The following is a 144,179-nucleotide window of genomic DNA, read 5'->3' on the forward strand; positions in this document are numbered from 1 at the left end:
TATCGAAGTTTGACATATCGACGTTTTCGGGACTAGTATCGATACTAGACGATACTAGAATGAAATGCCGTCGTTCCATGGGAAGCCGTTGGGGACTTTAATATCGATACTAGACGATACTATGATGACTAGCCTTGTACCTCGGCACACCGGATCTGTGAAATCTCCGATATTTACCCGATATTTATCGGCGATTTGGGGACTCTAATATCGATACTAGACGATACTAGAATGACTTGCCTTGTACCTCGGCACGCCGGATCTGTGAAATCTCCGATATTTACCCGATATTTATCGGCGATATGGGGACTCTAATATCAATATATCAATATATTTGAGTCTGTAAAATCGCAAGTAAATATCCGATATATATCGGAGATTTCACAACCTCACCGTTCTGGCCAAGCCCGACTTCCGAGGACTGACTCTAGCATCGATACTAGACGATACTAGAGTTTGTCAAATGGCAAGTAAATATCCGATATATATCGGAGATTTCACAACCTCACCGTTCTGGCCAAGCCCGACTTCCAGGGACTGACTCTAGCATCGATACTAGACGATACTAGAGTCTGTCAAATCGCAAGTAAATATCCAATATATATCGGAGATTTCACAACCTCACAGTTCTAGCCAAGTAAAGATTTCACCACCTCATCGTTCAATCTAAGTTCGATATTGTAGAGTCTAGTAGCCGTAAATATCGGATATCATATAAAAGTGCAATGTCGCGGTGTCCTCCAATTTGGGCATTCAAAAACATAGTGACCCCTCTTTCACCATAGTCAAAAACAGGGTGACCCTCATGAATCCACTGCCCCCCCCCCGCCGAATAAACTGACCAGCCCCTTATTATGAATATTGTACAACTTTAGCAGCTTTGACTTCCAAAGAATTCCTAAGACAGACACGTTTTATAACAACTTGGTAGCCTTACAATCCATCATAATCTTTCGCAAAATGTGCTCGTTCTTCAGACCGTGCTTCAACCACATCAAAAATCGACTCGGGGCGAGTCAAGGCTGTTTACCGGCATTGCTACTGTTGCTATAAGCTTCAATTTTGCGACCGTGACCCGATGATATACGATGGTGGATTTCATAAAAAAGTGCTAGAATTTCGCTTTTCCAGGCCCGTCAGTACCAGTACAGGTTGGTAGTTATTGTATGAGACCGATTTCAAACCATGTTCAGAATTGATGAAATAAACAGATATGATCTCCAAAAACCGTTTTTTATTCAATTGATTCATCACCTTTTTTCGTAGACCTCGCTGTGTGTATCCACATTATCGTTCGGAAAGATACCGGTATATCTCCTATATACGTAAGCTGACATGGAGAACATCGTCAGAACTACAATATTTCTGCAAAGTCGCAAAACATATTGCACCACCTTGGTGAATGATACACGTCCTTGCATGTTCGTCAGAAACTAATTTCAGTAGGTTATAGGATACGACATCGGTCAAATGAGGATGAAATATTGTACTGCAGTTCTTTCTTTCAATTTATTTTTCTTTCATGTGCTGTATTATTCTCAATTCCCTCCATACTACTTTTGAGCATAGCCGGCGTGTACATTGTTGGTGTTGACATGAATCCAAATCTGGCTATTGCAACAGTAAGAATGTTGTATGTAGGCCCCACAATAAAGAAATTGTTTAGGCCTACAAGATGCACGATTGGCTGTATCTGCAGATGCAGTATCAATGTTAATATCAATGTTATACTAGCCATTTTGCACAGTTCAACCCGTCTAACATACACACGCAAACACATATCTACCAAGCAAGATCATAGAAGAGATATCGTTTATTTAAAATAGTTAAATAGGAAATCACATGCAACAAAAAACGAATGAATTCTTCAAAACCGTCCTCAAAATACAAGCAATAGCAATAGGCCTATAGGCCTACTTCATATGACTCACACACGATTATTTCCCAAAGTTTTAATTAGGCCAAATAGCTGCTATTTTTACCATCTTGAAAAAGATCTCGCCAAATATCCGGCTCAGTGCACTGGTTATATAACACGGAATATTCATGAAGATAAAAAATGCGTAAGATGCTAAACATGCAGAGAGGCTGGACTGCAGCATGATGCTAGGGGGTCAATGTGTACAATGATGTACCTTTATCTGGCGAAACACGAAAATATGGTTCTGTTAGCAATATTTTTGTCTAACGAGAGCAAAAAAATAACATTTTCTTCAAGATTGAGTAAAAAATGATAGTTATAATCAAATTCTTTGCAAAGTTCATTTCGTGAATATTTGAGCACTTAAGGAGTCATACTCAGAAGACGCCATTGTTAGTTTAATGGCGTGGCGTGGCGTCGCTTACATCTGTACATCGTACCATTCCTACCCCGTGATCGTGCCGTCAAGAATCTTCAGTTGTCGATATTTTAGCTTCTACTGACATGTCCCGTCGGTGTTTAGGAATGTCTGCTAAAGAGTCTACCCTTGAATTCCTGGACCATCTCGACGACCATGCGGTACGTTTGAATCTAGTGCCAGTGTGTCATCGACCGTGTCATGCAGTAATACGACATGTACAAGCGGCTAGACGAAACTCGCCAAAACGGAAGAGAGTACCTCTTTTCCGCACCAGCGACAGGTCGACACACACTTCAAGCCCTCGATCGTCGCTGAGTCGGCTCTATACCAGGTAAGCTTATGTATAGCTGCTGTCTTATTTTTAACCAGCCCAATTGTGTCTAACTTCAACTCTAAGATACGTCTACTCCTTCTTTTATAAACGTGTTCAGCAATGTCTGTATCCGGCAAAGTATTTAACGTTTGTTTGTTTTAAATCATCGATATTGCTGATAATTTCAATGAACATCGAATTTCAAGGTCACTTTATGCTAAATGTGACTTTTAGTGGTACATGTAAGCACCCCGGGATGACTGTTGATTCATGTCAGGGACCGGGCAAAAATTAAGGGCGGGGGGTGGGGTTGTTGGTGTTTTTAAAGGCCTGTGTTGGCACCAGATTGTCTCAACAGAAAATTTACACACCAGATTACAATTTCAATGGAAAACAACAAGCTATCACCCCTCCATAGTCCTCTTACATACTAGAACAAAGGTAATTCCAGAGATCAGCAAAAGTGCATTTTAAATCCATGGAAAATAATGACCCTTCAAAAAGTGTTAGCAAGAAAAAGATTATCCCTCCCAAATTTTTGTATGACCAGTGAGTCACAGTCTGTATTAATGATCAGGGCTTGACAATTCCTATCGCCTGATGCCCGGGACAAGTGAAATTTCCATTCGGGCAAGTCAAAAATAAAATCTGGTTGCCCGCCGGACAAGTGTTTAAACAACTTCTGCCACAATCAACGCGAACCTAAGTTGCGGTTTGTGTACGTGTCGCCCAATTTGTGTTGTCGTTCACACAAAATAAATGTCAATCACTGACTTATTTTAGATACAATTGTGACGTTCTTCTGGGATTCACTTGCCGACTCACACAATGTTGCAATTTTTTGATGATCAACTTGAAATTGTTTTATCGTCCAATTAAAAAAGTCGCTTAAAATTTGGCGTAAACAGTATTTCTTTGTTGAATGCTGACTGCTCCGCCCCAACAAATTAGGTAAAAGATTGCAAAACCTAATCACATTGCTTATCGGCGATCGACCCTGCAGTACTTCAAAATCATTTATGCAGCCTCACGAGGTAGATGAACATTGTAGGCAGATAGTTTGTGGAGTGATCGCTGTAAATATGAGTATTTTACGGTAATATTTCCACTAACGCAAACAAGGCATTGTGCATTTTCACGAGCCAGAGCGTAATTTCAGCTCCGCAGACCTACGCAAAAATCAAGCAAGGCTTTTTCCGTAAAGAGGTACGTAGTTTACGACGATGGGCATTGTGTAACTCTGAGAAACGACGTTGTGATGATTTACGATGGTGCCACGAGGGCCAGCGTGAGTGGGATCGTCTGAGAATTGACGACTCGATGTGATGAATAGAACGATGTTTCTAAACATAAGCGTTATGATGAGGAAAAACGCTGTAGATGTTATCTCCCGAAATGGAAAGCACGGTGGCCTCGGTTGTAATATGACGGTTCCAAAATGTTCTGTACGTCGTGTCTCAAATACCCACCATTGCCAAACCATGGAGGTAGGAAGAGACTACCTCCATGGCCAAATGTTTCGCGTTGAATCCATAAGGTCTCACGAGTTTAGTCAACCACATTTGGACTGTTTGGAGCATCGCAGATGAGATCGTGACGGGGACAATGATTGTGGAAATTTTGTGGGTCCCGCTGAGCCCGATACGGTTTCACTTGACAACACCCCGATCGCATGCACTCGCAATGCGTGAACCGAATGACGACGACCAGCGACAGACACTGACCAATCTTTTATGCTTGCCAGACACGGGAAGCCGATGTATGATATGAACCTTCAAATTCAATGTTAGCCCTGCGTACAGGTCTGTGTGTTCCCTGGCTGTGCATGAAGGTTAATACAACCCTTTTCAGAATTAGAGCACAAAGCCACTGCAGTGAACTGCAATAAAACTGCTCACACTAATTAGTTTCAGCTGTAGCCAGCTGGCAAAGTCGACAACATTGTATGTCCCATGCAGACAGTTTGTCTGGGGAAGTTGAAATAAAAAAGATTGTACATGGACCAGTGCATGGTAATGTTACATTGTATCTTAATCTTGAACACAGGGTGCCAATCGTAAACTCTCATTTACAACTCGAGCCTCAGACAGAGCTAGTTTTGCCTTTGTACAAGCAGACTTTTTGGTCTTTATCAAGTAGCCTTGTTCAACACCAAAGTGGCCACGGCTACAGCTGAAACTAATTAGTGTAAGCAGTTTTATTGCAGTTCACTGCAGTGGCTTCGCGCTCTAATTCTGAAAAGGGTTGTAATAAGATTATGAAGTGTTGCTATACTTTCTTTTGAAATTGCAATAAGTTGAATATGTTGGTAGATTTTTGAATTCAATCCCACAAGTCTCCTAACTCTTGTCACTCAAATTTATGTATGTTCTATGGCTCAATGACAGAAAATAGAATATCAAGGGGCTGCCCTTGATACTTTTTTATCTTTTTTTTACTATAGAGACATTATATCCATGTTGTCAATTTATTTCCTCTGTCACAATAATATTATTAATTTAGAAGGTTATAAATAGTGCAAAGTAACATGACATAGCATGTGAGTTAATGCCCCACTAGCTGTAACTTGTGAAATTTGTTGACCTCAGAATATGTTCCCATTTTGTCGTGGTTTTCTCTGAATTCTACCCTCTGAAGGGATATTGGCTTTTACTGCATTAGGAATATTCCTCTGAGAAACATTTAAACAGTAAACTCAAATTTTAACAGCCATTTTGATTATCGCCCTTTTCAAAAATTGGTAATATTAACAAGGAGAGAGAACATACAATGTCACAGTTGAAAACATTCACCTCTAGGGTGAACATTCAATCTTGGATGTCAAAACAGGGGGGCAATCATGAATGTGGGCCCGTACTCCTGTCCCAAGGGGAACCCTTGAATTTTCTGTGGAAAATACTATAGTCTATCAATATGCGACCTAAATAAAGTAATCAATATATCAAATTTTATTAAAACCCTTTTCCTGCCAGACAGTATCACTTCCCCATCAGCCAAGTCAGTAAAAAATGGTATTGAGCCAAAACATGACATATTTTCACCCACTTGGCTTGGTCTGTTATAGCATCTTTAGTCCAAAAGAATCAAGTTTACAGTTTTGAACAGCTTTCAAATGTACAGTATTATGTTAAAATACACCATATGAAATATGTTGTGTTCATTAATTTTAACCATCTTGACCTGGTGGTGAAATATGGACTTGCCAGGAAAAGGGTTAAACATACGGGTAACTTGTATGTATTAGGAAATTTATGATCATTTGTTCTGACCAAAAGGTTTTGCTCTTGAAAATCAGAAAATGATGCTGTTCAAAACGAGCATAACTGACCTGCATGGATGCTTTCCTTGCAGTGTTCAACGTTTGTATGGACTGTGACATTGTAGACTCTTCAATTTGAGGGCATACCCAACATTTACATTCATCGGCAATGCCACATGCATACAGCTCCAATGCACTGTTGACTTTACATCAGTCCTTTCTACCCAACTTCCTTTGCAGCACCTTATATCCACCAAAAATTTAATCAGCTGTGTACAGGTTTATATTTATGTCATAAAAGCATTTATCATTACTTTTTGCACAGAAACAGTGATTTGTTGAAGTTATCCATGAAAATAAATATCAAAATCAGGCAATATGGAGACCTTTTTAGCCTCCACAAAGCATGCCGGGAGAAATGCCCAGATGATGATGTAAAGTTTTCGGGTTTTGGTGCATTGACTAGGGGGTCTGATCTAGGGAGTCTCATAAACAGCTTAGATATTATGCCTGCCTGTAAGTATTACAGATGTACTAATAATCGTGCGCGAGATTTCAATAAGGCATTCTGCATGATTCGAAACCTGAAGTGAAAACACCGCCTCTAAAAATTGTTGCTGGTAAAGATTGGCACGACGTGAGTTTTCAAAATTATAAGTACAGTGTGTGTTTTTATGTATGCAAAGACCGTTTCCAAGAATTTTTCCCGACATTTTTCCCAATGACTAGTTGTGAGGTTGTGGCTTTCAGATTTTAACCATTCTCAATTATTTTCCCAAGACTGCACAATTGACAGCAGAAAACGGCTGCTTGGATTTGCAATCTCTTCCTACTTCCATTGCGGTTTCTAATTACCGGTAACTCATGATTAGAGTTCAAAGTGAGTTGCGAGAACAGGAAAATTGTAGTGTGTAGTTTATGACTGTACTTTGAAATGATAAATTGAAATTTCATGAGATTAATTCTAATCTTACCTAAACATGATATGTCATTTTATTTCGCATCATTTCAATTCATTTTTAACTTTCTAAATTATTTCTATTTATGCTGAAATAGAAATGTGGTGTTATTTTCAACATGCTATGATGCACATTTTGGATATTTATATGACCATCGATGTAAAAAAGAGTCAATTTTTCATCAATGGTCTGACAGTCTACAAGCTCTGAGATACTGCAGGAATGCATAGTGCAGTGTGAATCCAATTATGTTGAGCCTTTTCAGGCCATGAAAATGCTTGATATATTTCTGATTCAAATATGTGTCGATGGACTGTCAGATTAATATGGTTATTCATCGTCATTATCGTGACTTGAAATGTGATTCATCATCTGTGTTTGAGACAATTTGATTTTTCTCAGTAGGATTTTTAACTCTTTTTTTATATTTCTGCAAGTTGCAGGTCCCCTGGAGGTACATGTATTTATTAGGCGTTGAACAAATAGGGAAAGTGTAGTGCCCAAAGGAATGACAGTCACACAAAAAGGCATGCCAACAACTGGGAACAATATGAGAGGTATGTACTACAAAGTCTGCACTGATAAGTTTTCAGTCTACGGTAGTGAACTTTGAAGGGCAAGTTAACCAAAGCACAAGTTTCGTGAATTATAGTACATGAACATGGTTAAGCAGAACCATCACGACACAAGTACGACAATTTTACTTAGCTGAACTTTGATGTTTGGTTATATTTGCAGGGCACCTAACAGCCATAAGCGACAAAATCTGCCTTTATAATCTTCTTTTGAAGATACAAATGTAATAGATAGTGATGCAGCTTAGCCCATGTCAAATTTTGAAATCACAATGAAATATGTAAACCCTGGAAATTATTATAGAAGAGCATAGTGTTGAAACAACTTCAGGGGCTCTTCCATGAGTTCCAAAACACAAATGTACATGACATACAATAATTGCATAGTCAAACCAAGGAAATGTTCTTTTTAACACTGTCTCCCGACACTGGCCAAAATACTTGAATGAATCCATGAAGTGTAATTTATGAACCTTGTCTGGGAAACAAAACTTTGAAACAATATCACAAGACAAACTGAGGTTGCAGACTCTGTTGCAAATTGTGTAATGAAAGATGAAACAAGCTTCTGTTCTGATAACATGTTCCAGATTACATGACATGCTCAAAAACCATATTTTATCTTTACTAAAATTGAACGAAACTATTTTCCGAACAACATACAGTGTGCAAGAAAACCATTGCTTTTTTTCAAAAATTGTAGCATAATGTATATTTTGCGTAATTGTACTGTCCCAAATACACAAACATGACCCCCAACAGATCACTAGCATGTGATTTCCAAACATTTAACAAATTCACCGCTCTCCCCTGTAATGAATCTAGCAAGTATGTTATTGTTATTCAATCACCGTAATTCAAATGACATAATCCAGCGGGGACTCCATGTATGTCATCAGTGATGACTTCTAGATCAAGTACCGAAAGATTAACTTTTAATCCATACTATTACTGGACACACATACACAGTCACTTCAATCTTTGATTTGGGTGATTCCCCAGCGTAACATGCCCTCTTTTTAGTTCAATATATGTATATGTTACAAGGCTCTGTAGGTCAAGGCTACATGATACAAAAATATGTCTATCTTCAATATTCCATCTTAATTTGACAGATGTAATATTCTAACCTATATATCCTACTGTATTAGTTCTCGGCCAACGTACAAAGACTTGGTCCATTTGCTAAAGCGCATAATTGACCATTCGCTAAAGCGCATAATTGATGACATGTTTTGGCAAAATTATTATTGGAAGCACGACCATACTCCATGTGTCTGGGAGGTACAATGATTTTACAGTCTCTCTTAACAAAAACAGAATATTTAGTCAATAACATAGGCAATGAATCAGTGAAAAAACATTTTGGTCTTCATATTTGTATATTTAGGCATAAACATGTCAGTTTGATGTACAACAGTACATAGATGACCAGTTTATTCAATAAGGGAGCATTCAGTTATTACAGCCGGGGGTAAGCCAGCACAATTTGAAGGGGGATGCGGTTCACCTAAATTTGAAAATTGCAAAGGGGAGGTCATGTATTTTTCAAACAGCATTGGGGTCAGTCAATTTTCTTATTATAAGTAGTTGTCCTGTTAAAAAGAAGTTTTAGTGTTCAAAAATATTCTGGAGATAAAATGATTCGCATGATTTCACTCTTGGTAGTCATTTAACTGTAAATCTAAACAAAAGTATAATTATCTGTCACATGAACATCTTGCTGTTGAAACTCTGAGACTTGTCTTATTGTAAATCGAGCTCATGGAAGGCAATGAACAATTTCTATTACTTACGTATTAGAGATATAGCAACTTTTGTCAGGGAAAATATTTAAGTGACCTGTAGACCACTAGTACCATGAAAAGTGAAATAGGTTTAGTTGAAATTCAAATATCAAAACTGTTGTCCACATCTGAACCTTCAAACACCGTAATTTAATCAAATACATTTGTATCAATTGTCAAACACCTCAGAAAGCACCGATTGTGTTTAAGACTAAAAGATTCCGTCGTGTGCGGGCGCTCCGGCGCACTGCGACCTGCGACCCTTTACCAGGTAGGTCGCAATGCACCGGAACGCTCGCATGCAACGGAATCTTTCAGTCTAATTGTGTTTGTGAATTATTCATAGTTTTTCATAGACTCCAATGTATAGTGAATCAACATTTCAGTGAAATTCAGAAATCAAATTTCTTGCATACATATCAACTTTTAACCATTCTTGTCTAGTGAAGTACTTTAAAATGAATTATCAAATGGATTTAAACAAAAACAAACAAAATTGATGATGTACAGTCCTGATGATTTATTCTGTGTATCATTATTTTCAGGAACTGAAATACATACAATCTGGGCTATCCAAGGACTAGCATCAAGCTGAAGACATTTTGATAGTTGTGTGTGTTTCTTCTGAGGATAGCGAACATGACAGAAGTTGCAACGGTGGTGCCTTTATTCGGAGACTCTTGCCATGGGATAGAGAAAGAAGTGAAACTGCATATGGAAAAACACATGCATCAAAGGAAATGCATATTGAGGCTACCTTGCATTTAGGGCCTGGTATCAATCAGATCAGAGCCTGACAGACACATGACAATACCAGCAGCATTGACAACTCAATACAGGACAATGTTTAATGTACATGTATAAGCATATTTTATACATTTTCTTGATTCTGCCAAAGGCTTAGTGATGTATTTTTAGTTTCGAACAAAGACCACTCAACTTTTGAATTTTGTTAACCAGACAGAGGCTGTACTCATGAAAGTCCAACTGGGAACACTTTCCATATGTTATTACACCAACTGAGTTATAATCAGTGATTAAGCTGAATACCCAAGCTGTAATGTGTGAATATGTGGACTGTACTCGACGATTACTGGCTGAGTTATAAGACCAATAATTCTCTCTTAGTCTCTTCAGTGGCCATATTTGATATTTCATGAACAATGTGTTAAAAATGAGGTGCATCTTTGCAAACAAATTTTACAGATTAAGTACCAAACTTACAACTACAATTATTTTTGGCAACTCTGTAGCTTTATGTACATGCAATGTGCTTGAATCTTAGCTCGAGTCTAGGTTGTAATCAAAATATTTGTATGGCAATTTTCAATGATATGGCAGAACTCATTATCATGTGTGATCTGTAATAGATACTAGCAATGCAACACAAAAAATAGCTAAATGTGGAGTCTCTTTTCTACTTAGACATCCAAACACCCGGTACATCCAATTTTATTTTAAATCTTAGAGAACAATGGATTTATTATTTATTTGTTATAACTAAAGCCATAATTGCTGTGTAAAGTGAGTCAAGTTAAATCAGTTCTCAGATACTTGGTTGACACTTCAATATTGCATCTAAGAAGAAAACAATAAGTGTATTTTTAGCTCCGCTGTCAGCGACGCGGAGCTTATCAAATAGGTTGATTATCCGTCGTCGTCCGGCGTCCATCGTTTTTCAACAATTGCCTTCTCCTCTGAAACCACAAGTCCAATTGCTTTGAAATTTTATATGCAGTTCACTTGGGGTGACCTCACTTCAGTTTGTTCAAATCATGGTGAAATTTGCATATTTTTATTTTTGGGGCATTTTTTGGTGTTTTTGGTAAAAAAATCTTCTTCTCTGAAACCACTTGTCCGATTGCTTTGAAATTTGATATGCAGTTTGCTTAGGGTAACTGAAACCAGATTTGTTAAAATGGTGGTGAAATTTGCATATTTGTAAGGCAATTTTTGTCATTTTTGGTAAAAAAATCTTTAAAAATCTTCTTCTTCAAAACTACTGGTCAGATAGCTTTGATATTTGGTACATATGTCCCTAGGGATGATCTATTTCAGATTTGTTCAAATTGTGCAGAAATATGCAAATTTGCATTTTTAAGGCAATTTTTGCCATTTTTGGTCAAAAAATGTATTTCTAAAAAAGTACTGGTCTGATAGTTTTGAAATTTGGTATACAGGTTTCTATAGATGAACTAAGTAATATATATTGAATTTCTGATGAAATCTGTAATTTTGTATTTTGGGGCAATTTTTGCCATTTTTGGTCAAAAAAGTGTATTTCCAAAACTACTCATCTGATAGCTTTGAAATTTAGTATACAGGTTCCTACAGATGAACTAAATGATATTTATGGAAATAATGATGAAATCTGCAATTTTGTAATTTTGGGGCAATTTTTGCCATTTTTGGTCAAAAAATGTGTTTCTAAAAAAGTACTGGTCTAACAGCTTTGAAATTTGGTACACAGGTTTCTACAGATAAGCTACGTAATATATTTTGAATTTCTGATGAAGTCTGTAATTTTGTATTTTTTGGGCAATTTTTGCCATTTTTGGACAAAAAATGTGTATTTCCAAAACTACTTATCTGATAGCTTTGAAATTTGGTATACAGATTTCCATAGATGAACTAATGATATTTATTGAAATAATGATGACATCTGCAATTTTGAATTTTAGGGCAATTTTTCTCATTTTGGTCAAAAAATTTAGCCTCTTTTTCTGGCCACTGCATTGAGTTATCAAAGATTTCCACCTTCTTCATCAACATGTGTCAAAAATAGTTATTCTGTACATAAACACAGCGGAGCTATATCGGCCGCTAGGTCGCTTGTTTGTTTTTCACATGAAGTATATTGTATTTTTGAGGAAGTTTTGAGGAATTTATTCTGTATTTTTTGTCCATGTGATTTCCTATTTAACTATTTTAAATAAACAATTAAAACCGATACCTCTTCTATGATCTTGCTTTGGTAGATATGTGTGTATGTTAGCTGGGTTAAATGTGCAAAGTAGTTAATACAACAATGATATTAATGTAGTTAATGAGTGCAGAACTACAGTACAATAGGTGCAAAAACAGAACAATCAGGTTCATATTTGGACCTACAAATCCAAATTACAGAAGATTGAATATGTTTCTTTATGTTGTGCATAAAGATGTATAAATACAAATCAGGTTGATGCATAAATGTGAATCTTTATGCATCTGTAATGTCCTGCATAAAGGTGATTACATTTAGTCAGCCATTAAACCCTTTTATGCACAAGCATAAAGGTGCATAAAGTTCCATCTTTATGCTGCATAAAGATGATTACAGATCATCTTTATGCAACTTTATGTCACCTTTATGCTGCGCATAAATCTAGATTTTCATCTTGTGTAATATAGTCCCTCCTTCGATATCAGCGGTATTTGTCTCTGACTCTGCTTCGCCATATTTTTTGTGGCCTTTGCTTTCCTTTTCCAATTCTGGTGGTGGTTGACAAAGATGAGCCATCAGTTCAGTAGATCAAACGTTTTTGTTCTTTTAAAGCGGCTGTTAATAGAGTATTTTAACTAAAAGAGTATTTCGTCGATTTTCAAAGAGACATCGATTGCAACCGGGGATAAATAATTGTACAAATATGACTCTAAAACGCATTGTGTTTTTTTGTGTTTTTATTTTTTTGTTATAGAAAAAAGGGCGAAGTTTTATTAACTGGCAGAAGGGATATGTGTAGTCTGTAGATCTTGAAAGACATTCTATTGTAATGACGGCTGAAGTTTTAAAGTACTTTTAAGATGAATGTGTTTCCTATAGATTATTTTCCACAATGATGTAATCGTATCATGTCAGGTCTTTGCTCTGTCAGCTATGGATTGAAGAAAATGTTGTTTTTGTTGCATTTTATGCTCGCTTTTAACCTGCCTGTATTGTTTTTGTTGTCTCCTTTTTGTTATCTGTTGTGATTTTGTGGCTGTACGAAAGTAATGGCTAACAGGTGGAGTTTGAATTATAATATGTCGTTTTGTAAAGGCATCAAAATTTAACATTACTGACCTATGAATTTTTGTGACTGTCAAAACTTTGTATGCGCACAATGCTATACTTTTCAGAATAAATAAAGCGAAGAGGGATATCAATAATAAGAAATAATGTGTTTACTACAAAGCGAATCTTACAAATCGAGATCAAAAACATAATGTTCTACTTAAAAAAGTACATAAAAGTACACACTTTTAATCAACGTGGACAATTTAAAATAGTAAAGAGTGATCATGCAAGCTCTGTCATGTCCTCAAACTCTTACCGCTATTTTCAACACCAATATTCTCATCTCCAACTCTCCTGTCATATATACGCCTTCCTTCTGTGTCAGCTGTATTTGTCTCTGACTCTGCTTCCTTATGAATATCTTCGCTTTTGCTTTCCTCTTCCGATTCAGGTGAAGCTTGACAAGCTGAGAAATCTGTTCAGTAAATCAAAAGATATATTCTTGCAAACCGGCTGTTAATAGATGTATTTTAAATAAAAGAGATATTTCGTCGATTTAAAAGAGATGTTAATTGCCACGGGTGATCAATAATTGTACAGATATTAACCCAAAGTGTATTAAGTGTGTGTTTTTGTGTTATTATTTATATAATTTTTGGTGAAAATTAGGGCATAGTTTGACTAAATGGTAGATGGGATATGTGTAATCTATAGATCGTGAAAGATGTTGTACTTAGCAACGGCTGAACGGTTAATGCGACGTATTCGTTGCTTCGCTTCGATAAAGTTTTTATGTGCGATGTGTGAAAGTGAGCATGCGTGAGTGAGTGCTTCACGAACTCTACAACGTGTGGAGCGGTCAAAGTCAGAAAATATAGCAACTTAGCTGGCTATTGAACCACTCTTTTTTGAGAGTTGGGATTTAGCCGAGCGGTTCTCTCTTAGGCGTTCAACGTGGACAATTTAAAATAGTAAACAGTGATCATGCAAGCTCTATCATGTCCTCAAACTCTTACCGCTATTTTCAACACCAATATTCTCATCTCCAACTCCTGTCTGCATCATATATACGCCCTCCTTCGGTATCAGCGTATTTGTCTCTGACTCTGCTTCCTTATGATTATTTTCGCCTTTGCTTTCCTCTTCCGATTCAGGTGGAGCTTGACAAGATGAGAAATCTGTTCAGTAGATCAAAAGTATATATTCTTGTAAAGCGGCTGTTAATAGACGTATTTTAAATAAAAGAGATATTTCGTCGATTTAAAAGAGATGTTAATTGCCACGGGTGATCAATAATTGTACAGATATTAACCCAAAGTGTATTAAGTGTGTGTTTTTGTGTTATTATTTATATAATTTTTGGTGAAAATTGGGGCATAGTTTGACTAAATGGTAGATGGGATATGTGTAATCAATAGATCGTGAAAGATGTTGTACTTAGCAACGGCTGAACATTAAAGCGACGTATTCGTTGCTTCGCTTCATAAAGTTTGTATGTGCGATGTGTGAAAGTGAGCATGCGTGAGTGAGTGCTTCACGAACACTACAACGTGTGGAGCGGTCAAAGTCAGAAAATATAACAACTTAGCTGGCTATTGAACCACTCTTTTTTGAGAGTGGGGATTTAGCCGAGCGGTTCCCTCTGTGGCCTCTCCGCTAGGCGACTGATGTCGTATGTTGTGGGTTCGAACCTGATTAAAAACTAATCGTATTTTCTACTCTGGGTGGGTAGCTCTGCTGGTGGACAGAATTGTACCCAGGTTATCGTTTGCCTTGTTAAAGCATGTATTCGTTGCTTCGCTTCGATAAAGTTTGTATGTTCGATGTGTTAAAGTGAGCATGCGTGAGTGAGTGCTTCACGAACACTACAACGTGTGGAGCGGTATCATTCAGAAAAATCTAACAACTTAGCCGGCATTGAACCACTCTTTTTGAGAGTGGGGATTTAGCCGAGCGGTTCTCTCTGTGGGCTCTCGGCTAGGCGACTTATGCTGTATGTTGTGGGTTCGATTCCGATTAAAACAAGCCGTATTTTCAAGTACTTTTAAGGTGAATTTGTTACCTAAAGATTATTTTCAACAATAAACTCTTCATATCATGTCAGATCTTTGCTATGCGAGGTAGGGATTAAAAATAATAATGTTTGTTTTACTGTCTAAATCAACACCCAATTATTTGGCAAGATATTTTACAAATTATGATTTCACTAGCAGTTAGTGTTCATTAAATCTATGTCGTTTACTGGGATGAGTTCCATGAATCCTATAACCTATGTGTCCTTTGACACCTGAACGATTTAAAAAAGAGTATTCGTTAATCTTTCTCAACACATGAACGTTCCAAAGTCAACGATATCATCAACCTCAGAAAATTAATTATTCTCACTCTGCAAGGCATGCTTATATTCGAATGAACCACGTGAACATAGATCAGATTTTGCTTCGTCTTACTTACGAGGCAACGCACTGTGGAATACATCAGCTGTAGACAACTATTGTGCAGTAGTTGCAGACAAATTATTTTGATTCTTCAGAAATTTTTTAGGATGTTACAGTTTTTGTTGCATTGGATGCTAGCTTTCAGCGTATGTCTCTTGTTATTTTGTATCGTATCACTTTTCGTCTCTCTTATGATTTTGTCACTGTTGAAGAGTAATAGGGCTCACAAACTCGTTTTGAGAAACAAAGTGTCCCTTTGTAGAGCCATTCGGATCTTAACCAAACTTATCGATTCGACGTAGTCAGTGTCCTAACTTTGTTTCGTAAATTATGTAATATTATGTTCGAACAAATAAAGCGAAGACGAATTTTGAGAAAACAATATTTGTTTTTGCTTCAAAGCAAATCTAACAATTGGAAGGTCAAAACATAATTTTACACATTAAAACATTGAACGGTACTACCCGCTTTTCATCCATCTACATGGACAATTAAAAAAAGTATTTAGTGCGTATGCTAGCTGTATCTTGTTTTCAAACTCTTACCGCTGTTTTCTTCACCCAGATTTTCCTCTCTACCGCTCTTGTGTGCATCAAATATAGGCCCTCCTTCTATATCAGCACTATTTGTCTCCGACTCTGCTTCGACAAATTTTTTGTGGCCCTTGCTTTCCTTTTCCAATTCTGGTGGTGGTTGACAATATGAGCCATCAGTTCAGTAGGTCAAAAGATTTTGTTCTTTTAAAGCGGCTGTTAATATATGGTTTTTCACTAAAAATGGTATTTCGTCGATTTTCAAAGAGATGTTTATTGCTACTGGTGATAAATAATTGTACAAATATTCACCCAAAATACATTGTGTGTTTATGTGTTTTTATTTTTTTTGTGTTTGAAAATAAGAGCAAAGTTTTATTAACTGGCAGAAGGGATATGTGTAGTCTGTAGATCTTGAAAGACATTCTATTGTAATAACGGCTCACTGCGGGACGAACGTATGCCTGAATGTTTCGTATTCCGCGAAGCATATATTCTGCCTGAGAGCGCTTTCGGCCGGTTGCTAGTGACGACAGCGAACATTGTATCAATTTATTTTCAATAGAATATCGATCGAAATTTGCTGGCGTACGGGCTCATGTGTCGAGGTCAAATCATTAATATGTCCACATAACCCGTATATATTGACTTAGATAGCATAAAATCAACGTATCCGTTGGTTTCTTGTACTTAGATTGAATCGTCGACACTTTTTTACAGTTTTGGCGATGCGTTCACATTTTGGCGCTCTTTGCAAGTTTGGCGCCATTGTGAGCCGAATATGACCTGCGAGTGAGCAGGACAACAATGTATCAATTGCCGATAAAGGGATATCGATCGATAACGTTCACTGCACGATTGCAGTGGAGAGTCTGCGCCCGTTCGCCTCCGTTCTGTGTTATTTTTCAAATTTACTGGAATTTTTATCGTTGATTTTCGCCAAAATTTGGTATAAATTACAAGAACATGACATGCATTTGATCTGTACACCTTACGAGACGCATACTGATAAAAATGCGTCAATTTGAGGCCCGTGTTCTGCATATGTACACGCCGTCAGCTCGCCAAATCATTGACGGCAACAGTATATTTCAGTGATCGGAATAAAAAAAATTCAAATAAAACAATTTTCGTGAAGAAATTCAAAAATCTAAAACGATAGGAATTTTGTATATTAATCAAAGGATCACCATGTCAATTTTCATCATTATTCGTTCAAAATTGAGGAATTTGAACCGACGAGAAGTGTGCAATCTGTTCGGTATATTACACGCCATTGTTTTCTACGGGAAATCAAGCTTATTCGCCGCGTCGTAAAATGAAAAATATATCTGAAAAAACCCGTTGGTTTAGCTTTTTCATTTCGCTGTAATTTCTTACGATATTTGAAATAGCACATCTCATGAAGGTTAACTAAAACTCTATCGTTTTACTTTTTTGAGTTTCCCTCTTATTTTTATGAAATGACGAGTTAACGATCGTTTGGCTGTTGACTGTGTTTTCACCTATTTTTGCATATGAATAATTATCACATATGTATTTTCATAATTCCTTCATGAAATTATTGCCAAAATATCATAATGGAAAGGTCAACATATGAGGAAATTGAATCTGCAACTCTTCCATCAATATTAAGCTGTGCAGCGTGGAAATTTGACGAAATTTAATACATAGCGTCAAAGGCGGATTTGACTCACTGTACGCGTACACGACGTATGTGCGGCGAAAAAGTGACACGCTAATATGAAACAAAATGGGGGGCCTTTGGCCCCGCAGTGGCTGAAGTTTAAAGTACTTTTAAGATGAATGTGTTTCCTATAGATTATTTTCCACAATGATGTAATCGTATCATGTCAGGTCTTTGCTCTGTCAGCTATGGATTGAAGAAAATGTTGTTTTTGTTGCATTTTATGCTCGCTTTTAACCTGCCTGTATTGTTTTGTTGTCTCCTTTGTTATCTGTTGTGATTTTGTGGCTGTACGAAAGTAATGGCTAACAGGTAGAGTTTGAATTATAATATGTCGTTTTGTAAAGGCATCAAAATTTAACATTACTGACCTATGAAATTTTGTGACTGTCAAAACTTTGTATGCGCACAATGCTATACTTTTCAGAATAAATAAAGCGAAGAGGGATATCAATAATAAGAAATAATGTGTTTACTACAAAGCGAATCTTTCAAATCAGAGATCAAAAACATATTGTTCTACTTAAAAAAGTACATAAAAGTACACACTTTTAATCAACGTGGACAATTTAAAATAGTAAAGAGTGATCATGCAAGCTCTGTCATGTCCTCAAACTCTTACCGCTATTTTCAACACCAATATTCTCATCTCCAACTCTCCTGTCATATATACGCCCTCCTTCTGTGTCAGCTGTATTTGTCTCTGACTCTGCTTCCTTATGACTATCTTCGCCTTTGCTTTCATCTTCCGATTCAGGTGGAGCTTGACAAGATGAGAAATCTGTTCAGTAGATCAAAAGTATATATTCTTGTAAACCGGCTGTTAATAGACGTATTTTAAATAAAAGAGATATTTCGTCGATTTAAAAGAGATGTTAATTGCCACGGGTGATCAATAATTGTACAGATATTAACCCAAAGTGTATAAGTGTGTGTTTTTGTGTTATTATTTATATAATTTTTGGTGAAAATTAGGGCATAGTTTGACTAAATGGTAGATGGGATATGTGTAATCTATAGATCGTGAAAGATGTTGTACTTAGCAACGGCTGAACGGTTAATGCGACGTATTCGTTGCTTCGCTTCGATAAAGTTTGTATGTGCGATGTGTGAAAGTGAGCATGCGTGAGTGAGTGCTTCACGAACTCTACAACGTGTGGAGCAGTCTCAGTCAAAAAATATAACAACTTAGCTGGCTATTGAACCACTCTTTTTTGAGAGTTGGGATTTAGCCGAGCGGCTCTCTCTTAGGCGGTTCAACGTGGACAATTTAAAATAGTAAACAGTGATCATGCAAGCTCTATCATGTCCTCAAACTCTTACCCCTATTTTCAACACCAATATTCTCATCTTCAACTCTACTGTTATATATACGCCCTCCTTCGGTATCAGCGGTATTTGTCTCTGACTCTGCTTCCTTATGACTATCTTCGCCTTTGCTTTCATCTTCCAATTCAGGTGGAGCTTGACAAGATGAGAAATCTGTTCAGTAGATCAAAAGTATTATTCTTATAAAGCGGCTGTTAATAGACGTATTTTAAATAAAAGAGATATTTCGTCGATTTAAAAGAGATGTTAATTGCCACGGGTGATCAATAATTGTACAGATATTAACCCAAAGTGTATTAAGTGTGTGTTTTTGTGTTATTATTTATATAATTTTTGGTGAAAATTGGGGCATAGTTTGACTAAATGGTAGATGGGATATGTGTAATCTATAGATCGTGAAAGATGTTGTACTTAGCAACGGCTGAACGGTTAAAGCGACGTATTCGTTGCTTCGCTTCGATAAAGTTTGTATGTGCGATGTGTGAAAGTGAGCATGCGTGAGTGAGTGCTTCACGAACACTACAACGTGTGGAGCGGTCAAAGTCAGAAAATATAACAACTTAGCTGGCTATTGAACCACTCTTTTTTGAGAGTGGGGATTTAGCCGAGCGGTTCTCTCTGTGGCCTCTCCGCTAGGCGACTGATGTCGTATGTTGTGGGTTCGAACCCGATTAAAAACTAATCGTATTTTCTACTCTGGGTTGGTAGCTCTGCTGGTGGACAGAATTGTACCCAAGGTTATCGTTTGCCTTGTTTAAGCATGTATTTGTTGCTTCGCTTCGATAAAGTTTGTATGTTCGATGTGTGATAGTGAGCATGCGTGAGTGAGTGCTTCACGAACAATACAACGTGTGGAGCGGTATCATTCAGAAAAATCTAACAACTTAGCCGGCATTGAACCACTCTTTTTTGAGAGTGGGGATTTAGCCGAGCGGTTCTCTCTGTGGGCTCTCGGCTAGGCGACTTATGCTGTATGTTGTGGGTTCGATTCCGATTAAAAACTAGCCGTATTTTCAAGTACTTTTAAGGTGAATTTGTTACCTAAAGATTATTTTCAACAATAAACTCTTCATATCATGTCAGATCTTTGCTATGCGAGGTAGGGATTAAAAATAATAATGTTTGTTTTACTGTCTAAATCAACACCCAATTATTTGGCAAGATATTTTACAAATTATGATTTCACTAGCAGTTAGTGTTCATTAAATCTATGTCGTTTACTGGGATGAGTTCCATGAATCCTATAACCTATGTGTCCTTTGACACCTGAACGATTTAAAAAAGAGTATTCGTTAATCTTTCTCAACACATGAACGTTCCAAAGTCAACGATATCATCAACCTCAGAAAATTAATTATTCTCACTCTGCAAGGCATGCTTATATTCGAATGAACCACGTGAACATAGATCAGATTTTGCTTCGTCTTACTTACGAGGCAACGCACTGTGGAATACATCAGCTGTAGACAACTATTGTGCAGTAGTTGCAGACAAATTATTTTGATTCTTCAGAATTTTTTAGGATGTTACAGTTTTTGTTGCATTGGATGCTAGCTTTCAGCGTATGTCTCTTGTTATTTTGTATCGTATCACTTTTCGTCTCTCTTATGATTTTGTCACTGTTGAAGAGTAATAGGGCTCACAAACTCGTTTTGAGAAACAAAGTGTCCCTTTGTAGAGCCATTCGGATCTTAACCAAACTTATCGATTCGACGTAGTCAGTGTCCTAACTTTGTTTCGTAAATTATGTAATATTATGTTCGAACAAATAAAGCGAAGACGAATTTTGAGAAAACAATATTTGTTTTTGCTTCAAAGCAAATCTAACAATTGGAAGGTCAAAACATAATTTTACACATTAAAACATTGAACGGTACTACCCGCTTTTCATCCATCTACATGGACAATTAAAAAAAGTATTTAGTGCGTATGCTAGCTGTATCTTGTTTTCAAACTCTTACCGCTGTTTTCTTCACCCAGATTTTCCTCTCTACCGCTCTTGTGTGCATCAAATATAGGCCCTCCTTCTATATCAGCACTATTTGTCTCCGACTCTGCTTCGACAAATTTTTTGTGGCCCTTGCTTTCCTTTTCCAATTCTGGTGGTGGTTGACAATATGAGCCATCAGTTCAGTAGGTCAAAAGATTTTGTTCTTTTAAAGCGGCTGTTAATATATGGTTTTTCACTAAAAATGGTATTTCGTCGATTTTCAAAGAGATGTTTATTGCCACTGGTGATAAATAATTGTACAAATATTCACCCAAAATACATTGTGTGTTTATGTGTTTTTTTTTTTTTGTGTTTGAAAATAAGAGCAAAGTTTTATTAATTGGCAGAAGGGATATGTGTAGTCTGTAGATCTTGAAAGACATTCTATTGTAATAACGGCTCACTGCGGGACGAACGTATGCCTGAATGTTTCGTATTCCGCGAAGCATATATTCTGCCTGAGAGCGCTTTCGGCCGGTTGCTAGTGACGACAGCGAACATTGTATCAATTTATTTTCAATAGAATATCGATCGAAATTTGCTGGCGTACGGGCTCATGTGTCGAGGTCAAATCATTAATATGTCCACATAACCCGTATATATTGACTTAGATAGCATAAAATCAACGTATCCGTTGGTTTCTTGTACTTAGATTGAATCGTCGACACTTTTTTACAGTTTTGGCGATGCGTTCACATTTTGGCGCTCTTTGCAAGTTTGGCGCCATTGTGAGCCGAATATGACCTGCGAGTGAGCAGGACAACAATGTATCAATTGCCGATAAAGGGATATCGATCGATAACGTTCACTGCACGATTGCAGTGGAGAGTCTGCGCCCGTTCGCCTCCGTTCTGTGTTATTTTTCAAATTTACTGGAATTTTTATCGTTGATTTTCGCCAAAATTTGGTATAAATTACAAGAACATGACATGCATTTGATCTGTACACCTTACGAGACGCATACTGATAAAAATGCGTCAATTTAAGGCCCGTGTTCTGCATATGTACACGCCGTCAGCTCGCCAAATCATTGACGGCAACAGTATATTTCAGTGATCGGAATAAATAAAATTCAAATAAAACAATTTTCGTGAAGAAATTCAAAAATCTAAAACGATAGGAATTTTGTATATTAATCAAAGGATCACCATGTCAATTTTCATCATTATTCGTTCAAAATTGAGGAATTTGAACCGACGAGAAGTGTGCAATCTGTTCGGTATATTACACGCCATTGTTTTCTACGGGAAATCAAGCTTATTCGCCGCGTCGTAAAATGAAAAATATATCTGAAAAAACCCGTTGGTTTAACTTTTTCATTTCGCTGTAATTTCTTACGATATTTGAAATAGCACATCTCATGAAGGTTAACTAAAACTCTATTGTTTTACTTTTTTGAGTTTCCCTCTTATTTTTATGAAATGACGAGTTAACGATCGTTTGGCTGTTGACTGTGTTTTCACCTATTTTTGCATATGAATAATTATCACATATGTATTTTCATAATTCCTTCATGAAATTATTGCCAAAATATCATAATGGAAAGGTCAACATATGAGGAAATTGAATCTGCAACTCTTCCATCAATATTAAGCTGTGCAGCGTGGAAATTTGGCGAAATTTAATACATAGCGTCAAGGCGGATTTGACTCACTGTACGCGTACACGACGTATGTGTGGCGAAAAAGTGACACGCTATTATGAAACAAAATTGGGGGCCTTTGGCCCCGCAGTGGCTGAAGTTTAAAGTACTTTTAAGATGAATGTGTTTCCTATAGATTATTTTCCACAATGATGTAATCGTATCATGTCAGGTCTTTGCTCTGTCAGCTATGGATTGAAGAAAATGTTGTTTTTGTTGCATTTTATGCTCGCTTTTAACCTGCCTGTATTGTTTTTGTTGTCTCCTTTGTTATCTGTTGTGATTTTGTGGCTGTACGAAAGTAATGGCTAACAGGTAGAGTTTGAATTATAATATGTCGTTTGTAAAGGCATCAAAATTTAACATTACTGACCTATGAAATTTTGTGACTGTCAAAACTTTGTATGCGCACAATGCTATACTTTTTCAGAATAAATAAAGCGAAGAGGGATATCAATAATAAGAAATAATGTGTTTACTACAAAGCGAATCTTTCAAATCAGAGATCAAAAACATATTGTTCTACTTAAAAAAGTACATAAAAGTACACACTTTTAATCAACGTGGACAATTTAAAATAGTAAAGAGTGATCATGCAAGCTCTGTCATGTCCTCAAACTCTTACCGCTATTTTCAACACCAATATTCTCATCTCCAACTCTCCTGTCATATATACGCCCTCCTTCTGTGTCAGCTGTATTTGTCTCTGACTCTGCTTCCTTATGACTATCTTCGCCTTTGCTTTCATCTTCCGATTCAGGTGGAGCTTGACAAGATGAGAAATCTGTTCAGTAGATCAAAAGTATATATTCTTGTAAACCGGCTGTTAATAGACGTATTTTAAATAAAAGAGATATTTCGTCGATTTAAAAGAGATGTTAATTGCCACGGGTGATCAATAATTGTACAGATATTAACCCAAAGTGTATTAAGTGTGTGTTTTTGTGTTATTATTTATATAATTTTTGGTGAAAATTAGGGCATAGTTTGACTAAATGGAGATGGGATATGTGTAATCTATAGATCGTGAAAGATGTTGTACTTAGCAACGGCTGAACGGTTAATGCGACGTATTCGTTGCTTCGCTTCGATAAAGTTTGTATGTGCGATGTGTGAAAGTGAGCATGCGTGAGTGAGTGCTTCACGAACTCTACAACGTGTGGAGCAGTCTCAGTCAAAAAATATAACAACTTAGCTGGCTATTGAACCACTCTTTTTTGAGAGTTGGGATTTAGCCGAGCGGCTCTCTCTTAGGCGGTTCAACGTGGACAATTTAAATAGTAAACAGTGATCATGCAAGCTCTATCATGTCCTCAAACTCTTACCCCTATTTTCAACACAATATTCTCATCTTCAACTCTACTGTTATATATACGCCCTCCTTCGGTATCAGCGGTATTTGTCTCCGACTCTGCTTCCTTATGACTATCTTCGCCTTTGCTTTCATCTTCCAATTCAGGTGGAGCTTGACAAGATGAGAAATCTGTTCAGTAGATCAAAGTATATATTCTTATAAAGCGGCTGTTAATAGACGTATTTTAAATAAAAGAGATATTTCGTCGATTTAAAAGAGATGTTAATTGCCACGGGTGATCAATAATTGTACAGATATTAACCCAAAGTGTATTAAGTGTGTGTTTTTGTGTTATTATTTATATAATTTTTGGTGAAAATTGGGGCATAGTTTGACTAAATGGTAGATGGGATATGTGTAATCTATAGATCGTGAAAGATGTGACTTAGCAACGGCTGAACGGTTAAAGCGACGTATTCGTTGCTTCGCTTCGATAAAGTTTGTATGTGCGATGTGTGAAAGTGAGCATGCGTGAGTGAGTGCTTCACGAACACTACAACGTGTGGAGCGGTCAAAGTCAGAAAATATAACAACTTAGCTGGCTATTGAACCACTCTTTTTTGAGAGTGGGGATTTAGCCGAGCGGTTCTCTCTGTGGCCTCTCCGCTAGGCGACTGATGTCGTATGTTGTGGGTTCGAACCCGATTAAAAACTAATCGTATTTTCTACTCTGGGTTGGTAGCTCTGCTGGTGGACAGAATTGTACCCAAGGTTATCGTTTGCCTTGTTTAAGCATGTATTTGTTGCTTCGCTTCGATAAAGTTTGTATGTTCGATGTGTGATCGTGAGCATGCGTGAGTGAGTGCTTCACGAACAATACAACGTGTGGAGCGGTATCATTCAGAAAAATCTAACAACTTAGCCGGCATTGAACCACTCTTTTTTGAGAGTGGGGATTTAGCCGAGCGGTTCTCTCTGTGGGCTCTCGGCTAGGCGACTTATGCTGTATGTTGTGGGTTCGATTCCGATTAAAAACTAGCCGTATTTTCAAGTACTTTTAAGGTGAATTTGTTACCTAAAGATTATTTTCAACAATAAACTCTTCATATCATGTCAGATCTTTGCTATGCGAGGTAGGGATTAAAAATAATAATGTTTGTTTTACTGTCTAAATCAACACCCAATTATTTGGCAAGATATTTTACAAATTATGATTTCACTAGCAGTTAGTGTTCATTAAATCTATGTCGTTTACTGGGATGAGTTCCATGAATCCTATAACCTATGTGTCCTTTGACACCTGAACGATTTAAAAAAGAGTATTCGTTAATCTTTCTCAACACATGAACGTTCCAAAGTCAACGATATCATCAACCTCAGAAAATTAATTATTCTCACTCTGCAAGGCATGCTTATATTCGAATGAACCACGTGAACATAGATCAGATTTTGCTTCGTCTTACTTACGAGGCAACGCACTGTGGAATACATCAGCTGTAGACAACTATTGTGCAGTAGTTGCAGACAAATTATTTTGATTCTTCAGAATTTTTTTAGGATGTTACAGTTTTTGTTGCATTGGATGCTAGCTTTCAGCGTATGTCTCTTGTTATTTTGTATCGTATCACTTTTCGTCTCTCTTATGATTTTGTCACCGTTAAAGAGTAATAGGGCTCACAGACTCGTTTTGAGAAACAAAGTGTCCCTTTGTAGAGCCATTCGGATCTTAACCAAACTTATCGATTCGACTAGTCAGTGTCCTAACTTTGTTTCGTAAATTACGTAATATTATGTTCGTACAAATAAAGCGAAGACGAATTTTGAGAAAAAATATTTTTTTTTGCTTCAAAGCAAATCTAACAATTGGAAGGTCAAAACATAATTTTACACATTAAAACATTGAACGGTACTACCCGCTTTTCATCCATCTACATGGACAATTAAAAAAAGTATTTAGTGCGTATGCCAGCTGTATCTCGTTTTCAAACTCTGACCACTGTTTTCTTCACCCAGATTCTCCTCTCTACCGCTCTTGTGTGCATCAAATATAGGCCTCCTTCTATATCAGCCGTATTTTTCTCTGACTCTGCTTCGACATATTTTTTGTGGCCTTTGCTTTCCTCTTCCAATTCTGGTGATGGTTGACAAGATGAGCCATCAGTTCAGTAGTCAAAAGATTTTGTTCTTTTAAAGCGGCTGTTAATAGAGTATTTTAACTAAAAGAGATATTTCGTCGATTTTAAAAGAGATGTTTATTGCCACTGGTGATAAATAATTGTACAAATATTCACCCAATATGCATTGTGGTTTTGTGTTTTTATTTTTTTGTGTTTGAAAATAAGAGCAAAGTTTTATTAATTGGCAGAAGAGATAGGTGTAGTCTGTATATCTTGAAGCCATTCTATTGTATGACGGCTGGTTTATGTACTTTTAAGATGAATGTGTTTCATATAGATATTGCACACGATCTAATCGAATCATGCCAGGTCTTTGCTCTGTCAGCTATGGATTGAAGAAAATGTTGTTTTTGTTGCATTTTATGCTCGCTTTTAACCTGCCTGTATTTTTGTTGTCTCCTTTTCTTGCTATCTGTTGTGATTTTGTGGCTGTACGAAAGTAATGGCTAACAGGCGGAGTTTGAATTATATATGTCCTTTTGTAAAGGCATCAAAATTAACATTACTGACCTATGAAATTTTGTGACTGTCAAAATTTGTATGCGCACAATGCTATACTTTTTCAGAATAAATAAAGCGAAGAGGGATATCAAAATACGAAATAATGTGTTTACTACAAAGCGAATCTAACAAATCGGAGATCAAAAACATAATTTTCTACTTGAAAAAGTACATAAAAGTACACACTTTTAATTAACGTGGACAATATAAAATAGTAAACAGTCATCATGCAAGCTCTATCATGTCCTCAAACTCTTACCGCTATTTTCAACACCAATATTCTCATCTCCAACTCTCCTGTCTGCATCATATATACGCCCTCCTTCGGTATCAGCGGTATTTGTCTCTGACTCTGCTTCCTTATGAATATCATCGCCTTTGCTTTCCTCTTCCGATTCAGGTGGAGCTTGACAAGATGAGAAATCTGTTCAGTAGATCAAAAGTATATATTCTTGTAAAGCGGCTGTTAATAGACGTATTTTAAATAAAGAGATATTTCGTCGATTTAAAAGAGATGTTAATTGCCACGGGTGATCAATAATTGTACAGATATTAACCCAAAGTGTATTAAGTGTGTGTTTTTGTGTTATTATTTATATAATTTTTGTTGAAAATTAGAAAATTAGGGCATAGTTTGACTAAATGGTAGATGGGATATGTGTAATCTATAGATCGTGAAAGATGTTGTACTTAGCAACGGCTGAACGTTTAAAGCGACGTATTCGTTGTTTCGCTTCGATAAAGTTTGTATGTGCGATGTGTGAAAGTGAGCATGCGTGAGTGAGTGCTTCACGAACTCTACAACGTGTGGAGCGGTCTCAGTCAGAAAATATACAACTTAGCTGGCTATGAACCACTCTTTTTTCGAGTGGGGATTTAGCCGAGCGGTTCTCTCTGTGGCTTCTCCGCTAGGCGACTGATGACGTATGTTGTGGATTCGAACCCAATTGAAAACTAGCCGTATTTTCTACTCTGGGTTAGTAGCTCTGCTGGTGGTCAGAATTGTCCCCGAGGTTATTGTTTGCCTGGTTAAAGCGATGTATTCGTTGCTTGGCTTCCTTGACAGCCCTGCGCCCACACAGAACTTGACGGGCTCAGAGTGTCGTTTGGGCCTGAAACGACGTTCTGGGCCTCGTCTATTAGTTATGCATAGTTTACTTTACTACTTTAATTGGAGGCGTACTTGACACCTTTTGATCGTCTCAGCAAACGATCGGCTGTTACAGTTATACGGTAACCACCCGACTAAGACTTATCAAGTGCAGCGCCACTGCCAGTCGTGACGTGTCGACGGCCACTTTCACATAATTACATATTCATGACATCATCAGCAGATTTCATCAGCCGCTAGATGCTCACGCTTGTCTGTATAAAGTGTGAAAGAGGCTCCCCACCTAACTATCCAAAATGTTTTTGTGTCGAGTTTGTGTTTGGTTCGTTTCAAAAATGTGTTCCTACATTCTTATCCGATTGCTTGTGTAAATAAAAAATGTTTGTTTCGCCTCGGATATTTGTAGGGAAGTTTGGATTAGTGTGTATGGTAATGTTTTATTTGTGTGGGGAAAGCTTATGGCGAGACGCAGCCGGACCTTTGGTGTTACAAAGTTGATAGAGTGGTCCTTTGACGCTTGCGTTTTGAAACCCGAGTGTGGTTTCTCATCAGTCGCAATGTAGATTCTTTCCTTAGTTTGTGTTTGTGAATATTTATTTTAATGTGTTTTAGTGATCTTGCTCATCGAATAGCGAGGCAAGAATATCAATGTTTGGGTCTCGTTGTGAGTCCATTTGGTGGTCTGGTTTGTTTGTTTTTTGTTTCTTTACTTTTGTTTCTTTACTAGTGTGTCTTTTAGGTTTTTGTTTCTCTTGTAGGCAATGATTGGTGATTCTTGAAATAGATTCCTTAGAGTTGAGTCTCTCCAGTTCAGCCCAATGTTTCAAAAGAATTGTAGGGGCTGTAAGTTGTACTGAAGATGAGTTTGTTTGCTGTTTCCTTACGTGTATTTGTACGGTTTGTTAGTGTGTTACGAATACTGTGGTTTATTTTATCTGTTATATTCGTGATTTCGTTGTTTTTGTATTCTCTGTCGAGTAGTTTGTTTCTAAAGAAAGCGACTTTTTAGTAAAGTCGTCATTGTTGTTACAAGTGCGGGCGTATCGAAGGATTTCACCTTTGATAAAGCCATTAAATGTTGCTGTCGGGTGACACGATTCTCTATGTAGAAATTGGAATGTGTCTGTTGGTTTAGTATGTGTTTTGATGTCGAGGATATTTTCTTTGTGGTATCTTGCACCTTTGAAAACTACTACATCTAGGAATGTAATTTCTTGTGTTGAGTTTTCGTATGAAAACTTAAACGTTGGGTGCATTGTGTTGATTTTTTGAATGAAGTTAGTGAGTTCGGTTTGTGTTCCCAGAAAGATTGCAAAGACATCATCTCTGAATCTTTTCCAGAAATGAATGTTGTTGCTGTTGTTTACGATTATTCTCTTTTCAAGTTCATGAAAAGCAATTTCTGGAGACACATTCGATCCCGTGCTGCAACCGCGGGTTTGACGGAAGTATTGCTTGTTAAATTCAAAACTGTTGTGTTTTAGAATTAGTGAAAGCATTTCTATTAAGTCTTCCGTTGGTGGTTTTTTGATACCGTAATTTGTTTGAAGGTTTGTGAGTTTAATGTTTCACTTACTAGCCGAATCGCTTCGTCGTGAATTGTGTTTGTGTACATAGATACTACGTCGAGTGTTACAAGAAATGCATGTTGGGGGACATTTGTTTTTTCAATTTCTTGTATGAAGTTTGTTGTGTCTTTTAAATACAGTGGTTGTTGCTGGACCAATGGTTTTATGAAGTAATCCAAGAATTCTGAGATTCTGTTGGTGGGACTAGAGCAGCCGCTAATTATTGGTCTCCCTGCAAACGTTGAGTTTTCGGGCGGTGGTTTGTGAATTTTAGGTAGTAAGTACCACTGCGGGATACGGATTTTTATGTATTTTGGATTGAGATACTTATAAGTATCATGGTCGATGTGTTTTTTCTCGTACATTTTGTTTAATAGTTCGTGTTCTTTGTTCACTGTTTGTTCTGTGTCGCCATTGTCTAGTTGTGTATAATACTGGGTGTTGCGTAATTGTCTTTCCCATTCGTGTACGTATCTTTGTGTTTACGATGACGATGCCTCGACCCTTGTCGAAGGGTTTTATTGTGGGACTGTGAATTAGCCTATTGTTTGCAAGCTTGTTTATCGCGATTCTTTGAGTACGCGACATGTTCTGTTTCCTTGTTTGAAAGGGTATCTCTAGAAGTGCGAGTTTTGTCGCTTCTAGATAGCTTTAGAGTTTTTGTGTTTTCTGTTGTAATACTGCTCACTTGTGTATAGCTGAGACTATACTACTGTTAAAAAGAAGTTTAACACCTCACTGGCACGAGGGGTCATAAAAAAATTATCGGAAGAGCCCTTTAGACCAACCAGGTACAAGTTTCCTGAAAAATGTCAAGTACATAAGACTAACCAAACATTTAAGGAAAAACAGCAGAAACAATGAAATTGGCTGATAAGCCATAATCCCAAATTGGTCAATTTTTGTGTGGGCGCGGGTGTGGAATGTCGATAAGGTTTGTATGTTCAATGTGTGAAAGTGAGCATGCGTCAGTGAGTGCTTCACGAACTCTACAACGTGTGGAGCTGTCTCGGTCAAAAAATATAACAACTTAGCTGGCTGTTGAACCACTCTTTTTTGAGAGTCGGGATTTAGACGAGCGGTTCTTTCTGTGGCCTCTCCGCTAGGCGACTGATGTCGTATGTTGTGGGTTCGAAACCGATTAAAAATAGCCGTATTTTCTACTCTGGTTGGTAGCTCTGCTGGTGGACAGAATTGTACCCAAGGTTATCGTTTGCCTGGTTAAAGCGATGTATTCGTTGCTTTGCTTTGATAAAGTTTGTATGTTCGATGTGTGAAAGTGAGCATGCGTGAGTGAGTGCTTTACGAACACTACAACGTGTGGAGTTGTGTCATTCAGAAAAATTTAACAATTTAGCCGGCATTGAACCACTCCTTTTTGAGAGTGGGGATTTAGCCGAGCGATTCTCTCTGTGGCTTCTCCGCTAGGCGACTTATGCTGTATGTTGTGGGTTCGAACCCGATTGGAAACTAGCCGTATTTTCAAGTACTTTTAAGGTGAATTTGTTACCTAAAGATTATTTTCAACAATAAACTCTTCATATCATATCAGATCTTTGCTATGCGAGGTATGGATTAAAAATAATAATGTTTGTTTTACTGACTAAATCAACACCCAATTATTTGGCAAGATATTTTACAAATTATGATTTCACTAGCAGTTAATGTTCATTAAGTCTATGTCGTTTACTGGGATGGAGTCCCATGAATCATATAACCTATGTGTCCTTTGACACCTGAACGATTTAAAAAAGAATATTCGTTAATCTTTCTCAACACATGAACATTCCAAAGTCAACGATATCATCAACCTCAGAAAATTGATTATTCTCACTCTGCAAGGCATGCTTATATTCGAATAAACCAGGTGAACATAGATCAGATTTTGCTTCGTCTTACTTCCGACGGAACACACTGTGGAATACATCAGCTGTAGACAACTATTGTGCAGTAGTTGCAGACAAATTATTTTGATTCTTCAGAAATTTTTTAGGATGTTACAGTTTTTGTTGCATTGGATGCTAGCTTTCAGCGTATGTCTCTTGTTATTTTGTATCGTATCACTTTTCGTCTCTCTTATGATTTTGTCACTGTTGAAAAGTAATAGGGCTCACAGACTCGTTTTGAGAAACAAAGTGTCCCTTTGTAGAGCCATTCGGATCTTAACCAAACTTATCTATTCGACTTAGTCAGTGTCCTAACTTTGTTTCGTAAATTACGTAATATTATGTTCGAAAAAATAAAGCGAATACGAATTTTGAGAAAAAAATATTTTTTTTTTGCTTCAAAGCAAATCTAACAATTGGAAGGTCAAAACATAATTTTACACATTAAAACATTGAACGGTACTACCCGCTTTTCATCCATCTACATGGACAATTAAAAAAGTATTTAGTGCGTATGCCAGCTGTATCTTGTTCTCAAACTCCTACCGCTGTTTTTTTTCACCAAGATTCTCCTCTCTACCGCTCTTGTGTGCATCAAATATAGGCCCTCCTTCTATATCAGCGGTATTTGTCTCTGACTCTGCTTCGCCATATTTTTTGTGGCCTTTGCTTTCCTTTTCCAATTCTGTGGTGGTTGACATGATGAGCCATCAGTTCAGTAGGTCAAAAGATTTTGTTCTTTTAAAGCGGCTGTTAATATATTGTTTTTCACAAAAAATTGTATTTCGTCGATTTTCAAAGAGATGTTTATTGCTACTGGTGATAAATAAATGTTACAAGTATTCACCCAAAATGCATTGTGTGTTTTTGTGTTTTTATTTTTTTTGTGTTTGAAAATAAGAGCAAAGTTTTATTAATTGGCAAAAGGGATATGTGTAGTCTGTAGATATTAAAAGACATTCTATTGTAATGACGGCTATAGTTTAAAGTACTTTTAAGATGAATGTGTTTCCTATAGATTATTTTCCACAATGATCTAATCGTATCATATCAGGTCTTTGCTCTCTCAGCTATGGATTGAAGAAAATGTTGTTTTTGTTGCATTTTATGCTCGCTTTTAACTTGCCTATATTATTTTTGTTGTACTTTTTCTTGTTATCTGTTGTGATTTTGTGGCTGTACGAAAGTAATTTATTTATTATTTATTTATTTATTTATTTATTTATTTTATTTAGACTTTATTAAACCTCGATAACTGTTGAGCCAATGGCTCTTCTCACACAGTGTCAAGAAATCATTAAAATTTACAATATATACATTAAAATTGCACACATCCATGAAGAACTGAAAGGCAAAACATACAATAGGTACAAAAAACAAATGGACAAATGGACAATAAACAATATTACACTACTGAACATCTGTGTCACATAAAAAAATGAAATTTACATTTGTCTTTAAAAGCCTGCAATGAGGAGCATGACTTTAAGTCAACCGGTAAACTGTTCCATATTTTTACACCACTGTATGTAAAACTATTCTTAAAGAACTTTGTTCTTGACAAGATGAGAAATCTGTTCAGTAGATCAAAAGTATATATTCTTGTAAAGCGGCTATTAATAGACGTAATTTAAATAAAAGAGATATTTCGTCGATTTAAAAGAGATGTTAATTGCCACGGGTGATCAAAGTAATGGCTAACAGGCGGAGTTTGAATTATAATATGTCCTTTTGTAAAGGCATCAAATTTTACATACTGACCTATGAAATTTTGTGACTGTCAAAACTTTGTATGCGCACAATGCTATACTTTTTCAGAATAAATAAAGCGAAGAGGGATATCAAGAATAAGAAATAATGTGTTTACTACAAAGCGAATCTAACAAATCGGAGATCAAAAACATATTGTTCTACTTGAAAAAGTACATAAAAGTACACACTTTTAATCAACGTGGACAATATAAAATAGTAAACAGTCATCATGCAAGCTCTATCATGTCCTCAAACTCTTACCGCTATTTTCAACACCAATATTCTCATCTCCAACTCTCCTGTCTGCATCATATATACGCCCTCCTTCGGTATCAGCGGTATTTGTCTCTGACTCTGCTTCCTTATGAATATCTTCGCCTTTGCTTTCTTCTTCCGATTCAGGTGCAGCTTGACAAGATGAGAAATCTGTTCAGTAGATCAAAAGTATATATTCTTGTAAAGCGGCTGTAATAGACGTATTTTAAATAAAAGAGATATTCGTCGATTTAAAGAGATGTTAATTGCCACGGGTGATCAATAGTTCTACAGATATTAACCCAAAGTGTATTAAGTGTGTGTTTTTGTGTTATTATTTATATAATTTTTGTTGAAAATTAGGGCATAGTTTGACTAAATGGTAGATGGGATATGTGTAATCGATAGATCGTGAAAGATGTTGTACTTAGCAACGGCTGAAGGGTTAAGCGACCTATTCGTTGCTTTGCTTTGATAAGGTTTGTATATCAATATGTGAAAGTGAGCATGCGTGAGTGAGTGCTTCACGAACTCTACAACGTGTGGAGCGGTCTCAGTCAGAAAATATAACAACTTAGCTGGCTATTGAACCACTCTTTTTTGAGAGTGGGGATTTAGCCGAGCGGTTATCTCTGTGGCCTCTCCGCTAGGCGACTGATGTCGTATGTTGTGGGATAAAACCCGATTAAAAACGAGTTGTATTTTCTACTCTGGGTTAGTAGCTCTGCTGGTGGACAGAATTGTACCCAAGGTTATCGTTTGCCTGGTTAAAGCGATGTATTCGTTGCTTCGATTCGATACAGTTTGTATGTTCGATGTGTGAAACTGGGCATGCGTGAGTGATTGCTTCACAAACACTACAACGTGTGGAGTGGTGTCATTCAGAAAAATCTAACAACTTAGCCGGCATTGAACCACTCTTTTTTTGAGAGTGGGGATTTAGCCGAGCGGTTCTCTCTGTGGCCTCTCCGCTAGGCGACTTATGTTTTATGTTGTGGGTTCAAACCAGATTGAAAACTAGCCGTATTTTCAAGTACTTTTAAGGTGAATTTGTTACCTAAAGATTATTTTCAACAATATATTACGTAATATTATGTTCGAAAAAATAAAGCGAAGACGAATTTTTTTGCTTCAAAGCAAATCTAACAATTGGAAGGTCAAAACATAATTTTTACATATTAAAACAATGAACGGTACTACCCGCTTTTCATCCATCTGCATGACAATTAAAAAAAGTATTTAGTGCGTATGCCAGCTGTATCTTGTTTTCAAACTCTTACCGCTGTTTTCTTCACCCAGATTCTCCTCTCTACCGCCCTTGTGTGCATCAAATATAGGCCCTCCTTCTATATCAGCCGTATTTGTCTCTGACTCTGCTTCGCCATATTTTTTGTGGCCTTTGCTTTCCTTTTCCAATTCTGGTAGTGGTTGACTAGATGACCATTAGTTCAGTAGGTCAAAAGATTTTGTTCTTTTAAAGCGGCTGTTATATATGGTTTTTTCACTAAAAATGGTATTTCGTCGATTTTCAAAGAGATGTTTATTGCCACTGGTGATAAATAATTGTACAAATATTTACCCAAATGCATTGTGTGTTTGTTTTTGTATTTTTTTTTTTGTGTTTGAAAAAAAGAGCAAAGTTTTATTAATTGGCAGAACGGATATGTGTAGTCTGTATATCTTGAAAGACATTCTATTGTAATGACGGCTGGAGTTTAATGTACTTTTAAGATGAATGTGTTTCATATAGATTATTTTCCACAATGATCTAATCGTATCATGCCAGGTCTTTGCTCTGTCAGCTATGGATTGAAGAAAATGTTGTTTTTGTTGCATTTTATGCTCGCTTTTAACCTGCCTGTATTGTTTTTGTTGTCTCCTTTTTCTTGCTATCTGTTTGATTTTGTGGCTGTACGAAAGTAATGGCTAACAGGCGGAGTTTGAATTATAATATGTCCTTTTGTAAAGGCATCAAAATTTTACATTACTGACCTATGAAATTTTGTGACTGTCAAAACTTTGTATGCGCACAATGCTATACTTTTTCAGAATAAATAAAGCGAAGAGGGATATCAAGAATAAGAAATAATGTGTTTACTACAAAGCGAATCTAACAAATCGGAGATCAAAAACATAATGTTCTACTTGAAAAAGTACATAAAAGTACACACTTTTAATCAATGTGGACAATTTAAAATAGTAAACAGTGAACATGCAAGCTCTATCACGTCCTCAAACTCTTACCGCTATTTTCGACACCAATATTCTCATCTCCAACTCTCCTGTCTGCATCACATATACGCCCTCCTTCGGTATCAGCGGTATTTGTCTCTGACTCTGCTTCCTTATGAATATCTTCGCCTTTGCTTTCCTCTTCCGATTCAGGTGAAGCTTGACAAGATGAGAAATCTGTTCAGTAGATCAAAGTATATATTCTTGTAAAGCGGCTGTTAATAGACGTATTTTAAATAAAAGAGATATTTCGTCGATTTAAAAGAGATGTTAATTGCCACGGGTGATCAATAATTGTACAGATATTAACCCAAAGTGTATTAAGTGTGTGTTTTTGTGTTATTATTTATATAAATTTTGTTGAAAATTAGGGATAGTTTACTAAATGGTAGATGGGATATGTCTAATCTTAGATCGTGAAAGATGTTGTATTTAGCGATGGCTGAACGGTTAAAGCGACGTATTCGTTGCTTCGCCTCGATAAAGTTTGTATGTGCGATGTGTGAAAGTGGGCATGCGTGAGGGAGTGCTTCACGAACTTTACAACGTGTGGAGCGGTCTCAGCAAGAAAATATAACAACTTAGCTGGCTGGTGAACCAATCTTTTTTGAGAGTGGGGATTTAGCCGAGCGGTTCTCTCTGTTGCCTCTCCGCTAGGCGACTGATGCCGTATGTCGTGGTTCAAACCCGATTAAAAACTAGCCGTATTTTCAAGTACTTTTAAGGTGAATTGTTACCTAAAGATTATTTCAATAATAAACTCTTCACATCATGTCAGATCTTTGGTATGCGTTGTATGGATTAAAAATAATAATGTTTGTTTTACTGTCTAAATCAACACCCAATTATTTGGCAAGATATTTTACAAATTATGATTTCACTAGCAGTTAGTGTTCATTAAATCTATGTCGTTTACCCGGATGAATCCCATGAATCCTATAACCTATGTGTCCTTTGACACCTGAACATTTAAAAGAATATTCGTTAATCTTTCTCAACACATGAACGTTCCAAAGTCAACGATATCATCAACCTCAGAAAATTAATTATTCTCACTCTGCAAGGCATGCTTATATTCGAATAAACCGCGTGAACATAGATCAGATTTTGCTTCGTCTTACTTACGAGGGAACGCACTGTGGAATACATCAGCTGTTGACAACTATTGTGCAGTAGTTGCAGACAAATTATTTTGATTCTTCAGAAAATTTTTAGGATGTTACAGTTTTTGTTGCACTTGATGCTAGCTTTCAGCGTATGTCTCTTGTTATTTTGTATCGTATCACTTTCGTCTCTCTTATGATTTTGTCACTGTTGAAAAGTAATAGGGCTCACAAACTCGTTTGAGAAAACAAAGTGTCCTTTGTAGAGCCATTCGGATCTTAACCAAACTTATCTATTCGACTTAGTCAGTGTCCTAACTTTGTTTCGTAAATTACTTAATATTATGTTCGAAAAAATAAGCGAAGACAAATTTTGAGAAAAATATTATTTTTTTGCTTCAAAGCAAATCTAACAATTGGAAGGTCAAAACATAATTTTACACATTAAAACATTAAACGATACTACCCGCTTTTCATCCATCAACATGAACAATTAAAAAAGTATTTAGTGCGTATGCCAGCTGTATCTTGTTCTCAAACTCTTACCGCTGTTTTCTTCATCCAGATTCACCTCTCTACCGCCCTTGTGTGCATCAAATATAGGCCCTCCTTCTATATCAGCCGTATTTGTCTCTGACTCTGCTTCGCCATATTTTTTGTTGCCTTTGCTTTCCTTTTCCAATTCTGGTGGTGGTTGACAAGATGAGCCATCAGTTCAGTAGGTCAAAGAATTTTGTTCTTTTAAAGCGGCTGTTAATGTATGGTTTTTCACTAAAAAATGGTATTTCGTCGATTTTCAAAGAGATGTTTATTGCCACTGGTGATAAATAATTGTACAAATATTTACCCAAAATGCACTGTGTGTTTTTGTGTTTTTATTATTTTTTTGTTGTGTTTGAAAATAAGAGCAAAGTTTTATTAATTGGCAGAACGGATATGTGTAGTCTGTATATCTTGAAATACATTCTATTGTAATGACGGCTGGAGTTTAAAGTACTTTTAAGATGAATGTGTTTCATATAGATTATTTTCCACAATGATCTAATCGAATCATGCCAGGTCTTTGCTCTGTCAGCTATGAGATTGAAGAAAATGTTGTTTTTGTTGCATTTTATGCTCGCTTTTAACCTGCCTGTATTGTTTTTGTTGTCTCCTTTTTCTTGTTATCTGTTGTGATTTTGTGGCTGTACGAAAGTAATGGCTAACAGGCGGAGTTTGAATTATAATATGTCCTTTTGTAAAGGCATCAAAATTTTACATTACTGACCTATGAAATTTTGTGACTGTCAAAATTTGTATGCGCACAATGCTATACTTTTTCAGAATAAATAAAGCGAAGAGGGATATCAAGAATAAGAAATAATGTGTTTACTACAAAGCGAATCTAACAAATCTGAGATCAAAAACATAATGTTCTACTTGAAAAAGTACATAAAAGTACACACTTTTAATTAACGTGGAAAATTTAAAATAGTAAACAGTGAACATGCAAGCTCTATCACGTCCTCAAACTCTTACCGCTATTTTCGACACCAATATTCTCATCTCCAACTCTCCTGTCTGCATCATATATACGCCCTCCTTCGGTATCAGCGGTATTTGTCTCTGACTCTGCTTCCTTATGAATATCTTCGCCTTTGCTTTCCTCTTCCGATTCAGGTGAAGCTTGACAAGATGAGAAATCTGTTCAGTAGATCAAAAGTATATATTCTTGTAAAGCGCTGTTGATAGACGTATTTTAAATAAAAGAGATATTTCGTCGATTTAAATAGATGTTAATTGCCACGGGTGATCAATAATTGTACAAATATTAACCCAAAGTGTATTAAGTGTGTGTTTTTGTGTTATTATTTATATAAATTTTGTTGAAAATTAGGGCATAGTTTTACTAAATGGTAGATGGGATATGTCTAATCCATAGATCGTGAAAGATGTTGTATTTAGCGACGGCTGAACGGTTTAAAGCGACGTATTCGTTGCTTTGCTTCGATAAAGTTTGTATGTGCGATGTGTGAAAGTGGGCATGCGTGAGTGAGTGCTTCATGAACTCTACAACGTGTGGAGCGGTCTCAGCTCGAAAATATAACAACTTAGCTGGCTGGTGAACCACTCTTTTTTGAGAGTGGGGATTTAGCCGAGCGGTTCTCTCTGTGGCTTCTCCGCTAGGCGACTGATGCCGTATGTTGTTGGTTCAAACCCGATTGAAAACTAGCCGTATTTTCAAGTACTTTTAAGGTGAATTTGTTACCAAAGATTATTTTCAACTAATAAACTCTTCACATCATGTCAGATCTTTGGTATGCGAGGTATGGATTAAAAATAATAATGTTTGTTTTACTGTCTAAATCAACACCCAATTATTTGGCATGATATTTACAAATTATGATTTCACTAGCAGTTAGTGTTCATTAAATCTATGTCGTTTACCGGATGAATCCCATGAATCCTATAACCTATGTGTCCTTTGACACCTGAACGATTTAAAAAAGAATTTTCGTTAATCTTTCTCAACACATGAACGTTCCAAAGTCAACGATATCATCAACCTCAGAAAATTAATTATTCTCACTCTGCAAGCCATGCTTATATTCGAATAAACCGCGTGAACATAGATCAGATTTTGCTTCGTCTTACTTACGAGGGAACGCACTGTGGAATACATCAGCTGTTGACAACTATTGTGCAGTAGTTGCAGACAAATTATTTTGATTCTTCAGAAATTTTTTAGGATGTTACAGTTTTTGTTGCACTTGATGCTAGCTTTCAGCGTATGTCTCTTGTTATTTTGTATCGTATCACTTTTCGTCTCTCTTATGATTTTGTCACTGTTGAAAAGTAATAGGCTCACAAACTCGTTTTGAGAAACAAAGTGTCCCTTTGTAGAGCCATTCGGATCTTAACCAAACTTATCTATTCGACTTAGTCAGTGTCCTAACTTTGTTTCGTAAATTACTTAATATTATGTTCGAAAAAATATAGCGAAGACGAATTTTGAGAAAAAAATATTTTTTTTTTTGCTTCAAAGCAAATCTAACAATTGGAAGGTCAAAACATAATTTTACACATTAAAACATTAAACGGTACTACCCGCTTTTCATCCATCTACATGAACAACTAAAAAAGTATTAAGTGCGTATGCCAGCTGTATCTTGTTCTCAAACTCTTACCGCTGTTTTCTCCACCTAGATTCTCCTCTCTACCGCCCTTGTGTGCATCAAATATAGGCCCTTCTTCTATATCAGCCGTATTTGTCTCTGACTCTGCTTCGCCATATTTTTTGTTGCCTTTGCTTTCTTTCCAATTCTGGTGGTGGTTGACAAGATGAGCCATCAGTTCAGTAGGTCAAAGAATTTTGTTCTTTTAAAGCGGCTGTTAATGTATGGTTTTTCACTAAAAATGGTATTTCGTCGATTTTCAAAGAGATGTTTATTGCCACTGGTGATAAATAATTGTACAAATATTTACCCAAAATGCACTGTGTGTTTTTGTTTTTTTATTATTATTTTTGTTGTGTTTGAAAATAAGAGCAAAGTTTTATTAATTGGCAGAACGGATATGTGTAGTCTGTATATCCTGAAAGACATTCTATTGTAATGACGGCTGGAGTTTAAAGTACTTTAAGATGAATGTGTTTCATATAGATTATTTTCACAATGATCTAATCGTATCATGCCAGGTCTTTGCTCTGTCAGCTATGGATTGAAGAAAATGTTGTTTTTGTTGCATTTTATGCTCGCTTTTAACCTGCCTGTATTGTTTTTGTTGTCTCCTTTTTCTTGCTATCTGTTTTGATTTTGTGGCTGTACGAAAGTAATGGCTAACAGGCGGAGTTTGAATTATAATATGTCCTTTTGTAAAGGCATCAAAATTTTACATTACTGACCTATGAAATTTGTGACTGTCAAAATTTGTATGCGCACAATGCTATACTTTTTCTGAATAAATAAAGCGAAGAGGGATATCAAGAATAAGAAATAATGTGTTTACTACAAAGCGAATCTAACAAATCTGAGATCAAAAACATAATGTTCTACTTGAAAAGTACATAAAAGTACACACTTTTAATCAACGTGGAAAATTTAAAATAGTAAACAGTGAACATGCAAGCTCTATCATGTCCTCAAACTCTTACCGCTATTTTCGACACCAATATTCTCATCTCCAACTCTCCTGTCTGCATCATATATACGCCCTCCTTCGGTATCAGCGGTATTTGTCTCTGACTCTGCTTCCTTATGAATATCTTCGCCTTTGCTTTCCTCTTCCGATTCAGGTGAAGCTTGACAAGATGAGAAATCTGTTCAGTAGATCAAACGTATATATTCTTGTTAAGCGGCTGTTGATAGACGTATTTTAAATAAAAGAGATATTTCGTCGATTTAAAATAGATGTTAATTGCCACGGGTGATCAATAATTGTACAAATATTAACCAAAGTGTATTAAGTGTGTGTTTTTGTGTTATTATTTATATAAATTTTGTTGAAAATTAGGGCATAGTTTTACTAAATGGTAGATGGGATATGTCTAATCCATAGATCGTGAAAGATGTTGTATTTAGCGACGGCTGAACGGTTAAAGCGACGTATTCGTTGCTTTGCTTCGATAAAGTTTGTATGTGCGATGTGTGAAAGTGGGCATGCGTGAGTGAGTGCTTCATGAACTCTACAACGTGTGGAGCGGTCTCAGCTCGAAAATATAACAACTTAGCTGGCGGTGAACCACTCGTTTTTGAGAGTGGGGATTTAGCCGAGCGGTTCTCTCTGTGGCTTCTCCGCTAGGCGACTGATGCCGTATGTTGTTGGTTCAAACCCGATTGAAAACTAGCCGTATTTTCAAGTACTTTTAAGGTGAACTTGTTACCAAAAGATTATTTTCAACAATAAACTCTTCACATCATGTCAGATCTTTGGTATGCGAGGTATGGATTAAAAATAATAATGTTTGTTTTACTGTCTAAATCAACACCCAATTATTAGGCAAGATATTTACAAATTATGATTTCACTAGCAGTTAGTGTTCATTAAATCTATGTCGTTTACCCTGATGAATCCATGAATCCTATAACCTATGTGTCCTTTGACACCTGAACGATTTAAAAAAGAATATTCGTTAATCTTTCTCAACACATGAACGTTCCAAAGTCAACGATATCATCAACCTCAGAAAATTAATTATTCTCACTCTGCAAGCCATGCTTATATTCGAATAAACCGCGTGAACATAGATCAGATTTTGCTTCGTCTTACTTACGAGGGAACGCACTGTGGAATACATCAGCTGTTGACAACTATTGTGCAGTAGTTGCAGACAAATATTTTGATTCTTCAGAAATTTTTTAGGATGTTACAGTTTTTGTTGCACTTGATGCTAGCTTTCAGCTTTGTCTCTTGTTATTTTGTATCGTATCACTTTTCGTCTCTCTTATGATTTTGTCACTGTTGAAAAGTAATAGGGCTCACAAACTCGTTTTGAGAAACAAAGTGTCCCTTTGTAGAGCCATTCGGATCTTAACCAAACTTATCTATTCAACTTAGTCAGTGTCCTAACTTTGTTTCGTAAATTACTTAATATTATGTTCGAAAAAATATAGCGAAGACGAATTTTGAGAAAAAAATATTTTTTTTTTTGCTTCAAAGCAAATCTAACAATTGGAAGGTCAAAACATAATTTTACACATTAAAACATTAAACGGTACTACCCGCTTTTCATCCATCTACATGAACAACTAAAAAAAGTATTAAGTGCGTATGCCAGCTGTATCTTGTTTTCAAACTCTTACCGCTGTTTTCTTCACCCAGATTCTCCTCTCTACCGCCCTTGTGTGCATCAAATATAGGCCCTCCTTCTATATCAGCCGAATTTGTCTCTGACTCTGCTTCGCCATATTTTTTGTTGCCTTTGCTTTCCTTTTCCAATTCTGGTGGTGGTTGACAAGATGAGCCATCAGTTCAGTAGGTCAAAGAATTTTGTTCTTATAAAGCGGCTGTTAATGTATGGTTTTTCACTAAAAATGGTATTTCGTCGATTTTCAAAGAGATGTTTATTGCCACTGGTGATAAATAATTGTACAAATATTTACCCAAAATGCACTGTGTGTTTTGTGTTTTTATTATTTTTTTTGTTGTGTTTGAAAATAAGAGCAAAGTTTTATTAATTGGCAGAACGGATATGTGTAGTCTGTATATCTTGAAAGACATTCTATTGTAATGACGGCTGGAGTTTAAAGTACTTTTAAGATGAATGTGTTTCATATAGATTATTTTCCACAATGATCTAATCGAATCATGCAAGGTCTTTGCTCTGTCAGCTATGGATTGAAGAAAATGTTGTTTTTGTTGCATTTTATGCTCGCTTTTAACCTGCCTGTATTGTTTTGTTGTCTCCTTTTTCTTGCTATCTGTTTTGATTTTGTGGCTGTACGAAAGTAATGGCTAACAGGCGGAGTTTGAATTATTATATGTCCTTTTGTAAAGGCATCAAAATTTTACATTACTGACCTATGAAATTTTGTGACTGTCAAAATTTGTATGCGCACAATGCTATACTTTTTCAGAATAAATAAAGCGAAGAGGGATATCAAGAATAAGAAATAATGTGTTTACTACAAAGCGAATCTAACAAATCGGAGATCAAAACATAATGTTCTACTTGAAAAAGTACATAAAAGTACACACTTTTAATTAACGTGGACATATAAAATAGTAAACAGTGATCATGCAAGCTCTATCATGTCCTCAAACTCTTACCGCTATTTTCGACACCAATATTCTCATCTCCAACTCTCCTGTCTGCATCATATATACGCCCTCCTTCGGTATCAGCGGTATTTGTCTCTGACTCTGCTTCCTTATGAATATCTTCGCCTTTGCTTTCCTCTTCCGATTCAGGTGAAGCTTGACAAGATGAGAAATCTGTTCAGTAGATCAAAAGTATATATTCTTGTAAAGCGGCTGTTAATAGACGTATTTAAATAAAAGAGATATTTCGTCGATTTAAAAGAGATGTAATTGCCACGGGTGATCAATAATTGTACAGATATTAACCCAAAGTGTATTAAGTGTGTGTTTTTGTGTTATTATTTATATAATTTTTGTTGAAAATTAGGGCATAGTTTTACTAAATGGTAGATGGGATATGTCTAATCTATAGATCGTGAAAGATGTTGTATTTAGCGACGGCTGAACGGTTAGAGCGACGTATTCGTTGCTTGGCCACGATAAAGTTTGTATGTGCGATGTGTGAAAGTGGGCATGCGTGAGTGAGTGCTTCATGAACTCTACAACGTGTGGAGCGGTCTCAGCTCGAAAATATAACAACTTAGCTGGCTGGTGAACCACTCGTTTTTGAGAGTGGGGATTTAGCCGAGCGGTTCTCTCTGTGGCTTCTCCGCTAGGCGACTGATGCCGTATGTTGTTGGTTCAAACCCGATTGAAAACTAGCCGTATTTTCAAGTACTTTTAAGGTGAATTTGTTACCAAAAGATTATTTTCAACAATAAACTCTTCACATCATGTCAGATCTTTGGTATGCGAGGTATGGATTAAAAATAATAATGTTTGTTTTACTGTCTAAATCAACACCCAATTATTAGGCAAGATATTTACAAATTATGATTTCACTAGCAGTTAGTGTTCATTAAATCTATGTCGTTTACCGGATGAATCCCATGAATCCTATAACCTATGTGTCCTTTGACACCTGAACGATTTAAAAAAGAATATTCGTTAATCTTTCTCAACACATGAACGTTCCAAAGTCAACGATATCATCAACCTCAGAAAATTAATTATTCTCACTCTGCAAGCCATGCTTATATTCGAATAAACCGCGTGAACATAGATCAGATTTTGCTTCGTCTTACTTACGAGGGAACGCACTGTGGAATACATCAGCTGTTGACAACTATTGTGCAGTAGTTGCAGACAAATTATTTTGATTCTTCAGAAATTTTTTAGGATGTTACAGTTTTTGTTGCACTTGATGCTAGCTTTCAGCGTATGTCTCTTGTTATTTTGTATCGTATCACTTTTCGTCTCTCTTATGATTTTGTCACTGTTGAAAAGTAATAGGGCTCACAAACTCGTTTTGAGAAACAAAGTGTCCCTTTGTAGAGCCATTCGGATCTTAACCAAACTTATCTATTCGACTTAGTCAGTGTCCTAACTTTGTTTCGTAAATTACTTAATATTATGTTCGAAAAAATATAGCGAAGACGAATTTTGAGAAAAAATATTTTTTTTTTTGCTTCAAAGCAAATCTAACAATTGGAAGGTCAAAACATAATTTTACACATTAAAACATTAAACGGTACTACCCGCTTTTCATCCATCTACATGAACAACTAAAAAAAGTATTAAGTGCGTATGCCAGCTGTATCTTGTTTTCAAACTCTTACCGCTGTTTTCTTCACCCAGATTCTCCTCTCTACCGCCCTTGTGTGCATCAAATATAGGCCCTCCTTCTATATCAGCCGAATTTGTCTCTGACTTTGCTTCGCCATATTTTTTGTTGCCTTTGCTTTCCTTTTCCAATTCTGGTGGTGGTTGACAAGATGAGCCATCAGTTCAGTAGGTCAAAGAATTTTGTTCTTATAAAGCGGCTGTTAATGTATGGTTTTTCACTAAAAATGGTATTTCGTCGATTTTCAAAGAGATGTTTATTGCCACTGGTGATAAATAATTGTACAAATATTTACCCAAAATGCACTGTGTGTTTTGTGTTTTTATTATTTTTTTTGTTGTGTTTGAAAATAAGAGCAAAGTTTTATTAATTGGCAGAACGGATATGTGTAGTCTGTATATCTTGAAAGACATTCTATTGTAATGACGGCTGGAGTTTAAAGTACTTTTAAGATGAATGTGTTTTCATATAGATTATTTCCACAATGATCTAATCGAATCATGCCAGGTCTTTGCTCTGTCAGCTATGGATTGAAGAAATGTTGTTTTTGTTGCATTTTATGCTCGCTTTTAACCTGCCTGTATTGTTTTTGTTGTCTCCTTTTTCTTGCTATCTGTTTTGATTTTGTGGCTGTACGAAAGTAATGGCTAACAGGCGGAGTTTGAATTATTATATGTCCTTTTGTAAAGGCATCAAAATTTTACATTACTGACCTATGAAATTTTGTGACTGTCAAAATTTGTATGCGCACAATGCTATACTTTTTCAGAATAAATAAAGCGAAGAGGGATATCAAGAATAAGAAATAATGTGTTTACTACAAAGCGAATCTAACAAATCGGAGATCAAAAACATAATGTTCTACTTGAAAAAGTACATAAAAGTACACACTTTTAATTAACGTGGACAATATAAAATAGTAAACAGTGATCATGCAAGCTCTATCATGTCCTCAAACTCTTACCGCTATTTTCGACACCAATATTCTCATCTCCAACTCTCCTGTCTGCATCATATATACGCCCTCCTTCGGTATCAGCGGTATTTGTCTCTGACTCTGCTTCCTTATGAATATCTTCGCCTTTGCTTTCCTCTTCCGATTCAGGTGAAGCTTGACAAGATGAGAAATCTGTTCAGTAGATCAAAGTATATATTCTTGTAAAGCGGCTGTTAATAGACGTATTTTAAATAAAAGAGATATTTCGTCGATTTAAAAGAGATGTTAATTGCCACGGGTGATCAATAATTGTACAGATATTAACCCAAAGTGTATTAAGTGTGTGTTTTTGTGTTATTATTTATATAATTTTTGTTGAAAATTAGGGCATAGTTTTACTAAATGGTAGATGGGATATGTCTAATCTATAGATCGTGAAAGATGTTGTATTTAGCGACGGCTGAACGGTTAAAGCGACGTATTCGTTGCTTGGCCACGATAAAGTTTGTATGTGCGATGTGTGAAAGTGGGCATGCGTGAGTGAGTGCTTCATGAACTCTACAACGTGTGGAGCGGTCTCAGCTCGAAAATATAACAACTTAGCTGGCTGGTGAACCACTCGTTTTTGAGAGTGGGGATTTAGCCGAGCGGTTCTCTCTGTGGCTTCTCCGCTAGGCGACTGATGCTGTATGTTGTTGGTTCAAACCGATTGAAAACTAGCCGTATTTTCAAGTACATTTAAGGTGAATTTGTTACCAAAGATTATTTTCAATAATAACTCTTCACATCATGTCAGATCTTTGGTATGCGAGGTATGGATTAAAATAATAATGTTTGTTTTACTGTCTAAATCAACACCCAATTATTAGGCAAGATATTTACAAATTATGATTTCACTAGCAGTTAGTGTTCATTAAATCTATGTCGTTTACCCGGATGAATCCCATGAATCCTATAACCTATGTGTCCTTTGACACCTGAACGATTTAAAAAGAATATTCGTTAATCTTTCTCAACACATGAACGTTCCAAAGTCAACGATATCATCAACCTCAGAAAATTAATTATTCACACTCTGCAAGCCATGCTTATATTCGAATAAACCGCGTGAACATAGATCAGATTTTGCTTCGTCTTACTTACGAGGGAACGCACTGTGGAATACATCAGCTGTTGACAACTATTGTGCAGTAGTTGCAGACAAATTATTTTGATTCTTCAGAAATTTTTAGGATGTTACAGTTTTTGTTGCACTTGATGCTAGCTTTCAGCGTATGTCTCTTGTTATTTTGTATCGTATCACTTTTTCGTCTCTCTTATGATTTTGTCACTGTTGAAAAGTAATAGGGCTCACAAACTCGTTTTGAGAAACAAAGTGTCCCTTTGTAGAGCCATTCGGATCTTAACCAAACTTATCTATTCGACTTAGTCAGTGTCCTAACTTTGTTTCGTAAATTACTTAATATTATGTTCGAAAAAATAAAGCGAAGACGTAATTTTGAGAAAAAAAATTTTTTTTTTTGCTTCAAAGCAAATCTAACAATTGGAAGGTCAAAACATAATTTTACACATTAAAACATTAAACGGTACTACCCGCTTTTCATCCATCTACATGAACAACTAAAAAAGTATTAAGTGCGTATGCCAGCTGTATCTTGTTCTCAAACTCTTACCGCTGTTTTCTTCACCCAGATTCTCCTCTCTACCGCCCTTGTGTGCATCAAATATAGGCCCTCCTTCTATATCAGCCGAATTTGTCTCTGACTTTGCTTCGCCATATTTTTTGTTGCCTTTGCTTTCCTTTTCCAATTCTGGTGGTGGTTGACAAGATGAGCCATCAGTTCAGTAGGTCAAAGAATTTTGTTCTTATAAAGCGGCTGTTAATGTATGGTTTTTCACTAAAAATGGTATTTCGTCGATTTTCAAAGAGATGTTTATTGCCACTGGTGATAAATAATTGTACAAATATTTACCCAAAATGCACTGTGTGTTTTGTGTTTTATTATTTTTTTGTTGTGTTTGAAAATAAGAGCAAAGTTTTATTAATTGGCAGAACGGATATGTGTAGTCTGTATATCTTGAAAGACATTCTATTGTAATGACGGCTGGAGTTTAAAGTACTTTTAAGATGAATGTGTTTCATATAGATTATTTTCCACAATGATCTAATCGAATCATGCCAGGTCTTTGCTCTGTCAGCTATGGATTGAAGAAAATGTTGTTTTTGTTGCATTTTATGCTCGCTTTTAACCTGCCTGTATTGTTTTTGTTGTCTCCTTTTTCTTGCTATCTGTTTTGATTTTGTGGCTGTACGAAAGTAATGGCTAACAGGCGGAGTTTGAATTATAATATGTCCTTTTGTAAAGGCATCAAAATTTACATTACTGACCTATGAAATTTTGTGACTGTCAAAATTTTGTATGCGCACAATGCTATACTTTTTCAGAATAAATAAAGCAAAGAGGGATATCAAGAATAAGAAATAATGTGTTTACTACAAAGCGAATCTAACAAATCGGAGATCAAAAACATAATGTTCTACTTGAAAAAGTACATAAAAGTACACACTTTTAATTAACGTGGACAATATAAAATAGTAAACAGTGACATGCAAGCTCTATCATGTCCTCAAACTCTTACCGCTATTTTCGACACCAATATTCTCATCTCCAACTCTCCTGTCTGCATCACATATACGCCCTCCTTCGGTATCAGCGGTATTTGTCTCTGACTCTGCTTCCTTATGAATATCTTCGCCTTTGCTTTCCTCTTCCGATTCAGGTGAAGCTTGACAAGATGAGAAATCTGTTCAGTAGATCAAAAGTATATATTCTTGTAAAGCGGCTGTTGATAGACGTATTTTAAATAAAAGAGATATTTCGTCGATTTAAAAGAGATGTTAATTGCCACGGGTGATCAATAATTGTACAGATATTAACCCAAAGTGTATTAAGTGTGTGTTTTTGTGTTATTATTTATATAAATTTTGTTGAAAATTAGGGCATAGTTTTACTAAATGGTAGATGGATATGTCTAATCCATAGATCGTGAAAGATGTTGTATTTAGCGACGGCTGAACGGTTAAAGCGACGTATTCGTTGCTTCGCTTCGATAAAGTTTGTATGTGCGATGTGTGAAAGTGGGCATGCGTGAGTGATGCTTCATGAACTCTACAACGTGTGGAGCGGTCTCAGCTCGAAAATATAACAACTTAGCTGGCTGGTGAACCACTCGTTTTTGAGAGTGGGGATTTAGCCCGAGCGGTTCTCTCTGTGGCCTCTCCGCTAGGCGACTGATGCCGTATGTCGTGGCTTCAAACCCGATTGAAAACTAGCCGTATTTCAAGTACTTTTAAGGTGAATTTGTTACCTAAAGATTATTTTCAATAATAAACTCTTCACATCATGTCAGATCTTTGGTATGCGAGGTATGGATTAAAAATAATAATGTTTGTTTTACTGTCTAAATCAACACCCAATTATTTGGCAAGATATTTTACAAATTATGATTTCACTAGCAGTTAGTGTTCATTAAATCTATGTCGTTTACCCGGATGAATCCCATGAATCCTATAACCTATGTGTCCTTTGACACCTGAACGATTTAAAAAAGAATATTCGTTAATCTTTCTCAACACATGAACGTTCCAAAGTCAACGATATCATCAACTTTAGAAAATTAATTATTCTCACTCTGCAAGCCATGCTTATATTCGAATAAACCGCGTAAACATAGATAGGATTTTGCTTCGTCTTACTTACGAGGGAACGCACTGTGGAATACATCAGCTGTTGACAACTATTGTGCAGTAGTTGCAGACAAATTATTTTGATTCTTCAGAAATTTTTTTGGATGTTACAGTTTTTGTTGCACTTGATGCTAGCTTTCAGCGTATGTCTCTTGTTATTTTGTATCGTATCACTTTTCGTCTCTCTTATGATTTTGTCACTGTTGAAAAGTAATAGGGCTCACAAACTCGTTTTGAGAAACAAGTGTCCCTTTGTAGAGCCACTCGGATCTTAACCAAACTTATCTATTCGACTTAGTCAGTGTCCTAACTTTGTTTCGTAAATTACTTAATATTATGTTCGAAAAATAAAGCGAAGACGTATTTTGAGAAAAAAAATTTTTTTTTTTTTGCTTCAAAGCAAATCTAACAATTGGAAGGTCAAAACATAATTTAAACGGTACTACCCGCTTTTCATCCATCTACATGAACAATTAAAAAAAGTATTAAGTGCGTATGCCAGCTGTATCTTGTTCTCAAACTCTTACCGCTGTTTTCTTCACCCAGATTCTCCTCTTTACCGCCCTTGTGTGCATCAAATATAGGCCCTCCTTCTATATCAGCCAAATTTGTCTCTGATTCTGCTTCGCCATATTTTTTGTGGCCTTTGCTTTCCTTTTCCAATTCTGGTGGTGGTTGACAAGATGAGCCATCAGTTCAGTAGGTCAAAGAATTTGTTCTTATAAAGCGGCTGTTAATGTATGGTTTTTCACTAAAAATGGTATTTCGTCGATTTTCAAAGAGATGTTTATTGCCACTGGTGATAAATAATTGTACAAATATTACCAAATGCACTGTGTGTTTTGTGTTTTATTATTTTTTTTGTTGTGTTTGAAAATAAGAGCAAAGTTTTATTAATTGGCAGAACGGATATGTGTAGTCTGTATATCTTGAAAGACATTCTATTGTAATGACGGCTGGAGTTTAAAGTACTTTTAAGATGAATGTGTTTCATATAGATTATTTTCCACAATGATCTAATCGAATCATGCCAGGTCTTTGCTCTGTCAGCTATGGATTGAAGAAAATGTTGTTTTTGTTGCATTTTATGCTCGCTTTTAACCTGCCTGTATTGTTTTTGTTGTCTCCTTTTTCTTGCTATCTGTTTTGATTTTGTGGCTGTACGAAAGTAATGGCTAACAGGCGGAGTTTGAATTATAATATGTCCTTTTGTAAAGGCATCAAAATTTTACATTACTGACCTATGAAATTTTGTGACTGTCAAAAATTTGTATGCGCACAATGCTATACTTTTTCAGAATAAATAAAGCGAAGAGGGATATCAAGAATAAGAAATAATGTGTTTACTACAAAGCGAATCTAACAAATCGGAGATCAAAAACATAATGTTCTACTTGAAAGAGTACATAAAAGTACACACTTTTAATCAATGTGGACAATTTAAAATAGTAAACAGTGAACATGCAAGCTCTATCACGTCCTCAAACTCTTACCGCTATTTTCGACACAAATATTCTCATCTCCAACTCTCCTGTCTGCATCACATATACGCCCTCCTTCGGTATCAGCTGTAATTGTCTCTGACTCTGTTTCCTTATGATTATCTTCGCCTTTGCTTTCCTCTTCCGATTCAGGTGAAGCTTGCAAGATGAGAAATCTGTTCAGTAGATCAAACGTATATATTCTTGTTAAGCGGCTGTTAATAGACGTATTTTAAATAAAAGAGATATTTCGTCGATTTAAAAGAGATGTTAATTGCCACGGGCGATCAATAATTGTACAGATATTAACCCAAAGTGTATTAAGTGTGTGTTTTGTGTTATTATTTATATAATTTTTGTTGAAAATTAGGGCATAGTTTTACTAAATGGTAGATGGGATATGTCTAATCCATAGATCGTGAAAGATGTTGTATTTAGCGACGGCTGAACGGTTAAAGCGACGTATTCGTTGCTTCGCTTCGATAAAGTTTCTATGAGCGATGTGTGAAAGTGGGCATGCGTGAGTGAGTGCTTCATGAACTCTACAACGTGTGGAGCGGTCCTCAGCTCGAAAATATAACAACTTAGCTGGCTGGTGAACCACTCTTTTTTGAGAGTGGGGATTTAGCCGAGCGGTTCTCTCTGTGGCTTCTCCGCTAGCGACTGATGCCGTATGTTGTTGGTTCAAACCCGATTGAAAACGAGGCGTATTTTGAAGTACTTTTAAGGTGAATTTGTTACCAAAAGATTATTTTCAACAATAGACTCTTCACATCATGTCAGATGTTTGGTATGCGAGGTATGGATTAAAATAATAATGTTTGTTTTACTGTCTAAATCAACACCCAATTATTAGGCACGATATTTACAAATTATGATTTCACTAGCAGTTAGTGTTCATTAAATCTATGTCGTTTACCCGGATGAATCCCATGAATCCTATAACCTATGTGTCCTTTGACACCTGAACGATTTAAAAAAGATATTCGTTAATCTTTCTCAACACATGAACGTTCCAAAGTCAACGATATCATCAACCTCAGAAAATTAATTATTCTCACTCTGCAAGCCATGCTTATATTCGAATAAACCGCGTGAACATAGATCAGATTTTGCTTCGTCTTACTTACGAGGGAACGCACTGTGGAATACATCAGCTGTTGACAACTATTGTGCAGTAGTGCAGACAAATTATTTTGATTCTTCAGAAATTTTTTAGGATGTTACAGTTTTTGTTGCACTTGATGCTAGCTTTCAGCGTATGTCTCTTGTTATTTGTATCGTATCACTTTTCGTCTCTCTTATGATTTTGTCACTGTTGAAAAGTAATAGGGCTCACAAACTCGTTTTGAGAAACAAAGTGTCCCTTTGTAGAGCCATTCGGATCTTAACCAAACTTATCTATTCGACTTAGTCAGTGTCCTAACTTTGTTTCGTAAATTACTTAATATTATGTTCGAAAAAATAAAGCGAAGACGAAGTTTGAGAAAAATTTTTTTTTTTTTTGCTTCAAAGCAAATCTAACAATTGGAAGGTCAAAACATAATTTTACACATTAAAACATTAAACGGTACTACCCGCTTTTCATCCATCTACATGAACAATTAAAATAAGTATTTAGTGCGTATGCCAGCTGTATCTTGTTCTCAAACTCTTACCGTTGTTTTCTTCACCCAGATTCTCCTCTCTACCGCCCTTGTGTGCATCAAATATAGGCCCTCCTTCAATATCAGCCGTATTTGTCTCTGATTCTGCTTCGCCATATTTTTTGTGGCCTTTGCTTTCCTTTTCCAATTCTGGTGGTGGTTGACAAGATGAGCCATCAGTTCAGTAGGTCAAAGAATTTTGTTCTTTTAATGCGGCTGTTATGTATGGTTTTTCACTAAAAATGGTATTTCGTCGATTTTCAAAGAGATGTTTATTGCCACTGGTGATAAATAATTGTACAAATATTTACCCAAAATGCACTGTGTGTTTTTGTGTTTTTATTATTTTTTTTGTTGTGTTTGAAAATAAGAGCAAAGTTTTATAATTGGCAGAACGGATATGTGTAGTCTGTATATCTTGAAATACATTCTATTGTAATGACGGCTGGAGTTTAAAGTACTTTTAAGGTGAATGTGTTTCATATAGATTATTTTCCACAATGATCTAATCGTATCATGCCAGGTCTTTGCTCTGTCAGCTATGGATTGAAGAAAATGTTGTTTTTGTTGCATTTTATGCTCGCTTTTAACCTGCCTGTATTGTTTTTGTTGTCTCCTTTTTCTTGCTATCTGTTTTGATTTTGTGGCTGTACGAAAGTAATGGCTAACAGGCGGAGTTTGAATTATAATAGGTCCTTTTGTAAAGGCATCAACATTTTACATTACTGACCTATGAAATTTTGTGACTGTCAAAACTTTGTATGCGCACAATGCTATACTTTTTCAGAATAATAAAGCGAAGAGGGATATCAAGAATAAGAAATAATGTGTTTACAACAAAGCGAATCTAACAAATCGGAGATCAAAAACATAATGTTCTACTTGAAAAAGTACATAAAAGTACACCTTTTAATCAATGTGGACAATTTAAAATAGTAAACAGTGAACATGCAAGCTCTATCACGTCCTCAAACTCTTACCGCTATTTTCGACACCAATATTCTCATCTCCAACTCTCCTGTCTGCATCACATATACGCCCTCCTTCGGTATCAGCTGTAATTGTCTCTGACTCTGTTTCCTTATGATTATCTTCGCCTTTGCTTTCCTCTTCCGATTCAGGTGAAGCTTGACAAGATGAGAAATCTGTTCAGTAGATCAAACGTATATATTCTTGTTAAGCGGCTGTTAATAGACGTATTTTAATAAAAGAGATATTCGTCGATTTAAAAGAGATGTTAATTGCCACGGGTGATCAATAATTGTACAGATATTAACCCAAAGTGTATTAAGTGTGTGTTTTTGTGTTATTATTTATATAATTTTTGTTGAAAATTAGGGCAAAGTTTTACTAAATGGTAGATGGGATATGTCTAATCTATAGATCGCGAAAGATGTTGTATTTAGCGACGGCTGAACGGTTAAAGCGACGTATTCGTTGCTTCGCTTCGATAAAGTTTCTATGAGCGATGTGTGAAAGTGGGCATGCGTGAGTGAGTGCTTCATGAACTCTACAACGTGTGGAGCGGTCTCAGCTCGAAAATATAACAACTTAGCTGGCTGGTGAACCACTCTTTTTTGAGAGTGGGGATTTAGCCGAGCGGTTCTCTCTTGTGGCTTCTCCGCTAGGCGACTGATGCCGTATGTTGTTGGTTCAAACCCGATTGAAAACGAGGCGTATTTTGAAGTACTTTTAAGGTGAATTTGTTACCAAAAGATTATTTTCAACAATAGACTCTTCACATCATGTCAGATGTTTGGTATGCGAGGTATGGATTAAAAATAATAATGTTTGTTTTACTGTCTAAATCAACACCCAATTATTAGGCACGATATTTACAAATTATGATTTCACTAGCAGTTAGTGTTCATTAAATCTATGTCGTTTACCCGGATGAATCCCATGAATCCTATAACCTATGTGTCCTTTGACACCTGAACGATTTAAAAAAGAATATTCGTTAATCTTTCTCAACACATGAACGTTCCAAAGTCAACGATATCATCAACCTCAGAAATTAATTATTCTCACTCTGCAAGCCATGCTTATATTCGAATAAACCGCGTGAACATAGATCAGATTTTGCTTCGTCTTACTTACGAGGGAACGCACTGTGGAATACATCAGCTGTTGACAACTATTGTGCAGTAGTTGCAGACAAATTATTTTGATTCTTCAGAAATTTTTTAGGATGTTACAGTTTTTGTTGCACTTGATGCTAGCTTTCAGCGTATGTCTCTTGTTATTTTGTATCGTATCACTTTTCGTCTCTCTTATGATTTTGTCACTGTTGAAAAGTAATAGGGCTCACAAACTCGTTTTGAGAACAAAGTGTCCCTTTGTAGAGCCATTCGGATCTTAACCAAACTTATCTATTCGACTTAGTCAGTGTCCTAACTTTGTTTCGTAAATTACTTAATATTATGTTCGAAAAAATAAAGCGAAGACGAAGTTTTGAGAAAAAATTTTTTTTTTTTTGCTTCAAAGCAAATCTAACAATTGGAAGGTCAAACATAATTTTACACATTAAAACATTAAACGGTACTACCCGCTTTTCATCCATCTACATGAACAATTAAAATAAGTATTTAGTGCGTATGCCAGCTGTATCTTGTTCTCAAACTCTTACCGTTGTTTTCTTCACCACATTCTCCTCTCTACCGCCCTTGTGTGCATCAAATATAGGCCCTCCTTCATATCAGCCGTATTTGTCTCTGATTCTGCTTCGCCATATTTTTTGTGGCCTTTGCTTTCCTTTTCCAATTCTGGTGGTGGTTGACAAGATGAGCCATCAGTTCAGTAGGTCAAAGAATTTTGTTCTTTTAATGCGGCTGTTAATGTATGGTTTTTCACTAAAAATGGTATTTCGTCGATTTTCAAAGAGATGTTTATTGCCACTGGTGATAAATAATTGTACAAATATATTACCCAAATGCACTGTGTGTTTTTGTGTTTTTATTATTTTTTTTGTTGTGTTTGAAAATAAGAGCAAAGTTTTATTAATTGGCAGAACGGATATGTGTAATCTGTATATCTTGAAATACATTCTATTGTAATGACGGCTGGAGTTTAAAGTACTTTTAAGGTGAATGTGTTTCATATAGATTATTTTCCACAATGATCTAATCGTATCATGCAAGGTCTTTGCTCTGTCAGCTATGGATTGAAGAAAATGTTGTTTTTGTTGCATTTTATGCTCGCTTTTAACCTGCCTGTATTGTTTTTGTTGTCTCCTTTTTCTTGCTATCTGTTTTGATTTTGTGGCTGTACGAAAGTAATGGCTAACAGGCGGAGTTTGAATTATAATAGTCCTTTTGTAAAGGCATCAACATTTTACATTACTGACCTATGAAATTTTGTGACTGTCAAACTTTGTATGCGCACAATGCTATACTTTTTCAGAATAAATAAAGCGAAGAGGGATATCAAGAATAAGAAATAATGTGTTTACAACAAAGCGAATCTAACAAGTCGGAGATCAAAAACATAATGTTCTACTTGAAAAAGTACATAAAAGTACACACTTTTAATCATATGGACAATTTAAAATAGTAAACAGTGAACATGCAAGCTCTATCACGTCCTCAAACTCTTACCGCTATTTTCGACACCAATATTCTCATCTCCAACTCTCTTGTCTGCATCACATATACGCCCTCCTTCGGTATCAGCGGTATTTGTCTCTGACTCTGCTTCCTTATGATTATCTTCGCCTTTGCTTTCCTCTTCCGATTCAGGTGAAGCTTGACAAGATGAGAAATCTGTTCAGTAGATCAAACGTATATATTCTTGTTAAGCGGCTGTTAATAGACGTATTTTAAATAAAAGAGATATTTCGTCGATTTAAAAGAGATGTTAATTGCCACGGGTGATCAATAATTGTACAGATATTAACCCAAAGTGTATTAAGTGTGTGTTTTTGTGTTATTATTTATATAATTTTTGTTGAAAATTAGGGCAAAGTTTTACTAAATGGTAGATGGGATATGTCTAATCTATAGATCGCGAAAGATGTTGTATTTAGCGACGGCTGAACGGTTAAAGCGACGTATTTGTTGCTTCGCCACGATAAAGTTTGTATGTGCGATGTGTGAAAGTGGGCATGCGTGAGTGAGTGCTTCACGAACTTTACATCGTGTGGAGCGGTCTCAGCCAGAAAATATGACAACTTAGCTGGCTGGTGAACCACTCTTTTTTGAGAGTGGGGATTTAGCCGAGCGGTTCTCTCTGTGGCCTCTCCGCTAGGCGACTGATGCCGTATGTCGTGGCTTCAAACCCGATTGAAAACTAGCCGTATTTTCAAGTACTTTTAAGGTGAATTTGTTACCTAAAGATTATTTTCAATAATAAACTCTTCACATCATGTCAGATCTTTGGTATGCGAGGTATGGATTAAAAATAATAATGTTTGTTTTACTGTCTAAATCAACACCCAATTATTTGGCAAGATATTTTACAAATTATGATTTCACTAGCAGTTAGTGTTCATTAAATCTATGTCGTTTACCCGGATGATGAATCCATGAATCCTATAACCTATGTGTCCTTTGACACCTGAACGATTTAAAAAAGAATATTCGTTAATCTTTCTCAACACATGAACGTTCCAAAGTCAACGATATCATCAACTTTAGAAATTAATTATTCTCACTCTGCAAGCCATGCTTATATTCGAATAAACCGCGTGAACATAGATAGGATTTTGCTTCGTCTTACTTACGAGGGAACGCACTGTGGAATACATCAGCTGTTGACAACTATTGTGCAGTAGTTGCAGACAAATTATTTTCATTCTTCAGAAATTTTTTAGGATGTTACAGTTTTTGTTGCACTTGATGCTAGCTTTCAGCGTATGTCTCTTGTTATTTTGTATCGTATCACTTTTCGTCTCTCTTATGATTTTGTCACTGTTGAAAAGTAATAGGGCTCACAAACTCGTTTTGAGAAACAAAGTGTCCCTTTGTAGAGCCACTCGCATCTTAACCAAACTTATCTATTCGACTTAGTCAGTGTCCTAACTTTGTTTCGTAAATTACTTAATATTATGTTCGAAAAAATAAAGCGAAGACGTATTTTGAGAAAAAAATATTTTTTTTTTTTTTGCTTCAAAGCAAATCTAACAATTGGAAGGTCAAAACATAATTTAAACGGTACTACCCGCTTTTCATCCATCTACATGAACAATTAAAAAAAGTATTAAGTGCGTATGCCAGCGTATCTTGTTCTCAAACTCTTACCGTTGTTTTCTTCACCCAGATTCTCCTCTTTACCGCCCTTGTGTGCATCAAATATAGGCCCTCCTTCTATATCAGCCAAATTTGTCTCTGAGTCTGCTTCGCCATATTTTTTGTGGCCTTTGCTTTCCTTTTCCAATTCTGGTGGTGGTTGACAAGATGAGCCATCAGTTCAGTAGGTCAAAGAATTTTGTTCTTATAAGCGGCTGTTAATGTATGGTTTTTCACTAAAAATGGTATTTCGTCGATTTTCAAAGAGATGTTTATTGCCACTGGTGATAAATAATTGTACAAATATTTACCCAAATGCACTGTGTGTTTTTGTGTTTTTATTATTTTTTTTTGTTGTGTTTGAAAATAAGAGCAAAGTTTTATTAATTGGCAGAACGGATATGTGTAGTCTGTATATCTTGAAAGACATTCTATTGTAATGACGGCTGGAGTTTAAAGTACTTTTAAGATGAATGTGTTTCATATAGATTATTTTCCACAATGATCTAATCGAATCATACCAGGTCTTTGCTCTGTCAGCTATGGATTGAAGAAAATGTTGTTTTTTGTTGCATTTTATGCTCGCTTTTAACCTGCCTGTATTGTTTTTGTTGTCTCCTTTTTCTTGCTATCTGTTTTGATTTTGTGGCTGTACGAAAGTAATGGCTAACAGGCGGAGTTTGAATTATAATATGTCCTTTTGTAAAGGCATCAAAATTTTACATTACTGACCTATGAAATTTTGTGACTGTCAAAAATTTGTATGCGCACAATGCTATACTTTTTCAGAATAAATAAAGCGAAGAGGGATATCAAGAATAAGAAATAATGTGTTTTACTACAAAGCGAATCTAACAAATCGGAGATCAAAAACATAATGTTCTACTTGAAAGAGTACATAAAAGTACACACTTTTAATCAATGTGGACAATTTAAAATAGTAAACAGTGAACATGCAAGCTCTATCACGTCCTCAAACTCTTACCGCTATTTTCGACACCAATATTCTCATCTCCAACTCTCTTGTCTGCATCACATATACGCCCTCCTTCGGTATCAGCGGTATTTGTCTCTGCCTCTGCTTCCTTATGATTATCTTCGCCTTTGTTTTCCTCTTCCGATTCAGGTGAAGCTTGACAAGATGAGAAATCTGTTCAGTAGATCAAACGTATTATTCTTGTTAAGCGGCTGTTAATAGACGTATTTTAAATAAAAGAGATATTTCGTCGATTTAAAAGAGATGTTAATTGCCACGGGTGATCAATAATTGTACAGATATTAACCCAAAGTGTATTAAGTGTGTGTTTTTGTGTTATTATTTATATAATTTTTGTTGAAAATTAGGGCAAAGTTTTACTAAATGGTAGATGGGATATGTCTAATCTATAGATCGCGAAAGATGTTGTATTTAGCGACGGCTGAACGGTTAAAGCGACGTATTCGTTGCTTCGCCACGATAAAGTTTGTATGTGCGATGTGTGAAAGTGGGCATGCGTGAGTGAGTGCTTCACGAACTTTACATCGTGTGGAGCGGTCTCAGCCAGAAAATATGACAACTTAGCTGGCTGGTGAACCACTCTTTTTTGAGAGTGGGGATTTAGCCGAGCGGTTCTCTCTGTGGCCTCTCCGCTAGGCGACTGATGCCGTATGTCGTGGCTTCAAACCCGATTGAAAACTAGCCGTATTTCAAGTACTTTTAAGGTGAATTTGTTACCTAAAGATTATTTTCAATAATAAACTCTTCACATCATGTCAGATCTTTGGTATGCGAGGTATGGATTAAAAATAATAATGTTTGTTTTACTGTCTAAATCAACACCCAATTATTTGGCAAGATATTTTACAAATTATGATTTCACTAGCAGTTAGTGTTCATTAATCTATGTCGTTTACCCGGATGAATCCCATGAATCCTATAACCTATGTGTCCTTTGACACCTGAACGATTTAAAAAAGAATATTCGTTAATCTTTCTCAACACATGAACGTTCCAAAGTCAACGATATCATCAACTTTAGAAAATTAATTATTCTCACTCTGCAAGCCATGCTTATATTCGAATAAACCGCGTGAACATAGATAGGATTTTGCTTCGTCTTACTTACGAGGGAACGCACTGTGGAATACATCAGCTGTTGACAACTATTGTGCAGTAGTGCAGACAAATTATTTTCATTCTTCAGAAATTTTTTAGGATGTTACAGTTTTTGTTGCACTTGATGCTAGCTTTCAGCGTATGTCTCTTGTTATTTTGTATCGTATCACTTTTCGTCTCTCTTATGATTTTGTCACTGTTGAAAAGTAATAGGGCTCACAAACTCGTTTTGAGAAACAAAGTGTCCCTTTGTAGAGCCACTCGCATCTTAACCAAACTTATCTATTCGACTTAGTCAGTGTCCTAACTTTGTTTCGTAAATTACTTAATATTATGTTCGAAAAATAAAGCGAAGACGTATTTTGAGAAAAAAATATTTTTTTTTTTTTGCTTCAAAGCAAATCTAACAATTGGAAGGTCAAAACATAATTTAAACGGTACTACCCGCTTTTCATCCATCTACATGAACAATTAAAAAAAGTATTAAGTGCGTATGCCAGCTGTATCTTGTTCTCAAACTCTTACCGTTGTTTTCTTCACCCAGATTCTCCTCTTTACCGCCCTTGTGTGCATCAAATATAGGCCCTCCTTCTATATCAGCCAAATTTGTCTCTGAGTCTGCTTCGCCATATTTTTGTGGCCTTTGCTTTCCTTTTCCAATTCTGGTGGTGGTTGACAAGATGAGCCATCAGTTCAGTAGGTCAAAGAATTTTGTTCTTATAAAGCGGCTGTTAATGTATGGTTTTTCACTAAAAATGGTATTTCGTCGATTTTCAAAGAGATGTTTATTGCCACTGGTGATAAATAATTGTACAAATATTTACCCAAATGCACTGTGTGTTTTTGTGTTTTTATTATTTTTTTTGTTGTGTTTGAAAATAAGAGCAAAGTTTTATTAATTGGCAGAACGGATATGTGTAGTCTGTATATCTTGAAAGACATTCTATTGTAATGACGGCTGGAGTTTAAAGTACTTTTAAGATGAATGTGTTTCATATAGATTATTTTCCACAATGATCTAATCGAATCATACCAGGTCTTTGCTCTGTCAGCTATGGATTGAAGAAAATGTTGTTTTTGTTGCATTTTATGCTCGCTTTTAACCTGCCTGTATTGTTTTTGTTGTCTCCTTTTTCTTGCTATCTGTTTTGATTTTGTGGCTGTACGAAAGTAATGGCTAACAGGCGGAGTTTGAATTATAATATGTCCTTTTGTAAAGGCATCAAAATTTTACATTACTGACCTATGAAATTTTGTGACTGTCAAAAATTTGTATGCGCACAATGCTATACTTTTTCAGAATAAATAAAGCGAAGAGGGATATCAAGAATAAGAAATAATGTGTTTACTACAAAGCGAATCTAACAAATCGGAGATCAAAAACATAATGTTCTACTTGAAAGAGTACATAAAAGTACACACTTTTAATCAATGTGGACAATTTAAAATAGTAAACAGTGAACATGCAAGCTCTATCACGTCCTCAAACTCTTACCGCTATTTTCGACACCAATATTCTCATCTCCAACTCTCTTGTCTGCATCACATATACGCCCTCCTTCGGTATCAGCGGTATTTGTCTCTGCCTCTGCTTCCTTATGATTATCTTCGCCTTTGTTTTCCTCTTCCGATTCAGGTGAAGCTTGACAAGATGAGAAATCTGTTCAGTAGATCAAACGTATATATTCTTGTTAAGCGGCTGTTAATAGACGTATTTTAAAAAAAGAGATATTTCGTCGATTTAAAAGAGATGTTAATTGCCACGGGTGATCAATAATTGTACAGATATTAACCCAAAGTGTATTAAGTGTGTGTTTTTGTGTTATTATTTATATAATTTTTGTTGAAAATTAGGGCAAAGTTTTACTAAATGGTAGATGGGATATGTCTAATCTATAGATCGCGAAAGATGTTGTATTTAGCGACGGCTGAACGGTTAAAGCGACGTATTCGTTGCTTCGCCACGATAAAGTTTGTATGTGCGATGTGTGAAAGTGGGCATGCGTGAGTGAGTGCTTCACGAACTTTACATCGTGTGGAGCGGTCTCAGCCAGAAAATATGACAACTTAGCTGGCTGGTGAACCACTCTTTTTTGAGAGTGGGGATTTAGCCGAGCGGTTCTCTCTGTGGCCTCTCCGCTAGGCGACTGATGCCGTATGTCGTGGCTTCAAACCCGATTGAAAACTAGCCGTATTTTCAAGTACTTTTAAGGTGAATTTGTTACCTAAAGATTATTTTCAATAATAAACTCTTCACATCATGTCAGATCTTTGGTATGCGAGGTATGGATTAAAAATAATAATGTTTGTTTTACTGTCTAAATCAACACCCAATTATTTGGCAAGATATTTTACAAATTATGATTTCACTAGCAGTTAGTGTTCATTAAATCTATGTCGTTTACCCGGATGAATCCCATGAATCCTATAACCTATGTGTCCTTTGACACCTGAACGATTTAAAAAAGAATATTCGTTAATCTTTCTCAACACATGAACGTTCCAAAGTCAACGATATCATCAACTTTAGAAAATTAATTATTCTCACTCTGCAAGCCATGCTTATATTCGAATAAACCGCGTGAACATAGATAGGATTTTGCTTCGTCTTACTTACGAGGGAACGCACTGTGGAATACATCAGCTGTTGACAACTATTGTGCAGTAGTTGCAGACAAATTATTTTCATTCTTCAGAAATTTTTTAGGATGTTACAGTTTTTGTTGCACTTGATGCTAGCTTTCAGCGTATGTCTCTTGTTATTTTGTATCGTATCACTTTTCGTCTCTCTTATGATTTTGTCACTGTTGAAAAGTAATAGGGCTCACAAACTCGTTTTGAGAAACAAAGTGTCCCTTTGTAGAGCCACTCGCATCTTAACCAAACTTATCTATTCGACTTAGTCAGTGTCCTAACTTTGTTTCGTAAATTACTTAATATTATGTTCGAAAAAATAAAGCGAAGACGTATTTTGAGAAAAAAATATTTTTTTTTTTTTGCTTCAAAGCAAATCTAACAATTGGAAGGTCAAAACATAATTTAAACGGTACTACCGCTTTTCATCCATCTACATGAACAATTAAAAAAAGTATTAAGTGCGTATGCCAGCTGTATCTTGTTCTCAAACTCTTACCGTTGTTTTCTTCACCCAGATTCTCCTCTTTACCGCCCTTGTGTGCATCAAATATAGGCCCTCCTTCTATATCAGCCAAATTTGTCTCTGAGTCTGCTTCGCCATATTTTTTGGCCTTGCTTTCCTTTTCCAATTCTGGTGGTGGTTGACAAGATGAGCCATCAGTTCAGTAGTCAAAGAATTTTGTTCTTATAAAGCGGCTGTTAATGTATGGTTTTTCACTAAAAATGGTATTTCGTCGATTTTCAAAGAGATGTTTATTGCCACTGGTGATAAATAATTGTACAAATATTTACCCAAATGCACTGTGTGTTTTTGTGTTTTTATTATTTTTTTTGTTGTGTTTGAAAATAAGAGCAAAGTTTTATTAATTGGCAGAACGGATATGTGTAGTCTGTATATCTTGAAAGACATTCTATTGTAATGACGGCTGGAGTTTTAAAGTACTTTTAAGATGAATGTGTTTCATATAGATTATTTTCCACAATGATCTAATCGAATCATACCAGGTCTTTGCTCTGTCAGCTATGGATTGAAGAAAATGTTGTTTTTGTTGCATTTTATGCTCGCTTTTAACCTGCCTGTATTGTTTTTGTTGTCTCCTTTTTCTTGCTATCTTGTTTTGATTTTGTGGCTGTACGAAAGTAATGGCTAACAGGCGGAGTTTGAATTATAATATGTCCTTTTGTAAAGGCATCAAAATTTTACATTACTGACCTATGAAATTTTGTGACTGTCAAAAATTTGTATGCGCACAATGCTATACTTTTTCAGAATAAATAAAGCGAAGAGGGATATCAAGAATAAGAAATAATGTGTTTTACTACAAAGCGAATCTAACAAATCGGAGATCAAAAACATAATGTTCTACTTGAAAGAGTACATAAAAGTACACACTTTTAATCAATGTGGACAATTTAAAATAGTAAACAGTGAACATGCAAGCTCTATCACGTCCTCAAACTCTTACCGCTATTTTCGACACCAATATTCTCATCTCCAACTCTCTTGTCTGCATCACATATACGCCCTCCTTCGGTATCAGCGGTATTTGTCTCTGCCTCTGCTTCCTTATGATTATCTTCGCCTTTGTTTTCCTCTTCCGATTCAGGTGAAGCTTGACAAGATGAGAAATCTGTTCAGTAGATCAAACGTATATATTCTTGTTAAGCGGCTGTTAATAGACGTATTTTAAATAAAAGAGATATTTCGTCGATTTAAAAGAGATGTTAATTGCCACGGGTGATCAATAATTGTACAGATATTAACCCAAAGTGTATTAAGTGTGTGTTTTTGTGTTATTATTTATATAATTTTTGTTGAAAATTAGGGCAAAGTTTTACTAAATGGTAGATGGGATATGTCTAATCTATAGATCGCGAAAGATGTTGTATTTAGCGACGGCTGAACGGTTTAAAGCGACGTATTTGTTGCTTCGCCACGATAAAGTTTGTATGTGCGATGTGTGAAAGTGGGCATGCGTGAGTGAGTGCTTCACGAACTTTACATCGTGTGGAGCGGTCTCAGCCAGAAATATGACAACTTAGCTGGCTGGTGAACCACTCTTTTTTGAGAGTGGGGATTTAGCCGAGCGGTTCTCTCTGTGGCCTCTCCGCTAGGCGACTGATGCCGTATGTCGTGGCTTCAAACCCGATTGAAAACTAGCCGTATTTTCAAGTACTTTTAAGGTGAATTTGTTACCTAAAGATTATTTTCAATAATAAACTCTTCACATCATGTCAGATCTTTGGTATGCGAGGTATGGATTAAAAATAATAATGTTTGTTTTACTGTCTAAATCAACACCCAATTATTTGGCAAGATATTTTACAAATTATGATTTCACTAGCAGTTAGTGTTCATTAAATCTATGTCGTTTACCCGGATGAATCCCATGAATCCTATAACCTATGTGTCCTTTGACACCTGAACGATTTAAAAAAGAATATTCGTTAATCTTTCTCAACACATGAACGTTCCAAAGTCAACGATATCATCAACTTTAGAAAATTAATTATTCTCACTCTGCAAGCCATGCTTATATTCGAATAAACCGCGTGAACATAGATAGGATTTTGCTTCGTCTTACTTACGAGGGAACGCACTGTGGAATACATCAGCTGTTGACAACTATTGTGCAGTAGTTGCAGACAAATTATTTTCATTCTTCAGAAATTTTTTAGGATGTTACAGTTTTTGTTGCACTTGATGCTAGCTTTCAGCGTATGTCTCTTGTTATTTTGTATCGTATCACTTTTCGTCTCTCTTATGATTTTGTCACTGTTGAAAGTAATAGGGCTCACAAACTTGTTTTGAGAAACAAAGTGTCCCTTTGTAGAGCCACTCGGATCTTAACCAAACTTATCTATTCGACTTAGTCAGTGTCCTAACTTTGTTTCGTAAATTACTTAATATTATGTTCGAAAAAATAAAGCGAGACGTATTTTGAGAAAAAAATATTTTTTTTTTTTTTGCTTCAAAGCAAATCTAACAATTGGAAGGTCAAAACATAATTTAAACGGTACTACCCGCTTTTCATCCATCTACATGAACAATTAAAAAAAGTATTAAGTGCGTATGCCAGCTGTATCTTGTTCTCAAACTCTTACCGTTGTTTTCTTCACCCAGATTCTCCTCTTTACCGCCCTTGTGTGCATCAAATATAGGCCCTCCTTCAATATCAGCCGTATTTGTCTCTGAGTCTGCTTCGCCATATTTTTTGTGGCCTTTGCTTTCCTTTCCAATTCTGGTGGTGGTTGACAAGATGAGCCATCAGTTCAGTAGGTCAAAGAATTTTGTTCTTATAAAGCGGCTGTTAATGTATGGTTTTTCACTAAAATGGTATTTCGTCGATTTTCAAAGAGATGTTTATTGCCACTGGTGATAAATAATTGTAGAAATATTTACCCAAATGCACTGTGTGTTTTTGTGTTTATTATTTTTTTTGTTGTGTTGTTTGAAAATAAGAGCAAAGTTTTATTAATTGGCAGAACGGATATGTGTAGTCTGTATATCTTGAAAAACATTCTATTGTAATGACGGCTGGAGTTTAAAGTACTTTTAAGATGAATGTGTTTCATATAGATTATTTTCCACAATGATCTAATCGAATCATACCAGGTCTTTGCTCTGTCAGCTATGGATTGAAGAAAATGTTGTTTTTGTTGCATTTTATGCTCGCTTTTAACCTGCCTGTATTGTTTTTGTTGTCTCCTTTTTCTTGCTATCTGTTTTGATTTTGTGGCTGTACGAAAGTAATGGCTAACAGGCGGAGTTTGAATTATAATATGTCCTTTTGTAAAGGCATCAAAATTTTACATTACTGACCTATGAAATTTTGTGACTGTCAAAAATTTGTATGCGCACAATGCTATACTTTTTCAGAATAAATAAAGCGAAGAGGGATATCAAGAATAAGAAATAATGTGTTTACTACAAAGCGAATCTAACAAATCGGAGATCAAAAACATAATGTTCTACTTGAAAGAGTACATAAAAGTACACACTTTTAATCAATGTGGACAATTTAAAATAGTAAACAGTGAACATGCAAGCTCTATCACGTCCTCAAACTCTTACCGCTATTTTCGACACCAATATTCTCATCTCCAACTCTCCTGTCTGCATCACATATACGCCCTCCTTCGGTATCAGCTGTATTGTCTCTGACTCTGCTTCCTTATGAATATCTTCGCCTTTGCTTTCCTCTTCCGATTCAGGTGAAGCTTGACAAGATGAGAAATCTGTTCAGTAGATCAAACGTATATATTCTTGTTAAGCGGCTGTTAATAGACGTATTTTAAATAAAAGAGATATTTCGTCGATTTAAAAGAGATGTTAATTGCCACGGGTGATCAATAATTGTACAGATATTAACCCAAAGTGTATTAAGTGTGTGTTTTTGTGTTATTATTTATATAATTTTTGTTGAAAATTAGGGCATAGTTTTACTAAATGGTAGATGGGATATGTCTAATCCATAGATCGTGAAAGATGTTGTATTTAGCGACGGCTGAACGGTTAAAGCGACGTATTCGTTGCTTCGCTTCGATAAAGTTTCTATGAGCGATGTGTGAAAGTGGGCATGCGTGAGTGAGTGCTTCATGAACTCTACAACGTGTGGAGTGGTCTCAGCTCGAAAATATAACAACTTAGCTGGCTGGTGAACCACTCTTTTTTGAGAGTGGGGATTTAGCCGTGCGGTTCTCTCTGTGGCTTCTCCGCTAGGCGACTGATGCCGTATGTTGTTGGTTCAAACCCGATTGAAAACGAGGCGTATTTTGAAGTACTTTTAAGGTGAATTTGTTACCAAAAGATTATTTTCAACAATAAACTCTTCACATCATGTCAGATCTTTGGTATGCGAGGTATGGATTAAAAATAATAATGTTTGTTTTACTGTCTAAATCAACACCCAATTATTAGGCACGATATTTACAAATTATGATTTCACTAGCAGTTAGTGTTCATTAAATCTATGTCGTTTACCCGGATGAATCCCATGAATCCTATAACCTATGTGTCCTTTGACACCTGAACGATTTAAAAAAGAATATTCGTTAATCTTTCTCACACATGAACGTTCCAAAGTCAACGATATCATCAACCTCAGAAAATTAATTATTCTCACTCTGCAAGCCATGCTTATATTCGAATAAACCGCGTGAACATAGATCAGATTTTGCTTCGTCTTACTTACGAGGGAACGCACTGTGGAATACATCAGCTGTTGACAACTATTGTGCAGTAGTTGCAGACAAATTATTTTGATTCTTCAGAAATTTTTTAGGATGTTACAGTTTTTGTTGCACTTGATGCTAGCTTTCAGCGTATGTCTCTTGTTATTTTGTATCGTATCACTTTCGTCTCTCTTATGATTTTGTCACTGTTGAAAAGTAATAGGGCTCACAAACTCGTTTTGAGAAACAAAGTGTCCCTTTGTAGAGCCATTCGGATCTTAACCAAACTTATCTATTCGACTTAGTCAGTGTCCTAACTTTGTTTCGTAAATTACTTAATATTATGTTCGAAAAATAAAGCGAAGACGATTTTGAGAAAAAATATTTTTTTTTTTGCTTCAAAGCAAATCTAACAATTGGAAGGTCAAAACATAATTTTACTCATTAAAACATTAAACGGTACTACCCGCTTTTCATCCATCTACATGAACAATTAAAAAAAGTATTTAGTGCGTATGCCAGCTGTATCTTGTTCTCAAACTCTTACCATTGTTTTCTTCACCCAGATCTCCTCTTTACCGCCCTTGTGTGCATCAAATATAGGCCCTCCTTCATATATCAGCCGTATTTGTCTCTGAGTCTGCTTCGCCATATTTTTTGTGGCCTTTGCTTTCCTTTTCCAATTCTGGTGGTGGTTGACAAGATGACCATCAGTTCAGTAGGTCAAAGAATTTTGTTCTTTTAAAGCGGCTGTTAATGTATGGTTTTTCACTAAAAATGGTATTTCGTCGATTTTCAAAGAGATGTTTATTGCCACTGGTGATAAATAACTGTACAAATATTTACCAAAATGCACTGTGTGTTTTTGTGTTTTTATTATTTTTTTTGTTGTGTTTTGAAAATAAGAGCAAAGTTTTATTAATTGGCAGAACGGATATGTGTAGTCTGTATATCTTGAAAGACATTCTATTGTAATGACGGCTGGAGTTTAAAGTACTTTTAAGATGAATGTGTTTCATATAGATTATTTTCCACAATGATCTAATCGTAATCATCCAGGTCTTTGCTCTGTCAGCTATGGATTGAAGAAAATGTTGTTTTTGTTGCATTTTATGCTCGCTTTTAACCTGCCTGTATTGTTTTTGTTGTCTCCTTTTTCTTGCTATCTGTTTTGATTTTGTGGCTGTACGAAAGTAATGGCTAACAGGCGGAGTTTGAATTATAATATGTCCTTTTGTAAAGGCATCAACATTTTACATTACTGACCTATGAAATTTTGTGACTGTCAAAAATTTGTATGCGCACAATGCTATACTTTTTCAGAATAAATAAAGCGAAGAGGGATATCAAGAATAAGAAATAATGTGTTTACTACAAAGCGAATCTAACAAATCGGAGATCAAAAACATAATGTTCTACTTGAAAGAGTACATAAAAGTACACACTTTTAATCAATGTGGACAATTTAAAATAGTAAACAGTGAACATGCAAGCTCTATCACGTCCTCAAACTCTTACCGCTATTTTCGACACCAATATTCTCATCTCCAACTCTCCTGTCTGCATCACATATACGCCCTCCTTCGGTATCAGCTGTAATTGTCTCTGACTCTGCTTCCTTACTATGATTATCTTCGCCTTTGTTTTCCTCTTCCGATTCAGGTGAAGCTTGACAAGATGAGAAATCTGTTCAGTAGATCAAACGTATATATTCTTGTTAAGCGGCTGTTAATAGACGTATTTTAAATAAAAGAGATATTTCGTCGATTTAAAAGAGATGTTAATTGCCACGGGTGATCAATAATTGTACAGATATTAACCCAAAATGTATTAAGTGTGTGTTTTTGTGTTATTATTTATATAATTTTTGTTGAAAATTAGGGCATAGTTTTACTAAATGGTAGATGGGATATGTCTAATCCATAGATTGTGAAAGATGTTGTATTTAGCGACGGCTGAACGGTTAAAGCGACGTATTCGTTGCTTCGCTTCGATAAAGTTTCTATGAGCGATGTGTGAAAGTGGGCATGCGTGAGTGAGTGCTTCATGAACTCTACAACGTGTGGAGCGGTCTCAGCTCGAAAATATAACAACTTAGCTGGCTGGTGAACCACTCTTTTTTGAGAGTGGGGATTTAGCCGAGCGGTTCTCTCTGTGGCTTCTCCGCTAGGCGACTGATGCCGTATGTTGTTGGTTCAAACCCGATTGAAAACGAGGCGTATTTTGAAGTACTTTTAAGGTGAATTTGTTACCAAAAGATTATTTTCAACAATAAACTCTTCACATCATGTCAGATCTTTGGTATGCGAGGTATGGATTAAAAATAATAATGTTTGTTTTACTGTCTAAATCAACACCCAATTATTTGGCAGCGATATTTACAAATTATGATTTCACTAGCAGTTAGTGTTCATTAAATCTATGTCGTTTACCCGGATGAATCCCATGAATCCTATAACCTATGTGTCCTTTGACACCTGAACGATTTAAAAAAGAATATTCGTTAATCTTTCTCAACACATGAACGTTCCAAAGTCAACGATATCATCAACCTCAGAAAATTAATTATTCTCACTCTGCAAGCCATGCTTATATTCGAATAAACCGCGTGAACATAGATAGGATTTTGCTTCGTCTTACTTACGAGGGAACGCACTGTGGAATACATCAGCTGTTGACAACTATTGTGCAGTAGTTGCAGACAAATTATTTTATTCTTCAGAAATTTTTTAGGATGTTACAGTTTTTGTTGCACTTGATGCTAGCTTTCAGCGTATGTCTCTTGTTTTTTTGTATCGTATCACTTTTCGTCTCTCTTATGATTTTGTCACTGTTGAAAAGTAATAGGGCTCACAAACTCGTTTTGAGAAACAAAGTGTCCCTTTGTAGAGCCATTCGGATCTTAACCAAACTTATCTATTCGACTTAGTCAGTGTCCTAACTTTGTTTCTGTAACAAGATGAAATTATTCATGCTCTGGCCGATGGTGGCGTTCTAACCGGTCAGTGACTTACGAACCCTGGATGACCTTTTGGTGACCTTTACTATATGTATATTACTGAACTAATTATGCGGAAACTAAAGAGGCAAATATAGGCCCTAATAAAAGAGGATGTTCTGGACTTATTTCATTATTGGAACATCAGTGGATCACAACTATGTTTGGAATCAGTCAAGTATACTGAACAGTCAAATGGTTTCAAGTGGTTGGAGAGAACTTTGAAGTTTCCTTGATATTCAATGAATTAATTATTGGCGGATGTATTTGATTAATTAGCTGTGATTGGGTGGTGCGAGTATAAAAGGAGAGTCTACTATTCTATGAAAGGAAGAAGCGCCTCGGACCTGAAGAAGATAGCAGCATGTTTAGTGTGCGTCCTGTGTAACCAGCTGGTCTATTGTCTTGTCGTGAGTGGAACTTTCCAAGGCATGGGTTCAAGTGGACACGTATCAACAGGTGTCTTCAGGCAGCTACTGTGACCAAACCAGGGTGTGAGTGAAGCCCTACAACGGCAGCGTGCGTCTACCTCCAAGTGGAATTATGTTCGTGTGTGGTTATTGACCCGACAGAACAGTATTTTATGAAGTAAGTGCTGCAACACTGGTATCAATAATATGATGTAAAACTGTATGTAGAGCCTACTGAGTTTACTGTGAGTTGCAACTTGACTGCCATGAATTTGCCGACCCTTGTATTCTAATGTCCTACACTTTGAATGGTGAATACAGACAGTGTTATTGCTGTATATGAGTGGCAGTGGCGAGCAGTAAATGGTAATTGCAGACTTCAGTATTGCTGTGTATTCATGGTGATGGTGTACGGACTTGAGTATGGCTATGGTGTATTAAGTGGTAATGGTAAAAGTGTGAATACTATTGGTATTATCCGATGTCAGTATTGCTGTTTGAGCGGTAGTGTGGACGTGGTAATGGTAGACGTCAGTGTTGATAATTATCAATGGTAACTGTAGAAGTGAATATGGTCTACCGTTTATTGCTGAATCATCATAGTATCCTGTATGAAGAGGCGGCCTTTGGACTGTTCCTGTGCTGTATTAATGTCGTCGTGAACATTTTCCTATAGTTATGAATATTTTCTTTATGCCTGTAATATTTTTTTGTGTTCAATTCACGTGATACAGTATTTTTCGAGATATTCAATTGCCACATTTGATAACGCAATACATTCACATGAATTCATCATATTGATTTGACTTTCAATTGAGAATATATGCAGTTTCTGTGATTTAGTTACTCATTGTATGCTGAATAAGTAACCGGAATATTGAGAAACTCCTTCTTAATATAGAATTCTGTATATTTCTTGGTATTGCATCAAATTTGAATTTCTACTGTTGCCAAGTTTGTGCATATTGAAATCAAACCACGTGTAATTGAAAAGTTCATTATATTGATTTGACTTTCAATTGAGAATATATGCAGTTTCTGGGATTTAGTTACTCATTGTATGCTGAATAAGTAACCGGAATATTGAGAAACTTCTTCTTAATGTAGAATTCTGTATATTTCTTGGTATTGCATCAAATTTGAATTTACACTGTTGCAAAATATTTGTGCATAGTTAAATCATACCACGTGTAATTGAAAAGTGCATTTGAATTAATTTATATGGTTGGATATATTTATTTGCCACACTTCCAGCTATGTCGTGAAATTTTGTGAATGAACTTAATTATTGAATGTTTTCGAGGGATTATTTGTATTTTTTTTGTAAGGTTTATTGTGAATTATATGTAGATGCGCATCAAAATCTGAAATTCGTTTGTTGTATATATTGTTCATGTACATTGTCTACTTCACACTATACTTTATAGATGCCAACGCCAAACCCCAGACCCAAAATAAATTATTCTATGCAACTAATTCTATTTCATAAAGTCGGGTAATAGAAAATCGGTTACATATTTGGCGCCCAACGTGGGGCCTGGGGTATTTGGAGAACAAAAGAGAATTTGTGTTGGTTAGGAGCAAGCATATTTCATTTTGTATATTGTATTTTTGTACAAGTAAATTGTGTTGCCATAGAGTTTATTGACTATTGAGATTTGCATGTAACTCAAAGTAGTATGTATGTAAAGACTTTCTATTTTTTCTTTAGAATTTATCTTATTTAAGTGAATAGGTACTTGATCAAATAGTAGTGTGAAAAATGGCTGAAGGTGGAATACCAGAACATGGGTTGATCGATGAGGTTGAACATTTGGTAGTTGACCTAGAAACCTCTGGTACACTGACTGGCCTTAGTGGTTCCAAGTTTTAGCTGAATCAAGTGGTATTGAAAAGGGTGTTGGACGGGGACGTGGCCAGTTAAGAAGGCGGCTCACTTCATTAGATACGACACCAAAGTGGTTAACTGAAGCAGAGGAACAGCTTAAGAAAAGAAATACAATAGCTTCTGCAGAAGTTGGGTTAAGGGAGATGGAACAGTCCATTAAACAACAGGAGTTAGAAGTGGTTAGAATGAGAGAGTTGGTGCAGAAACAAGAAAGACTTAGAGCAGAGGCTGCAGCTATGAAACGTGAACTTCAACGACTTTCGTTTGAAACAAGTACTGACGAGTATCAAAGTAGTGAGCAACGTGGACAACGTCCTGATGTAAACCAGCCTAACAACATGGGTGGTAGTAATTGCAGGAAACACCAATGTCATGGTACCAACCTCCAAAGTTAGCAACTTTTTCGGGCGATCCTGATCGAAAAGGTGACACAGACTTTGAAACCTGGAAATATGAAGTTGACTGTTTGCGACAGGATCCTACATATAGACAGACAGTGGTTAAACAAGCTGTAAGGAAGTCTCTGAAGGGTTCAGCAGCTAAAATGATAATGAATCTGCCTAAAGATGCCACATTTGAACAGATCCTAGAGAAATTAGAAATTAGCTTTGGTGAGGTTGAAACTGGAGCGATGTTACTTGAAAAATTCTACAGCAACAACCAACAGCGAGAGGGTGAAACTGTTGCACAATATGGTAATCGACTTGAAGCTGAGATTCATACAGTCAGAAGGCGAGGTGGTATTCATCAAAACGTAATAGATGAAACTCTAAAGACTGTGTTTTGGCGTGGTCTGCGGGATGATAGAGTACATGATGTTCTTCGATCCGAGATGAGGGTTGGCGTCAGTTTCGACAAACTACTACACTTTGCGAGAAATATTGAGCAAGAAACAAAAGAGAGAATTGGTAATCCAAAGATGAAACGACAGTTATCTGGGAGGACACAGCAAGTTACAAAGTCAGCAGAAACAGATCAGCAGGAAAGAGGAGAAAACCAACTGACCCAAACTATGAAAATGATGACATTGACAGTTGAAGGAATACAAGGACTTGCAGAAACAGTAAAAGCGCAAACAGCATCTTTGCAATCTTTGGAAATGGAAGTGAAGAGAACTAATGAGCGGGTGCAAAGGCTAGAACATGAGCAGTTTCGAGGAGAGAAGTCAAGATCAAGACCACAGGGAAAAGAACCTCTCATCTGTTACAAGTGTGGAAAAGAAGGACACATTGCAAGAGATTGCAAAAGACAAGGGAAAAACAAAGGTTCAGCAGTTGATTATATGAGAAAGGAACACCAGGATGGTGATGAGAATGAGAAACCTTCATCAGCCCATATCAACATGAGTGCAATTTATGACAGTAGAGTTGGCCGGAAATCACTCCAGTTACAACCAAAGAAAGTTGGATTGATTGGCAGTGCATTGGAAGCAAAGATATTCATTGATGGTATTGAAAGTTCATGTCTCATAGATACAGGATCACAAGTCACCACTATCAGCAAGGACTTCTATGACCAACACTTATCTCAAATTCCGATGCAAGATGCAGAGGACACCTTGATGATAAAAGGAGCAAATGATCTACCGATACCGTTTATTTGGATTGTGGAAACAGTAATGTCCTTTTCTGCTGAGGTTTTTGGTGATGACAGTGAATATATCATTCCAGCACTAGTTGTTCCCAGTAATGAGTACAATACTCAGGTACCAATCCTTGTTGGGACAAACATGTTGGAACTTTTTCCCAGAGGAATGGTCAAAGACAGAAACCAGAAAAGGGGAAGATGTATGAGAATATCTGCAATTGGTGAAGGTGTTTTCAAGAAGTTGAATGATCGAGATAGATTTGTTGGTCCTAAAGGTAACCTTGGACATGTCAAAGCTTTACTACGTCATCCACTTCAAATAGAACCGGGACATGCAACAACCATCTGGGGACGTGCAAAGAGAGGTCCAGTTGGAGATCAATATGTGGTATCTGTCGAAAGCAATAATCTGACACAAAGTCAAGTGGCAACTAGTCCTATGGTGACAATTCTCAAGTGTCAACGTGAGAAATCCAAAGTACCTGTCTGCCTACAAAATGTATCAACAAAACCAGTGATCATCTGTCCAGGTGAAATTATTGCCAAAGTCCAATCTGTAACCTGGTTAGGGCAACCAGATGAACATCCTTGCGAAGCTGCACTAAAAGACAAACTTAGGAATGAGAATAAAATGGAAGAAAAAGTCAAAGATAGAAGACAGATTTCTGTTGCTGAAAATGTAGAGTTTGACATGTCAGAATCTCCAATTGATGATGAACAGCTGAGACAAGTGCACGAATTGCTACTTCAAAAGAAAGCTGCTTTCTCATTGCATGAACATGATCTTGGCAGATGTACAGAAGAGAAACACAGAATCCGGCTTACAAATAACGAACCAATCAAGGAGCGCTTTAGGCGAATTCCTCCTGCCATGTATGAAGAAGTACGTCAAGTATTAAAAGGTATGCAGGAAAGTGGTGTTATTCGTGAATCCCACAGTCCATGGGCAGCACCAATAGTGGTGGTAACCAAGAAGGATGGAAGTACCAGATTATGTATTGATTACAGGAAGATTAATCTGCGTACAATTCGGGACTCTTATGCTCTCCCACGAATAGATGAGAGTCTGGATGCCCTGAGTAACGCTAAGTGGTTTTCATCATTAGATTTGAAATCCGGGTACTGGCAGATAGAAATGGCAGAAGAAGATATCGAGAAAACAGCATTTGTGACACCAATGGGTTTCTGGGAGTGTACAACCATGCCAATGGGCTTAACTGGAAGTCCTGCTACATTCCAACGATGTATGGAGAAGTGTTTGGGAGATATGGTTTACAATGTATGCTTGGTGTACCTGGATGATATCATCATATTCTCCAAAACCTTTGAGGAGCACAAAGAAAGGTTAGCAATGGTGTTGGATCGACTGGAGAGAAAGGTCTCAAACTTAAGGCTAAAAAGTGGCTATTTTTGAAATTGCTCTGCTTCAAAACTGCCACGCTGAAGTCTTGCATGTTATGTCCTGGTTGGTTGAAATGTTCGCTGACTGGTTTGTAAATGCTACCATAAATTTGACATACATAGTGGCAGCATTTACAAACCAGTCAGCGAACATTTCAACCAACCAGGACATAACATGCAAGACTTCAGCGTGGCAGTTTTGAAGCAGAGCAATTTCAAAAATAGCCGCGAGAGAGAAATTGAAGAACTTAAAATTATCACCAATTTTGACTGTGTTAATACTGGACTTAACCGGGACTATGGCTTCATGTCACATTACAAATAACTGCCATCTTACTGGCTTTTAGCAGTTCAGATTTGCTGAGAGTTTTCATTTTGACACTCTTTTGTCAGTTTTTCACACCTCCCACTCCTTTTGTTGCTTCTTTCACACATTTGTTTTGACCCCTAATATATTGTGACTTTTGCTTCGCCTGCTCATTCCATCTCAGCATCTGATGAAGGAGACTGTAGTCTTCGAAAGCTCATGCTATCAAAAAACTTAGTTGATCTCACTGTGCTACCAAACCCCAAGTATACATAGGTTTGAAGATCAACACGGCTACACCTACTATTGTCAACATGTCAAGCACCATATTTAGCCGAATGAAGTGGAATGCAGTAAATCTGAAGAAGCAACTAGCTCAGGTTCAGTCCAACATAATATTTCTATCTAGATGTCGTAAACATAACATTATCCCCAACGGTCTCGTGGTTAAGAACCCACTTCAACACACGTATAACACAGCCGCTTCTGAAAAAATGTGCCAGAAACTATCAGAGAAACTTCGCAACCATGTCATCCGAGTGCTGTACAGTAAACAAAGCAAAATAAACAACCAACTAACAGAACTGAACAGACAATTAACCCATCTCCCTTCAACACCTGGACACACCATAGAAGTCGTCAACCGTACGGCTGATGACATGTATCATCATAAATTTAAGAAGTTGAAAGCTGCCAAGGCCAAGAAATTTGCTCTTCTAATCAAGTCAGCAGGACGAAATTATGCCTCTGACAAACCTTCATCAAACTCTATAGTCAATCTGTCTGACTACACATTATCGGCCAATGAAGAATCTGTTCTCTCTCGTGGTTAAAATTCGTCCCACTAAACCTCTTGACAAGACACACCTCTGCGGTGACTTAGAAGACTTCTTCAGACGTCTTCGCCTGAAAGAATTTTTCCACAACCAGTCGAATGAGGATTCCTCACCCAGCGAAACACCAATGAACCAAGCTAAGCCTCTGTTGAAACGTAAAGATTCTGTTTGGACACCTCCAGAAGGCCGAAATCCCAAGCTCGACCTGTACATCAACTGCTTTCGCAACCGTGTCCGCTCTGAAGTTATCGATAAACATTATAGACTTTTATCAACCTTAGTCCTTCAGAGAGAGCAGCAATCACTTCTCTCAGAACCAACCCTGAAATAATCATCAAACAGGCAGACAAGGGTGGAGCTACAGTTGTTATGAACGATCTGACTACATCCTTGAAGCCAACAAACAACTGACAAAACCCAATTCTACACTAAACTACAGTGCGACCCAACCACCAAGTATAAGAAAGATCTCGCCAGTCTGACAAAAACACTTCCTGCTGAAATCAAGGACCACATTGAAAATGTCACCTCTCCAGATCCTCGCCCTGGAACGTTCTACCTCCTGCCAAAAATACACAAAGAGGGCAATCCAGGTCGCCCCATAATATCTGGCATTGGTACTATCACTGAAGGAATTTCCGGATATGTTGACACAATTCTCAAGCCATTTGCTACTAGCACTCCAAGCTACATACAAGACACCACAGACTTCCTCTGCAAAATCCAACCAATAAAGAACCTCCCTCAGAATACACTACTGGTCACTCTAGACGTGGAAGCCTTGTACACAAATATCCCACATACCGATGGACTGGAAGCAATAAGAAATGTCATACCCAATGAGGAAACTGCTGAGTACACCTATCAACTTGCCAAATTTGTTTTAACTCACAACTACTTCGAGTTCAATGACGCTTTCTACCTACAAACCAATGGGACAGCCATGGGCACACGAATGGCACCACAGTTTGCTAATATATTCATGGCAGATTTGGAACAACGTTTCCTGAACAGCTACCCACTCAAACCTAGAGTATACCTCCGCTTCATAGATGACATCTTCATGATTTGGACCCATGGTTTGGATGCTCTAAAGAAGTTCTACCAAGATTTCAACTCATTCCACAACACCATTAACTTCACCATGGAATATTCCGACAATGCGATAAACTTTCTGGACACCACTGTAAAAATTCGAGATGATCACCTTGAAACAAGTTTGTACAGGAAACCAACAGACAGTCGCAGTTATCTTCAACCATCCAGTTTTCACCCACAGCACACTTTCCGGTCAATTGTATACAGCCAGGCCCTGCGATACAACAAAATTTGTTCAGAAAAGGAAGACCGTGACAAACAACTTAGTGAACTACATCAAACATTCACACAACTAAAATACAAGCCCTACATGTGGAGAAACAGATAACCCGGGCCAGCCATATCAACCGTGGTGATCTATTGCAATATGGGCCGAAGACAAATGTCAGCAGAGTCCCATTGGTCGTCACCTACAACCCACAACTAAAGTGTCTGCAGAGAATAATTAACGACCTTCAACCTATCATAGATGAAGACAACACTCTACGAAGATGCATAACAGAAAAGACCAATCATCGCTTACAAACAACCCCCCAACTTGAAACAACGCATCGTTAGCAGCAAACTGTACACCACCAGCAACCAACCAGTTGGCACTTTTCCCTGTCAGAAATCAAGATGTAAGCTATGTCCCAATATCAACACAGCTACAACCATAACCGGACCCAACGGAAAATCTACAAAATACAAGGATCCTTCACTGTGACTCATCCAATATCATCTATGCCATAACATGTAAGAAATGCCCCACAGCTGTGTATGTAGGCCAAACCGGACAACCATTGAGGAAACGAATGAACAACCATAAATTGACATACATAGTGGCAGCATTTACAAACCAGTCAGCGAACATTTCAACCAACCAGGACATAACATGCAAGACTTCAGCGTGGCAGTTTTGAAGCAGAGCAATTTCAAAAATAGCCGCGAGAGAGAAATTGAAGAACTTAAAATTATCACCAATTTTGACTGTGTTAATACTGGACTTAACCGGGACTATGGCTTCATGTCACATTACAAATAACTGCCATCTTACTGGCTTTTAGCAGTTCATTTGCTTAGAGTTTTCATTTTGACACTCTTTTGTCAGTTTTTCACACCTCCCACTCCTTTTGTTGCTTCTTTCACACATTTGTTTTGACCCCTAATATATTGTGACTTTTGCTTCGCCTGCTCATTCCATCTCAGCATCTGATGAAGGAGACTGTAGTCTTCGAAAGCTCATGCTATCAAAAAACTTAGTTGATCTCACTGTGCTACCAAACCCCAAGTATCCACAAGAGCTGAGAAAGTTAAAGAACCAGCTGCAGTAATCAGTGGTTTGAGAGAGTGGAAGAAACTGTGCTTTCGTGAAGGTGTTTTGTACAGAAGAAGGAGGGGATATGATGGGAAATGGCAGTATCAATTGGTCTTACCAAGCAAATTCGAGGAACAGCACTTGAAGGAGTCCATGATGATGTTGGTCATTTGGGACAGGAACGTACCCTTGAACTACTTCGAAACAGATTCTACTGGCCATTTATGTCAAAGGATGTGGAACAGAAAATAAAGACATGTGAACGGTGTACAAAACGGAAACTTCAAACCAATCAGAAAGTAACAGCTCCACTTGTCAACATACAGACTACACAACCAATGGAACTAGTGTGTATGGATTATCTGACAATTGAAGATGGTAAAGGTGGTGTTGGTAACATCTTGGTGATCACAGACCATTTCACATGATATGCTGTTGCAATTCCTACAGCCAATCAGAAGGCCAAGACGACAGCTGAACATCTGTACAGACACTTTCTCATGCATTATGGGTTTCCCAAGAAACTACATTCTGATCAGGGGCGAGATTTTGAATCCAAAGTCATCAAGCAGTTATGTGACTTTACTGGAATTGAGAAGAGTAGAACAACTCCATATCATCCCCAAGGCAACGGCCAGTGTGAACGGTTCAATCGCACATTAATTGATATGTTGGGTACACTGTCCAAAGAACAGAAGGCTAACTGGAGAAGTATGTCGCACCTTTGGTTCATGCTTATAATTGCACTCGCAATGATAGTACAGGCTTTGCCCCTTATTTCTTGATGTATGGACGACATCCAAGATTGCCAATTGATGTTTACATGGGACTACAATCAGAAGACTCGTTTCCTGTTCATTATGACCAATATGTAGCAGACATGAAAACCAGACTAGAAGAAGCTTACAGGTTGGCAACAGAAGCAGCCAGAGGAAGAGCAGATAGAAATAAGAAGGTGTATGACAAGAATGTCAGAGATGCAGTTCTTGAACCTGGAGATATTGTTCTGGTAAAGAATGTGAACATTCGAGGAAAGCACAAAATTGCTGACCGATGGGAGTCACAACGATATAGAGTAATCAGAAGAGTTCATCCTGATGTACCGGTATATGTGGTCAAGTCAGAAGGACCCAGTGGAAAAGAGAGAACTCTCCATCGGAATCTTTTGTGCCCTGTGTTCACTACCAATACCTTATCTACAACGACCTTTAAAACAGCATCAGGAGGAAAAGAAACAGGTGTTACCTAGCCAGAGGAAGACAACAGCACAACCAAGACAAGATGACGAAACAGATGAGGAAGATGAATTATGTGGTGTTCCATTGATAACTACTTTCAGGCCAAAAAGAGTTTCTGAGAAAGGTGGACAGGAAGTTCAAAATATGGATGATAGAATATTGATCAAAGAGACAGAAGATACTTCACCGTCAACAGTGGCAGGCAGAGAAGTCGATACTAAAGAGCAATCACATAAAAGCAGAACTCAAGATACAGTGCAAGAAGTAATTGAGAATGGTCAGCAGACTGCCACTTCTCAGAAAGATTTGATCAGTAATATGTCAGCAGAGGCACCAGAGTTTATACCAAGAATAGTCGGATCTGAATTGGAAATTTCAACAGATAACACAAAATTGGATAATTTACATACAGGAAGTGAGACAGAAGAGGAATCCAGTAATACAGTGGAGAAAATGCAGGAAAGCAGGCAACCTGACTTGGGAAGTGAAGTTCAAGAAAGTGATATACAATTACCAAGGAGATCATCAAGGATAAGAAGACCTCCAGACAGACTAACTTATGCACATATATGTGGTGAGAAGGACCAGAGTCAAAATGGTGAAGATTTGAGAACTAAATTTGCAGAATTAGAAGCCTTGATTATAGGACAGACTCAACGAGTACTTGAATGGCGAAGAAGACTTGCCGAGGATAGAGAAGAATTGTATAGGTCGGGACGACCTTCCTCCAACCAGGGGACAGTGTAACAAGATGAAATTATCCATGCTCTGGCCGATGGTGGCGTTCTAACCGGTCAGTGACTTACGAACCCTGGATGACCTTTTTGGTGACCTTTACCATATGTATATTACTGAACTAATTATGCAGAAACTAAAGAGGCAAATATAGGCCCTAATAAAAGAGGATGTTCTGGACTTATTTCATTATTGGAACATCAGTGGATCACAAATATGTTTGGAATCAAGTCAAGTATACTGAACAGTCAATGGTTTCAAGTGGTTGGAGAGAACTTTGAAGTTTCCTTGGTATTCAAATGAATTAATTATTGGCGGATGTATTTGATTAATTAGCTGTGATTGGGTGGTGCGAGTATAAAAGGAGAGTCGACTATTCTATGAAGAGAAGAAGCGCCTCAGACCTGAAGAAGATAGCAGCATGTTTAGTGTGCGTCCTGTGTAACCAGCTGGTCTATTGTCTTGTCATGAGTGGAACTTTCCAAGGCATGGGTTCAAGTGGACACGTATCAACAGGTGTCTTCAAGCAGCTACTGTGACCAAACCAGGGTGTGAGTGAAGCCCTACAACGGCAGCATGCGTCTACCTCCAAGTGGAATTATGTTCGTGTGTGGTTATTGACCCGACAGAACAGTATTTTATGAAGTAAGTGCTGCAACACTGGTATCAATAATATGATGTAAAACTGTATGTAGAGCCCACTGAGTTTACTGTGAGTTGCAACTTGACTGCCATGAATTTGCCGACCCTTGTATTCTAATGTCCTACACTTTGAATGGTGAATACAGACAGTGTTATTGCTGTATATGAGTGGCAGTGGCGAGCAGTAAATGGTAATTGCAGACTTCAGTATTGCTGTGTATTCATGGTGATGGTGTACGGACTTGAGTATGGCTATGGTGTATTAAGTGGTAATGGTAAAAGTGTGAATACTATTGGTATTATCCGATGTCAGTATTGCTGTTTGAGCGGTAGTGTGGACGTGGTAATGGTAGACGTCAGTGTTGATAATTATCAATGGTAACTGTAGAAGTGAATATGGTCTACCGTTTATTGCTGAATCATCATAGTATCCTGTATGAAGAGGCGGCCTTTGGACTGTTCCTGTGCTGTATTAATGTCGTCGTGAACATTTTCCTATAGTTATGAATATTTTCTTTATGCCTGTAATATTTTTTTGTGTTCAATTCACGTGATACAGTATTTTTCGAGATATTCAATTGCCACATTTGATAACGCAATACATTCACCTGAATTCATCATATTGATTTGACCTTCAATTGAGAATATATGCAGTTTCTGGGATTTAGTTACTCATTGTATGCTGAATAAGTAACCGGAATATTGAGAAACTCCTTCTTAATATAGAATTCTGTATATTTCTTGGTATTGCATCAAATTTGAATTTCTACTGTTGCCAATTTTGTGCATATTGAAATCAAACCACGTGTAATTGAAAAGTTCATTATATTGATTTGACTTTCAATTGAGAATATATGCAGTTTCTGGGATTTAGTTACTCATTGTATGCTGAATAAGTAACCGGAATATTGAGAAACTCCTTCTTAATATAGAATTCTGTATATTTCTTGGTATTGCATCAAATTTGAATTTACACTGTTGCAAAATATTTGTGCATAGTTAAATCATACCACGTGTAATTGAAAAGTGCATTTGAATTAATTTATATGGTTGGATATATTATTTGCCACACTTCCAGCTATGTCGTGAAATTTTGTGAATGAACTTAATTATTGAATGTTTTCGAGGGATTATTTGTATTTTTTTTTGCAAGGTTTATTGTGAATTATATGTAGATGCGCATCAAAATCTGATTCGTTTGTTGTATATATTGTTCATGTACATTGTCTACTTCACACTATACTTTATAGATGCCAACGCCAAACCCCAGACCCAAAATAAATTATTCTATGCAACTAATTCTATTTCATAAAGTCGGGTAATAGAAAATCGGTTACATTTCGTAAATTACTTAATATTATGTTCGAAAAAATAAAGCGAAGACGAAGTTTGAGAAAAAAATATTTTTTTTTTGCTTCAAAGCAAATCTAACAATTGGAAGGTCAAAACATAATTTTACACATTAAAACATTAAACGGTACTACCCGCTTTTCATCCATCTACATGAACAATTAAAAAAAGTATTTAGTGCGTATGCCAGCTGTATCTTGTTCTCAAACTCTTACCGTTGTTTTCTTCACCCAGATTCTCCTCTCTACCGCCCTTGTGTGCATCAAATATAGGCCCTCCTTCAATATCAGCCGTATTTGTCTCTGATTCTGCTTCGCCATATTTTTTGTGGCCTTTGCTTTCCTTTTCCAATTCTGGTGGTGGTTGACAAGATGAGCCATCAGTTCAGTAGGTCAAAGAATTTTGTTCTTATAAAGCGGCTGTTAATGTATGGTTTTTCACTAAAAATGGTATTTCGTCGATTTTCAAAGAGATTTTTATTGCCACTGGTGATAAATAATTGTACAAATATTTACCCAAAATGCACTGTGTGTTTTTTGTGTTTTTTATTTTTTTTGTTGTGTTTGAAATAAGAGCAAAGTTTTATTAATTGGCAGAACGGATATGTGTAGTCTGTATATCTTGAAATACATTCTATTGTAATGACGGCTGGAGTTTAAAGTACTTTTAAGGTGAATGTGTTTCATATAGATTATTTTCCACAATGATCTAATCGTATCATGCCAGGTCTTTGCTCTGTCAGCTATGGATTGAAGAAATGTTGTTTTTGTTGCATTTTATGCTCGCTTTTAACCTGCCTGTATTGTTTTTGTTGTCTCCTTTTTCTTGCTATCTGTTTTGATTTTGTGGCTGTACGAAAGTAATGGCTAACAGGCGGAGTTTGAATTATAATATGTCCTTTTGTAAAGGCATCAACATTTTACATTACTGACCTATGAAATTTTGTGACTGTCAAAACTTTGTATGCGCACAATGCTATACTTTTTCAGAATAAATAAAGCGAAGAGGGATATCAAGAATAAGAAATAATGTTTTTACAACAAAGCGAATCTAACAAATCGGAGATCAAAAACATAATGTTCTACTTGAAAAAGTACATAAAAGTACACACTTTTAATCAATATGGACAATTTAAAATAGTAAACAGTGAACATGCAAGCTCTATCACGTCCTCAAACTCTTACCGCTATTTTCGACACCAATATTCTCATCTCCAACCTCTCCTGTCTGCATCACATATACGCCCTCCTTCGGTATCAGCGGTATTTGTCTCTGACTCTGCTTCCTTATGATTATCTTCGCCTTTGTTTTCCTCTTCCAATTCAGGTGAAGCTTGACAAGATGAGAAATCTGTTCAGTAGATCAAACGTATATATTCTTGTTAAGCGGCTGTTAATAGACGTATTTTAAATAAAAGAGATATTTCGTCGATTTAAAAGAGATGTTAATTGCCACGGGTGATCAATAATTGTACAGATATTAACCAAAGTGTATTAAGTGTGTGTTTTTGTGTTATTATTTATATAATTTTTGTTGAAAATTAGGGCAAAGTTTTACTAAATGGTAGATGGGATATGTCTAATCTATAGATCGCGAAAGATGTTGTATTTAGCGACGGCTGAACGGTTAAAGCGACGTATTTGTTGCTTCGCCACGATAAAGTTTGTATGTGCGATGTGTGAAAGTGGGCATGCGTGAGTGAGTGCTTCACGAACTTTACAACGTGTGGAGCGGTCTCAGCCAGAAAATATAACAGCTTAGCTGGCTGGTGAACCACTCTTTTTTGAGAGTGGGGATTTAGCCGAGCGGTTCTCTCTGTGGCCTCTCCGCTAGGCCCTGATGCCGTATGTCGTGGCTTCAAACCCGATTGAAAACTAGGCGTATTTTCAAGTACTTTTAAGGTGAATTTGTTACCTAAAGATTATTTTCAGTAATAAACTCTTCACAACTCATGTCAGATCTTTGGTATGCGAGGTATGGATTAGAAATAATAACGTTTGTTTTACTGTCTAAATCAACACCCAATTATTAGGCAAGATATTTACAAATTATGATTTCACTAGCAGTTAGTGTTCATTAAATCTATATTGTTTACTGGGATGAGTCCCATGAATCCTATGACCTATGTGTCCTTTGACACCTGAACGATTTAAAAAAGAATATTCGTTAATCTTTCTCAACACATGAACGTTCTAAAGTCAACGATATCATCAACCTCAGAGAATTTAGTTATTCTCACTCAGCAAGGCATGCTTATATTCGAATAACCACGTGAACATAGATCAGATTTTGCTTCGTCTTACTTACGAGGGAACGCACTGTGGAATACATCAGCTGTAGACAACTATTGTACAGTAGTTGGTGACAAATTATTTTGGTTCTTCAGAAATGTTTTAGGATGTTACAGTTTTTGTTGCACTTGATGCTAGCTTTCAGCGTATGTCTCTGGTTATTTTGTATAGTATCACTTTTCGTTTCTCTTATGATTTTGTCACTGTTGAAAAGTAAGAGGGCTCACAAATTCCTATTTGAGAAACAAAGTGTCCCTTTGTAGAGCCATTCGGATCTTAACCAAACTTATCAATTCGACTTAGTCAGTGTCCTACCTTTGTTTCGTAAATTACTTAATATTATGTTCGAAAAAATAAAGCGAAGACGAATTTTGAGGGAAAAAAATATTTTTTTTGCTACAAGCAAATCTAACAATTGGAAGGTCAAAACATAATTTTACACATTAAAACATTCAACGGTACTACCCGCTTTTCATCCATCTACATGGATAATTAAAAAAGTATTTAGTGTGTATGCCAGCTGTATCTTGTTCTCAAACTCTTACCGCTGTTTTCTTCAGCCAGATTCTCCTCTCTACCGCCCTTGTGTGCATCAAATATAGGCCCTCCTTCTATATCAGCCGTATTTGTCTCTGACTCTGCTTCGCCATATTTTTTGTGGCCTTTGCTTTCCTTTTCCAATTCTGGTGGTAGTTGACAAGATGAGCATCAGTTCAGTAGGTCAAAAGATTTTGTTCTTTTCAAAGCGGCTGTTAAGATATGGTTTTTCACTAAAAATGGTATTTTGTCGATTTAAAAGAGATGTTAATGGCCACTGGTGATAAATAATTGTACAAATATTCACCCAAAATGCATTGAGTGTTTTTGTGTTTTTATTTTTTTTGTGTTTGAAAATAAGAGCAAAGTTTTATTAATTGGCAGAAGGGATATGTGTAGTCTGTAGATCTTGAAAGACACTCTATTGTAATGACGGCTGAAGTTTAAAGTACTTTTAAGATGAATGTGTTTCCTTTAGATTATTTTCCACAATGATCTAATCGTATCATGTCAGGTCTTTGCTCTGTCAGCTATGGATTGAAGAAAATGTTGTTTTTGTTGCATTTTATGCTCGCTTTTAACCTGCCTGTATTGTTTTTGTTGTCTCCTTTTTCTTGCTATCTGTTTTGATTTAGTGGCTGTACGAAAGTAATGGCTAACAGGCGGAGTTTGAATTATAATATGTCCTTTTGTAAAGGCTTCAAAATTTTACATTACTGACCTATGATATTTTGTGACTGTCAAAACTTTTTATGCGCACAATGCTATACTTTTTTTCAGAATAAATAAAGCGAAGAGGAGTATGTAAGGATAACTTATTTCTGGGACACTTACCTAAAAAAAGCTACAAAATCTCCTCACACCTCCCCAGAACACTACTCACCATCCATGTAGCTCAGTGACCCTGACCTATATATGAACTCACGCGCAGCAGTGCATTGTCCTGAACTAAGCGGGGAAATTCCCTGCTGAGTCAGGTCCTGGACTTGCGCAATACAGTAGCTATGACTCACAGGGTAATCCACTATCAGTACATCTGTCGGAACAAAATGATCGGATCATTTGTTAGATAGATTCCGACTGTGCTACAGCTCTGTACAGCTCCTTAAGGGTTCCAGTGCCCGTTCCAGTGCTGATTTTTGTCTTCTGGATGTAAGTATATACTCGTTTTCTGGTTGTGTGAATTTACTATGTTTTTTCCTACGCCTATCGGAGCGAGATTTTCACCTATTCCCTACCGGAACCATAGGGATGTTGCCAAACCCTCTTTCAGAGACGTCTTTCGGCAAGAACTTTCCAGTAGGGACTTTCAATACGCTTTCGCAATACCGGACTTCAGTTGCTTAGCAACTTGTCATGTCATGTTCAATGTCTGTCATTCTACAGTTTTCAGAAAAATCGTTCCGATATGTTTCTGAACGACTCTAGTTCCTATCGGTACGAACTTGTTCACCCTATAGATAAAATTTTAGAATTTTCCTCCGAACTTAAAATATGTCGGAAGACCATTACTTCAAACAATATGAGACGTTTTAGATAAATGGTACTGATATCTAAAGTGTAAGTAGTTGTATCTTTTTTAACAAATGAAATGTTGTCGGAACTACTTTCTTCCCCTGTCGCCTTCGGAACAGGAATGGTATGAGTAAAAATATCTAAATCTTTTCGATCTTTATCAATAGTTATGAAAATAGTGCAACTCGTTCTTGAATCTGTTTTTTAAAGCAATATTTCCAACTAAATCATCAAACTCGTTTCCTGTACCTAATTTTATGCATTTGATAACAACTGTACCATGCTCAATTATTTTCATACTATCAGTCATCTGTTGATTGGCTGTCTGTAAATTTAATTCAGCTGTCTCCTCTCCAACACTTTTCAGACCCAGTTTCTTTAAAGTGGTGTCCCAAAATAATCTTACTGGAACCCTGCTAGCTGTATATGAACAATAATTCTCACCATTATTTATCCACCTTCTTAGAGTATTATCTGAGGACATTATTGTATTAAGAGGACTAATTTTAAGATGAATCGGTATACCGAGTAGTGTAATGTATGGATTATTAGGCTTAAGATAAAGACGAAAATCGGACAATTTATATTTGTTTACATTGCTATCAAAATAAATCACATTCGGAGTCCCAGGCAGTTCAGTAACTCCACCTGCAATTTCACTATCCAATATATCTAAGATGTTACGTGGTACATTATAAGGCATGAATTTCTGACTATCTACATCCCACGTCAGAGCAAAAGGAGTAGGATCATTTGAAGCCTTTGTGGCGTCAATTACAGTTTCATCGACGTCTTTAAGTTCAGAAAATTCTACAGCATGTATATGTTTCTGTGCTGTCGCTGGCGATAACACGAATTGTTTCTCGCGGTCTTTATAACAAAGGACATAATCTTTATTATGATTACCTGCTATCTTAGTATTATTGTTAACTTTAACATCACTTAAATCTTCAAGCTCAAGATTTTGTACACGAATTGTACCTAGACCGAAGCCACTTGGATCAGACATGATTATACTATATACAGTGAAAATTAAAATAATACCTTGTAATATACACAACCATGGCTTCAGCTATAGGAATGACAGTTCTCGGTGCTGTATTAAATGCAACGGCATTCACAGGAGGAAATATTATCGGGCAAAAGCTTTCTGGGAATGGTGAGGCTCTTATTGAAGAGAAAATTAGACATGATAAAGCATTAGAAAAATTTGAACATGATCGCAACGTCTGGTCAGAAAAAAGATTACTACAGGCTGACTGGGAAAGAGAAAATCAAGCAAAGGATGCACATGCTGCGGCAGAATTAAGAGATACAGATGCAGAAATCCTGGAAGAAGCAGAAGCGGTGCAAAGCAACTCTACGTCAAGTCCAGTTCAATTCTCAGATTATTATCAACCCAGTCCTGAGCAAAAGAAATATGAGATGATCTATATTGCTGGAGGATTGGTCGTGGGATGGTTTTAAGTTACACCGGTAGATCCCTTCGGAACGCTTCGGAACGACTACAGTAATTCAATACAAAAGCTAATTGGCCAGTTATTGAAATCGATCATGTTTCCATCCTGATCCGTTATCCAGATACGAATTGAATTCATCCAATCTCCCCCTTTTCTCAATGGCATAGAAATTGCTCCGTCTTTAAAATCGTAAGTAACCTTTTCACTTATTTCTCTCATTCCCGGATGGGAAGTATTTGTAAACAGTTCGATACTTTCCCCTGTATGTATTTACCCGAACCAAATGAAACATAATTTCCAGTAACATCGACTACATCTGAATGAACTATATATTTAGTGACTGTTAAGAAATCCACTTTCTTCGGACTAATAGTACTTTTTATAACTGGGTTGTCCTCAGGTTTATCTGAAAAACCAACTACGTTGGCAAAGCTACCTGTAGCATTGAAATAAACTTTAACATCTTCAGCCAAAGTTAGATAAACGTGGTTTGTCGGTAGATGTTTTTCAAAATTAATTTTTTGCTTCAACCCGATTGCCTTGTTTAACGTATCAATATTGTAGTTACCCGGACGTATTGATTTTGTTGTCTTATTTTTTGGGTCGTTTCCTTCTTGATATTTTAGTACATTATTCGCCCTCGTTATGTTATGCCATGAATTATATAGTCCGCACTCTAGCAGTCTTATCTTCGTAAACTGTGCCATGTCAATGCAAGGGTAAAAATTAACAGTAACTGGTTCACCCATTTCGCTTACAATCCAAATGATCATCGTTGTACGTTGTATGTATATATTACTAAGTATAAGTGTTCGATGAATATTATTATTATTCCGAAGGTGCCCATTACAAAGTATAAGGTTCTGCAGGAATAATATTTTTCTGTTCAAGTAGATCTTTGGTTGCAACCGCGGCAGCAGTCGCACCGCCTAATTTTGCCAATCGAGTTAAATTTGGTCGACTTGGATCGCCCATATCAATTTTAGAAATTTGCTGGAGATCATAAGATATCCCATCGCAAGTCCCTGCGATTACAATACCATCGTACATTGTGTTTACAACTGTTTTAGTATCCATGATTGCTGACTAGTATATAAAATAGAAAAATAAAAATAAAAAATATGGGGAGTTAATCCATCTCATACAATGTAGAGGAGCTGGGTCCCCCCTCCTCCTTCCCCCTCCCCCCTCCCCCCGGAGCCGCTACGGGCTCTGTTTTTTTCGCTTTCTGAAGCGGTTCATCTTTCCGGAGAGGACAAATATGTCGAGCACGCCCCCAATATAGCCCTAATGCAGTCAATGAAACTCCCACAATTCCTAAAACAAGATAACATTTATTATACCAGCTATCGCGTGAGCTATCACACTGTTCTTTCATTATAGGCGGTAGGTCTATACGTTTGCTTCAGTCGCTACCGCATCGCTCCCCCCCTCCATTGCTTTTCGTTTCTTCCACTTGTTTTCCCTGTTCCATTCCACTAATTTCTTGCCCGCAGCAACTCTCCCTGGATGCTTCGGCGGTAACGTCACTTTCTCTATGTTGCGCTGTGGCGTAGGGAAGATCGTCGTTTCCGTTTGCGGTCCGGGCCCCGTCGTCGGCGGGGCTTCTGACGGAGTCGTTTGCTGAGTCGGAACCGTTTGCGAAGTTGAATCCATTTATTTCAGGTACTATATTAAAACCGATTTTTTTAAAATTTAAATGTTTACCCGTAATTAAACCGGTGGAAATTAGAGCAATCACGGGCCCCCACGTGTACGCTATCCGTCCTGATAATCGTTTTATTTCACTGTTTAGAATAAAATCCTTTTTAAGATCAGTGGCATAGTTATCTCGGTCATCGATTGGAACTACCTGACTTATTGCACAGGCTCCTAGATCTATGAAACTTTGAGTGATGGTACACTTATAAGAGAACTGTATTTCGCTTCGTACATTTTGAAGGCTTTATCCACCGTTTCATCTTTCCATTTTTCTACGTCAGCAACTGAAATCTCCTTACCAAAAAAAACTTACTTTGACCACTTGCGATGACACAGAGTATTTTTTCACGTTTAGTCTCTATTATGGATCGAGCGTCCGACGCTGCGGTTGGTAGTGCCACAGTTGTATTTGCCGATGTCTTTATTAAATTCTCCATTGTTTGCAGTATGTTATCTATTCTTAGTAAAAAATAAAAAATTCGTTTAAACCTGAATCCGAAATATAATATTAACATGGTCTGGAATGTTAGTACCCCTAACGGAACGATTCCGATTCCGAAGTATGGAAAATTCTCCTCCATTTAATTCTATCTGTATATAGAAACACAAATAATGAGTACAGACCTATTCCCAGTTGCTTTTCAATTGAATAAGACGAGCATACCAACAGTACAGCATGCTGATATTCCTTCCAAACCGGACGGGGGAGTAAAACCTATTCTCATTGACTTAGAAATATATGTAACGCCGACAGATAAATTTACTTTTCATCCACGGGATATATTTAAAGATAACGTAATCACTCATCGATCAGCGAAAGAAAGTAATGTCTGCTGGGCGGCCCAAACATGAAATACTGGGACCAGCAATTAAATTTCGCCGTATGGTGCAGCACTACTGGTTGTGGTATATCATTCGCCCATCTCGTCGATAAGAAATTTCCTCCGCAAATACGATCATTCTGCCGTTTCCATGTATATTTTACAATACGTCGTATTCTTCATGAAATGGGCGTTGCACTTCCAGACGATACCCCCACCTTCAAAGCGGGCGACAATCCGTACAATCTCGTCCAATATGAACTTCTCTGTACAAATTTGGAAGCCCAACAAAGTCCGACTTTCGATATCGAAAAGGTCAAAATAAGGGTCTTGGTTATGGATATGAATATTACACTAACCGTGGCCCCGTTCGACAGCCAAAAGCGATATACAACGGTCATGACTTTTTCCTCTCCGCCAACGGAGGCGTTTTCTATACACATACCATTTTTGGAAAGAAAAAACATGTACTGTCCGACAAAGAACGACCGCACTACTATTTCTTCTGAAATGATGGATCGGAGGACAATACAATAGTTTCATTCCTCTGAAGGGAGACTCAGGATTGACAAAGGCTGGCCTAGCCCGCCTCAATGAAAGCCTTGAAGCCTACGTATATTGCATACTTGGCGCACAAGCGAATATTCGTAGTACCATAGTGGGCGATACTGGCAGTGCAGGCAAGTAAGAAAAGAATTCGGCGTTCTCCTCGAAGATGAAATTCGCAATACCGACAAAGTAATCAGTTATCGGCGATATCAAGACACAATAATGAATACTGGTGTCAAACTTGATATGGCAGTCTCACCAAATTTACTTCTCTTACCGTCTGAGATGGTCATTCTTTCAGGCCCTTTAATCTCGGGTTATAATAATGAATTGCAATACGCAACAGAATCTATGGTCTTCGGGGTAAATGGTGATATAAACACGGAAGTTCGAGAAAGTGCTATACATGAGATGGAAGGAGAGGGGGATCCCGTGAAGTGGCAGGACGAGCCCGGAGCGACTGATACGAGTCGGAGGGATCCTCCTCCCCTCCCCCGGAACGGGCAGCATCTGCAGACCCTATTCACGAATATGGTAAAATTGGGTTGTTATCTTTAGCAATATTAATTACATTTATTTACAGTATATAGATCCGATCCGATGGAAATGTTCGCAACCCCACCATTCAACATGATTATAACTGGACCAATAGGTTCTGGCAAAACAGAATTTGTAATGGACCTCCTCACCGGTCCGTACTTAAGGAAATTCGAATATATAGTTTTCATTTGTCCGACATTCATGAACAATGAAACGTACAATAAAAGATTCATTTTTACAGATGACAACGTATTCGTGCTTCCGGTCGAACACGATGCTGTGGAAGATACACTAGCCTTCGTACATAAGGAATGGGCCGGTACAAACACTTTAATAGTACTCGACGACTGCGCCGCGTGCAAAGATATGAAGAAGCGCAGTGACAATTTAGTCAAAATTGCTTTCAGCTCAAGACACGACAGATTATCTGTCTGGGTTCTGACTCAACAATATACTAGTATTAGTAAACCATTTAGGGAAAACATACAGATGTTAGTATTATTTTTTCACACCGAGCGAGATAGACATCAACTCTATTATAAAACAATATGGAATGAGGATGTCAAAACAGAAGGCAGATTCACTAATCAATCAATTGCAAAATACACAATTCAGTAAACTAGTATTTCGTTTACGGCATCCGTACGGCATAAAATTTTTCGTATAATATAGCAATTATGGAAGCTGAAGGCTCTACCGATAGGATCCCGAAGGAACTCTTAGAGAATTATATTACAACCCGAAACTGGTTTTGGAGGTGTACAAAAATTGTATGACGCAGCACGGGCCAGCGGACTCCACGTCACTAAGAAGAGGTGCAGGAGTGGTTAAAAACTCAGCTAACTTATAATCTACATAAACCGGTACCTCGTACTCGTGGCGGCCGGCGCGTTTTCGTAACATCGGTGGACGAGTTTTGGCAGGCTGACCTCGTGGAATTCCCTCCCCGTTCCTAAAAGAGAATCGTAACATTCGATACATGCTAACAGTAATCGATGTGCTCAGTAAACACGCATGGGCCAGACCGATACAATCAAAAACGGCTGATGATACGTTAGAGGCGCTACAAGACGTGATTAAGAAATCCGGGAGAAGGCCCGACAAACTTCAGACAGATGAGGGGCGGGAATTTACGAACCGAAAAATGCAGGGGTGGCTCCAGGAGGCGGGAATTCACTGGTTTCACACCTACAGTGACAAAAAGCTAGCGTTGTTGAACGTTTTAATCAGACTCTTAAGACGATGATGTGGAAATACTTTACATACAGACAGACACGAGAATGGCTTTCTATTCTACCAGAACTTCTTGAGAATTACAATAACACCGTTCACGGAAGTATCAAAATGAAACCCAGGGACGTAACAGAGGACAACGATTGGCAGGCATTTTATACACTCTACCCTGAGTTGGCAGCCGGGGAGTTAACCCTGAATTCAACCGGGAGAACGGGTCCGAATTACAAAATACAAGACCACTTTCAGGAAAGGATATTTACCAAATTGGACAGAGGAGATTTTCGTGGTTTCAAAAGTGGTGTACACGGCTGGACTGGGAACGCCGCCAGTTTACAAAATAAAAGATCTGAATGGAGAGGAAATACTCGGCACTTTCTATTCTGATGAACTTCAGAGCGCTGCTGGCGCCGACGAGCTGTACAGAGTAGAACGAATTTTGAAGACGAAAAAATTAGAGGAAAGAAAATACTATCTGATAAAATGGAAAGGTTATCCGGAAAGTTTCAATAGTTGGGAGCCAGAGGAAAATGTTATTAGAACTTCGTAAGTTCCTGTGCTGGTACTTGTCAAGTACTAACGTAAGTACTACGTAAGTACTAACGCAAGTACTAACGTAAGTATTTACGAAAGTTATTCAGTAAGTACCATGGAAAAAGTCTTAATTTCTTGAAAGCTGAAAGTGACAGCTTACCATTATTCTTCCAACCACCTGGCCAAGTATTTATCATGTACTGTCGTAAGTAATGTTCACTTACTGCATCTTTTTCGGCAGTATGTGGATGAGGTGGTATCTCAGTTCCTGAACATATTAAGTTTGCAAGATCTTCAAAACGACTTCTCATGTTACCACAGTCTGTTCTTTCGAGTCCCCCTTTTTCAGCTTTATCGATAAGTTCTGGTTGAAGTATAATGTACACAACTGACATGAGCCATAGACAAGTAACTTCAAAGTCCCCCCTTTTCATAATGTCAGTGCTCGTAGGTCAAACGGAGCATTATAAGCACACACAGATTCACAAGCGTTAAGAAGTTTGTGTAGGTTCTTTAGTGAGACTCGAGGTTGTTCTAGTTGTTCTTGACCAGGTGGGAAGTACGCTTTTTCAAGTTCCTCCTTGCTGAAACCGTCTATTAAAAATCCTTGGCTGCCGCCGCTCCATGCAATTCCAAAGTCAAAAGCTTGTGGATATTCTACTGGTCCGACTGTCTCTGTATCAATTGTTGGATTAAGTATATTATTGAGAACGAGGGGCGTAAGAGCGTTCCGAATTACCAAACATGGAAGCCTGTAGTCGTGGCAAATTTCTAAGAAAGTCTGTTTGAACTTGTTGTGAATCTCTTCTAGTTCTTTTAAGGCGCCTATTTCGTACGACCTGGCTCGAGTCAACACATTCCGCCTGCAATAATCCCAAGGCATATCTTTGAATATGATAATGAAACTATGTAAATGGTCAAATGCTCTAGAAACAATCTTTTTTTCTTCCGCTGCCACGCCCCGGATTCGAGAAAAAGTTAGATGTTGAATTATGGAAGAGTCACAAATAATGTAGCGTTCCGAAGGGGAGGCCTCCCCAGCCTGACATTGTAAACTAAGAGTATGTTCTATAAACTGTTTCTGAAAATCGGCAATCGAAACGTGGCGCCCATTATAAAAGTCGGCAATGTTGCTGGAAAAACTAGTGTCAAATTCTGGTACGTGAGTCTCCGCCAAATTTACTGCATCGTAACTCTTACCACTTCCAATTGGTCCATTTATGAATATGTATGACATTTTGGGGATACTATATCATAGAAAAAAAAAATTTTAAATTATTTTATTAAGATATATACGATAAGACAATGACAATCCTTTTATTTCAGATGCAATAAAAATACTTGAAACCGAGAAGGCGTCCGAATCAGTGACGGGCAAACTCATATTTGGTGAATCTTTGGTAGATCCTATTATATATGTAGACAGTGAGCTAGAAGTAGTTTTCAACATCGGACCTAAGTACGGTTCTAAAGATCCTGCTACATGCGATGGGGTGTGTGTCCGTTGGCAACCGAGTCTTCAAAAGTTTACTGATTTAATAATATTCCGTACCCTAGGTGAAAGTTTCGATGCATCTACTGCTAAAAGTTATGCTGCAAGCCTGGTCGCTCACTCCAAAATACTACTGGATTTTACAATCCATCTAAAGTGTATCAGAAGCGGGGAGCGAGGCACAGCCAGTTGCGTATTTTACATTTCGGTTTAAAAGAGGGGCTTCTGATTTCGCTACATGTATTGATATGGTTCAAGAAATTGACTGCTGTTTTAAAACAGTGAGCCCATTGCCAGTCCGAGAAAATCCTGCTATTGTACCTCGTAATATCAGGAAAGGTAGTAAGATAGAATTCTTAGCATTTAACCGCGCTTAAATAAACGTGCCCTTTCTTTCACTGTTGAGAGGTTATTTTGTGCTGCGCCTAATAAACAGAAATTCAAGATGCGGAAGAACTAGTCGATTAGAAAGATTAGGCGAGATATATAAACAAATAAATGCTGTCAAAAATATTATAGTGGATTTTGATGAATAGAATAGATATTTCTTTAAGAAAATATTTATGATATATATAGGTCAGTACAATGGATCCAATCGTGAATGAATATAAGATAAACCAATTGGTCGATATACTTAACCTCGATTTAAATAGAGGGCTAGACACTCAGAATTATCTGTATACCATGACTCACACAGATTTAACAGATTCTTCAGGTAAAGGTTTTACTCTAGAAAATCCTTCGGTAAAAAACCATGGATAGATTTCAATGATCTTAGAGAAGAATTGGTGAAGAAATGGGAGGATGTGCCGCCGCAGTTTATTCCAAGGAGACTTACTGTGCATTACAGCATAAAAAAAACGTCGCTTACGGAGGACATTCAAAGATGTAGTTATAGAAAAAGATTTTTCCTACGAAGTCAAGCGAGTCAAGGATATCGTCAAGATCGATATTGAAGGTATGGCCAAAGAAAGAAAGATGTACCGTGTTTTTACAGAAATGGAAGTCAAATTTTCAAATCCAAAAGATCAAAGTGTGCAAAATCGCACACACTATGTTAACTATAAGGGGGGTATATACACAAAAGATAAGGGAGGGGCGGCAGTGAAAGAACAATTAGTAAAAGACTACAAAAAATGGCTTGATAAAGCTGAAGCTGTCGAGGGTTCAGGCCTAGTTCTCGAGGAGATACTTAAATTTAAAGTAAGACTGGTAGAAGTACTACTCGGGGCTGGCACAGTCCAACTGCCGGAATGGTTGAAAAATAAGAAATGTGTGAGCGATCTGGTGCTACTCAGAGGCGCCGAGAATTGCTTCCAGTATGCCGTCGTGGCAAGTTTAAAGTTGGCCGACCCCCAGTTTCGTAAAAAGAAGGCTGGTAATACCAGAAAGCACTGGAATACGTACACTCCATTTATGACCGATTACTGTTGGGACGGAATTCCATTTCCAACACCCGCCGATGATACTATTTTCGAGCGTTTTGAGCGACAAAATCCGAGCATCAGACTCAAAGTATTTCAGATCTACGAGTCCGATCCCGATCCGTCCGGCATAACTGTGTTTTACGGAGCTCCTAACAGAACCCGTCCCGGAACCGTCCAGACTGCGAAAATTTTACTAATAGTCGGCGAAGACGGCGGGGCCCACTTCGTACCAATTACTGCGGAAAATCGCCTTCTTAATTCTAATAAAAATCATAAGAATGTGCACAGACGGAAGTGTATTTGTACGGTTTGTGGAAAAGGATTTGCGTCAACAGGGGAGTTGGAAGAACATGAGATGTATTGTGGAACAGACACTGGCTTGGCAGTTTTTCCTAAGGAAGTATGTCAATTTGAAGGACATCAGAAGAAGGTCCCCGCCCCCTACGTCGTCTATGCAGATACTGAGGCAATTATTGAGAAGGGGACTGGTCGACATATTCCAATTTGTCTTTCGTATGTTATGGTGGAACGGGGGTGGGGAGCTGCTCCTTCGGAACGACGGCCCACCGTTTATGATAAAAGAACATTCACAGGTCTCTCCTGTGTTACAGACTTTCTAAAAGATATGAAGCGGAGGGCTGAGAATTATTCGAAATCGTATTATTTGAAAATAAAACCAATGAAAGATCCTTCTAATTACGGCAATCCAGTCTGTATTGCATGTGGAGAGCCGGCAGGATACCGAGTAGTGAAGGAGAGCGACTTTTTATTGCGAGGGATGCCGTCCGTCGAGAACCATTCCTATCTACTTTCACAACCTCAAGGGATACGATGGTTCTTTTATTTTGAAAGAATTACATGAAATAGATGATGGTCCCGGACAAGAGCCAAATATAATAGCTAAGACGAGCAATGGTGGAATTATGGGTCTCTCGAAAACATTTATTTTCACGCCTCAATTGTTGTTGCCGGAGGGGGAGGGAGATAAAGAAACGTTTCTTTTCTATAAAGTTTATGGACAGTGCTCATGATGATGGGGTCGCTCGCGAAGTTGGCAAAAACTGTGCCGGAGGATGGGGTGGACGGTACCACTTTCGTACCCGGACATTCAAAGGGCGAAAGGTTTCTTTCCGTATGAATATTTAGATTCTCCAGAGCGATTGGAAGAAGAGGAGCTACCACCGAGACACAAATTTTATAGCGAATTGACGGAAGAGGGGATTTCAGAGTCCGATTACGAACATGCTTTGCGAGTATGGGACGAAGTTGAATGTAAGACGATTCGTGATTATATGGAATTCTATTGTGAGACTGACGTTCTACTTCTTGCAAATATATTCGAAAATTTCCGTGACACATGTTTAGAAGCATATAAGTTAGATCCGGCCCATTACATGTCGGCGCCCGGCTTGACATGGGATGCTATGTTACTTTATACAGGTAATAAGTTTGAGCTCATTCAAGATGCTGAGCAGATGAATTTCGTACAGAGGGGAATTAGAGGCGGTATCAGCCAGTGTAATATTCATTATTTACAGACAAATCATCCAGCTTATGCAACAGATGAGCCTGGCGGAGCTGGGGCCGCTGGTGGGAACTGGAATCCGGATAAACCATTGTCCGAAATAAAATATCTCGATGCAAACAATCTCTACGGCTGGGCAATGAGTCAACCAATGCCTACGGGCGGACTTCATTGGATGACGATGGAAGAATTGTTAGAATGGTCTGCTCAGAATGACGGAGCAGGATTTGATTGGGGACCCGGCGCCACCTTTCCGCCAAGTTTTCTAGAAGTAGATCTAGAATATCCGGCCGAATTACATAATGAACACAGCGATTTGCCACTTGCGCCGCATCACTTCGAATTTCCTGAGAGGCAGGGCACTCGACTGATTACAAGTGTGTTGGACAGAGAGAGATACATCTTACACTACAAGTTGCTTGAATTCTATCTTCGGATGGGAATGCGACTGACAAAGGTGCATCGGGTGCTTGCCTTTGAAGAGAGGGCGTGTCTCAAACAATATATTGCCTTTAACACTGAAATGAGGACAAAGGGAAAGACAGATTTTGAAAAGAATTTCTATAAGTTGATGAATAACGCGATGTTCGGCAAGACAATAGAAGACGTTCGAAAGTACAGAGATTTTAGATTTTTTCGGGTAGGAACGGTTCCGGCATAAAAAGATTCAGAAGTATAATCCAAAGTTGAAACATATAACTACCATAACTTCCGAAGAGGATGGAGATCCTGCGACAGTGCTCTCCTGGAACTGAAAAGGGATCAATATGATATAAAAAGCCAGTTTTCATTGGCGCGGCGGTGCTTGAACTTTCTAAGCTGCTTATGTATGATATGCATTACAATTACTTTCGGTACGGTTCCCTGGAATACGATTAGCCTACATGGATACTGACAGTTTTGTTTACAGTGTACCGATACCCTCCCAGACGTAACTTTCAATGATATAGTTCGGGAAGATGTGGAAAAGAATGGTAAGGAGTCGATCTACGATACTAGTGGGATGAGTGGACCCAACTTTCCGAAGATTAATAAAAAAGTGATAGGTAAATTTAAAGATGAGTTGAATGGTGTACCTATTCTTGATTTTGTCGGCATACGCTCGAAAGTGTATGCTTTTCGAACTCCAACTTCCGAGACGAAAAAAAATAAAGGGGTGAAAGATGTTTGTGTTAGAAAACATTTGAACTTTGAAGACTATAAAGATCTGTTTGAAACTGGGAAGAAGCAGGAGCCAGCACAATTTGTACAGTTTGTACGGAAAAAGGCTGGAGAAATCCGTAGTGAAAAGCGGCCGGAGCCGGCACAATTTGTACAGTTTGTACGGAAAAAGGCTGGGAAAATCCGTAGTGAAAAGCGTAGTAAAATTATGATGGCGCCAAATGATATCAAGCGTGTGCAGTTATGCGATCTGGACACGGGCGAATGGTTGGCAGAAACAGATCCGATAGGAATGACCTACGTTACGGTTTAATATTGTAAAGACTTTAATCTACTATTTTCAACAGTGACCTGGGCATCGCTAATAACATAAACGTGAGCAAATATATTGTCATCGCGAGCGTCGTCGGCACCCTTAACTGAGGTGTCTTTCTTCAGAATTTCAAGCTGTATTCCGTCCTTTCTGTTCATTACTCTAAACCATTTCCATGAAACTCAATATCTTTAAAACTACGCAGATCGATAAACAGACAGAATTTATTCTTCAAATAATCGACTCATCTATATCAATTTCACACCAATCTTTATCTTCAGCAAAATACCGTCGCACCTCTCGCCAAAATTGTCTTGGTATCATCTTCTGAGCGTACACTTTATTTGCAATGCCTTCGATTGATACAGACACAGATTCAATGGATGGGTTAAAGAAAAGTTCACTGTTCAGTTCTGTCTGATTCTGATTTTTAGTGAAGAGTATAGCGATACCTCTAATGCTACGTCGTGGTACATTTATATTTTCATTGATAACCGTGTCCGATTCTTTGAATTGGATTGTTCTAAAATAATGTATATGCTCGTAGAGAAAACTTTTCCCACTGTTGTAATAACCAGCAGTATCTCTCGCGAGTACGGAATCAGAAATTGTTTCGTATTCCATTTGAATGTTTTTTAATTTATAATTGGCTGTAACAACCTGATTACTGACAAGTAATTGGGAGGCAGGTGCAAGCGTAATTTCCCATTCGATATGACTCCCTAACTCTTTTGGATATGCAACTCCATGGCCTGTTATGAGGGGGTGAGTGAGACGAATAGCATATTTTGTTTTATATGTGTCGAAAAGTAAAATATCGTCCCATTTTGAAAGCCTGTCGGCATTTGCATCGGCCGCGCCACTCTCAATTTTCTTAGATTTTCGTTCTGAATTCCGTACAGTGTCATGTTAGTTCTCTCCTTTTTATGTTTGAAGAGATCGCGATAACATTCAATAAGGTTATATTTATTCAAATCGAAAAGTGTCTGACCCTCAAATGTGAGTTTCATACGCTCCACCAAATTTTTTGCAACATTTTGTACTACTCGGTTATCTTCATGTCCCATTACTTCGAGATCAAAAACCAGGTTGAAAGTATCTGGAACTAGTACTACTCCGCTTTCTAACTTCGGACATCGTATGATAAGTGTCTGGCCTGGATCTGCCACAGTTGGATTATGAGCAATCACATGATGAGTTCTTTCTGACTTCGTTCCCTTCGGTATTCGGTTGCTGAAAGTCGGTAATAATGATCTATCGTACCCCATTTTCGTGTAATGTATATAGTAGAAGAAAAAAGAAAATTAATCACATCTTTACGTAAATATTTCCGTCTGCCTGAAAGATAAATCGATTGCCTGTGTCGCGAATCAATCGAAGAACCCAATATTCTTGGAGATGATGAGCCTCTTGGTCATCCTCAGTATCCTGGAATACAGCTATGAATTCTAGTCGCTTAAAGAAGTTAGTCTTTTGACATTCCTTCACGAAAGCTAATATATTATGATATAGATTATCATCTTTGAGTCGGACACCTGGATTTGCTCGAAGGATATGTCGATTTACCCGCCGAAGTTTGCACCATTCCAATTCGACAGAGAAACCAAACAGGTCTTTATTTTTAGAAAGAAACTTTGCAATATTCTTTTCACCAAACATGTCGCGGCATATATTAGTACATAATTTTATTTATAATGACTAATGTTAATCCAGTCAAAAATATCCATAGCTGTTCTCCGACAAATCCGACCACCGATCCTGCTGTTTTTAATAGAAAACTGACAAGGGAGCCGATTAAACCTGGTATTGCAGCAGCACTTTTTGCGGCCAATGTTTTTAACCATTCGCCAAATTGCTTTACAATTTCTTTCGCTTTGTATATTACTTTGGGCGGACCTGAACCTCCTGCGTTTGCTCCAGTTCCTGCTCCCGCTCCTCTCCTCCTCTCACCTGGTATTGCAGCAGCACTTTTGCGGCCAATGTTTTTAACCATTCGCCAAATTGCTTTACAATTTCTTTCGCTTTTGTATATACTTTGGGCGGACCTGAACCTCCTGCGTTTGCTCCAGTTCCTGCTCCCGCTCCTCCTCCTCCTCCTCTAGTCACAGCCAGGGCAATTGTTGATATTGTCATTCCAAGGGCAGTCAGTATTGCAGCGATTGTTATACCATTTCGTTTAAATAATTCTGTCAGCTTCAGTCTCAGTGATAATTCTGGATCAGAAATTACATCACGAAGAGACCTAGTCGACGCCAGTCTTTCACGTGCCCCACTGATCATATCATGTTGTACTTCATTCGATATTAATTTTAGCTAGTCTTGTTCTGAGTTCGGGTGTAAGTTCTGTCTGCTCTGACATAATTTTATCTCTTTCACTGTAAAGCTCATCAAGACGCATATTTGCCATCTTTAATTCATCAACAAAAGCTCTATATTCGGGTTTAGATTGTTCCATTGTTCGATTTTATTTTCAAAAGCTTGTATTTTGTGTGCATTACTGGAAGCATCTTGCCGTAACTCTGTCAGTTCATCTTTGTATATACCCATGTCTTCTGGCGTCATCTTCTCAGCCGGTATTTTATCAGCTATCACATCTTTAGAATGCGATGTATGACTCACGTTTTCGGGCTCTGCGCTTGAGTGATATTTGACTCCACTCCATGTGTATACTTTATTTATAAATTCAGGTCCTCCTTTCCTACTTTTTAATGTGGATTTCGCTAAAAAACTACTTCCTTTATCTGTTGTAACTCTGATGTCTTTATAATACAGTTCACCACCAATAATCTCAGCATTTAAAATCAATTCGGTTCGTGCATCCGGATTAGTAATCCTATATTTGTCTAAGAGTCCTCAGCCATATCTTTTGTAAGTTCTCTTCTCTGTTTAATTAAAATATCCGCCTGTGGGCTATCCACTGAAGGATCTGGGTTTGCAAAAGTATCATCGGTAAAAGATGTTTCAGCAGCAGTAACATCGTCATCATTCAAATATGATTCATCGAAATCCTGGAGTGGTATATCTTCTCCTCCTTCTGCCATATTGTATTTCTATATTACTACAATTATTTTTTATCATCCCTTACATATACAGTAAAAATGCACATCTCAGTTGTTGAAAGCGTTGAACAATTGGCCGACTATATCGAAAGAACAAGTGCTGCATATCGACGAAGTTACAAATTAATGGGGCGAATTGATATGGCTCTTAATATTACTAAGGGAATTCTTGTAAGCTCTGCTGTAATAGCAGCAATTCCGACAGTTCCAGTTCTTTTAGCTTTAACTCCTATACCAGGTGTTATTATTGATGTGATACAAGGGAAAACGGGTGTAGCAAAGAGACGAGAGAAGTATAAACATTATTACGTTCAATATAAACAGCTGCTTACACAAATACAAGAAAAAGGTGCAACCGAGACCCCCGCCTCAGAACTTATTCAGGACATATTTCATCAGGCGCTAGAAATTCAAAAACAAGAAGGATTTAGTCCACCTCTGGAAAGATACCTAAGACATTATGGATTGAATGGATATGAAAGTTAGTTAACTAGAGTCGTTCAGAAAAAATTCTGTAGAAAATGTTTCTGAAAACTGTAGACTTTCAGACCTCTGAAACCACGTGACAAGTTGCTAAGCAACTGGAAGGGTATTGCGAAAGTCCTGGAAAGTCCCTGCTGAAAACGTCCCGATAGGGGTATTGCGCAACAGTGTTCCGGTAGGGATTAAAATAGGTCAAAATCTCGCTCCGATAGGCGTAGGAAACACATAGTAAATTCACACAACTAGAAAACGAGTATATACTTACATCCACCTCCAGAATGGGCACTGGAACGGTGCAGAGCTGCAGCACAGTCAGAAATCTATCTAGCAAATGATCCGAGAATAGAATGTCGTTCCGTTTTGCTCAGTGGGGCTGAGTCATAGCGCATTGCGCAAGTCTCAGCAGGGAATTTCCCTGCTTAGTTCAGGACAATGCACTGCTGCGCGTGAGTTCGTATATAGGTCAGGGTCACTGAGCTACATGGATGGTGAGTAGTGTTCTGGGGAGGTGTGAGGAGATTTTGTAACTTTTTTAGGTAAGTGTCACAGAAATAAAGTTATCCTTACTACTAAGAGGGATATCAAGAATAAGAAATAATGTGTTTACTACAAAGCGAATCTAACAAATCGGAGATCAAAAACATAATGTTCTACTTGAAAAAGTATATAAAAGTACACACTTTTAATCAACGTGGACAATTTAAAATAGTAAACAGTCATCATGCAAACTCTATCATGTCCTCAAACTCTTACCGCTATTTTCAACACCAATATTCTCATCTCCAACTCTCCTGTCTGCATCACATACACGCCCTCCTTCGTATCAGCGGTATTTGTCTCTGACTCTGCTTCCTTATGAATATCATTCGCCTTTGCTTTCCTCTTCCGATTCAGGTGGAGCTTGACAAGATGAGAAATCTGTTCAGTAGATCAAAAGTATATATTCCTGTAAAGCAGCTGTTTATAGACGTATTTTAAATAAAAGAGATATTTCGTTGATTTAAAAGAGATGTTAATTGCCACGGGTGATCAATAATTGTACAAATATTAACCCAAAGTGCATTAAGTGTGTGTTTTTGTGTTATTATTTACATAATTTTTGGTGAAAATGAGGGCATAGTTTTGACTAAATGGTAGATGGGATATGTGTAATCTATAGATCGTGAAAGATGTTGTTTTTAGCAACGGCTGAACGGTTAAAGCGACGTATTTGTTGCTTCGCTTCGATAAAGTTTGTATGTGCGATGTGTGAAAGTGAGCATGCGTGAGTGAGTGCTTCACGAACTCTACAACGTGTGGAGCGGTCTCAGTCAGAAAATATAACAACTTGGCTGGCTATTGAACCACTCTTTTTTGAGAGTGGGGATTTAGCCGAGCGGTTCTCTCTGTGGCCTCTCCGCTAGGCGACTGATGCCGTATGTTGTGGGTTCGAACCCGATTGAAAACTAGCCGTATTTTCTACTCTGGGTTGGTAGCTCTGCTGGTGGACAGAATTGTCCCCGAGGTTATCGTTCGCCCGGTTAAAGCGATGTATTCGTTGCTTCGCTTCGACAAAGGACTTTTGATGTGTGAAAGTAAGCATACGTGAGTGAGTGCTTCACGAACTCTACAACGTGTGGAGCTGTCTCAGTCAAAAAATATATCAACTTAGCTGGCTGTTGAACCACTCTTTTTGAGAGTGGGGATTTGGTCGAGCGCTTCTCTCTGTGGCCTCTCCGCTAGGCGACTGATGCCGTATGTTGTTGGTTCGAACCCGATTGAAAACTAGCCGTATTTTCTACTCTGGGTTGGTAGCTCTGCTGGTGGACAGAATTGTCCCTGAGGTTATCGTTCGCCTGGTTAAAGCGATGTATTCGTTGCTTCGCTTCGACAAAGGACTTTTGATGTGTGAAAGTAAGCATACGTGAGTGAGTGCTTCACGAACTCTACAACGTGTGGAGCTGTCTCAGTCAAAAAATATAACAACTTAGCTGGCTGTTGAACCACTCTTTTTGAGAGTGGGGATTTGGTCGAGCGCTTCTCTCTGTGGCCTCTCCGCTAGGCGACTGATGTCGTATGTTATGGGTTCGAACCTGATTGAAAACTAGCCGTATTTTCTACTCTGGGTTGGTAGCTCTGCTGGTGGACAGAATAGTCCCCGAGGTTATAGTTCGCCCGGTTAAAGAGATGTATTCGTTGCTTGGCTTTGATAAAGTTTGTATGTTTGATGTTTGAAATGAGCATGCTTGAGTGAGTCCTTCACGAACTCTACAACGTGTGGTGCGGTCTCAGTCATTTTCATCCCCAGTTTAAACATTTTTTTTTGATTGACAGTCAGAGCTTGTGCTGGGTGAAAATGTTTGCGCGCCCTTTGTTGTATAGTCTGCTAACTGCTCTCGGCCACCCTAACCGAGCAGCAAGAAAGAAAAAACGGATGTAAGCAAATAAATGATAAAAAGGTCAAAGTGAACTTTGAAACCTGTAATTGAAAACATGACCTAAATCAATGATCACTCCCCCCCCCACGGATAAGTGTGTTTTACATATTTTTGTGTTCTTTTCCCTGCAGTATGGGCTGACTTCACAGCTCCACAGAGCAACTCAAAATCGGCAACCCATGTCTCATCGGCCGTACGGGAACTGTGATGTGAGTCACTGCATGAAAACCCTATAATACTTAGTGTATTAACATGGATTATTGCCTGTATTTTAGCTGAAGAGTGCATATACAGATGAATACAGTCAAGAATCCATTTTTTGTATTCAGCAAGCCTGTATTCATGTGGATTCATGTGAATTCACGTGTATTACACTATAATACAGGCAACTCATTAGTGTGAATTTATCTGAATTATTGGGTTTTCATGCAGTGAGTAATATTCATGATGGTACTATTTGTCATGAGACTTCTGATGTACTATTTGGCTGAGATTCCCCCGTTCAAAAAGAAAAAAAAATTAGTTGTTCACTAAAGAGACAAAGAATGAAATTTAAAAATCGCTGAGGCCACAGCCATTGCCTTGCTCAGAACACTGTAAACAATAGGTGACTTGCAAGGTGCATGCACTTTCTGGCCGTGTGCGTGATCAATGCAGTCGACTGAATAAGGTCAACGATCTTTCCTTCTTCTCGTCACAACCATTTTGCAGTAATTAGGTCATGTTCTTCAGTCGTGCACCCGTGATCAAAAGGTATAGGAACATTGTAGCATTTTTTATTTGATTGACAGTCAGGGTCAGAGGTCGTGTGCGTGAAAAGGAAATTCCACCTATTGTTCTACTGCCAACTGCACAAGCAAGCTGTCTGCTGGTTCGTCGGCTTGAGTCTGACCTGAGAGCCGACAAATCTAGGGAAACCCCCTCGCATGTAAACAAACAATCAAACTAAATGAAAAGATTGGCGTGAGATATAAACCAGCAATTTACGGAAGGGGAAAATGATTGCTTTATGCGCTGTGGAGAAAGGGAGGTTTAATGGACAAACTGAATGCATTTTAAAGAAAGAAAGAAAAAAACAGTGTGTATTATTTGGGGATTTATTTTGTGCATTGGAAGGGGTCATGTAAATGCAATCGTGATATCCGGCCATATTGTACTGAGGAGGTTTATAGCTGTGTGACATTATTTTTTTTGGTTGATTTGTGCAATCAAAGTATGACCTCTACCACTATATAAATTTTAATGAATTTGAATTCACTTCTGAATCAGTAAAGTAAATGATGCATCGATGCAGGACTTTGCAAAATTGACAAACACAGATGTACAATTCTTCAGTCTGTGAGCTACTGTGCTGAATATGAAGATATACAGATTTATATAGGCAGTGCACAGTATACAAGAGTGTATAGTGCCAACAGTTCTAGCCAGTATTTTGTGTTGAACTCAGCTTGTATATTTAGTGTTTTAATGAAACACAACACAACCCCCCCCTCCCGCCCCTTTGAATGGAATATTTTTTTATATTCTCCCAAACTTTTCTCTGTGTTAAAAATAAGAATATGGGTTGTTTTTACTGTTTAAATATTTATTTGTTGATTTTTATTCTTATCAGGACAACACTGCCTCTGAGAGTGATCATGACACATTCTTAAAATCAGAAAAAAGATATGCCATTACGTTGGAATTTTGTAAAGGTTACTTGCTATTTTACCATGTTCGATACTTATCATGCTATATAATACTTTAGTCTTACATCATATCTCATATGGCTTTAGGTTTGGGGTAGTGCGTACAGGACTTACTTAGAGGATATCTTCTTGGTGCAAAAAAAATTGTTCGTGCCATGACAGGTAGTAAGTTTGATGCGCACACCGCACCACTGTTCAAGAAATTAGGCATCCTTGATATCTTCAAACAGTACGATTATCAAGTTGGCATTTTTGTACATGACACACTTTGTAACAGGCTACCATCTCATTTCAGTAACTATTTCACTTATGTAAATCACGGCTATCAAACAAGATGTAAAGCTAAAGGAGATCTCATGTACCGAAATATGATAGTAGCATTGGTCAGTCTTCAATCATGTTTGCTGGGGCGAAAATTTGGAATAATTTACCCAACACTTTACGTGATATTCGAGGGAGAAATAAATTTAAAAAGAATACAGAAAATTCCTTTTACAGAAAGACTTTTATTTGTAAGACGAATATTATTATTTATTCTGGTAGCTTTTGATTTAGTTAGAAACAAACTGTCTCGTTTAGACTTTCCTGACTTGTGGCCTTTCTTGAGAATGTTTTTTGTTATGCAAATATTTGAATTTTTCTCTTCACACTGCATTTGATGTATTTGTTTATTGTTAACTGCAGCTGTCAAATTCTTCTTTGTTATTAACTAGTGTTCTGATTGGCTAGACTAGATTAGTCCGTTTTGGACTATTTTCTAGCCTTTCACCTAGTTATGTAAACACTGTTTGATTGTATACAATCAAAACACACATTTGTTTGATTTGTGATCATACCTTTTCTAGGTGAAATAAATCATATCAAATCATATCAAAATCATGATGATGAAGGAAGGGACAAAGATCATCATAATGATTAATTATGTAAGGGTACAATATTTCAACATTTTTATTTTTTTTTTTTTTTTTTTTTAGGTAATACATAGCAAATACTCAGTTAACTTCATCATATATGATAAGAGGTCAACATATATTTGTCTTTGACACACACAAAAAGTAAAAGCAAGCACACACATATATTTTGATTTATCATGATAACATTTAATTTTTCCAGGTTATGATTAGTATTATTTTCATTATGGTATTTCTGTGGGAGTAAATGAAGCAATTTTTTGTCCCTTCATTTTAGGCAAAGAGCACAGCAACCAAAGAAGCAATATATCAGGCTGAGAAAAAAGTAATGATGGTGAACAGTACATGAGATTTTCCTTAGGGTGAAGAAATTGGTGATAGTGAAGAAAACAGCTGCAGCAATGTGAACTCAGATCCGTCACACGGTAGTAGTAGTAGTAGTAGTAGTAGTAGTAGTAGTAGTAGTAGTAGTAGTAGTAGTAGTAGTAGTAGTAGTAGTAGTAGTAGTAGTAGTAGTAGTAGTAGTAGTAGTAGTTGTTGTAATAGTTATTACAGTAATTTTTTAGGCACCCAAAGTTTCAATGACAAATTACAAACTCTAATCAATCATATACTCCCCATTCCCCTTAATACTGATGATAGTGAAAATTCAAAGGTTCTCCCACCCCCATGAATACCCAAGAATTCAATGCAAAATGGCAGATTCTTATTGCAAATAGCCCTTGCCCTCCTTCTCTCAAAGTTCCACCACCACTAAATCATCATCATCATCATCATCATCATCATCATCATCATCATCATCTCCATCACATTTAATAAGTCAATTGGTCAGGGGTCAATAGATGACATGCCACCAGATGACTCGTCAGCAGATGAAGACGTCGGGGCTGAGTACTATCAAATCACACGCGTCTGAGAACGTCAAGTACAAAAATTCAATGCTTTAGCGCATGATTATGAAATCAAATTCAATGATATTAAACCAGTTCGTGGCTTCATACAAGTCATGTCAGTACTACAAGACGTCTTTCGAAGCATCCTCGACAGGCTGACTAATGGTATCCCTGAAAGAGACTGTGTGCGAATTACTCTGGAAAGTCATCACTTCCCTATCAAATTTGGTTACCTTTCTCACCTGTGCAAGAGCTTACAGTCGACGGGTATTGGGTGAAATTGAACGGGTGCTGCAATCATACGAAGAATTCACTCTTGATGAAAACATCTACATCAACTTCATTCATGTACACATGCCTCAGGGGCAGGAAAGGATTGGAGAAGGAGACCTGTCAACATTGCCCGTCGACTCCGATTGATGAGGAGTGTCATCCGCATCGCTAACAACGATGAACTGTGCTGTGCAAGGGCAATAGTGACGGCAATTGCTCACATCAATCGCAACAGTGATCCTGAATGGGACTCAGTACGAAGGGGACGGCAGGCACAGACAAGACGTGCAGCTGAACTCATCACTCAGGCAGGTATTCCACCAGGGCCATGTGGAAATGAAGAACTGGACAAGTTGCAAGCTGCCGTACCATTATACAGGATCCATGTCATTTCTGATGAGAAATCTGGTACACTTATTTATCAGGGACGTGACACTGCAGAACACAACATATACTTGTACCATCAGGACAACCACTATGATGTGGTGACTCGATGCCTGCATTTTTGAAGAAAGCCTACTATTGTCACAACTGCAACACAGCATACGAACACAAGCATGAACATGTTTGTGAAGTTTTCTGCAAATATTGCCGTACTCCCTCCATCTGTCCGCCTGCTGATGATAAAATCTACTGTAAAGACTGTCATCGTTACTTTCTTGGTCAACAGTGTTTCAACAATCACAAAGCAACCAGTGGTCATGCTGTAAACACTGTATGTCAGGTCATCCGTCGTTGCAAGTTGTGTGGTGTAACCATCCATTGGGAAAAGAGAAGTAAAAAGAAGGAACATCGTTGTGGTGAGAAATACTGCAGAGTCTGCAAACAATACGAAGACAGTGACCACTTGTGTTTTATCCAGCCTATTGGCAAGAAAAAGAAGAAGAGGACCGGCACAGTAGATAACAGTGATGATCAGGGTGATGTGTTCGACTTTGAAGTCCAAGAAGATGATGAAGAAGATAGTGAAGAAGAAATGAAGTATTATTTCTTCGACTTTGAATGTACCCAAGATGGTGGAGTCCATGTCCCGAATTTTTGCATCGTCCAGTCTGAGTCTTGCTCAGAGCAAGTTTTCTATGGTCCTAACACTAAACAAGAATTCTGTGATTGGGCACTTTCTGAAGAAAACTCCCCCGGCACTTTCATAGCACACAATCTTCAAGGATACGATGGTCAGTTCATTTTGCAGTACTGCCATGAGAATAATGTTCAACCTGAAGTCATTATCAATGAAACCAAAATCATCCGCATTTTCATCCCTAGTTTAAACATTAAATTCATCGACTCCTACAATTTCCTCCCTGTGGCTTTGTCTCAACTTCCCGACATGTTTGAACTGGCTGAACTGCACAAAGGTTACTTTCCCCATTTCTTCAACACAGCGGAGAATCAAGAATACATCGGTCCTCTCCCAGATGCACAATACTACGGTCCTGATGGTATGAAACAACATCAGAGAGAAAAATTCCTGAGATGGTACGAAGAAGAGCGATCGAAAAACCATCCTTTCAACCTGAAACAAGAACTTGAGAACTACTGTAGAAGCGATGTAGACATCTTAAGGAGGAGTTGTTTGAAATTTCAAGATATGTTCAAACAACAGAATGGTGTGGATCCATTCAGGGATTGTGTCACCATAGCATCAGCCTGCAATGTCGTTCTACGCAGGAATTTTCTCGAGAAAGATACCATCGGGATCATTCCAGATCACGGCTACATCCACCGACAAAATCAATCTGTCATTGCGCTGCAGTGGTTGGAGTGGCTTGCATATAAGAAGAATGTCAACATTCAACATGTATACAACGGGGGTGAGAAGAAAATTGATCGATATTGGCTAGATGAGTATGATGAAGCAAACACACTGCTTATGAGATGCACGGTTGCTACTACCATGGTTGTCCGCGATGTTACGAAGACGATGATATCGTCAACACCAAACTAGAGAAGACCATGGGTGATCTCTACCAATGTACCCTCGACAAGATGCGATTTCTACGCACCAATGGCTTCAATGTGATCGAAATGTGGGAATGTGACTTTAAGAGAGATATTCACGAAACCAACCAAGACCTGCAAGAATTCATCAAGTCACTTGATCTACAGGAGCCTCTTTATCCACGGGATGCCTTCTATGGTGGTAGAACCAATGCAACGAGGCTTTACCATGAGTGTGAGGGTAACGAAGAGATTCACTATGTCGATTTCACAAGCCTCTACCCTTATGTCAACAAGTACTGTAAGTACCCACACATCAAGCATCCGGAAGTCCGCACCAAGAACAATCATACTGCCTGTTCAGTGGTACTTTGGTGTTGCCAAATGTCGAGTGTTGCCACCACGGCAACTTTACTTTCCTGTTCTCCCCCTCAGAGTGGATAAGAAACTGATGTTTCCCCTATGCAGAAGCTGTGCGGATACCAAACAGCAGGCACCGTGTGAACATAGCGATGACCAACGATCCTTTGTGGGAACTTGGACAACGCCAGAGTTAGCAAAAGCTGTGGAGAAGGGGTACAAAGTCATCAAAGTGTTTGAGGTGTGGCACTACGAGAAAGTGAAGAGTACAACAGAGAGTCTCAAACAGGTGGGCTCTTCACCGATTACATCAATACCTTCTTAAAGTTGAAACAAGAGAGCAGTGGTTGGCCTTCATGGTGTCAGACGGAAGATGACCAAGACCGATACATCCGTGAGTACCATGAGAGAGAAGGTATCCTACTTGACAAGACTAAGATTCATCGAAATCAAGGTCAGCAAACATTGGCAAAACTGATGCTGAATTCCATGTGGGGCAAGTTTGCTCAACGTAACAACTTTCCACAGCTTCAGTACATCCAAGAACCTGCAGAACTCTTCCGGTTACTCACAAGTGAGCAACACACCATCAACAACTTGTCTTTTGTCAACGATAATATGGTCGCTGTACAACATTCACTTCGGGATGAATTTGTCGAAGGTGCCGTTAATACAAATGTTGTCATTGCAGCATTCACCACAGCCTATGCCCGCCTGAAGTTGTATGATCTTCTTGAAGCCATTGGTGAGCGTGTCTTGTACTTTGATACCGATTCTGTCATCTTTGTCAGCAAGTCAGACATGTATGAACCACCTCTGGGTGACTACTTAGGTGATCTCACCAGCGAACTTGAACCTCCAGGCAATTACATTACCAAGTTTGTGTCCGGTGGAGCCAAAAACTATGCCTTCTGTCTAGCACAACCGGACAGGAAGGGAAACCGCACTCTTTGTAACGTCAGAGGGATCACCTTGAATTACCGACAACAGTTTAAACATCAACTTTGATGCCATCACTCGTCTGGATCACCACTTGCCCATCATCAACCATCACCGTGAATGACCCGCCAAAATCCGACGTGTTGGATGTGATGTTGTCACAAAAAGTGAAAGTAAAAAATATGCCCTAGTTTATGATAAGAGAGCATTGATTGAAAATTACAAAACCCTTCCCTATGGGTATTAAAACTGTACTTTGTCCATGAAACACTCCTCCCCCACCCAAAAAAAAAAATCGAGAAACATCAATTGAAGGATGCCAACAAATGATTGGCAAATGATTTTCTTCATATTTTCCTCTCCCACCCCCTCTTTGTCAATCAAGCAGTTTCCAATACTTTGTAAGAAAGAAAAAAAAAGGCATGGTAATTATAATTGTAATTCAATAGGCTTTGTTGATATCATTCAAAGAAAAAACAAATTCAAGTTATCAAGTTGTATGTTAATAATTTTGGTGAAGCTGTTTTCACAATTTAATTGGATAAATTGCAAAAAACAAAATTGAAATCTTCCTGATCAGTTTTGTGGCAATGGTATTCTGATTATTCTATCTGTTAGAGTTGTATAATTCATTCACTTTCAAAGTCTTGGAATGTATGTATTTGATATTTGGAGAATTTGCAAATGCATGAAAAGAGACAAGAAGTTACATTTTTCCCCCTTTAAATTTTAAATATTAAAGACGACAGACCAACAGTTTGTTCAATTTTTTCTTTCAAAACATAATTATCTGTAGATTTCAATTTTCATCTTTCAAAGTCTTTTTTGCATGTTGTATGTCAGCAAACAAACAAACAAAAAAACAAGTATGGTTAAACCTTTTTTTTGTCAAGGAATGTAATAAACGCAAATCAACTTTGTTAATTTAAACAAATTTAGAGACTGGTTTGAATTCATTTGTTGATGTTTGTGTATAAACATTAGCTGAATGCGTAAACATGTATGTATGTTTGTATGTGTGTGTGTGTCGTCTCTTCACAAGACTTCACCCAAAGGCCAAAAAGTAGGCCCCACTGCCCGAGGGCCAGCGAAGAAGATTGCCCTTGGTCAATGAGTTACATCACACTTCCTCTTGCCCCTCGGGCCTTTTTTTTCGCCCTCCCTCTGTCAAGAAATGAGAACATCCTTCAGCTTTCCAGTATAAGTTTGTACTATTTCAGCCTAACACTCATTTGCGTGATGGGTCTCATTCTGCAAACACTCTTGGAGCTGGTCATCAATAATCGAGATTTCTCCAATCCTATGTTCTTCCTGTATTTGTGTGTGCTGCCATACATCATCTATGATAAATTTTTCAAAAGGAAGCCAGTCTCATGTTATGAAAACATCGATCTGAATGGAGAGATTGACTGAAAGGAAATCAACCAAATAGTCCCATCACGGTGAAGATCAAGTTGGTCAACTTGGTATACCATGCCACGAATGCAAAGAACTGTCCTTACCCAGGTAGACTGGCAAATCATCTCACACAAGTGCATAATATTGAAGATAAAGTTGAAAGACACAGATTTTTAAACTGACCAGACAATCTGACACTCATCAACTGATGTGCCAGTTGATACGAAATGTTCGTCTACTGTCTGAACAACATCAATCAAGTCAATCATGGATGCAAGACTACAACATCCGTTCACTGCTCTCATATGTGGACCCACACAATCTGGCAAAACCGAATTCGTCAAACGACTGCTGAAGGAACGGGAAACTATGATTTTTCCATCTCCAGAGCGTATTGTCTGGTGCTATGGAGAATACCAACCTGCCTATACGGAACTGGCTGCCCTATCCCTAGCATTCATTTTGTTGAAGGCATTCCTGAAGAGTTGGACAGTACATTTTCCCCTCACCAATCCAACTTATTGATTATTGATGATCTGATGTCAGAAACTGGAAATGACAAGAGAATTACATCTGTTCACCAAATTACATCGTTCACCAAAGGTTCTCATCATCGTAATCTCTCTGTCATGCTTATCTTACAAAATCTGTTTCATCAAGGCAGAGAGACTCGAACCATGAGTCTGAATTCACATTATCTGGTCTTGTTTAAAAATCCAAGAGACGGATCACAGATCACTCACTTAGCCAAACAGATGTACCCAGGACACACCCGTTTCATCCAAGAAGCTTTCACCGATGCCTCCCGTGAACCCTATGGTTATCCCTCATTGACCTGAAACCCAACACACCGGAAGTCCTTCGCCTGCGCACGAACATCTTTCCGGGAGAGACTGCCTTTGTGTACGTCAGGAAAACATAAAATAGACATGATGAGATGAAATGCCATCATTTCATCATGTCTCAGCGAATGAGAGAAACATGCTCATTTTCTCTCTGTGTTAGCCAGGGCAATCCAAAGCAACAGAGGGGGATCATCGAGGGAGCCAGTAACGATTTAATCCATTGCCTCTGTGAATGTTGTCTGAACATTCTTCGGGGGAGTGTTCCACTGTCATCTGCTCAAAAGAAGAAATTGAGCAAATACAAACATCATCTTCGCACACTGTCAATAAAAGGTTTCTACATCAAAGAAGAAGAAGATACTTGTGCAAAAGGGTGGATTTCTCTCAGCCGTCTTAGGGCCTGTGCTGTCTGTGTTGGGAAGTCTCCTTTTTAAGTGAATTGTCACCATGCCCATGGAACATGCCAAGAAGATGGCACTTGTGCCACAGGAATTACTAGCTACAATACAACTACAGCAGAATCAAACAACAAACCCAGTGACTAAGATGCTGTCCTCTCTGATATGGGAAATGCAACAAATCTTGGAAAGAACAGACATCACCGATGATGAAAAGGCAAAACTGTACCAACAGACTCTTCAGCAGTACAGGGCTTACATTGATAAAAGGAAGGAACCTGTTAAAATCAGCATCCTCCCCTCTGAAACTTCACAGGTACCACTACCGCTGTGTCGTCTTCATGGTCTCCCTTAGATAAGAGCACAGAAGAGGAAGACATAGACAAGCCAAAGCCCTCGGATAGTGTGGAGCAGGATGTGATGGAAAGTGTGCCAAAATCCCTCCGACGAAAAGCACACTTGCTCCTTCAGAAAGTGAAACAGCATGATTCCGTGGATTGGAATGAGAAAGGGGAATTAATGTATGATGGCAATCCCTTACCTGGAACTCATATGGTAGACCTCATCAACGACACTTTACGTCGGAGGAAAACTTTCACTCCTAGAGGGTGGCAACAATTTGCCCAAGTGCTGTCTGACATGAATGTACCACAAGATCTGATTGGCAACAAGGAAAGATGGAACTGGATTCAGTCTCAGCGAAAATCAAAAGGATTGTTTCATCCAAGAGGTGATGATGAAGAAGGTGATCATGGAGTGTTTGCTGGACAATCATCCGCTAAAAAGAAAAAGATAAGGAGGGAGATACGTCCTGTCACTTCAACCGCTGCAAGACCACGACATCGATCATCCATGACAGGGAATTGGCTCAACTTTTAAAACATCACTCGACAATTCGATGATAGTCATTCCAAAGGAGACATTTGTCATGGAGTGTTGTCCACCTTCTCTATCCCTTGGCGATGTCCTCAAACGGGTGAGGTGCCTCTGTGCTTGCTGTTCTGGATCTATAGTCATCAAACATGAAACCTGTGACCAAATTGACGGACTTGGATCAGCACCTCAGCCAGGTGTATTACGATCCAAGTCATTCCGCAAGTTTTGGAGGAATCGATGCTGTTTACCGTGCTGCAAAAGAGAAGGGAATAAAGACCACCCGTCAGAACCGTCGAAAGTGAGAGAATGGATGCAACATCAGGACACTTACACATTACACAAACCAGTGAGGTGGAAGTTTCCAAGGGCTAGAGTAATTGTCGGTGGAATGGATCAACAGTGGCAAGCTGATCTTGCTGATGTCAGTTCACTAGCAAAATACAATTCAGGGTTCCGATACATCCTCACCTGCATTGACATTTTATCCAAGTATGCCTGGGCCATTCCCTTGAAAGACAAACGAGGGGCCACTTTGGTGGCAGCGTTTCAACAGATTTTGAAGACTGGACGAAAACCAGAAAAACTGCAAACGGATCAAGGCAAAGAATTCGTGAACCACCTATTTCAGAAATTTCTGAAGAGTGAAGACATTCAATTTTTCACCACCGGAAATGAAACGAAAGCTTCTGTGGTTGAGCGTTTCAATCGTACGCTGAAAACTAAAATGTGGAAGTACTTTACCAGAAACAACACCCTAAGCTACCTATCAGTGCTTCCTCAGCTAATGCAATCTTACAACAACACTTGGCATCGCAGCATCAAGAGAAAACCAGCGTCTGTCAACAAGACCAATGAAAAAGAGGTGTTGGATACTCTGTACAGTGACTATGAACAGACAAAGATGAAATTCAAATTCAGTGTGGGAGAACAAGTGAGAATCAGCAAAACTAAACGTATGTTCAAGAAAGGTTATCTGCCAAATTGGACAGAAGAAATCTTCACTGTGTCGAGAAGGATCTCCAGTCGACCACCTCTTTACAAGCTGAAAGATTTTGATGAGGAGGAATTAGAAGGTACTTTCTATGAACAAGAACTACAAAAAGTCATCAAGAAAGATGACAATGTCTTCAGAGTGGAAAAAATACTCGAAACAAGAAAGAGAAAGGGCAAGACTGAATATCTGGTCAAGTGGTATGGTTGGCCATCCAAATTCAATAGTTGGGTCAGGGATCTGACAAAACTATAAGAGGGTGACTCTGTCTGGACAGTCACAGTCTGACCCCACTTTCATCATGGCTGAACATCCGTTTTTCATGACGCTACCGAGCAATGCATCGATGGATGTTTTCCCAGACAATGCAGTGACAGGCTACACTGTGAAATTACCCAAACACATTTCTCTGCGGGGCAACTGGGAAGTGGCCTTGATGGACATACACTACCCTTTCTCTTGGTACAATGTGGTCGAGGGCAGAAACTTATTGGCGTACGAAATTCAAGATCATAGAAAAACACTTGTCAAAATACCTGCAGGTTATTACGATGATTTTGGAAGTATACTGGCCACTCTGAGAGAGCAAGGTTTACCGGACAACGTCCAGTTGACTTTCGACCCGGTGTCAAGAAAAGTAACCGCTGATGTGAGTGACGGTACCAGCCTCTACTTTCTACCAGGTCTGGCTGAAATCATGGGATTTTATCCCAATACCATCTTGAGGCAGAAGAACAATGCACCTTTCATGTTCAGTCTTCGAAACCTCTCTTCTCTGTATGTGTATTGCGACCTAGTGGACGACCAGTTGGTGGGAGATACCTTTGCACCCCTGTTGAGAATAGAAAATGTGGAAGGGATCCATGGACAGATGATCAACCGCACCTTCCACACGCCATACTTTCTTCCCCTGAGAAACCGTGAATTTGATACGGTAGAAGTCTACATAAGAGACGACATGGGTCAGAAAGTGCCATTTCAAGGTGGGAAAGTGATCGTGACACTAGCCTTCAGAAAACGACGCCCTACACTATTGTACCTGAACAATGCCGTATAGACGTAAAATCTATGAAAGCAACCCGGCCACATACAAGAAGTTTTATTTGGATCAGGTGGGAAATGGAGCATCATTCCAGGGGGCAGCCGTGCAGAGAGGATATGGCTTGGGCGGTATTTGGGAGGCCTCTTCCGTGCAGCCACACCACTGCTCAAACAAGGTGCCAAAGTCCTAGGGAGACAGATGTTGAAAACGGGACTCAACATTGCAGGTGATGCACTCAGTGGACGTAACATCAAGCACTCGGCAAAACGACGGTTGGTGGAAGCCGGGAAACAGTTGATGACAGGCAGGGGTTCCAGATACTCAGTTCCCCCCGGTGGCAGTATAAAACGTAAAGCTCCGAAACGAAGAGTCATTTCCTTGTGGAATCGGGACCTATCGAATTTGTGATTTCGGGTTCAGGGGAAGACTACATCGATCTGTCCTCAACACTCCTTCTGATCAAGGCCAAGATTACAAAAGTTGATGGTACTAACCTCGGTGCAGATGCAGCAGTGGGTCCCGTCAACTTGTGGCTCCATTCACTGTTCAGCCAGGTGGATGTACACCTCAATGGCAAAATGATATCCAACCCTTCCCCTACTTACCCCTACCGAGCCATGTTGGAGACCTTGTTGAATTATGGTAAGGAGGCCAAAGACACCCATATCGGTTCAGCCCTCTTCTTCAAGGACTATCACTTGAAAATGGATGAAGTGAACCCAACTAAAGAAGGTGGAGAAGTGAACAAGGGACTGAAAAACCGATATGCCTTCACGTCTGGCAGTCAAGTTGTCGATATGGTAGGACCCATCCATTCAGATCTCTTCTTTCAGCCCAAATATCTAATGAATGGTGTCGAATTATGTCTCAAACTCAATAGAAGCAAGAATGCCTTCTCCCTTGTGAGCTCTGCAGAAAATCCAGGCTTCAAAGCTGTAGTCACCGAAGCCCACTTCTGGTCAGGAAAATAAAACTCAGTCCATCGGTACAGCTGGGCCATGCAGAAGCTTTAAAGCAGGGACCGTCCAAGTATCCCATACATCGTTGTGTGATGAAGGTTCTGTCTATTCCTGGAGGCACCATGTCCTTCAACAAAGACCACATCTTTCTGGGACAGCTACCTAAACGTGTGGTCTTGGGTCTGGTGGACAACGATGCCTTCAACGGTTCATACAAGAAGAATCCTTTCAACTTCAAACATTACGACATGACGTCGCTGGTCCTTAATGTCAGTGGAAAGCAAGTTCCGAGCAAACCCCTGAAACTGGACTTCACCAAAGCAGGTGGTCAATCATTCATCATGGCCTACTATTCCCTGTTTACCGGGACGAATAAATAGGCAGGGATGAAGGAATCAACATCAATCGCTATGAATACGACAATGGATACACACTGTTTGCATTTGATCTCACACCGGACTTGTCTGCCGACGAGGACATTTGAACCTGGTCAAAGAAGGCAACCTGGGCATCGAACTGCAGTTCAGACAAGCCCTGCCAAATACTGTGAATTTACTTGTGTATGGCGAACTGGATACATCATTGAAATCGACAGAGACCACAATATCCTCTTTGATTACTGAAGTTGATTCATCGACTCCAGTGAAAGATGGACACGTTAAAGTTGAAAGAGATCTTGAGTACAGATCGATACACTGCATCATCTTTTGCCGGGTGAAACCATCAGACCGACTGCCTAAGACCAGACTAAAGTCCTATCCTGCTGCCTTTGTGGCCAATGTGGACCCAAGTACCCAACCAGGGAAACACTGGGTGCTTTCTACTTTGCCGATAGCAACCGTGGTGAATATTTCGATTCGTACGGACGTCCACCCAACAGGACACCTTTCAAGGCATTCCTCAACAGGAACTCCCTCGACTGGATCTATAACAGACAAAGGCTCCAGGGAGCTCTTTCTTCAGTGTGTGGACAATACGTCCTTTACTATCTGCTACATCGTTGCCGGGGATGGTCCATGTCGAACATTGTGAAGCAGTTTACTGAGGACTTGACTTTTAATGACTTTCTCGTGAATGATTTCATTGAAAAATTGACTGGTGTTGATTTTGACATTTATGATGTTAACTTTTTACAGACTCGTTTGACTTAGAAGTCATATTCATTACATTGTTACTAGTTCTTGTGTTGGCTTTCCTGTTGGTGTTCAATATTTTTTTTAAACTTTTTCAATTGAAAATACCAAGCATGTGTGTCTATTTTTTTTCTCAGAGATGAGGGGCCATAAAGGGGGAGGGGGGAGGGGGGGGGGCAATTAAACATACTCATTCATCAAAACAATCATACAAAGAGTATAGACAGACAAGTTATAGATTTTCATTTTAAACAATAACAGTAAATTTTATTTTCTCAAGTTAACAAAATTTAACAAGGCCAAAAACATGAAACATAACACCTTTTTTTTTATTGCAAGTGTCTCTCAGTGTCCTAGGCAAACTTGAAATGTCCGGAAAAAAAATCATTTAGAATGTGAAGGAAATCGAAGTGATTAATTGCTTGCAGAACCAAATTTTGAACACACTGCGGTAATCATGTCATTGCACAAAACCATTCCATAAACAGACAGACTGTCCGATAAAGCTTGATAACATCCTTCAGGGTCTTCACTCCAGCGATAGTACAGTAACTCAAGAGATCATCAAGATCAAGTAATCCAAGTGGAACATTATGATCCAGGGTGATGTAACACAGTTCAGCCATGGCGAGAACAGACTTCTGCACAGCCAGCATGTTGACTCGTTTGGCAGCATCAGTAAAGTATTTGATGATCTCTTCCAGTTGACCTGCAGGGGAATTGCCATAGTACAGGCACTCATGATCTCTCTGAGATGGGTAATCTTCCTTGCATCCCTCACAGTTTTGATTGATGATGGCATTGACTTCGTCCAGAATGAGCTTGGCGTAGACATATTTGGCCACTCTCCTTGCCACTTGCCTGTCCAAGTCATTTGGCATATCGCTGAAGGAAGACTCTGAAAAAGGACGAAAGACGGGTCTGTGAGTTCCAAGTCAATTGCATGCAGTGTCTTAGCAGCATCATCATACTCTGCATGATACATTTCAGCCGATTCCACTGATCCAAATTCAAATTGATTCCCTTCTTTGTTGGTATCAGTTCTCCAGTGTCGGGTTTCTTGAAGAATTCCAACGTACACATTTCCCTTGTACATCTGCACACTCACAATCCGAGCTGACGTCTCTGCGTCACGCAGAAGAAATCTGAATTGCCTCTCACCTGCATGACTAGTTGCGCCAGGCTTGAAGGTTGAGGGACCAAAGCAGCAACTGATGACTGACTGGACTGAGTCTGATCAGGCATGGGCACTTCCTGAGTAGGCTCTGGCAAGTCATGGCTCTTCCTTCCAGGAACATCAGCAAACCCTCTCATCTTGGTCAGAGACTGTTGGTATTGTCCGATGCTGAAGTTGGTCTTTACATTAAAGTAATACGGACGTTCAGCCTTCAATGAATAACACTTGCGCCATCCCTCTTCCAGTAGTCTTGGTGATAGTATCGGAGTAGCCATAGCTTGAATAGATGAGCTGTTGTTGTTGTTTGGATGGATGCCTGAGCTGAATTGGCCCTCAGCTGGCCCTCTTGCTACTTATATACTCTTGTTTTGCATATATTAACCAGTTAACCAATCAGAAAAGGGTTTATGCCATCCCAATATCCTTTGCAGTATTTAAATGGACCAATGAGAGGGACTCGCTAATTTCATTTCCATACTAGGGGGTCTTTTCTAAGGTCATGACCTCCATATAACCCCCTAGAAGCATGACAGTTCTCAACTCTTGCGCTACACGAGAGGACACAAATCTCGCGAGATGTGTGGACTATACCACAGCCATTACTACTGAGGGAACGCACTGTGGAATACATCAGCTGTAGACAACTATTGTGCAGTAGTTGCAGACAAATTATTTTGGTTCTTCAGAAAATTTTTTGGGATGTTACAGTTTTTGTTGCATTGGATGCTAGCTTTTCAGCGTATGTCTCTTGTTATTTTGTATCGTATCACTTTTCGTCTCTCTTATGATTTTGTAACTGTTGAAAAGTATAGGGCTCACAAACTCGTTTTGAGAAACAAAGTGTCCCTTTGTAGAGCCATTCGGATCTTAACCAAACTTATCTATTCGACTTAGTCAGTGTCCTAACTTTGTTTCGTAAATTATGTAATATTATGTTCGAAAAATAAAGCGAAGACGAATTTTAAGAAAAAATATACTTTTTTTTCGCTTCAAAGCAAATCTAACAATTCGAAGGTCAAAACATAATTTTACACATTAAAACATTGAACGGTACTATCCGCTTTTCATCCATCTTCATGGACAATTAAAAAAGTATTTAGTGCGTATGCCAGCTGTATCTTGTTCTCAAACTCTTAACGCTGTTTTTTTTCACCCAATTCTCCTCTCTACCGCTCTTGTGTGCATCAAATATAGGCCCTCCTTCTATATCAGCGGTATTTGTCTCTATCTGTGCTTCGCCATATTTTTGTGGCCTTTGCTTTCCTTTTCCAATTCTGGTGGTGGTTGACAAGATGAGCCATTAGTTCAGTAGGTCAAAAGATTTTGTTCTTTTAAAGCGGCTGTTAATATATGGTTTTTAACTAAAAATGGTATTTCGTCGATTTTAAAAGAGATGTCAATTGCCACTGGTGATAAATAATTGTACATAATTGTAAAGCGTTGTATTCATTGCTTCGCTTCGATATAGTTTGTGTGAGATGTATGATAGCGTGTGTGCTAGTGTGAGTGCTTCACAAACTCTATGGCGAGTGGAGAGGGCGCAGTCAAAATTGTAACATCCTTAGCTCGGTAATTGAACCAATCTTTTTAGGATTGGGGATTTAGTCGAGCGGTTTGTCTGTTGTCCTCTGCTCTAGGTGATTGGGTGCCGTGCGTTGTGGGTTCGAGTCCTGGTTGATACCATTGTATTCACCCAAATGCATTGTGTGTTTTTTGTGTTTTTGTTTTTTTGTGTGTGTTGAAATAAGAGCAAAGTTTATTAATTGGCAGAATATATATGTGTAGTCTGTAGATCTCGAAAGACATTCTATTGTAATGACGGCTGAAGTTTAAAGTACTTTTAAGATGAATGTGTTTCCTATAGATTATTTTCCACAATGATCTAATCGTATCATGTCAGGTCCTTGCTCTGTCAGCTATTGATTGAAGAAAATGTTGTTTTTGTTGCATTTTATGCTCGCTTTTAACCTGCCTGTATTGTTTTTGTTGTCTCCTTTTTCTTGTTATCTGCTGTGATTTTGTGGCTGTACGAAAGTAATGACTATAATCATAATGACGTTTCGGATTGTCAGTGTTTCTGTTAACCCAAAATCCTGCGTATTTTATGCAAATACTGTTTTTTACATGGCGTGATACGGCTTTTCAGGTGACATGCCTGGCTCTAATACCGGTACATGAAATTCTAAATACTGGTTTTTACATGGCGTGATTACAGCTTTTCAGGTCACATGCCTGGCTCTAATACATGAAATTCTAAATACTGGTTTTTACATGGCGTGATGACGATTTTTAGGTCACATATGCCTTGCTCTAATACATGAAATTCTAAATACTGGTTTTTTACATGGCGTGATGACGGCTTTTTAGGTCACATGCCTGGCTGTAATACATGAAATTCAAAATACTGTTTTTACATGGCGTGATGACTGCTGGCTCTAATACCGGTACATGAAATTCTAAATACTGGTTTTTACATGGGTTGATGACAGCTTTTCAGGTCACATGCCTGGCTCTAATACATGAAATTCTAAATACTGTTTTTTACATGGGGTGATTACAGCTTTTCAGGTCACATGCCTGGCTCCAATATATGAAATTCTGAATACTGGTTTTTACATTATGTGATGACGGCTTTTTAAGTCACATGCCTGGCTCTAATATATGAAATTCTAAATACTGGTTTTTACATGGCGTGATGATGCTTTTGAGGTCACATGCCTGGCTGTAATACATGAAATTCTAAATACTGGTTTTTACATGGCGTGATGACGTTTTTTGAGGTCACATGCCTGGCTCTAATACATGAAATTCTAAATACTGGTTTTTTACATGGCGTGATGACGGCTTTTAGGTACTGCTCATATACCATGACTGCAATACATGAAATTCTAAATACTGGTTTTTACATGGCGTGATGACGACTTTTCAGGTCACATACCTGGCTGTGACTAGGTACAGTCACCCAGTTGTATGTGCATGACAAGCCTATGTCAACTTTGCGGAGATTGCAACCAGAACGTTAATGTTCGGGCGATAAACAGCCAAGTATCAGTAATTCTCTGATAAACAGGTCAACAAACTCCTGTTGAAAAATGTGCCGATGAACCTGCCAGCACTTTAGCAGTGTGTCAGTGCAAGTCCTACTCCGGACATCGCATTCAAAACAACCGAGTCGAGTTCCCACATGGCCGTGCAATGCCAGCCGTGTTCGAGTATGATCGAAACAACTGAATGCGAACTGTGTTCAAGTGAAACTGTTGAAACAACTGAAAGTTTCGCTACTAGTGATGTCAATTAATCGGGTCGTGAATCAAACAACAATGTACAGTACGTGTTACCTCAGAGCGACGGTGAGAAAGCAATGTATTTGATGGCAACAGTGAGCGAAAAATCAGACTCCATAATTTCTATTTGTGCAGCAAAAGCTGCTGTTCTTCAATTCTGACGTACAACAAATATGGGGACAATTCTACAAGTAAGTTTAAAGTTTCTTACGCGTGGCTATTGAACAGAAAATTGGGCTTTGACAAAGTTACCTGTTTACGGTGGCCAGTGTACATCGAAAAAACGAGACTATACAAATAATAAATGTTAAATGTTCAGAAATAAAAATACCTGAAGAGAGATCACCTGACTGTCCATACCTTGTTACATCATACATGATGTAAAAGTGTGCAAGATTTGACCAAATATTCTTAAAATGGGTCCAGGAGAGCCATTCTGAGACTTCAGAATAAAAAAAAATCCGCACCATGGGAGGGGGACACCCTCCCACACCCGCAACCTCTTCACAGTCGCATTACGGACATTTCCAGCTATCAACCATAATTTTCCTGCTGTGACAAAAATTTCTACATCCCTGAAATACCAAGCCATGTTGGTGAAATACTTCATGTTTTGGCTGAGCAATGCCACTTTTTCACTGACTTTGCTGATGGGGAATTGATACTGTCTGGCAGGAAAAGGATACAGGACTAAATGTTAATGTGAATAACGAAATTAAATTTGCATATTCCCCACGAATCTAATGACAATAATTTTTAGGTATGAGAAAGAGAAACAAAGAAGCAGTGAAGAGACGCAGTAAGCTTAGGAGAAAAAAAAAGAGAAGACTTGGAAAGTCACCATGAAATTTGCAGTCTACTTCAACATTGGAACCACCCCAGTTTATCACACCATCAGAACCACCCCAGTTTGATTCAACATCAGAACCACCCACCCCAGTTTATCTCAACATCAGAACCACCCCAGTTTGATTCTTCATCAGAACCACCCCAGTTTGATTCATCAGAAGAACAATCTCAGAGTGATTCTCCTGAACTTGTAAACAAGGAAATTTGCACAAAGGACTTTAATTACATCATTGACAGAGACCCACTTCATACCAATTTTCTTAAGTGGAGAAATTGAAGCGCCAACTTTCATATATAGAGAAAACTTGTCAGAATTGTTTCTAGGTAAGCATGCAAACACAAGTGTTTTCTAGTTATCAAATTATTGAAATTGTTACGTCATTGCACTGTGAGTGCATTATCAGGTTGCCAGTGTTGTATTATTGATATAGGTCATCTTGACTAATTCAAACCCCTGCTGACTTACGGATGTTGTGTACGTTTATAACCTTGCCGCATAAATGGATCTCATGGGCATTGTAACATCTATAACAGTTCATCATTGGATTCAGTTTTAGCTGATGTCACTGTGGCGTTTGTGGCTTGTCAATGTGCAACTACATTTGCGAGGCAGATGTAGGCACACATGGAAAGCAAATGACACTATTTAGACAAAGTGGAAATAGAGATTTTGGAAAATTCAAGTGGTGACTGTTCAACACATTTATTATACAATCAACAAAATTTCAATGTTTGGCTGTAAAATCTTGATTGCATGGTTTTAGTCAGCATGAATATTAATTCATCAAAGTCGGCAAGCTTTACAGGTTTGTCTGGCATACACAATCACCCATGGCTTATCCATGAGTGATTCTGTATGCCAGACTGCTGAACAACTGATGCAGTCACACTCATAAAACATAAACATGTTCATTTCCCATGATATCTTGAATTGAGAGAAATACTGCATAATTAAGCCCACTGACTAAGGGTTAGTCAACATGCCTCAACTAGTTTAAAATTAAACATGGCACAATAACGTTTTCATTCTCTGGTAGACTGATTTGCTGCAAGCTGTCATTCACATAAATTTGTTCTGCAGTAGGATCCAAAAGGTCAATGTGACAGCTAAGCAGTGTTTTTTTTTCGTGTTGAGAGCCATTACTTTGGCAAAAAGAAAAATAAAGCAATAATTTGTCAGTATTTGTGAAATGCCTGATGAAATCAATAATATAGCAGCACTTTATTGCTAATATCAAATAGCACTGCACTACCACTCATTTGTTTGACACTTGTCTCTGATCTCCATGTATTTCAAAGCACAAATTAACAAGTGGCGACTGCGTCATCTTTGGTGACTTGTCCTTGCTAAATTTGAGATTTTGATGAAATACAGTCAAATATTGAGTAAAAACACAATGCGCATAATAGTATTACATGATATCATTATTTTTTTATCACTTTTCCAGACAATGGCAGCTTACAGATCCAACCTGAGAAGTCGAGCAGGCAATAAAAAGAGACTGCTGAACAAGTTGCAAGATCTTTTATTAGGAAAAAAATGGATCGATCTGGATGGTTTTGTGTGAAGCAAACAGAAACTAAAGGTTTGTACTGGTGTATTAATTCCCCTTAATACAGGTTATCCACAGGGTCTGTGGTGTACATTGACTATCTTGTAATTCACATGGTGAAATCATACGTAAAAAGCTAATGTAATAAATTTCAGAGTATAACTGACAAGTAAGTACATTATTGTATATCATTCATTGATGAAGGTGATTCTATTATAGTACGTAAAAATGATAGGGGGCCTTATAAACAGATATACCCCAAAATAGAAACATTGACACTGACTTAAAGCAAATTATGTAAATTATTCAAGCAAGAATTGTTCCATTTCAAACAACACCTACACAATTTTGACTGCCCTGTCAGATAGAATAGTTCAGTCACAAAAATAAAGGTGGATAACATCACTAAACTTGTCTTTATATTGCATTTAAAATTTTAACAAAGGTGATAAGGAAAAGGGTCAAACAGTAAATGTTGTTTCAAATGTAATATTCCATTCCTACAGTACACTTGCCGGATATAATTTATACAACAATAAATTAAATCATTCCAGAAATCAATCAAATAATTTAGGGGAGGGAGAGGGGTTGTACCTTACACATAAGCAGGGTCTTATTGGATGAGTGAGATTCACTTGTACATGTGTGGTATTTGAATATGTAAATCATGATATATCACTCTGCTGATAAGTATGACATCATGATCTACAAATCAAATACATCATTACAGATTTATGAATAGACAATATAACATAGGGTGTACAGAATGGAACTCTACCTGCAAGCACCCCCATGCAGGAAGAGGATGATTTTTGATGGTAGATGTAAACAGGGTCAGTCCTTGGGGATGGTGAGGTTCTTAATGCATCTGTTTATTTTCTTCTATTTTATTTGTTAATTGTTTTATCTATTTCAACTGACAGTAGTGTTGACTTGATCTATATTAACCCTGTGAGTGCTGTATTTTTTTCCACCAAAATTTTAGTGCAACATGTTTACAAGTTTTGATGAACTTTTCTGTAATTTTCATGATAATTTTGGAGCAAATGAACTCAACATTACATTGGCAACAATTTTTTAATGAAATTTTTTGCAAAAATGTAACAAAATTGACCTGGTAGGTATATTTTATAAGGTGATAAAAATTGATTTGGCGCTCAAAAGGTTAAAGGTGAGTAGCCAGTTTGTAGAGCAATTGAAAGAAATGGGGACCAGTAGATAATAAAGAAAGCAGTCAGTTTGGAGTCAAAATCTGTATTTTAAATATCACTTATAAATAAATAAAAATATGAAATAAAATAGAATAAAATAAATAGTTTCGTGAAGAACCCAACCCCATCCCACTCCACTCCAGGAACTGACCTGTCTCGTGTGATGTGTCATGTGAACTGGTTTATGCTACAAAGTGAAGCATTAAAACATGCGCTCAGTTTGTTGTAAGTAAACTGGTTTTCATAGCAAAGTGAAGGTTTCAATGATAACACAGTTGGTGTTCTTTAGAAAACTGGTTTACATAGCAAAGTGAAGACATTAACTGGTTGACATTGTGTTAGTGTCTTTTTGTAAACTGCTTTATGCTACAAAGTGAAGGCATAAAATTTGTACATTTGTGTGCTCAGTATTGCAAATGGGTTGATATTACAAAGAAGGTTTAAGGCAGCAAGGCATAGTTTGGCTGTAGCATACTATTATTTGGTACCTCTGCCAGATGATGGGTAGATCGACCGAAATTCAACACCATGTGTATTCATTGAATCTTATCAAATGATTTTTAAAAGAAAATTATCACTAGGTATATTCCCTCTTATTTCGTTAAACGATTTTAGTTGAAAATGAAATTAGAGTGTGATTCTGCAGGTATTTTACAGTGCGTAGTGCAGTAGAAGAAATGGAAATAGAGGTTGGCGGGTCCCTTGAAACTGACCACAGTGAATGTGCAGAAGCTACAGAAACATACTTGTTGGGATACCTCGAATCTGCCAGAAAAGTGTTAGCAACGATGCTGGCCCTAACATGTTTTCAGCGACAGCACATTTCTTTTGTTCTCAATGGCAGATGTAGAAGAAGTACCAATATTCATTTTAAAAATGTTAAATTCTTATAAAGTTTCTTAAGTTAGCAGTCTTTATGAGAAACCCAATTGTCAGAAAAACAAAAATCTGACAAAAATCACCATCCAAGATTCCTTTCTACATTTAGTCAATCATTTCAGTGTTCAAATCCCTGAGGAATGATGAAGTGTCAAGTATTCTACTTGTCAACACAGCCTATGGATGTGTAATGATCATTGCTATTGTTTACAAAAAATTCTTGTCAAGCCTTGAATTCAATTTTCAACAACAACAATGCTGACTATGTAGGCTGTGTTGATAAGCTGAACATTGAGCATTTCACCATGCTTCATGGATTTGAAATTGAAACTGTACTTTGATACAAGAAAAAATACTGAAAAAAGTCTCATTTACCTACCATAACTTGTGAGATTAATTCTATGATTCTTAATTTATGAATTGATTTAGACATCAGCATATTTTTGATCTGTAAAGATTTCAATAGTTATGCAGACCAGTATGAACTATATATTGTGCAATAGTTCTTAATGTAAACTAGGTCATATGTAGTACAAAGCAACACCATGATAGTAACTTTGTTACAGTAGAGCACTCTAGAAATACTGTTTGCTATTTTCATTTCATTGTAGGAGAGGTGTCTTTGCTATCATATCGATTAAAGCTGGTTGGGAGAAGTTTGGAAATTGCTCTTTTTTGGCACTTAGGCTGCATACAGTGATCCAAGAGTGGCTGTGTAACCCTTTTCCTGCCAGACGTATCACTTCCGCATCAGCCAAGGAAGAGGTCATTTTCAAATAGGCGGTACCGCCAATACCTCCCGCGGTATACCTCTAACCTGGAGGGGACCGGCGGTAAGGCAGTTAGCAGCTTTTAATGAGCTTGCATGCATAATGAGACCGCGGAAAACCGCGCTACTTAGTACGTCATTAGTAAACTATTGTTTTCAAGTCTTTTGATTTTGCGGAGAGCCATATTGCATTTGAAAACTGAGTGAACGAAGGAGAGTTGGCGTCATGCATGGCCACCTGGCAGAGTCTGACTTGTAATGTCAGTATCAAAATTCCCAAGAGTGCTGTTGCCGTTGAATGACATTTTGAGTCAGTATTCAACAAACACATACAGCACTCTAGGCTCGTTCTAATAGTGAGAAAATTGAAACGTAAACATTTATGTCACTCTGTTCTTTTCTGTATTCGCAATACAAGATTGCAACTATGTAGCACAATCCGTACTGTACAAATACGATGACTTTGCGCTTGCGGCATATATATTGATATGTATTGATAAAATTTCCTATGTGTCACCGTCATCAGCAAGATGCGCGCAGTTGTTTTAAGATGATAAAATGGAATACAGATACTTGCCAACTGTAACATCGAGAGTTGGTCATAGTTCTAAAATAAAAATGACATCAGTCTAAAATAAAAATGACGTCAGAAAGAAACGTGCATGGTGTTGAAAAGTTGGACACCAATTTTTTATGTTGGTGGCAATGTATGTTTTCTATATTTTATAGTTGAACGTCTATTTCTAGTACTGAATGATTATAATAAAAACCCATTGCCAATACCTAATTCAATAAAAATGCATACCGACTTACTAGTAATCTACTCATAATCAAACATCGGGTTAGTTATTGCAATTAGACACCAAAGTTTGGATGCGTTGTTTTGCAAAGTTTATGACCACTAAAAATTGATCTCGCGGCAATAAACACAGTGAACTACATATAGGTGTGTGATTGCTAGTGATTTTTTAATGATTCTTAAATCTACAAACGAAAACATTTATATATACGATTATGAACAGCTGTGTGTCAACGACACTTGCCTCCGGTCGCTTGGCTTTTCTCGGCATAGCAACAGCAGTTACTGGCTGGCCGAGCAAGCCAATGCGTTCATCCCACGATCCTACGCAACAACCTACCACTAATGCGACAGTCTGCTTAAGTTTACTCCTTATTTTTGGTATTTATATGCCCATAGACTTGGAGCAAGTCTTGTTAGAAACGTAAAATTGATTTGTTTAAAGCACGGTCCCTCCGCTAAAGTCCCGTCAGCTTGGCTTTTCTTGGCTAACGTACCACTCCCGCACGCACGTTCAATAATGATGCTACATAAATAAGACTTGTTATCAAAAGACCCTTGCGGTTGAAAGGTCAATTTAGACGTTGCCTGAATAATACATTGTTCTAAAAAGAGTGCAACCATTACGGTCCGGCAAATTGTTTGTTGACCCACAGTCCGTAGAACGTGAGACTACATGTATGTGATGATCGATTTTCGAACGTGGGATTCTCAGCAATGACGACGTCGAGTTCGGCCCTGTGACGTATTTGATTTGCATAATTTATGTCTGGGTCCCAATCTCCGAAAGTCAGCAACATTTCATTGCCCAAGAAAAACATTGTGATTTTACCATATTTATTTAAATACCAGCATCCAACTTTGACGTCCCACATATTTCTGTCAGAAATAACGATATATGACGTGATGTTGAGTCTGTAAAATCACCAATATATGTCGGGCTTTTTTACTTCATTTCTCCACGCTTTTCAATTACATGACATGTCATGTATATAAATGCATATCAATGCTAGATCATTTATCCGTGATGTGTACACTCCCTCTGTGAAATCGTCTATCTTTTACATCTGACCATATTCCCTCTGCAATTTGGGGATACCCATAAGCAAAAACTGAAATGACGTACCTTTTACCTTGGCGCTCCGGTACGTAAAATCGCCAAAAGAAGATTGCCCTTACAAAAATATCCTATACCAGTCCTATAGGGTAGAGGCATGTAGGGTCTTACAGGACATCAGGCAGTAGTAGTCTTACAGGATTTTGGAACGCAGTCTTATAGGGAAACCTATAGGGAGCCCTATAGGGGGTCTTATAGGGAACCCTATAGGGGGTCTTATAGGGAGCCTATAGTGGTCTTACAGGGAGCCCTATAGGGGGTCTTGTAGGGAGCCCTATAGGGTACAGAATATGCTTACATATTGTTATCATACTTTCTAAGAGATTGAACTCGCACAAGGCAAACAAACTTCTGTAAAAGAGTGCAGAAATTTTGTTAAGTAAGGAATAACTCCTTCTGATTTTGCTATAGGTGGTACCAATGCAATGAATAACTGCAAAACTCACAAAAAGTCAGTCATTACAAAACAAGTAATTATAAACATGTAGTTTATTTCTAAAGGAATTAAGATTAACAATCAATCAAAACAGAAATCAATGCAACATACAGGGACTACAAAATATAAGCAACCTACAATATGAATGCAAGGCCTACCTTTGACTTGTCACCTCAGCCAAGTGCATTATTAACTGAATAGATGTGTATCTTAACTCACGTAATTAAGAGGTCAGTTCAGTTGATGCTGCAATGTCGATTCTTACAGTTGTGACATATTAGTGAGCTCCCTTCTCCATAACACTGTTAGAATCTTGGTAATGGACCTTTGATCCAAATGTTCCATGCAATTTGGAGTTGAACTTTAGTACTTTACATTAACAAGAGCCATGCATGTTCACTGGTGCACTGCCTCAAGTGCGAATGAATAATGCGTGGCTGTACTATTATGTATCAGCCCATTGTAAATGCAGGAAACTATTTACATAACAAAGCAAAGGCACAGGTCAGCTCACTTGACCTTGGATCTAACAAAGAGAGTCTTTGTCTGTGTACAGCCATGACATGTACAAACGGCAAAAGGAATATGGTATGTTCCTGGCATGTGTGTGTAAATAGAAATAGCTTTTGAGAAAGGGTATATGAGAATGTGTGAAATTCTACAGACCTATTTTCGTAAGGGAATAATTATAATTATAAACATTACTCAAACATTACTTGTTCAGTTTTACAGTCCTAAAAGTCAGGCAGAATCATCTTGTAGGGTGTCCTATAGGGCACAAATATGAGCCTATAGGACTAGTACGAACCTATAAGACATGACACATAAATCCTACAGCACAGGCATTGTCCTATAGGACGAGTGCTATAGAACGGAGGTAGCCCTATAGGACTCCTGCAGGGATCCTTGGGTCCTACAGGGATCCTGTAGGACTTTTTTGTAAGGGTGCATTCGTAGCGAAGAACGCTATGATGCAGAGTGCTTATGCGTTCTGCCGCTTTACTTTTTGCACAGATTTGGATTGAGACGCTCCGTTTCACACAACCTGCTCTAATTAACGCGGTGTATGTCCGAAATCAAACTTCTATTCATTCATTCACTCTAACTAACGGTGTTTAACAGTTTGTCAAACACCAGGTACCAGGTGAGTATTTGTTCGTCCCTTGATGCGTCACTCTCGCCTCGTTTTTCGTTTGTCCATACAAACATGTGCGATGAGATGAATATTAAATGAGTTCATTGTTTTTAATCTTCATATTTTCGAGTGACGACCGAGAACGTGTGTCGATGTATAGCCCAGCATCTTGCCAAATCTAATTTCTGAATATCAATTTTTCCGAGTTGACTGCTTTTTCCTGTGGATAAACTCAATCATGAGGATTGTGGATAAACTCAATCATGCTGAAAAACAGCGTGCTGCTGGTCTGCCTATCGTCGTTATTATAGTAGTTCAACGGAGAGTCGCCACCGAAGAACGACGAATGCTCGTTTCAACATATCAGAGAACGCGATATTAAACTGTTTGACTGAAGTTCACGTATTTCACTACTTCACGGTCCTTTTGTGGAGGGACCGTGATTACTTGTACAAGAGTCCTCTATCCAGAGTGTGCTTGTACAAAACTCGACCGTCGCAATTTTAGAACGACGCATTCAGTTATCAGCGTCGTCACAGATTCACATCTGTTTTACATACTCGTGAAGCCAAAACTAGTCGCTTTTAGAATTGTTCGAGTTTCGTGTCAGAATCGATTTATTTCAGTTTTTCGCCAACTGCATGCTCCTTTTTATCTTACTATTAGGAAATCGTTTTAGATACCAGATATTGTCTGATGTTTTTTTAGTTTAGCCTAACGGTCGGTTCTAACCTGGCACAACACAAAGTTAATACTGCACTATAAACTGCTGCTCTGAGGTCGGAAACCGTGTTCATGGAGCTGTCCGTTTTTAGCTCCATGCCGTGTTCAAGGTGGACTATGGTATCGAATTCAATTTTGCAAACACCAACGAAGAGTGCGAAATAAATAAAACATTTTAAAAATTAAACCATAGCACTGACATAAAATTGAGATCAGAAGACCCCTCCTGGAATTCACATCTCCAACGCAATTTTCGTGGTTGCCAAGCAATATTTGGCCATGACCCAATTCTGAACGCAAACTGCTGAGGGGGGGTTGCTATTTTGCAGTATTGCAGAGAATGCAGTGGGCTTAGGTACGTACCAATGAGCGGCGTCGCTTGGCCAAATGTCGACATTTTATTGCGATCAGAGCAGAAATGATTTGAGAAATTTTACTTTACAGTTTGCAGTAGTCACAGACACACTTATTTAAAATTATCAAAATGCAGAGCGATTTTTATCTAAAGAAGCTACATCGTTACCAATGCGTGCAGAGCCGTAACTACGTCAATATGTCCGGTCAATTTTATTTATTTTTTGATTATTTCTGGGTGATCGCGCTAACTGGATTCGAATAACTTTATCACTCTGTAAAAGGCTGCAATACTAACAACTCTTGACATAATGTCGGTGTCTTTTTGTAAACGCATAAATATTTCCAGTTTATTCTGTGCCTACACGCATTTTTCTGTTTGTGAAAAGTTCAAAGAATACCTACCATGTTCTGTAATCTTGAATGCAAAGCTTCAGACTTCAAACAATTATATCAGCAGCATATTTATTGAACTGAGCTTTATAGCAAAATGTTTTATTTACTGAACGTGTCATAAAGTTTATTAATATTGTTACGTGCAGAGAAAACGAACAAAAGGGTGAACTCAGCAGTTAACGTTTAAACAAAATTTATTACATAAATAAAACTAATTGCTAAGTCGGGATAGAGTACAAGCTTTAAAAGTGGTACAGATTACTTATCTCAGCTGGGACGGCAAAGCTCCAGTCTCAGAGTTGTAACAGTCAGTCGGATGAATGAACAGTCTTTCGGCTTGCAGGCTTGTAGTTGCACAAAGTCCACAGTATAAATCCAGCGTTGGCAGTGAAGGTCTTGAAAAGTCTTGAGAATGACTACTGCTGGAGTTTAGTAACACACAAGAGACACGATCCCAAAAGTCTGACTGGAAGCTGAGCACGTCCCTTTTATGAAGGCATATAAGAACAATCTAGAACTTTTATTGACATGCTAATTACTGTTCTAAAATTATCTCCCTTACACACTAATCAACTTTCCAGAACATTCCAAACATGACTAATTGAATTCAAGGTTGTGAGGTCATCAAGGGCAGTGACCTTGAGAATGTTCTAGACTAATTGAACTCAGGTCATGATGAGTGTGGGGGAAATGACCTACATAACACACCCCCTCTTCAAAAAAGAAAATTTTTCAAAGAAAAATCTTTCTTTTACAAATGTAATCTTGAAAAGGATTTAAGTACTCAAATTTTGTTTACTCGAAAGTAAAATTTCTTGAAAGTGAACAACAATAAAATTTCTTGAAAGTGAACAACAATAAACTCTAAATACGAGAGAGACAGTCTGCAATAAATTGTCTCTGCCTTTGATATGTCTAATGTCAAGATTAAACTCCTGTAACATTAAACTCCATCTTAGCAATCTCTGATTTTTGCCTTTAAATTTCTGCAGAAAAACAAGAGGGTTGTGATCAATATAAACCACTATTGGCTGATTTGAAGAAGTAACATAAACTTCAAAATGCTGTAAAGCTAATATCAAAGATAAACACTCTTTTCAATTGTAGAGTAGTTTCTCTGGGATTTGTTAAATTTGCGTGAAAAATAGCAAACAGGATGATCTATACCATGACTATCCTCTTGCAAATAAAACAGCACCAGCAGCCGTATCACTAGCATCTACAGCTAATTTGAATGGCAAAGTGAAATCTGGTGCAGACAACACTGGGGCACTTTGCAGTATGGCTTTAAGTGTATCAAATGCCTGTTGGCATTGCTCTGACCAAACAAACTTTACTTTCTTTTTAAGTAAGTTAGTCAAAGGCTCAGTAATTGTGGAGAAATTTGGACAGAATTTTCTGTAGTAACCAGCCATACCGAGAAAGCGCATCAGTTGTCGTTTGCAGTTTGGTATGGGAAAACTTGAAATGGCACTGATTTTGGCATCAACAGGTTTTACCTCACCCTGTCCTACAGTATGTCCGAGGTAAGTTACCCTAGCCCAACCAAACTCAGATTTGGCAAGGTTGACAGTCAACATTGCTTTGCTCAGTCTCTCAAAGAACTTCCGCATGAGCTTGATGTGTTCCTCCCAGGTGTCACTATACAGGACGACGTCGTCAACGTAAGCTGCACATCCGTCTAGCCAGGATATGACGTCGTTGATCATCCGTTGGAACGTTGCCGGAGAGTTCTTCATTCCGAATGGCATCACCTTGTACTGGAACAATCCGTCTGGTGTAACAAAGGCGGATATTTCACGAGCACGATCCGTCAGAGGGACTTGCCAAAATCCCTTCAGTAGGTCAAATTTCGTCACATACTTGGCTTTTCCCACTCGGTCGATGCAGTCATCAATCCTCGGGATTGGGAAAGTGTCTGTCTTTGTTAAAGTGTTGACCTTCCTAAAGTCCGTGCACATACGATAACTGTGATCTGATTGGGAACAAGTATGCACGGCGAACTCCAGTTACTTTTACTGGGTTCAATAAAGTCATTGTCCAGCAGGTATTTGACTTCTTCCTGGAGATATTTTGCTTTTGTTGGATTCAGTCTGTATGGATGTTGTTTTACAGGCTTACTGTCCCCAACATCAACGTCGTGATAGATGACGTTTGTCCTCGTTGGAACATCTTGAAACAGGTGTTTATATTCGTGGAGCAGTTCTTTCACCTGTTGTTGTTGTTCTGGCTGGAGGTGTGCCAACTTTGTAGACTCCAGCTTCTCCAGGATTTCTGAGTTCTGAAGCTTGACGGAGCCCAGCTTTGAGTTTAGACTATTTTCACTCAAGTCAGTTTCAGTATCACTATCTTCATAATGGCCAGAACTGACGGTACTGACAGGCTTAGTTATAGTAGGATTATCCCTATCCAAATATGGCTTAAGCAATTTATGTGACATAGCTGTTTTTGTTTTCGCCTGTCAGGTGATATTATGATGTAATTTAAATCACTCAATTTCTTATCAATTAGATATGGCCCAAAGTAACGAGCATGGAGTGGTTTGCCAGGAATTGGAAGTAGAACAAGAACCTTTTGACCTGGTTCAAACTTCCGTTTTGAGGTGCTTTTATCATATTTGGTTTTCATTGACTGCTGAGATGACTCAAGATTTTCTCTGGCTAATTCACATGCTTTAGAGAGTTTTGTACGAAAATCTGACACATATTGCAAAATATTCAGACAATCATCATCGTCTGATAGGAATTTCTCTTTAACGAGCTTAAGTGGGCCACGGACTGTATGTCCAAATACAAGCTCAAATGGGCTAAAACCAAGAGACTCCTGAATTGACTCTCTAACAGCAAAGAGCAGAAAATGAATTCCTTCATCCCACTGCTTCTCTGTGTCAAAACAGTAGGTCCTAATCATGTTTTTCAAAGTTTGATGAAATCGCTCAAGAGCACCCTGACTTTCTGGATGATAGGCGGATGACCTATACTGTTTAATGCCTAGCTGATCCATTACTTGTTGAAAAATACCAGACATAAAGTTGGAGCCTTGATCGGACTGGACACATTTAGGGAGGCCAAATAAAGTGAAAAATTGACTAAAGCTCTCACTATAGTCTTTGTCTTTATATTTCTCAGTGGTATGGCTTCGGGAACCGAGTTGATGTACACATTATTGTCAGCATGTACTCATTTCCTGATCTTGTTTTTGGTAGGGGCCCACACAGTCTATTAGTATCCTACTAAATGGTTCTTGAAATGCAGGAATTGGCTGTAAAGGGGCCTTTGAAATGGTCTGATTTGGCTTTCCTACCATTTGACATGTGTGACAAGTTTTACAAAAATGTGCTACATCCTGCCTGAGATTTGGCCAGTAAAAGTGACTGAGAATTTTAAGATGTTTTCCTGATTCCTAAATGACCAGCCCAGGGCGTTCATGGGCCAGGCGCAATATTTCAGCACGATAGGGCTTTGGAACCACAATTTGATGTTTTATAGCCCAATCGTCATCAACCAAAACGTCTGGAGGTCTCCATTTACGCATGAGAATACCAGATTTTGTATAATAGGAAACAGATCTATCTGAAGTTTTACCTTCATCATCTACCCTGTCAAACAAAGACAAAATATCTGGGTCTTTGTGTTGTTCTGCAATGAGATTTGATCTAGAAAATGTCTGACTTTGGTCAGCAGAAGTTTTACTGGAAGTTTCAAATCCACGAGGGATAACGGAATGATCCGTGTCAAACACCTGACTGAGAAAGGTGTCATTAAGTCAACATCTGTGACATTATTTTTGAGAGTATTTTGATTCTCGGAAGTTTTCTTTGACATGGCTCGAGTAATGGCACATGAAGGAAATAAATCGGGTATCTCTTGTTCAATTGGCTCTGGATCCTGATCTAAACTAGGATTATCAGTCACAAGTGGATTAGTAATGACCTTGTCCCCAGCAAGGTCGTTTCCAAGAAGAAGGTGAATCCCTTCAAAAGGCAAAAAGGCCTAATACCTAAAGTCACAGGTCCAGAAACAAAGTCCGAAGACAAATAGACATTATGGAGAGGAACAGGAATGTAGTCATTACAATCTACCCCCTTAATAAGAACTTTAGAACCTGAAAATGACTTTTCAGAAAACGGCAGGGTATCTGCCAACAAAAGAGACTGGGAAGCCCCGGTATCTCTTAAAATTTTGACAGGGGTAGCGGAAGAAAAATCACTAGAAAGTGATATAAAAACCATCATGAATAAATGGTTCGAAAATACCCATAATGCTATCTTGAGAAGAATTGACCTTGACCTCATTAATTGGGGATAAGAGGGGTTTAACCTCAGAAAATGTGTTGCACACATTATTAGACTCTAATTGAGTTGATGAAGAAATAAAGCCGGTGGGCTTAGATCCACTTTGACTACTTTGACCTTCACGTTTTCTTTTCAATTTGAAACAATCTGACATTAAATGGCCGTCTTTCTTACAATAATTACAAGAAAGTGTACCGAACTGTTTGTCAGAAGGAGATTGAGACTTGGGATCTGATGATGTGGGAGTGTTACGTGAACTCTGTGAACTGCTGTCATTTGATTTCCTACTCTCCTTTGAGAAATTCTTGGATGAAAAGGAGGAGTTAAATTTACCTGCATTGTTTCTGTAGAAAAGGACTGGGATGGTTTGCTGAGAAATGAAGATTTGTGAGTCAATGAATAATCATCGGCCAAACGTGCAGCAACCTCTAATGTATCTGCCTTTTGTTCATTGATAAACGTCTTGATGTCACTCCGGATGCACCTTTTAAATTCCTCAATCAAAACAAGTTGTCGTAATTTGTCATAATTCTGACTGACCTTTTCAGAAGAACACCAACGATCAAACAGTTGTTCTTTTGTTCGAGCAAATTCAACATAAGTTTGATCCTTCACCTTCTCACAATCCCTAAATTTCTGACGATAAGCTTCAGGCACCAACTCATAGCCCTTGAGAATTAATTCCTTCACAGAATCATAATTTGAAGCCTGCTCTACTGACAACTGAATGTAAATTTCTCTGGCTTTACCCACCAAAGCACTCTGCAAAAGCATAGACCAGGACTCCTTAGGCCAATTCAGACTCTGAGCAATTTTCTCAAAATGAAGGAAATATTTATCAACATCCTTTTCTTGGAAAGGGGGAACTAGCCTGAAATACTTATAGTCCGTGGGCTAGAGGGGGTCTACGTGCACCCCCCCCACAGGATAACAAACCTGTATTTTTCAGAACCCTTGGGATCCCTAGAATACGAAATGGAATTTTAACAGAAAAAATATAGGGACGCAATAGCTGTTATGGTCATGTTTTGAAGGGTACCGCAAAATCACGATTTTCCAAGCCAAATGCATTTTCGTCAAATCTGTCTTCTTGTAAGTCATGTGCTGAGCTCATTTTTTAACATAACCTCACTTGTTTGGTATCATTAGAAAGGGAATTTATTCTTCTTTAAGATGACATATTGCATTATGCAATATCTGCTACAGTTTTTGTCAAATATAACCAAAACTTACCCCTTACCCCAAAATTTAGCATTACAAATTACAGAAAATCTCAAATTCTACAATTTTTTAGCTAGGCATAATAAAAAATGCAATGCTTTGTCTGAAATCTGTTTTATTGATACAGGGACAGGTCAAAAATATGAAATAGACTTTTAACAGAAAAAATATTGGGAATCTATAGCTGTAACAGTCATATTTTCAAGGGTACCGCAAAATAATAGTGTAGCAGATTTGCATGCATTTTGTTAAAACTGTCTTCCCATAAGTTATCTGCTGAGCTTGTTGTTGAATATAACCTGGCTTGTTAGGTATCATTAGAAAGATAATACACTAATCTTTAGAATGACATATTGTAACATGCAATATCTTCTATAGTTTTCATGATATGTAACCCAAACTTACCCATACCCCAAAGTTACATTGAAAATTTCAGTCATAGCTAAAACCAAATTCTACCATTTTTTTAGCTTGACACAAAAAACCTGGCCGTTTTTGCTATTAAATCTGTTTTATTTGGTACAGGGACATGTCAGAAACATGAAATAGACTTTTAACAGAAACAATATTAGGACTCTACAGCTGTAACAGTCATATTTTGAAGGGTACCGCAAAATCATAGTGTAGCAGATTTGTATGCATTTTTGTTAAATTTGTCTTCTTATAAGTTATCTGCTGAGCTTGTTGTTGAATATAACCTGGCTTGTTAGGTATCATTAGAAAGATAATATACTAATCTTTAGAATGACATATTGTAACATGCAATATCTTCTATAGTTTTCATGATATATAACCAAAAGTTATCCCATACCCCAAAGTTTACATTGAAAATTACAGTCATAGCTAAAACTAAATTCTACCATTTTTTTACCTAGACATATAAAAACTGGCCGTTTTGCTATTAAATCTGTTTTATTTGGTACAGAGACATGTCAGAAATATGAAATAGACTTTTAACAGAAAAAATATTGGGACTCTACAGCTGTAACAGTCATATTTGAAGGGTACCGCAAAATCACAGTATTGCCAACTCGCTTGCTTTTTTGTAATATCTGTCTTCTTAAAAGTCATCTGCTGAGCTTATTTTTAACATAACCTGGCTTGTTAGGTATCAATAGAAAGGTAATTTACTAGTCTTTAAATGACATATTGTAATATGCAATGTCTTGTTTAGGTTTCATGAAATAGGACCAACCATTTGATACAGGGACAGGTCAGAAATATGAAATAGACTTTTAACAGAAAAAATATGGGAATCTATAGCGTAACAGTAATATTTTCAAGGGTTCCGCAAAATAATAGTGTGGCAGATTTGCATGCATTTTTGTTAAAACTGTCTTCCCATAAGTTATCTGCTGAGCTTGTTGTTGAATATAACCTGGCTTGTTAGGTATCATTAAAAGATAATACACTAATCTTTAGAATGACATATTGTAACATGCAATATCTTCTATAGTTTTCATGATATGTAACCCAAACTTACCCCATACCCCAAAGTTTACATTGAAAATTTCAGTCATAGCTAAAACCAAATTCTACCATTTTTTAGCTTGACACAAAAAATCTGGCCGTTTTTGCTATTAAATCTGTTTTATTTGGTACAGGGACATGTCAGAAACATGAAATAGACTTTTAACAGAAAAATATTAGGAATCTACAGCTGTAACAGTCATATTTTGAAGGGTACCGCAAAATCATAGTGTAGCAGATTTGTATGCATTTTGTTAAATTTGTCTTCTTATAAGTTATCGGCTGAGCTTGTTGTTGAATATAACCTGGCTTGTTAGGTATCATTAGAAAGATAATATACTAGTCTTTAGAATGACATATTGTAACATGCAATATCTTCTATAGTTTTCATGATATGTAACCCAAACTTACCCCATACCCCAAAGTTTACATTGAAAATTTCAGTCATAGCTATAACCAAATTCTACCATTTTTCTAGCTTGACACAAAAAACCTGGCCGTTTTTGCTATTAAATCTGTTTTATTTGGTACAGGGACATGTCAGAAATATGAAATAGACTTTTAACAGAAAAAATATTGGGAATCTACATCTGTAACAGTCATATTTTGAAGGGTACCGCAAAATCATAGTGTAGCAGATTTGTATGCATTTTTGTTAAATTTGTCTTCTTATAAGTTATCTGCTGAGCTTGTTGTTGAATATAACCTGGCTTGTTAGGTATCATTAGAAAGATAATTTACTAATCTTTAGAATGACATATCGTAACATGCAATATCTTCTATAGTTTTCATGAAATATGACCAAAACTTACCCCATACCCCAAAATTTACATTGAAAATTGCAATCATAGCTAAAATCAAATTCTACCATTTTCTTTACCTAGACATATAAATTCCGGCATTTATTTGTATGAAATCTATTTCATTCGGTTATGGGTCATATAGACTTTTAACAGAAAAAAA

At 37.8% G+C, this 144,179-nt stretch overlaps 4 protein-coding genes and 1 long non-coding RNA gene across 6 annotated transcripts; 3 read left to right on the top strand and 2 right to left on the bottom strand.

Annotated features, from left to right (window-relative positions):
- Positions 1 to 2,299: 2,299 nt before the first annotated feature.
- On the top strand, positions 2,300 to 10,154 carry LOC139125616 (uncharacterized). 2 transcript variants are annotated; one of them, XR_011550299.1, is made up of 3 exons: positions 2,300 to 2,673; positions 7,317 to 7,430; positions 9,781 to 10,154. It is a non-coding gene; the product is annotated as an uncharacterized lncRNA (long non-coding RNA). The 2 variants fall into 2 exon arrangements; XR_011550300.1 differs by having other exon boundaries at positions 2,302 to 2,673; positions 7,311 to 7,430.
- Positions 10,155 to 12,602: 2,448 nt separating this feature from the next.
- Positions 12,603 to 70,644, bottom strand: LOC139125436 (uncharacterized). The gene is made up of 41 exons (XM_070691517.1): positions 70,633 to 70,644; positions 69,576 to 69,743; positions 68,605 to 68,742; positions 68,078 to 68,114; positions 66,992 to 67,121; positions 65,988 to 66,124; positions 64,349 to 64,513; positions 63,379 to 63,513; positions 61,725 to 61,905; positions 60,771 to 60,907; positions 59,136 to 59,300; positions 58,163 to 58,300; positions 56,522 to 56,686; positions 53,906 to 54,070; positions 52,938 to 53,075; positions 51,292 to 51,438; positions 50,326 to 50,463; positions 48,691 to 48,855; positions 47,724 to 47,861; positions 46,078 to 46,242; positions 45,109 to 45,246; positions 43,460 to 43,624; positions 42,493 to 42,630; positions 41,753 to 41,796; positions 40,845 to 41,009; positions 39,880 to 40,015; positions 38,231 to 38,395; positions 37,259 to 37,396; positions 35,622 to 35,786; positions 34,658 to 34,795; positions 33,384 to 33,548; positions 31,933 to 32,055; positions 27,065 to 27,229; positions 23,459 to 23,617; positions 21,163 to 21,300; positions 19,196 to 19,354; positions 18,495 to 18,653; positions 16,198 to 16,335; positions 14,231 to 14,392; positions 13,531 to 13,689; positions 12,603 to 12,709 (listed from the first exon to the last, which is right to left on the bottom strand). Exons 1-41 carry the CDS (start codon positions 70,642 to 70,644, stop codon positions 12,603 to 12,605), a joined length of 5,790 nt encoding a protein of 1,929 aa, XP_070547618.1.
- A 13,374-nt stretch (positions 70,645 to 84,018) lies between these two features.
- Positions 84,019 to 87,562, bottom strand: LOC139125437 (aegyptin-like). Its single transcript, XM_070691519.1, has 4 exons — positions 87,556 to 87,562; positions 86,681 to 86,818; positions 85,063 to 85,194; positions 84,019 to 84,197 (listed from the first exon to the last, which is right to left on the bottom strand). Exons 1-4 carry the CDS (start codon positions 87,560 to 87,562, stop codon positions 84,019 to 84,021), a joined length of 456 nt encoding a protein of 151 aa, XP_070547620.1.
- A 25,061-nt stretch (positions 87,563 to 112,623) lies between these two features.
- On the top strand, positions 112,624 to 113,976 carry LOC139125438 (uncharacterized). Its single transcript, XM_070691520.1, has 2 exons — positions 112,624 to 112,974; positions 113,296 to 113,976. Exons 1-2 carry the CDS (start codon positions 112,624 to 112,626, stop codon positions 113,974 to 113,976), a joined length of 1,032 nt encoding a protein of 343 aa, XP_070547621.1.
- A 3,470-nt stretch (positions 113,977 to 117,446) lies between these two features.
- Positions 117,447 to 118,670, top strand: LOC139125439 (uncharacterized). The gene has a single exon (XM_070691521.1). The coding sequence runs from the start codon at positions 117,447 to 117,449 to the stop codon at positions 118,668 to 118,670; it is 1,224 nt and encodes a 407-aa protein (XP_070547622.1).
- Positions 118,671 to 144,179: the final 25,509 nt, after the last annotated feature.

Source organism: Ptychodera flava (assembly GCF_041260155.1).
Source record: "Ptychodera flava strain L36383 chromosome 3 unlocalized genomic scaffold, AS_Pfla_20210202 Scaffold_25__1_contigs__length_14229661_pilon, whole genome shotgun sequence".
In the NCBI taxonomy this organism is placed as follows: Eukaryota; Metazoa; Hemichordata; class Enteropneusta; family Ptychoderidae; genus Ptychodera; species Ptychodera flava.

Bases quoted from the DNA above. Each gene is read 5' to 3' on its own strand.
- LOC139125437 (XM_070691519.1), bottom strand. The intron at 85,195-86,680 runs GTAAGAGTTTGA...TCTACTGAACAG, and splicing joins TCTGGCTGAAGAAAACAGCG to ATTTCTCATCTTGTCAAGCT. The intron at 84,198-85,062 runs GTTGGAGATGAG...AACCACCACCAG, and splicing joins ATGTGATGCAGACAGGAGAG to AATTGGAAAAGGAAAGCAAA.
- LOC139125439 (XM_070691521.1), top strand. From the start codon at position 117,447: ATGATAGTCATTCCAAAGGAGACATTTGTCATGGAGTGTTGTCCACCT.
- LOC139125438 (XM_070691520.1), top strand. From the start codon at position 112,624: ATGGGTGATCTCTACCAATGTACCCTCGACAAGATGCGATTTCTACGC. The intron at 112,975-113,295 runs GTACTTTGGTGT...ACCTTCTTAAAG, and splicing joins ATCATACTGCCTGTTCAGTG to TTGAAACAAGAGAGCAGTGG.
- LOC139125436 (XM_070691517.1), bottom strand. The intron at 42,631-43,459 runs GTAAGAGTTTGA...AACCACCACCAG, and splicing joins TATTGGTGTCGAAAATAGCG to AATTGGAAAAGGAAAGCAAA. The intron at 33,549-34,657 runs GTAAGAGTTTGA...TCTACTGAACAG, and splicing joins TCTGGGTGAAGAAAACAGCG to ATTTCTCATCTTGTCAAGCT.